The sequence below is a fragment of the Aquarana catesbeiana genome, linkage group LG03 (genome assembly GCF_042186555.1).
Source record: "Aquarana catesbeiana isolate 2022-GZ linkage group LG03, ASM4218655v1, whole genome shotgun sequence".
NCBI classification, from domain to species: Eukaryota; Metazoa; Chordata; class Amphibia; order Anura; family Ranidae; genus Aquarana; species Aquarana catesbeiana.
Window position 1 is genome coordinate 320407960 of NC_133326.1, and position 122848 is coordinate 320530807.

The window sequence follows — 122848 nt, forward strand, 5'->3', positions numbered from 1 at the left end:
GCTAAACACTGACCTCAGATACTATAAAGCCTAGGTTCACATTTGTCATGCGATTTGATTGATAAAAATGCATGACAAGTCGCAGCCTATTTGAGGCAATGGCACTGTTCCTATCGGTGTGACATTGATTTAGCGGCGCCACAACAATTTGCAAAAGTAGTTCCTGCACTACTTTTTCCAATTTCAGGTGCAACTTCAATAGACATCTGGGCATGAAGCCACACAAATGTAATCGATTTAAAACTGTACAAACACATGTAAAACATAAGGACAAAAATAAAACATGTTTGTTTTTTAAATTTTCGCTAGAATATCGATGATGTTGATAACTCTGTTTTGGAGATCATGGATGTTTTCTTTAATTTTCTCCAATTCCCTATTGCAAACCAAGAGCTCACTGAATAGTATTAGAAATATGCAGGCATCCATCTAGTGTCTGTGGTCTCAGACACTGACCTGTGGTCGACACAGTTTTGAGAACTTCACACAGTACTTCCTGCACATCAGCATCAACATCTTTTTCAGGGTGTCTGGTGAGTTGACTTATCTTCAGGAGGTGCTCGGTTACTGGTGTCCACACAATTCAGATGTCCCTCTTCTTTTCTCCCCTATGTGAATACAAAAAAGGTATACTTAGTAGACAGATATGTTAGGCTAGAAATAGTAATATGAAACATTCTTTGCAAGTGTCTTCCAATTGTCTGTTTTGGCAGAGTTCCGAGCTGAATACATGATTTTTTCCCTTTCCAAAGCTGGAATTGTTCTGTCCACCAGATGTTTTATACAGGTTATTTGTACCTTATTTGTACCTGTGTTGTTAAATTTACATGCAAATGTGTAATTTACTTAAGACAATCATATGTGGTGTGCAGGCTCCATCTAGTGTTCCTTTTTGGTATTGCTGCAGTTCTGCTTAATTGTTTATTGTATGTGTAAATAAGGAAGTTGTTAGCAAGCAGGGAATTCTGGGTAGAATCTTAGCAGGAAGTGAACCAGTCACCATTCTTTTCAATACATTGCAGGAAGCAACACATGTATTTCTCAATCTATCGCCATCACCCCTTAGAGAACTTAAAAAGTAAGTTTTTATTATCTCATCTTGTACTGTATATCGTTGTTCATGCAATGTATGCTGTATTGTATGCAATATTATACTTATTGAGGTCTATTTCTGTTATTTTGTAGTTTCACCTGGCTTGTTCTAATAAAACTGAGATCAAAGAAATATGGTATCTACAGTTATTGGGATAAGAAGATTTAGCTATCTGCTCCTTGAGACAGAACAGGAATACTTACCTGTTTTGTGCAAGTTTCACAGATGGAGAAACCCCTAGTATCCACTGGAGCACCTGCGTGGGACACCATAACAAGGGTGTTATGGTGTCCCACACTAGTGCTCCTGCGTCCAGATGCGTAAACAGCTGCTGAGTGTCCTCTACTGACACTGAATAAAATTGACATTTCATTATAGTTACAAACACATCTAGACAACAATCTAATCAACTTATTTTAATAAAAATAGGCCATAACAAATGCATTTAACCTGCATCTCACAAAAACAAAGTAATAGTGGTCGATCAAACGATGTTTAATGTCCCGCGAACGATGCCTGTGTCCACGAAAATAAAACGTGGCATTTTAAACTGTAGAACAGTAAAGAAAAGAACATGGACCAGCACAAAAGTAATAATAATAGGAACACAGGACAAATACATACTTTTTCGCAGCACTTTCCTGATCTTTCTTTACTGATCTTCCTCTCTCAATTTTTTTTTTTAATTCAGTTTTTATTGAAGGGTATGCGGCAGTTACAGTTAGAGGGTAACTTTGAAAGGACATGCAATCAGTAGTTAACATCATTATCTCAACCAATACTCCAAGATATGCTATGGAGGATTAAAGCATATACATTTGGTACAAGAAGAAAATAGTGTTCATAAAAGAATGCTGTGGCCCCTCCATTCAGTCTGCATTGGAGGCAGTCTCGCTTTTCTGAAGAAAAAGAGAGATCGCCAGGTCACTGTGGGGAGTCTATAACAGTGTGTATTACTAGGTTCTGCGCACAGCGCTCTTTTTTTGGGAGGGGATTACCTGAGATCAGGTAGAAGTCAGGCATAGACCGAGGTGAGAAAGAGAATACTGGAAGGGGGTGGAGAGAGAGGGTGGGAGAGAGAAAAAAAAGGAGGGGGAGGTGGGTTGCAGGAGGGCGGGAGATGTGTCATCCCGCAGGAGCATGGGTCGTCAGGACCTGTCAGACAGCAGGATTCACTGGCGAAGGTCGTGTTCAAGCGTATTGGAGAAATTCATTGGAGACGCAGAATTAGACCCAATAAAACCATCTGGTCTTATGTCCCCCCGCCTTATCTCACAGAACCAAGATAAAGTCTTCCATTTGCTCTATATCCTTCACCCTTGCGAACCATTGAGCCACCGTTGCCGCGGATTGTTATTTCCATAAAGGCAGAATGCACGCTCATGCTACATTAAGGAGATGCTTGAGGAGGGATTTATGATAAAGTTTCCTTGATGAAGGAGTAAAGTTTAATAGGACCACGGCTGGGTTGTCCTGCAGGGAAATGTCAGTAAATTTATGTATGAGTTTAAGGACTGGTTCCCAAAAAGTTTTGAGTACAGGGCATTCCCAGAAAATGTGCAGGATAGTTCCCTGGTGAAGGCCGCATTTGATTGGGGAATATCTTTGCCAGAACTGATGTGATTCTATACCATTGTGTAGTTATTCTGTATGTAGTCTCCTGATATTTGCTACATAGAGCAGACTTCTGTGCAAAGAAGAGTATGCGTTCCTTTTGGGGTTCTGAAAATGTAACTCCCAAGTCCCTCTCCCATTTTGCCAGGTACGGGGGATCCTTATCAGAATGGAGTTAAAGCAAAGCTTTGTAGGCGGTAGAGAGAGAGCCCCGAATCCTAGGCAAAGTTCCTAAAAAGAGTGAAGTTTTTGGATAAATAGCGTTGGTTTAGGCAGTGAGCCAAGAACGTGTGAGAGCTGATTAGTCCTCCAATGATCTAATGTTAGAGGAGCTCGTCCAGAGAGCACAGTCTCTACAGGGAACCAGCCGGAATACTGTAAAAACTGGGAGGCCCTCAGGAGCCCCTGTGGGGTTTGCGAATGGAAAGTTGGGTCAGTGAGGCTGGGTTTGAACCCTGGATGTCCAACAAGTGGTGTCATTGGTGAAAGGAAATTGCTCAGTGAAGATAGACGAAAGAATCAATCCATTTCCGCTAGAATAGGGCCAATCAAAGGATGAGCTGTCAGATGGTTTGTGTGGATTTTCTCTACCGACGGTAAGCCAGCAAGTGGCGCATGGGCGGCTTCCTGTACCTATAATTTTGTGTCGCTATGTCTGCACCAGTCAACACAGAGCAGGATCTGGGAATCCAATACCGCCTCTGAGCTGCTGATCGAACCACATGAAAATATTCCTCTCTCAATTTAAGGTCTGACCAGCATTTTCTCAACTGATCCTTGGATCGTCCTACCCAAAAATTCCTGTGCAGACTTCTCACAACTTTAGCCATGATCTTGGCCTTTCTGGCATTTGGGTTTCTGTAAGGTCCATGATTCCCATCATAATCTGTCCTCACTAAGATGTCTACCATCTCCACCTGTAACGAGCCTCTGCTCGCTCAGTTCCACTCTCTCGACACTCCTCTGCTGCTATAGAATCAGATTGCAGATCACAACGTCTGATGGTTCAGTCATCCGATGCTCCGGGATTAGAACTACAGCTACGTGCCGTTCGAATCCAGTTGTGATAGCTCAGAACAAACACCAGGCAGGCTGTATGTAAGTTCAAACAGGGATCTCATTTATTGAAAGGAATACAGGCTCTTTTATACAGTAAAAGAGGAGGTGCATACCTCCTGCTCATATTACTCTGAACATACACCTGTGACCAGAGACCTAATTAACATGGGCTAATTAACTAATCTCTTTAGAGAGCCTAGATGACTCAGTCATGACCTTTAGGCCAGACTGGCCGTCTTGTAGCTCAGAAAAAACAATCAACATTATCACAAATCAACACAGAACTCTTTTTCACACAATAGCAGAGTTAATTAACACAAACAATGGGGATCTAATGACTCTTAGATCCCATACTAGACTTATTTACAATACACATTCTAGCAGGCAACAGACAGACAGTTGGAGTTGATGACACCAGCATCTCCTCACAGGATGTGTCCCAACAGTATGAATCAGTCTTATCAGCAGGGGGGCTGCTGGAGGAATCCCCCCTCCCTCTACAGGGACACACATCCCAAATGACCACAGCAAAGAGTCCACAACAGAATGAGACAACATACAATATATACATATATACACAATTGAGTCTGATTAGTACAGATCAGACTGAATTTCTAATTCACCTTGCAGAGTATTGTTCCCTTAAAATCCAGGGCCCATAATCTGTTGGCAAGAGGCTTGCGTTCAGTCCCCTCCAATAGCCTCTGTCCCAGGTGAGTCTGTCACATTTCTCCCCCATCAAAGGTTGACTAACAAGGTCCCAGACCTCAACCTGGTCTGGACATGCCTTAGTCAGGCAGAGTGAACTCACATAGTCTTCCTGCATTATCTCCTTTCATGGCTGCAAGGGATAGTTGATCTCAGTAGGTGTGGGGCAGAGGTCATTTACTCTGTCTGGCTGTGATCGCTTCAGCTGGGTGGTGTTTACCATTCCATGGCTTGGCCTGTTGCTGGACAGAGGGGCCCACTATGCCAATTCCCTGAAGCTGAGAAGAAACTGTAGGTGCGAGGCAGAGGCCAGCAGCGCTCTGCCCTGTTGCCAGCGATTCAGCTGGGAGTAGCAGCTCCACTACATCAGCTTGTCGCCGGAGAGAGGGGCCGACTGCCCCGGCTCCCTGGATCTCCACAGTTGTTGCCGGTGCTGGGCAGAGGTTGGTAGCACTCTGCCCTGTTGCCAGCACTTCTGCTGGGGACTTCACACCCTCTGCTCTGGCTAACCGTTGGGGCAGTAGGCTGGATTCCTCCACTCCCAAACTGTGCAGCTGCCATTGGGGAGGTGAGCCAGCTGCTTCCTGTTCCATTCCCTCATCTGGCTGCTGGGACGACATGTCTGTGGTACTGTCTCCCAGGTGCACGGATCTTTGCTGGGGAGGAAAAGCCGCTTCCTCCACCCTGGCCAACTGTTGGGGAGGGACAACACACACCTCCTCTCCCTTCTCCCCCTGTATCTGCTGCTGGGAAGTGATTGCCACCTTCTCACCCTGAGCCTCCGAAACTGCCACAGGTGTGGGGCAGAGGTCTTGGACCCTATGTCCGGTTGCCAGCACTTCTGCTAGGTGTTTGCTAGGTGGTTCCTCCTCTAAAGAAACATCTATTAAATCCCCAGTCTCTGGAATTGCTAAAAGTGTGGGGCAGAGGTCTTGGACCCTGTTCAGTTACCAGATCTTCAGCTGGAGAAGTTTGTTGTAACTCCACAGATACTGCTGTTGGTGCTGGGCAGAGCACAGTGAAGTTTGGCCCTAATACCAGCTCTTCTGCTGGAGGCTCATCAGGTTGTTCTACCTCAGCAGAAAAGTCTACCAAATCCCCTGTCTCTGCAACTGGTGTCTGGGGATAAAGGTTCACCATCTCCTGTCCCTGGAACCCAGAAGATGCTATCAGTGCTGGGCAGAGGTTAGCAGAGCTCTGCCCCGTTGTCAGCACTTCAGCTTTGGGGATAGCGATCTCCAGATTTTCCACTGCCGATTGTCTGGCATTCTGCTGGACAGGCACATTCCTCCATCCAAGATCATCCAATGCAGAAACAGGTTCATCAAGATCAGTCAGCACTTGCTGCATCCGCCATAAGACCTCCGCCTCCATAGCTGCGGGGGCAGGTTGGCAAAGCACACTGTTACTGTGGCACATTGTCAACTCTTCAGCCAGGATTTCAGAGTTGTCAACTGGTATTTCCTGATAGTCCCAGGCAAAGGGAGCACCACCCTGCTGCTGAGCAGAGTCTAACAGCTGTCTGTAGGCGATCTCCAGCTCCCATTCCTGAACAGCCAGAAACTCCAAATCTTCCTGTGCCCAGTGCACTTCTGAGACAGTCTTCTCTCTCCTTACTCCATTATTTCCTCCAAACACCACTCCCGATCACTCCCAAAGTCTGGGTCCCTGGACAGCCTCCAGTACAACAATCCCAGGCCATCGTAGTCAAAGCCTTCCATGGGGCTGTCATCCGCTGTCCACAGGCACACTTGGGCTACATACCACTGGAGGGCTCTGTAGCTCTCGTCCAACCGCATTTCTGCCTGGATCAGCCTGCTTAACTCAGCTGTCCACTCCTGGTTTGGATGTTTCCCCAATAACAGCATTCGCACTTCATACCGACCAGTACCTTACATGGATGGAGGGGAGAACTTTTCTCTGGTTTCGCTGCTCACGGGCTAGCGCTTCCTTCCAGAGTTCGCAGCGGATAGAATCAAACCATCCCAGCAGGACCTGCTCTGATACTGGTCCTCTATGCTGTATCTGCAACCTCCTTCTGAATTCCTCTTCCATGGTGGCTGGTATCTGTACCTCTCCTCTCCTGCTATCTGGACCTTGGATCCAGGTAATGGTTTGGATGTGTTCATGGCAAGGAAGCACGATCCCACTGGTCCCTCCCGGCTCTCAAGTAAGTCTTTCAGCGTGGCTCTCCTGCAGGCTGGTTTGGAGTGTCCCAGTAACTGGAGAGCAAATCCCACGGCTGCCAACCAATGTAGTGAGCCCCTTCTCACTCAGTTCCACTCTCCCGACACTCCTCTGCTGCTATAGAATCAGATTGCAGATCGCAACGTCTGATGGTTCAGTCATCCGATGCTCCGGGATTAGAACTACAGCTATGTGCCGTTCGAATCCAGTTATGATAGCTCAGAACAAACACCAGGCAGGCTGTATGTAAGTTCAAACAGGGATCTCATTTATTGAAAGGAATACAGGCTCTTTTATACAGTATAAGAGGAGGTGCATACCTCCTGCTTATATTACTCTGAACATACACCTGTGACCAGAAACCTAATTAACATGGGCTAATTAACTAATCCCTTTAGACAACCTAGATCAGTGTTTCTCAACTCCAGTCCTCAAGGCGCCCCAACAGGTCATGTTTTCAGGATTTCCATTATTTTGCACAGGTGATTTGATCAGCTTCACTGCCTTAGTCATTACCACAGCCGTTTCATCTAAGGGAAATCCTGAAAACCTGACCTGTTGGGGCGCCTTGAGGACTGGAGTTGAGAAACACTGACCTAGATGACTCAGTCATGACCTTTAGGCCAGACTGGCCGTCTTGTAGCTCAGAAAACACAATCAACATTATCACAAATCAACACAGAGCACAATGCAGAGTTAATTAACACAAACAACAATGGGGATCTAATGACTCTTAGATCCCATACTAGACTTATTTACAATACACATTCTAGCAGGCAACAGACAGACAGTTGGAGTTGATGACACCAGCATCTCCTCACAGGATGTGTCGCAACAGTATGAATCAGTCTTATCAGCAGGAATCCCCCCTCCCTCTACAGGGACACACATCCCAAATGACCACAGCAAAGAGTCCACAACAGAATGAGACAACATACAATATATACATATATACGTGATTGAGTATGATTAGTACAGATCAGACTGGATTTCTAATTCACCTTACAGAGTATTGTTCCCTTAAAATCCAGGGCCCATAATCTGTTAGCAAGAGGCTTGCGTTCAGTCCCCTCCAATAGCTTCTGTCCCGGGTGAGTCTGTCACTTGGATCGTCGTACCCAAAAATTCCTGTGCAGACTTCTCACAACTTTAGCCATGATCTTGGCCTTTCTGGCATTTGGGTTTCTGTAAGGTCCATGATTCCCATCATAGTCTGTCCTCACTAAGATGTCTACCATCTCCACCATTTCTTCAAACTAAATATTTGTGGCCTTAGATCGCCTCCTGGATCTGGAAGTGGCTTGCTCCAGGTTTTCCCTCATTGCTGCTCTTACCACACACCTGCTGTCTCGCTGCCATTTGCTCTCCCACTGCCCTGAAAGAGAAGAGGCGGGGAATACACTAGAAAGAAGGACAGGGGTGGAGTTTCACGCATGCACACTCTATATAAAGTCATAACGCGCGGTCGATGTAACAGCCGTAGGAACGATCTTGGAGTGGAGGACGAACGATCGACATGGCCAAAAGGAAAGATGAAACAAAGGTACAATTCTAAATTGGGGCATCAGTGGTTAGTGGCCTATACTGCTTATAGATTGAGGCCTATATTAGGAGCAGATTATTTATGAGTTTAGCCTGACATTAGGGTTTGTCTTGTGTTGTGTCTTGCAGGCAAATTGGTGGATAAATTCACAGTCCCAGATTTTTTGCCCGAATTTATGCAGCAGTACCGGGAGCTGCCGTGCCTATGGCAAGTCAAAAGTAGGGATTACTCCAATAAAATCAAGAGGAAGGCAGCGATGGAGAAACTGTTGGAATTGGTGAAACCTCTGTATCCCACGGCAGACATCAATTATTCGAAGGCCAAAATTGGTAGCCTGCGTAGTACATATAATAGGGATAGCAAGAAGGTAATGGAATCCCAGAGATCGGGAGCAGCAGCAGATGACATATATGTCCCCAGGCTGTGGTACTACAACAGCCTGCGTTTTTTATCAGACCAAACAGAACCACGCCCATCACCCTCAACGCATCCTTCCACATCGGCTGAGGTCACAGCTCCTGAGGTCCACCCTGGTCCTTCTACACAGGAAGAAGATGTGGAGGAGCCCAGCTTGACCCAGGTATAGCATTGTTGAACATATTTGTAGACAAAAATTGAATGATGTCAACTAGATGTTATTGATCCCAAATTTCTGCCTTAACAAAGTGGTTTACATATCAATAGACAGTAGTGGCCAAAAATTATTGGGAAAAGAATGAAAACTGCTGGGGTCAGAATGATAGTATTTTCTATTTGTTAACTTTCAATTTGCAACAGTCATGAGCTCAAAATTGTGTGTGATTGATGACCAAAAACCTAAAAATATGTCCCATTTTGTTTATTTGTGTGGAAGGAAGCGTTGAGAGTGATGGCCTGGGTTCGGTCTGGTCTGGCAAACAACGCAGGCTGTTGTAAGACCACAGCCTGGGGACATATATGTCGTCTGCTGCTGCTCCTGATCTCTCAGAGTCCAGGACTGTATTGCGCTCCCTATTAAATGGACACCTCAGGTTACCAATTTTGCAATTCACATAATTGATGTCCTGGGGTACAAACGCTTCACCAATTCCAAAAGTTTCTCCATCGTTGTCTTCCTCTTGATTTTTATACGACCTTGTGCTCCCTAGTGAATAAAAAATATTTAGTTTGAAAAATACTTGGCTATGTGTTTTACTTAAAAAAGGACAGTTTGTTTGTGAGTAGGCAGGTACATTTCAAAAATACAATGTCAAATTAACAAGGGACATCAACATAGTTGTATCTTTGAGCTTAAAAACTACGAGATAATAATGGTGTTGTGGTAACTTGAACCAAAAAAAAAAAAGATTATTCTGGATATCACTAGAAAAAATAAAAAAATTAAATATGTTTGACAGAACTCTGTCAATATCACCAGCAAAGCAGCTTCATTATTATCCCATTTTAAAGGAGAAGAGAATGTGCGCTGCATTGAGAGATTTCATAATTTGCCGCATCACTAATGCGATATCTCCATTACGAACGCTATTTTTACAAGACATGCGGAAAATCCGACAACACACATTTGTCCACGGAAAATTTGAAAACCTGCTAACCAACATTTGTCCGTGGAAAGTCTGACAACAATTGCCCGATGGAGCATACACACGGTCGGATTTACTGCCAACAGCCTGTCATCGAACATTTCCCGTCGGAAAGGCCGATCGTGTGTACACGGCGTTAGGATGCCTGCTTTTCAGTGGTTTTGTTACTTTACTCTCGTTACTGAAGTTTGGTTTAAGCCATTCTAAAGGCAGTTGATTTGTGCATCACCCCATCTGCCATGCTCAGTGCAACTTATTTGCAGGGTACTCTGCGGATCTTAGGCCCGGTTCACACTAGTGTGATGCCAGACATCGCATGTGATGCGCACCGCATTGCTGTGCACATCACATGTGATGTCTGTGCAATGCGATTTCAGCCATACAAAATGTATGGCTGAAATCGCATCGCATTCGCACCAAAATGGTGCAGGACCCTTTTCTTGGTCCGCACTGGAATCGGATCGCATGTGTGTTCACACTTATGCGATCCGATTCTTGCACCATTTTACAGTTTGCACTGCGCTCTGCGAACCGTTCTGGCGGTGTTGTTAACTTTACATTGACACCCGCAGCAGTTCGCAGATCTCAGTCTGAACCACTGTGTGATTCAGGTGCGATGGTGGAACCCGCACTGGATTCGCAGGGTTCTCGGATCACACTAGTGTGAACCGGGCCGCAAGGTCAGCAAATAAACAAAGAGGGGGTTGTGCGATGTCGAAGGCTGGTACCAACATCATAGTTGCCAACAGTCCCGATTTTCCCGGGACAATCCCGATTTTGGGACCCTCGTCCCGATTGGAGAGTGTCCCGAATCGGGATTTTCCATAAGGAAAATCGGGAATGTTGGTTTTTTTTTTTTTTTTTTTTTTTTGGAGCAGCGGGCTCCAGCAAAATGGCGGCCGGCGCTGCCGCTCTAGCTGCCTCTAGTGGAGAGGGGAAGGGGGCTCGATCCGTGCAGCCAATGAAGCGGCTTCTTTGGCTGCACGGCCCCTCCCCTCTCCACTGAAGCGAGCAGAAGACACGGCGCCGGCGCCGTGTCTTCCTGAAAGTTCCCCAGCCCCGTACTGCGCAAGCGCTGCGCCTGCGCAGTACAGGGGGTCCGCCATTGCCGAGGGGAACTTTCTCGGCAGAACACCGGCCGCTCCTCCACTGAGCGGGGGCCGGGCTGCATTGAGGGGGGGAGGCTGCACTAACTGAGGGGGGGCTGCAATAACTGAGGGGGGGCTGCACTAACTGAGGGGGGGGCTGCAGTGAGGGGGGCTGCACTAACTGAGGGAGGGCTGCAGTGAGTGGGGCTGCACTAACTGAGGGGGGGCTGCAATAACTGAGGGGGGGCTGCACTAACTGAGGGGGGGGCTGCACTGAGGGGAGGCTGCACTGAGGGGGGGCTGCACTAACTGAGGGGGGGGGCTGCACTGAGGGGGGAGGCTGTACTAACTGGGGGGGCTGCACTGAGGGGAGGCTGCACTAACTGGGGGGGCTGCACTAAGGGGGGGAGGCTGCACTAACTGAGTGGGGCTGCACTGAGGGTGGGCTGCACTAACTGAAGGGGGGCTGCACTGAGGGGGGGGCTGCATTAACTGAGGGGGGGGCTGCATTAACTGAGGGGGGGCTTCACTGAGGGGGGGGCTGCACTGAGGGGGGGCTGCACTAACTGAGGGGGGGCTGCACTGGCGGGGGCACCTGATGCAAGGACAGACTCTGGCGGGGGCACCTGATGCAAGGACAGACTCTGCTGGTGGCAGGCGACGTGGCTAGTGACACGCTCAGGGATCCCACTGATTCTGCATTATGGTGAGTTGAATGATTTAATTTTATATTACAATGTAATAATAGAAATAATGCGCTTCAATCATCCTGACACCATAACAACCATGGTGCCGGGATGATTGAAGCGTTAACACCAGGTGTTTGGAGTATCTTTATCTGCTGATTGTTAAACTTTCTAGAATACACATATTTCTATTGTTGTGTAGGACCTGGGGCTGCTGTCCCGTCATTCCCCTCTCCCCCTTTCCCTCTCCCCCTTTCCCTCTCCCCCTTTCCCTCTCCCCCTTTCCCTCTCCCCCTTTCCCTCTCCCATTCATCTCAGACTCTAACCATACCCTCTTGAGCCACGCCCACTTTCCGCGTAAGCCACGCCCACTTTCCGCGTAAGCCACGCCCACTTTCCGCGTAAGCCACGCCCATTTTTCGCCGCGGCGCGCTTCGCGCGCCGCAACTATTATTTTTTTACTAGGCCACGCCTACAAACGAATGCCCCGCCTCCTAATTATTGATTGGCTCCGCCTACAGCAAAAAAAAGTGTCCCACATATTTTTTTTTCAATGTTGGCAACTATGCAACATCTTCGACATGAATTTTCTGTATAGCCGATTGCCAAGCTTAGAAAGTCTAATAAAAGCCAGACAATCAGCTTCTTCCTGTTCTTTAGGGACAACCTTACTTCCTTATTTCTGAATTCTGCATGGGGGCCTCTCACTTCCTGAAAACATTGTCCTTCTCTTCTACACGCCACTGCCCCCATCCCTCCTCCCCTTTTTAGACAGACATGCCTAGACCTGCCCAGCCCGCCCCCATCCCTCTTTCTCAGATCTCCTCCTGTCTTCATAGCCTCGTTTTGGATAGCAGTTTCTCCTGAGAAGGGGGGGGGGGGGGGGGGGCGCTTTGGAAGTATGTTTTGTTTGTTAGAAACTGTAAGATAGATTACAATGCAAGATACTGCAGATTTTCTACAGTGTACAACCACATGGTTGTTTCTGCATGGTACTGTGATTGCACTGTGTGCATGGTGTAGCACTGTGATGTGCATAGTGCATACTTACCAGCAGTCCCGATTTTCCTGGGACAATCCAGATTTTGGGACCCTCATCCCGATCGGAGCTCGTCCCGATTAAATTCCCGGGATTTTGCCTTTGTCCCAGGAAAATCGAGAATGTTTTAGGAAGAAAACGGCCAGCGGGCTACAAAAAGATGGCCACCGCCGCCGTCACGAGGATTATTTCCCCTTGTGTTCAGTGGAGAGGGGAGGGGCAGCCAATCAGCTTCTCCCCTCTCCGCTGAACACACACACGAGAAAGCTGGGAACTGCTGGAAACTGTAGCTGCCGCGCTGCTGGGGGACACAGATCGCTCTGTAAGGAGGGCTCCGCTGCTGCTGCCAGGGACACTGAAGTAAGGAGGGCTCTGTTGCTGGGGGACACAGATTTGTAAGGAGGGCTCCGCTGCTGGGGGACACCAGATGTAAAGGAGGGCTCCGCTGCCAGGGATACAGCGATGTAAAGGAGGGCTCCGCTGCTGGGGAACACCAGATGAAAAGGAGGGCTCCGCTGCCCGGGGACACCAGATGTAAAGGAGGGCTCCGCTGATGGGAACACCAGATGTAAAGGAGGGCTCCGCTGCTGGGGACACCAGATGTAAGGAGGGGCTCCGCTGACAGGGGCACAGATCTGTTAGGAGGGTCTCTGCTTCTGGGGGCACCTGATGTAAGGACGGACTCTGTTGCGGGCACCTGATGTAAGGATGGACTCTGCTGGGGGGGCACCTGATGTAAGGACGGACTCTGCTGGGGGCACATGATGTAAGGATAGACTTTGCTGGGGGCACCTGATGCAAGGACGGACTCTGCTGGGGGCACCTGATGGCATCTGGTGGCAGGTGACGTGGCAGGTGACACGCTCAGGGGTCCCACTGATTCTGGATTTTGGTGAGTTGAATGATTTCATTCTATATTAGAATGTAATAATAGTAATAATGTGCTTCAATCATCCTGACACCACAACAACCATGGTGCTGGGATGATTGAAGCGCTAACACCAGGTGTTTGAAGTATCTTTATCTGCTGATTTGTTAAACTCTGGAATACACATTTCTATTGTGGTGTAGGATCTGGGTCTGCTGTCCCTCCATCCCTCTTTCTTTCCTTCTCTTTCCTTCCCTCCTTCTTACCTTCTTTCTCTCTCCCCCACCCCCTCCTTTCCCCTTTCTTTCTCCATCTCTCATTCATCTCAGACTCTAACCACACCCCCATTTGAACCATGCCCACTATTTCACATAAACCACGCCCATTTTTCAGTGACACATTTTTCTTTTTTGCTATGTCACTCCTACAAACACATGCCCCGCCCCTAATTATAATAAGACTCCGCCTACAGCCAAAAAAGTGTCCCTATAAATTTTTTTACAATGTTGTCAACTATGATAGTGTAGCACTGTGATGGCACCGTGTGCATGGTGTAGCACTGTGATGGCACCGTGTGCATGGTGTAGCACTGTGATGGCACTGTGTGCATGATGTGACACACGCCCAGCTAAGGGAGCTACATGTGAGTAATGAGTTTAAGGCTCCGTTTCCACTAGTGTGACTTGTCATGCGACTTTAGACACAAAGTCGTATGACAAGTCACAGCCTATTGATTTCAATGGGAAACGCTCCCATCTATGCGACTTTGAAAAGATGCCTGCACTACTTTGATGCAACTTTTGATGTGACTTTGATCCAGAGTGTAAAGTTGGATCAAAGCTGCACTCAAAGTCGCACTCTAAACCGCACAGCTTTGGAGTCGCACTAGTGGGAATGTAGCCTAAGACTAGAGTGCGACTTTGGAGTGTGACTGATGCAACTTTGAGTGCAGCTTTGATCCATCTTTACACTCTCTGGATCAAAGTTGCATCAAAGCATTGCAGGTACCTTTTCAAACTCACCGATTTTCAAAGTTGCATAGATGGGAATGGGTACCATTAAAATCAATGGGCTGTGACTTGTCATGCGACTTTGGACACATAGTCGCATGACAAGTCACGTTTCCACTATTGCAACCACAAAGTTGCACAATTTGGAGTGCGACCTTGAGTGCAGCTTTGATCCAACTTTACACTCTCTAGATCAAAGTTGCATCAAAAGTCGCATAAAAGCATTGCAGGTACCTTTTCAAAGTTGCTGATTTTCAAAGTTGCATAGATGGGAATGGGTGCCATTGAAATCAATGGGCTGTGACTTGTCATGCGACTTTATGTGACCAAAGTCGCATGACAAGTCGTACTAGTGGAAACAGAGCTTTAGTGTGGTTGCCTGTACCATGATCATTGTAGACTGTGAGCTGAGACCCCAGAGCACTTCCAGCTACACTGACAATCGTCGCCCCCCCGTGTGCCCAGCTCCCCTCTCCTGTGCACAGCAATACTGTATATGTGCACTCCCCCCCTGTGTCCTGTGTGGACAGAGCTTTTTATTTCTTCATTTTCTCATTAATTATGCCCCGTACACACGATAGGATTTTCCGACAGAAAATGTTCTATAGGAGCTTGTTGTCGGCCGTGTGTAGGCTCCATTGGACATTTTCCATTGGAATTTCCATCACACAAAATTTGAGAGCTGGTTCACGAAGAATAATGGCCTGAATTTAGATATTGGTTTCCTTTCTCAGAGCTGGTTCTCAAATTTTCCAACAAAATCCGTTGTCGTAAATTCCGATCGTGTGTACACAATTCCGACACACAAAGTTCCACGCATCATGCTCGGAATCAAGCAGAAGAGCTGCACTGGCTATTGAACTTAATTTTTCTTGGCTCATCGTACGTGTTGTACGTCACCGCGTTCTTGACGTTCGGAATTTTCGACAACATTTGTGTGACCGTGTGTATGCAAGACAAGTTTGAGCCAACATCCGTCAGGAAAAAAACATGGATTTTGTTGTCGGAATGTGCGATCGTGTGTACAGGGCATTAGGTTGTACAAAGGGAAGAAAACAGGGCAGGAACCTATGATTAGCTCCTCCCATCCTGTATACACCCATTGGCCACACAGGAACAGTGTCTCCCCCCCCAGAAAGTGATGTCATTAGCTTTCAGTAACCACACCAACTGGCTGATTTTAGTCTCAGAAGGAAGTAGATTCAAAGTCACGTGACGGCACTGGATTCTGCAAAATAAAGGTAGAAAATGTGGGATTTTTTCATTTTGACACATAAGGCTGAATTAGCTCACATTAATGATTGCAGGGGGGAAATTAAGTATTAGGGTGGACTTCCACTATAACTTGGAACTGGACTTCCCATTTCCTACATCCATCAGTCATGCTCAAACCTGCCCTTTAGGTCTGAATCCAAATGATGGCTCAACGGATGAGACCTAGTGGCGAGGATGGTTTACTAAAAACCTGACCAGGTAAACGTGTCCCACTTTCAAATTAAGTTTCCATTCCAGATTCTTGTTTCCTTTAGGAAGAAGCCACCGTCACGCTGATGTAATAAAATTTGTATTTTCATTCAAAATCAACAGGCTGCCCTAACACATGGTAAGATGTTTTGTCTACCTAAGTGCATTAACGCGATACAAATTGTGAGGGGTCCTTAGCCCCTGTTCACAGCGGTGCGACTTTTCATGCAATTTGACAGTTCCAAATTGCACCCCATTGCAGCAATGGAACCGCTTATGATGCCGCGACTCCTGTTGCGGTGATTGTGAAAAAGGTTCCTGCACTACTTTTTACCGATTTAATTGCGACTTGCATAGACTTCTGTTAAATGAGGTCGCAATGAAATCAGTAGTGCAAATCGCACTGGTGTGCAGCTTTGAAATTGCACTGAAGTAGCACGATTTCAAAGTCGCACCGGCGTGAACGGGGGCTTAAAGATCAGCGTTATAGGACAGATGAGATGTGGACGTGTAAGGCCAGTTGCACACTGGGGCGATGGGTGCGTCGGCGGTAAAACGCTGCTATTTTTAGCGGCGCTTTACTGTCATTTTAGCGGCGCTATTCACCCGCTAGCGGGGCGGTTTTACCCCCGCTATCGGCCGAAAAAGGGTTAAAACCACCCGCAAGGCGCCACTGCAGCGGCGCTATGCCAGCGGTATAGCCGTGCTGCCCCACTGATTTCAATGGGCAGGAGCGGTGAAGGAGCTCCAAAGATGCTGCTAGCAGGACTTTTTTCAGCGTCCTAGAGCACCGTTTCAGTGTGAAACCCCTTGGGCTTTCACATTGGAGAGACAGAAGGGGCTGTTTCAGGTCAGTTTGCAGGTGCTATTTTTAGCGCAATAGCGCCTGCAAAACGACCCAGTGTGAAAGGGGTCTAAGGCATTTTGAATGTTCCATTGGTTTTTTAGACCCCTTTCACACTGAGGCGCTTTTACGCTAAAAAAAAAAAAAAAAAAAAGCATCTGAAAAGCTCACGAAAACCTATTTCCATTAGGACCCTTTCACACTGGGGCGGTGGGTGCGTCAGCGGTAAAACGCCGCTATTTTTTAGCGGCGCTTTACCGTCGTTTTAGCGGCGCTAGCAGCCGAAAAAGGGTTAAAACCTCCCGCAAAGCGCTGCTACAGTGGTGCTTTGCCAGCAGTATAGCTGTGCTGCCCTTCCTCTTGCTGCTACTGAACTTCCTGGAATTGCACATGTTGTAGAATCATTGATCCGACATGCAGCAAATAAGTATAAAGCTTTATACTTATTTGCTGCATGTCGGATCAATGTCTCTACAACATGTGCAATTCCAGGAAGTTCAGTAGCAGCAAGAGGAAGGGAATCCCTGCACAGACTATTTCTACAGGATCCAGCTGCCTGCACAGCAGGGGTTATATATCATTACAGGAGAGGGTCCGGAATATATAGCGGTGGATAACAGTGGTCGCTGTTTAACCCCTATAAGGGTGGGTTGAGGCTTATTTTGGACAAACACGAGAGTGGGAGGCCTTTACAGCTGGTGAGTTTGAAATTCACAAGGAAGTGGAATCACGTCACAGAGGTGTGGTGGATATTTGGATTTGCAGCACTGTCAAGTGGAGACACTTTTATTTTTGGAATTGCCTTCCTATTTTTCACATCATATGTGGAATTTCACTTCCTATTTTTATTTTTTGTATTTTTTGCACATTTTATATTGATTCACTATGTCCTTTTCGTTTTTTTAATCTTTTTTCAGTTTTTCTTCATTATATAGTTTTATGCTTTGAGATTTCTTTTGTGCTGCGAGTTTGACACCAGTACACATTTATCACGGGGTGTCAACAATATTGATGTTTTACGTGTATTTTGAGTTATGTTATGTGACATCATCACTGTCTATTCAGTTTTTTTTTTGTTTTTAGTGTTACTCTTATTAAGGGTTTATACATTATTGAGTCACTATATGGCATGTGTAAATTCACACTAAGGTGTAGACGTAGAGGTGTTATCCATTACACCTATTGCTTTATTTTTAGTATTGCTTAGAGTATTATCCTAGCACTTTAACGTCACTAGTGTTTATCCCACAAGTATCAGGGCCAGCGCCACTATTCCATCTCTACCTTAGGGGGAAATTCAGTTTTTATATATTCACTATTTTAAGTGGCAGCTTTTTATTTAGATTTTTATGTGCATTATATATTTTATTTTTTCCATTTACAGCGCAGTGGTGGTAGGACAGATTTTTGGGCGGTTTATATTTGTCCACCTACAGTCTTTATAAAGCATTTTATATATACTAGATCAGTGGCTTACCAGTATTGGATGGTTAAAGTCTAAGGGTCCTTTCACACTGGGGCGGTTTGCAGGCACTATTGCGCTAATAATAGCGCCTGCAAACCGACCCGAAAGTGCCGCTGCTTTGATTCCAGTGTGAAAGCCCCGAGGGCTTTCACACTGGAGCCGTGCGTTAGCAGGAAGGTAAAAAAAAGTCCTGCTAGCAGCATCTTCGGAGCAGTGAAGGAGCGGAGTGTATACCGCTCCTTTACCGCTCCTGCCCATTGAAATCAATGGGACGGCACGGCTATAACCCTGGCAAAGCGCCTCTGCAGAGGCGCTTTACGGTGGTTTTTAACCCTTTCTCGGCCGCTAGCGGTTTTACCCCCCGCTAGCGGCCGAATACCGACGGTAATTCGATTTACTGCCGACGCTGCCCCCGCCCCAGTGTGAAAGGGCCCTAAGTGCAACCAAAATAAAAAAGGAAAAATCAGCACAAGGGACATACCTTACAGTCAGTAGGATGTGTCCCTTGTGCTGATGATCTTCTGTTCTAGGTTTACACTAGTGCCATGCTTCCCACATTTGCTCAGGCACGGTTGCCCATCCATTTGAATGGGCTACTGGGCCGCAGGAACCGCAAAAAAAAGCACATGCACCTTTTTAAGAAAAAAAAAAAAAACGTGGCCGCAGGGAGGACCGCATGGTCAAAAAGACGGGTGCACCCACAGGTTCTATGAATTGAGCAGCTAGGCAAAAAGAGCGGGCATAGTTGGGCTCTCTTGATGAGAGCCTGTGACAACATTAAAATTTTATTATCCCCTGCCGCACCAAAAAGATTATGCATTAACAGAGGAGAATTTCAACAGTGGAGGCATCAGCACAAGGGACACATCCTACTGACTATATATTATATTTTTTATTTTGGCTGATCTTAGGCTTTTAGGATGACAGTCCCAAAGCTTGAGACTATAAAAACAAGACACATTTCTAGTGACCTGTGCCCTTTAATCTGACTTCTGTGTACATACACACTGCAGTTACATTGCTGTGTATGATCAATGGGAGGGTGTTTCTCACAGTGGGGTGAGTTTTTAAGGACACTGGAGTTTGGGAGAGAGCATTAGCTTACTGGCTGGTTTGTTTTCTCATTTTATGCTAAAATCATCCAAAATAGAAATTTCAGCTTTGGATGGTAACTGGAAGGGGGAATTACTCGCCAGCTTCCTAAGACTGATGGAAACTAGCACAAACATTTGAACCTGTTACCCACAGAATGCAGACTGCACAGTCCATTATCTCAGTGTAGTCTGGATTCTATGGGCCAGACATGGCCAGCGGCTCCATTGAGGTGACAGGTCCTCCTGCGGTGATGGAAGGGGGGAAGAGGGCCAAAAATGTCAAGGATCCACGGCATCCAGGCCCTCCTTGTCTGGAATGCTGCAGATGGCAGACCAACAAGCTCCTGAAGTGCGGTCGGAAGGCGAGTTGTTCTGCTCGGAGGAGGAGTTGCAGGGTCGCATGGCACCAATGGATTCTGGAGCGGCGGCTGTTGGGTTACTTGGTTTATTTCCATATCAGTGCTGAATCTGTGTGCAAATAGCCATAGAATAACCCTGTGGGCCCATTTAGATTTATGCATGCGCGTACAGGTGCATTTTTTGTTGTGTTAGGCAGGTGCGCTGTCCTGCGTCAACATCTGTTTCCTTTGAGCACTGATATGCATTCTGACGTGTGTTGACGCACATTGTCAATGTTTTTTTATTGTAAAAGTTGCAGTGGAGAGGGTGACCACTAGTGACTAAGGCTTGTTAATATTGTTTGCCAGGGATGAGCTTTCTGTTCGGGTTGAACATGAGTTCGACTCGAACATTGGCTGTTCGCCCGTTCGTCGAAAACCGAACATTATGGGCCGTTCGCGCCAACGGCCCATAATGCCAATCATGGTTCAGGGCTACTAAGTCCACGCCCACACTATATAAGGCTGACTGCACGTTGGCCTCGTGTAGCGTGTCGTTGGATTGAGCAGGCAGGCAGATTATTCAGTTGCTGCAGTGTATTTCATACATATATATATATATATATATATACACACACAGTGAGTCTAGTGTATATATATATATATATATATATATATATATATATATTATATAATCTATATCCACTGCATACAGTTTAGCTAGATCTCACTGCAGTCCGTTCCTGGTGGTGTACTGTTTCTACTATACTTCTGGCAGGCAGGTGATTCAGTTAGCTGCAGTGTATTTCATATCTACACAGTCTAGTATATATATCTCCACTGCATACAGTTTAGCTAGATCTCACTGCGGTCCGTTCCTGGTGTACTGTTTCTACTATACTTCTGCAAGGCAGGTGATTCAGTTAGCTGCAGTGTATTTCCTGTATATACACAGTGGGGACGGAAAGTATTCAGACCCCCTTACATTTTTCTCTTTGTTATATTGCAGCCATTTGCTAAAAATCATTTAAATTACCGTATATACTCGAGTATAAGTCAAATTTTTCAGCCCTTTTTTTGGGCTGAAAGCGCCCCCCTCGACTTATAATCGAGTCACCGCGGTCTGTCTGCATGATCAGCGTGTCATGCAGGCAGACGGCGGCCGGCGTGTGATAATTCCTTCGGAGGCTATTCCAGCTTTCAAAAGCCGCGCCTCCTGCTTGTCTGTGATAGGCTGAACAGCTGTCAGTGTACAACCTATCACAGACATTCTCTCATCCTCGTTCGTGGTATGAGAATGAGAGAATGTCCGTGATAGGCTGACCGATGACTGCTGAGTGTTCTGCCTATCACAGACGAGGAGGAGGCGCAGCTTTTGAACAGTGGAATGGCCACCGAAGTGTATTATCACACGCTGATCGGAGGGTGGAGATCGCCACAGGGAGGCTGCACAGGACACAGGTAGGCTGCACAGGGACACAGGACACATGCACACAGGACACATACACATGTACAGGACACATGTACAGAGGACACATACACATGTACAGGACACATGTACAGGACACAGGGACGCATACACATGTACAGGATACAGGGACACATACACATGTACAGGACACATACACAGGACACATACACATGTACAGGACACATGCACAGAACACATACACATGCACAGGATACAGGTAGGCTGCACAGGACACAGGGAGGCATGCAGCTGCAGATGGGCATTGTTGACCCTCTGCATTTCTCATTCTCGTCTTATACTCGGGTCAATACGTTTTTCCCAGTTTTTTGTGGTAAATTAGGGGCCTCGACTTATACTCGGATCGACTTATACTCGAGTATATACGGTCATTTTTTTCCTCATTACTATACAATCAGCACCCCATATTGACAGAAAAACACAGAATTGTTGACATTTTTGCAGATTTATTAAAAAAGAAAAACTGAAATATCACATGGTCATATTCAGTAAGTATTCAGACCCTTTGCTGTGACACTCATATTTAACTCAGGTGCTGTCCATTTCTTCTGATCATCCTTGAGATGGTTCTACACCTTCATTTGAGTCCAGCTGTATTTGATTATACTGATTGGACTTGATTAGGAAAGCCACACACCTGTCTATATAAGACCTTACAGCTCACAGTGCATTTCAGAGCAAATGAGAATCATGAGGTCAAAGGAACTGCCTGAAGAGCTCAGACACAGAATTGTGGCAAGGCACAGATCTGGCCAAGGTTACAAAAAATTTCTGCTGCACTTAAGGTTCCTAAGAGCACAGTGGCCTCCATAATCCTTGAATGGAAACGTTTGGGACGACCAGAACCCTTCCTAGAGCTGACCGTCTGGCCAAACTGAGCTATCGGGGGGGAAAAGCCTTGGTGAGAGAGGTAAAGAAGAACCCAAAGTTCCCTGTGGCTGAGCTCCAGAGATGCAGTCGGGAGATATCCTAGACGAAAACCTTCTCCAGAGTGCTCAGGACCTCAGACTGGGCCGAAGGTTTACCTTCCAACAACACAATGACCCTAAGAACACAGCTAAAATAACAAAGGAGTGGCTTCACAACAACTTCATGACTGTTCTTGAATAGCCCAGCCAGAGCCCTGACTTAAACCCAATTGAGCATCTCTGGAGAGACCTAAAAATGGCTGTCCACCAACGTTTACCATCCAACCTGACAGAACTGGAGAGGATCTGCAAGGAGGAATGGTAGAGGATCCCCAAATCCAGGTGTGAAAAACGTGTTGCATCTTTCCCAAAACGACTCATGACTGTATTAGATTAAAAGGGTTCTTCTACTAAATACTGAACAAAGGGTCTGAATACTTAGGACCATGTGATATTTCAGTTTTTCTTTTTTAATAAATCTGCAAAAATGTCAACAATTCTGTGTTTTTCTGTCAATATGGGGTGCTGTGTGTACATTAATGAGGAAAAAAAATGAACTTACATGATTTTAGCAAATGGCTGCAATATAACAAAGAGTGTATGTATGTATGTGTATATATATATATATATATATATATATATATATATATATATATATATATATACATACACACAGTGGGGACGGAAAGTATTCAGATCCCCTTAAACTTTTCAGTCAGTCTAGTATGTATGTGTATATATATATATATATATATATATAATGTCTGCTGGTGATGGTTGCTTGAACCGATCAGACCTTGGCGCAGAGGACTGAAAAATTGTCTAAAGGCATCGGTCAGCTGGCCACCTTCTCCACTGCTCTTCCTCTGACTGAACGAAGCTGTCATGGTTATGCAGTAATCTTTGTCTGTCAGCTTATCTCTCCTCCATGTGTTCACCTTTAGAGGCCAGCCATTCTCACCTGGCTATTTAAATAATCTCTCCTCAAAGCATGGCTATACCCCAGCCCCTATCAGGGAACTCTATATTAACCTGTGCACTGCAAGCCTGCCTTGCTGATCAACCTTTGCGTGTTTAGCTTCTGTGTGCAATGTAATGTGTCTTCTACGTCTGATTCCAGTTACCGATCTTGGCTTGTTCTTGACTATCCCTGCCTGCTTGTGACCCTGACCTTTGGCGTGTTCTATGTTTATCCTTGTCTGCTACTGCAAGTCACCCCCGACCTTTGGCTTATTCCCTTACTATCTCTGTCCTCCTGTAGCCTACAGTGGGCGTGAGCTGGGAGACCCTGGGGATCGCGACCTGGAGCCAGTTGTAGCCCAGTCCATCCTCACCACTAGAGGCTCTGGTGAACACCTGCTGGCTTTTAGACTCCGCGCCCTGGGGAATCTTACGCTCTAGCCCCTGTGGGATCCGTGTTGGTGTTCCAGCGGACCTGCCTTCCTTAACCATCTAGACTCCCATCCACAGCAGTCAGCCGTAGGATCCACTACCTTTGCAGTGCACTCCTGACCCCAACAGTGTGCATCTGTCACCTGGCCTCAGGTGACCTGACAGAAGCCTCAGCAACATGTTATCCAGCACCAGGAAATTGTAACCTCACAGGGTCTGGAAATGCATTGCACAAAACCTTTCTTTAAGGCCTCCTGAAGATGTTTCATCCTCTTCTCCCTCTGCGAAGGCAGGATGAGTTCTGCAACCCTGCCCTTGTAACGTGGAGCAAGAAGGGTTGCCAGCCAGTAATGATTCCTTCTCTTTGATACCACGAATCCCAGGGTCCTTACGCGTAATGGCTTCCCTGATTCTGCAAAGCCTGCAAATGTTTCCAGAGGCATTCGATTCTGAGTCCTCTGGGTCACTAAGGATCACATGTTCCTTAACAACCTCCTCCCAGCCACGTACAACTCCTTGGGTTTCTGGGGACTGAAAACCATCCCTTGAAGACTGCTGCTGAGTGTTATCCTCCACGTCCATGCTGACACAATCCTCCTCCTCCTCTTCTTCCTGTGTGTTTGGCGGGCCTGCAGGAATAATATCTGGATAAAGGGGGCCTTGAGAAGTAAGGAAGTCCTCCTCTTCCTCACACTGTTCTGCCTCAAGTGCCCTGTCCATTACTTCATGAAGCGTGTGCTCCAACAGGAAGACAAGAGGGACAGTATCACTGATGCATGCATTGTCGCTGCTCAGTGTGCTCACCATCCTCGTGGCCTTATCAAATGGTGACAGGACAGTGCATGCGTCCTTGATCAGTAGCCACTGGCGTGGCAAAAAGAAGCCAAGCTCCCCTGACCCTGTCCTGGTGCCATACTCACACAGGTACTCATTGATGGCCTTCTGCTGCGTCTACAGCCGCTGCAGCATTGCCAGCGTTGACTTCCACCTGGTGGACATGTCATAAATGAGGCAGTTGGTGGGCAGGTTGCATCCCCTTTCAATGTCAGCCAGCCGAGCACTGGTATTGTATGACCGTTGGAAATGACCACAGACTTTTCTGGCCTGCCTCAGGATATCTTGTAAGCCTGGGTATCTGCTCAAGAACCACTGCACCACCAAATTCAGGATGTGTGCCAAACATGGAACATGGGTCAAGTGTCCCTGTCGGAGGGCGGAGAGAAAGTTGGTGCCATTGTCGCAACCATTCCTGGCTGAAGCTGGCGTGGCATCAACCACCTGAGCCTGTCCCTGCAGAGCTGACAGAATCTCTGCCCCAGTGTGGCTCCTGTCCCCTAAGCAGTGGTTTAACCCTAAACTACGTAGAGGGTTCTTTACTGTAAGAGCAGCAAGGATGTGGAATTCCCTTCCACAGGCGGTGGTCACTCTCGGCGGGGGGCATCCATAGTTTCAAGAAAATATTAGATAAGCACCTGAACGACCGCAACATATATACAATGTAATACTGACATATAATCACACACATAGGTTGGACTTGATGGACTTGTGTCTTTTTTAAACCTCACCTACTATGTAACTCATGCACCGCACGGAATCTTTTTGCCTGAGTACTTGCGTAGCCCCTTGAACGCTTACAGAGCACTGCTGGTTCAGAGAACAAAGCTGCAGAAGAGGCCATAGAGGAAGAAAAAGAAGAGGGGGTGGAGGAGAGAGCTGTGGCAGAATCACTGCTAGCATTTGAGGCGTGGTGGTGTAACAAGCTCCAACAATACTGAACCCTGTCCTGCATCCTTCCCAGCTGCCAGCAGAGTTACTCAGTGCACCGTGAAGGCAAGGTAACATCCCTGCCCATGCCTACTAGACCATGAGTCTGCGGTAATATACACCTTATTGCTGACTGCCCTGTCCAACAAGACAAAAACATTGCCTTTTACATGTCGGTAGAGAGCTGGAATGGCCTTCCGTGGAAAGAAAGTGCGATTTGGTACCTGCAACTGAGATACAGCACATTCCACAAATTCACGAAAGGGGGCAGAGTCTACAAGCTGAAAAGGCAGTAGTTGCAGTGCTAGCAATTTGGCCAAGCTGGCATTCAAGCTAGCATTCAGAAGGGGAGCATGTGGATGGCTGGGACCAAATTTCTTTTTAATGTTTAGCAACTGGGGTAGGGAAATCTCCCTGATAAAATCAGATGGAGGTGTACTGCTAGCAGATTGGCTTCAAGTACTTGGTACACCTATTGCTAGACCTTCATTCCTCTCAGTGCAGGTTTTCCAGAGGACTGGAGTAGGGTTGGAGATCCCAGATGAGGAGCAAGGAGAAGTCTGCATTTTTCTTTAAAGCGTGTCTTTTGAAGTGCTGTTGCCGTAGGATATTGTAATTATGAATATATTTAATATTTAATTTATTTATATTTAATGTATTTATATTTCATGAATATATTTAATTTAGCTTGTAGCTATGTAGGGCGGAACATATTATCTTCACCAAAATCTCTGGTAGACCAGACAAGTCGGTGCCTAGGCTTGTGTATACAAACAATTGGATCCAAACCTCACTTCAAATATCCCATGCTGGGATATGCAATGAAGGGAGACCAACTCATAATCAATACTTAATTTCCCAAGAAAATTCAAGTTAAGCTCCTGCTCAGAATAGTCACAAGGATTTGCATTAAAGGGGGCTGACTTATGCAAAGTATAGGGATTGGAGATGTAGCCAGTCCTTAACCAGGAATAGGGAAGCCCACCAATCAGAGCCACGCCTATGCCAACCAATGAGGCATCAGCATGTAATGATATACATAGACTAGATGGGAGGGAATCACACACTTTTATGGGAGAGCAACCATCAGAATGGATGGAATCTTGGTGCAAAGGGTAATTATGTGAAAGGTCTGCATTTTACTTGTAAGTAACTAAATATGTTTGCAGATTAATGTTTTTCAGGAATATACTCTGTATTCCTTCATGTAATTCTCTTATTTTAACCTAATATTTTCTTCCTTGCTGTAGACTATAGATACTCTGCACCTGCAGAGCTCTGCGGTGTGATGCAGTAGGGTGGCTGCCCTTAAACTGCCCCCTTGAGGACATCCTGCCTCGTTGGAGTTGTGCCTCCTCCTCCTCTATTCTATCAGGCACCCAAGTAGAGTCAATGACCTCATCATCCCCTCCCTCCTCATCACTGGAGCAAACTTGGCACTATGCTGCAGTTGGGGGAACATGACTGCCAGTTTCTTGGCCTTCTTGGGCACCCCCTCTCTCTAGGCTCACGTTACTCCCTTCCTCAACATGGGAACCAACACCGGAGCCTTCAAATCGCTGCGCATCCTTCAGCAGCATGTACCCGACACTGTGGTCGAATAGTTGGGGAGACTCCTCCCAGCATGATGGTGGGGCTACGAAAGGAGTGACTGTGGACAAGGAGCCGGTGGAATAGGCCGCTTTGGCAGCTGCATAGGAAGGAAAACTACTCTGAGCTTTGTTATCCACTCCACCAACTCTTCTGCATGTTCTGGCTCAATAACATGGCCAGCAGCAGAAAAAAAGGACAAGTGTGCCCCACGGCCACCGGCAGAGGATGCACCATGTCCACCACCAGCACTGTTGACTGTAGACACAGAGCCTGCTTGCCCTCTTTTAGGGGCCTGCTGTGAGCATCTGCCTCTCCTTGGTGGCCTTCTGGACATGATGTATATATTGTTTTGCAACACTGCACTACACTGTATTGTGTACTGTGTACTAGTAGCAACTGCACTACAGCTGCACTGTATTGTAATTACAATTTTTGATCTAATATTTCACAGCAGGGCCCGTTCCTGCGCCCAACAAGAGTATCTGTGAGGGGTTACAGTATTATGCCACCACCACTGCCTAAGACCCAATTTTTCTGCCCCTGTTTAACAAGAGCGTGTAATTACAAATTTTGATCTAATATTTCACAGCAGTACCCATTCCTGCGCCCAACAAGAGTAACTGTGAGGGCTTACAGCATTCTGGTACCACCAACACCTAAGGCCCAATTTTTCGCAGAGTGTATAGGGCAGGCTGTATACAGTGGCGGCTGGTGAAGTTTTAGGATGGGGGGGCGCCAGACCCCACCCTTCCTTTTTGAACCCTCCTACTTGGTGAATATGGGCGTGGTTTCAGCAAAATAGTGGGCGTGGCTGTAAGGTGGTGTGGTTAGCGTCTGTGATGAACGAGGGATGGAGGGAGAGGGAGAGAGGGACAGCAGGCCCAGATCCTACACAACAATAGAAATATGTGTATTCTAGAAAGTTTAACAATCAGCAGATAAAGCTACTCCAAACACCTGGTGTTAGCACTTAAATCATCCCGGCACCATGGTTGTTATGGTGTCAGGATGATTGAAGCGCATTATTTTTATTATTACATTGTAATATAAAATTAAATCATTCAACTCACCATAATGCAGAATCAGTGGGAGCCCCGAGTGTGTCACTAGCCACCTCGCCTACAACCAGATGCCATCAGGCTTCCCCAGCAGTCCGTCCTTACATCAGGTGCCCCACAGCGGAGTTCCTCCTTACATGCAGCCCGTGTCACATAAAATGCAGCCTCTGCCCCCCCCAAATGCAGCCTCTGCCCCCCCCATGCAGCATGCCTGTGTCCCATTACATGCAGCATGCCTGTGTCCCATTAAATGCAGCCTCTGTTCCCCCAAATGCAGCCTCTGCCCCCCCCAAATGCAGCCTCTGCCCCCCCCAAATACAGCCTCTGTCCCCCCCAAAATACAGCCTCTGTCCCCCCCCAAAATGCAGCCTCTGTCCCCCCCCAAAATACAGCCTCTGTCACCCCCCCAAATGCAGCCTCTGTCCCCCCCCAAATGTAGCCTCTATCCCCCCCAAAATGCTGCCTGTCCCCCCAAATATAGCCTCTGTCCCCCCCCATTCTCCACACAGCGGTACTTACCTTGGGTCTCCTGCGGTGTCCTCCTCCTCACACTGGCACCAGCATTCTTCCTGTTTCTTCTCTCGGGCGCAATGAGAGAGCGAAGCAGGAAGTGACATCTGACTCAGGGCAGATGTCAATCAAATCTGAAGTGCCGAGTAGCTTCCGCCCGGCGCCTGTAGTATGTATTACTATGGCCGGGCGGAAGCTACTCGGCACTTCAGAAAATCTCGTGATTGCATAGACGTGGCGCTTCCCATAAGTGCACTGTGTCCGGCGTCTGAACACAGTGCACTTAAGGACCTTTTTTTTTCCTTTTTTTTTTTTTAAAGGGCCAGTAATAAAAAAAAATGTATTTTTAATTTTTTTTTTTTTGCTGCCTGAAGGGGGGGGGGCGGCGCCCCCTATGGATGGGCCGCCACTGGCTGTATAGTATAGACAGGCGGTCCTCAATTTTCAAACATCCAACTTACAAACGACTCCTACTTACAAACGGAGGGAGACAACAAGAAGTGAGAGGAAATCTATGCATAGGAAGGGAAATTCTCTCCTGTAAGAGTTAATATGGGAAAAAGGTGTCTCCACTGATGCTTTATCACCAATCCTTCTTTCCCTAATAACTCAAAATTTTCAAAATCCAATTGGCATTGGGACAGAAAGTGATGTGAAATCTTCTGAACAAGGGCACAGACAGCAAAAAAAATGTTACAGGGGTGATAACGATGCCCTAGATTATCCCAAATACAGCCTCTGTCCCCCCCCCCAAAATGCAGCCTCTGTCCCCCCCCCAAAATGCAGCCTCTGTCCCCCCCAAAATGCAGCCTCTGTCCCCCCCAATACAGCCTCTACCCCCCCAAATGCAGCCTCTGCCCCCCCCAACTGTAGCCTCTGTCCCCCCACCCAAAATGCTGCCTGTCCCCTCCCAATACAGCCACTGTCTCCCCAAATGTAGCCTCTGTCCCCCCCATTCTCCACACAGCGGTACTTACCTTGGGTCTCCTGCGGTGTCCTCTTCCTCACACTGGCATCAGCATTCTTCCTGTTTCCTCTCTCGGGCGCAATGAGAGAGCGAAGCAGGAAGTGACATCTGACTCAGGGCAGATGTCTATCAAATCTGAAGTGCCGAGTAGCTTCCGCCCGGCGCCTGTAGTATGTATTACTATGGCCGGGCGGAAGCTACTCGGCACTTCAGAAAAGCCACAAGGCGGGCTAAACGCCCGCAAATGCAGCGCCACGTTTGCAATCTCGTGATTGCATAGACGTGGCGCTTCCCATAAGTGCACTGTGTCCGGCGTCTGAACACAGTGCACTTAAGGACCTTTTTTTTCCCTTTTTTTTTTTTTTTTAAAGGGCCAGTAATAAAAAAAAATGTATTTTTTAAATTTTTTTTTGACTTTTTTTTTTTTTTGCTGCCTGAAGGGGGGGGCGGCGCCCCCTATGGACAGGCCGCCACTGGCTGTATAGTATAGACAGGCGGTCCTCTATTTTCAAACATCCAACTTACAAACGACTCCTACTTACCAATGGAGGGAGACAACAGGAAGTGAGAGGAAATCTATGCATAGGAAGGGAAATTCTCTCCTGTAAGAATTAATATGGGAAAAAGGTGTCTCCACTGATGCTTTATCACCAATCCTTCTTTCCCTAATAACTCCAAATTTTCAAAATCCAATTGGCATTGGGACAGAAAGTGATGTGAAATCTTCTGAACAAGGGCACAGACAGCAAAAAAAATGTTACAGGGGTGATAACGATGCCCTAGATTATCCAAAAAGCTTAAACATAGATTTTGGGGCTGGACCTACACTTAAAAAATGTACCTGTTCCATATTACAAACAGATTCAACTTAACAACAAACCTACAGTCCCTATCTTGTTTGTAACCCAGGGACCACCTGTATACTGCTGTTCAGAGTATATAGAGCCTGGGTGCCCCAAACCTTTTTTTTTTTATTTGGGTGCAGGGTTCCCCCTAATATCCATACCAGACCCAAAGGGCCCATTAACCAGTTGCCGACCGCCGCACGACGATGTACGTCGGCAGCATGGCACGGGCAGGCAAAAGGACTTACAGTACGTCCTTGCCTGCCCACGGATGGGGGGTCCGATCGGACCCCCCCCCCCGGTGCTTGCGGCGGTCGGCAAATCCTCCCCGGCGATCGGTGGAGGCCATCCATTCGTGGCCCCCCCTCGCGATCGCTCCTGGCCAATGGGATCATTTCCCTGCCTCTGTATCATTTTTCTGATCGCTGTATTAGTGTCGCTGGTGACGCTAGTTAGTGAGGTAAATATGTAGGTTCGCCGTCAGCGTTTTATAGCGACAGGGACCCCCATATACTTCCTAATAAAGGTTTTAACCCCTTGATTGCCCCCTAGTTAACCCTTTCACCACTGATCACCGTATAACCGTTACGGGTGACACTGGTTAGTTCGTTTATTTTTTATAGTGTCAGGGCACCCGCCGTTTATTACCGAATAAAGGTTTAGCCCCCTGATCGCCCGGCGGTGATATGCGTCACCCCAGGCAGCGTCAGATTAGCGCCAGTAGCACTAAACTCACGCACGCAGCATACGCCTCCCTTAGTGGTATAGTATCTGAATGGATCAATATCTGATCCGATCAGATCTATACTAGCGTCCCCAGCAGTTTAGGGTTCCCAAAAACGCAGTGTTAGCGGGATCAGCCCAGATACCTGCTAGCACCTGCATTTTGCCCCTCCGCCCAGCCCACCCAAGTGCAGTATCGATCGATCACTGTCACTTACAAAACACTAAACGCATAACTGCAGCGTTCGCAGAGTCAGGCCTAGTACACCCCGGTCGTAGTCAAACCAGCACTGCAGTAACACTTGGTGATGTGGCGAGTCTCATAAGTGCAGTTCAAGCTGGTGAGGTGGCAAGCACAAGTAGTGTCCCGCTGCCACCAAGAAGAAGACAAACAGGCCCGTCGTGCCCATAATGCCCTTCCTGCTGCATTCGCCAATCCTAATTGGGAACCCACCACTTCTGCAGCGCCCGTACTTCCCCCATTCACATCTCCAACCAAATGCAGTCGGCTGCATGAAAGGCATTTTCTTTATGTCCTCCCGAGTACCCCTACCCAAAGAACCCCCCCCCCAAAAAAGATGTCATGTCTGCAGCAAGCGCGGATATAGGCGTGACACCCGCTATTATTGTCTCTCCTGTCCTGACAATCCTGGTCTTTGCATTGGTGAATGTTTTGAACGCTACCATTCATTAGTTGAGTATTAGTGTAGGGTACAGCATTGCACAGACTAGGCACACTTTCACTGGGTCTCCCAAGATGCCATCGCATTTTGAGAGAACTGGAACCGGTTACAGTTATAAAAGTTAGTTACAAAAAAAAGTGTAAAAAAAAATAAATATAAAAAAAAAAAAAAAAAAATAGTTGTCGTTTTATTGTTCTCTCTCTCTATTGTTCTGCTCTTTTTTACTGTATTCTATTCTGCAATGTTTTATTGTTATTATGTTTTATCATGTTTGCTTTTCAGGTATGCAATTTTTTATACTTTACCATTTACTGTGTTTTATTGTTAACCATTTTTATGTCTTCAGGTACGCCATTCACGACTTTGAGTGGTTATACCAGAATGATGCCTGCAGGTTTAGGTATCATCTTGGTATCATTCTTTTCAGCCAGCGGTCGGCTTTCATGTAAAAGCAATCCTAGCGGCTAATTAGCCTCTAGACTGCTTTTACAAGCCGTGGGAGGGAATGCCCCCCCCCCACCCCCACCGTCTTCCGTGTTTTTCTCTGGCTCTCCTGTCTCAACAGGGAACCTGAGAATGCAGCCGGTGATTCAGCCAGCTGACCATAGAGCTGATCAGAGACCAGAGTGGCTCCAAACATCTCTATGGCCTAAGAAACCGGAAGCTACGAGCATTTCATGACTTCGATTTCGCCGGATGTAAACAGCGCCATTGGGAAATTGGGAAAGCATTTTATCACACCGATCTTGGTGTGGTCAGATGCTTTGAGGGCAGAGGAGAGATCTAAGGTCTAATAGACCCAAATTTTTTCAAAAAAGAGTACCTGTCACTACCTATTGCTATCATAGGGGATATTTACATTCCCTGAGATAACAATAAAAATGATAAAAAAAAAAAAAAAAATGAAAGGAACAGTTTAAAAATAAGATAAAAAAAGCAAAAAAATAATAAAGATAATTAAAAAAAAAAAAAAAAAAAAAAAAAAAAAAAAAAGCACCCCTGTCCCCCCCTGCTCTCGCGCTAAGGCGAACGCAAGCGTTGGTTTGGCGTCAAATGTAAACAGTAATTGCACCATGCATGTGAGGTATCACCACGAAGGTCAGATCGAGGGCAGTAATTTTAGCAGTAGACCTCCTCTGTAAATCTAAAGTGGTAACCTGTAAAGGCTTTTAAAAATGTATTTATTTTGTTGCCACTGCACGTTTGTGCGCAATTTTAAAGCATGTCATGTTTGGTATCCATGTACTCGGCCTAAGATCATCTTTTTTATTTCATCAAACATTTGGGCAATATAGTGTGTTTTAGTGCATTAAAATTTAAAAATTGTGTTTTTTCCCAAAAAAATGCGTTTGAAAAATCGCCGCGCAAATACTGTGTGAAAAAAAAATGAAACACCCACCATTTTAATCTGTAGGGCATTTGCATTAAAAAAAATATATAATGTTTGGGGGTTCAAAGTAATTTTCTTGCAAAAAAAAATAATTTTTTCATGTAAACAAAAAGTGTCAGAAAGGGCTTTGTCTTCAAGTGGTTAGAAGAGTGGGTGATGTGTGACATAAGCTTCTAAATGTTGTGCATAAAATGCCAGGACAGTTCAAAACCCCCCCAAATGACCCCATTTTGGAAAGTAGACACCCCAAGCTATTTGCTGAGAGGCATGTCGAGTCCATGGAATATTTTATATTGTGACACAAGTTGCGTGAAAGAGACAATTTTTTTTTTTTTTTTTTTTTTTTTTTTTGCACAAAGTTGTCACTAAATGATATATTGCTCAAACATGCCATGGGAATATGTGAAATTACACCCCAAAATACATTCTGTTGCTTCTCCTGAGTACGGGGATACCACATGTGTGAGACTTTTTGGGAGCCTAGCCACGTACGGGACCCCGAAGACCAATCACCGCCTTCAGGCTTTCTAAGGGCGTAAATTTTTGATTTCACTCTTCACTGCCTATCACAGTTTCGGAGGCAATGGAATGCCCAGGTGGCACAAACCCCCCCCCCCCCAAATGACCCCATTTTGGAAAGTAGACATCCCAAGCTATTTGCTGAGAGGTATAGTGAGTATTTTGCAAACCTCACTTTTTGTCACAAAGTTTTGAAAATTGAAAAAAGAAAAAAAAAATGTTTTCTTGTCTTTCTTCATTTTCAAAAACAAATGAGAGCTGCAAAATACCATGCCTCTCAGAAAATAGCTTGGGGTGTCTACTTTCCAAAATGGGGTCATTTGGGGGGGGGGGTTTGTGCCACCCGGGCATTCCATGACCTCCGAAACTGTGATAGGCAGTGAAGAGTGAAATCAAAAATTTACACCCTTAGAAATCCTGAAGGCGGTGATTGGTTTTCGGGGCCCCGTACGCGGCTAGGCTCCCAAAAAGTCCCACACATGTGGTATCCCCATACTCAGGAGAAGCAGCTAAATGTATTTTGGGGTGCAATTCCACATATGCCCATGGCCTGTGTGAGCAATATATCATTTAGTGACAACTTTGTGCAAAAAAAAAAAAAAAAATGTGTCACTTTCCCGCAACTTGTGTCAAAATATAAAATATTCCATGGACTCAACATGCCTCTCAGCAAATAGCTTGGGGTGTCTACTTTCCAAAATGGGGTCATTTGGGAGGGGTTTGTGCCATCTGGGCATTTTATGGCCTTCAAAACTGTGATAGGTAGTGAGGAGTGAAATCAAAAATTTACGCCCTTAGAAATCCTGAAGGCGGTGATTGGTTTTCGGGGCCCCGTACGCGGCTAGGCTCCCAAAAAGTCCCACACATGTGGTATCCCCGTACTCAGGAGAAGCAGCTGAATGTATTTTGGGGTGCAATTCCACATATGCCCATGGCCTGTGTGAGCAATATATCATTTAGTGACAACTTTTTGTAATTTTTTTTTTTGTCATTATTCAATCACTTGGGACAAAAAAATTAATATTCAATGAGCTCAACATGCCTCTCAGCAATTTCCTTGGGGTGTCTACTTTCCAAAATGGGGTCATTTGGGGGGGGGGGGTTGTACTGCCCTGCCATTTTAGCACCTCAAGAAATGACATAGGCAGTCATAAACTAAAAGCTGTGTAAATTCCAGAAAATGTACCCTAGCTTGTAGACGCTATAACTTTTGCGCAAACCAATAAATATACACTTATTGACATTTTTTTTACCAAAGACATGTGGCCGAATACATTTTGGCCTAAATGTATGACTAAAATTGAGTTTATTGGATTTTTTTTATAACAAAATTAGAAAATATAATTTTTTTTCAAAATTTTCGGTCTTTTTCCGTTTATAGCGCAAAAAATAAAAACGGCAGAGGTGATCAAATACCATCAAAAGAAAGCTCTATTTGTGGGAAGAAAAGGACGCAAATTTCGTTTGGGTACAGCATTGCATGACCGCGCAATTAGCAGTTAAAGCGACGCAGTGCCAAATTGTAAAAAGTGCTCTGGTCAGGAAGGGGGTAAATCCTTCCGGGGCTGAAGTGGTTAATGGGCTGGGGGGGGGGGGGGCAACATTACATTACAGCCGCAAGCAGTTTTAAATGACTTTTTTTCCTTTAGAAATGTAATTTTGTGCAGGGACTGTTCTAAACATGGGAGACACGCGCGACTTTACAGGCATACCCCCAGGTACGATATTTAAACGAATATTTCACTTTTATTTTTTCACTTTAACCATCTCAATACAGTGCATTTTCACCCCCTTCCTGCCCAAGCCATTTTTCAGCTTTCAGCGCTGTCACACTTTGAATGACAATTGCGCGGTCATACAATACTGTACCCAAATGAAATTTTTATTTTTTTTCCCCACAAATAGAGCTTACTTTTGGTGGTATTTGATCACATCTGCGGTTTTTATCTTTTGCGCTATAAACAAAAGAAGAGGGACAAGTTTGAAAAAAACACTATTTTTTACTATAATAAATATCCAATTTTTTTTTTTAAACAAATTTTTTCCTCAGTTTAGGTCGATATATATTCTTCTACATATTTTTGTTAAAAAAAAAAAAAAAAAAAAAATCGCAATAAGCGTATATTGATTGGTTTGTGCAAAAGTTATAGCGTCTACAAAATAGGGGATAGATTTATAGCATTTTTATTATTTTTTTTTTTTACTAGTAATGGCGGCGATCTGCGATTTTTTTATTGTGACTGCGATATTGTGGCGGACCCATCGGACACTTTTGACACATTTTTGGGACCATTCACATTTATACAGCGATCCGTGCCATAAAAATGGACTGATTACTGTATAAATGTGACTGGCAGGGAAGGGGTTAACACTAGGGGGTGATCGAGAGGTTAACTGTGTTCCTAGGGAATGTTTCTAACTGAAGGGGGAGGGGACTCACAAGGGTAGGAGACCGATCGGTGTTGCTCTATACTGAGAACACACATCGGTCTCCTCTTCTCTCTGACAGGATGTGGATCTGTATGTTTACATACACAGATCCACGTCCTGCCGTGTTACCGGGCAATCGCATGGGCCCGGCGGACATTGCGGCTGCCGGGTACGCGCATCGGGTGCCCAGTGACACGGCGGGCACGCGCGATTGCCACCGGCGGCGCGCGCGCGCCCTCTGATGGGTAGGGAAGGCGAGGGCGTCATATGATGCCCTCCCAGAACGAGAGCCGCGCCGCCTGGCCGTCATATGACAGCCAGCGGGCAGCAAGCGTTTTAGCATTATTAAAATCACTGCTCCTGAAAAAACGGCCATTTTGAAAACTTTTTTTGCATTGATACATGACCCCTGGGGCGGGACCCTGGTCTCCAAATACTTTTTAGGACAATAACTTGCATATTAGCCTTTAAAATGTGCACTTTTGATTTTTCACGTTCGAGTCCCATAGACTTTAACGGGGTTCACGTGTTTGCACAAATTTTTGGTCTGTTCGCATGTTCTGCCGCGAACCGAACTGGGAGGGGTGTTCGATTCATGCCTACTGGTTTCCAATACCTCAAAACACATTATGCATTTTAATGTGTTGCTGCTGACTTTTATGGGCCTACAATGCATTAAAATTCAGAAAAAAAATTGATATGTATTTTTCAAAATGCACTGCACTGCAGCGCTGAGATGGGAACAAGCACTATATTTATTATGGGGAAGTTGGACGCATCCGTTTTAGCGTGTTATAACAAAATAGTGAAAACAGGCCCTTAAAGCAGAACTAAAAGGACAAAAAACAAAACTTTTTTTTTTTTTTTGATAGAGCAAGGGAGGGTTATAACCCTTGTCAGTTATTTATTTTTCCCACCTTTAGTGCCGGTTCACACTGCTGCGATGCGGGAACCCTGCAAATCCACGGCGGGTTCCCGCGTTGCATGTCTCCCGGCGGCAGTTCACACTGCACTATGCGAACTGCTGGGAGAGTCAGTCAAAAGTTAATGACACCCCCAAATCAGTTTTCATATCGCAGTGCAATCTGCAAACTTGGACAGGAATCAGATTGCATAGCTGTGAAAAGCCATGCGATCAGATTCTGCTGCGGACCAAAAAAAGGGTCCTGAGCGAGACGGTCCGAATGTGATGCAAATTCATCCATACTATTTGTTTATCTCAGACATCGCAGCAGTGTGAACCGGCACTTAGAGAGATTTCCTTTCACATACTGTCCATAGATAAAGTGGCTGTAAACCCTTACATACTGTCCGTCCAGAAAGTATTGACAGCGCTTCACTTTTTACACATTTTGTTATGTTACAGCCAGCCTTATTCCAAAATGAACCAAATTCATTATTTTCCTCAAAATTCTACAAACAATACCCCATAATGACAACGTGAAAGAAGTTTGAAATCTTTGCAACTTAAGGCCCCTTTCACCCATGCTGTCCGTTGAAGGATGAAAAACGGACATCAATGCATCGCTATGGAAAAACTGATGTAAAAGGATGATCATCCATTTATATCAGTTTACATCCGCAATCATCCATTTTTTGAAACGTATCAAAGCCCTATTTTTCTTCCCATAAAAAAATCGGATCGGACAAAAAACGGATGTAAACTGACAAATGGGCAGTTTTTCATTAGTTTTTGCATTGGTAGTGGATGTAAAAAAAACTAATGAAAAAACTGACAAATACTTCAAGTGTAAGTAAACCCCCCTATCGTTTTCAGACAAGGAAGCTGCCATCTTTGCCTCTGTTTATTTCTACAACTGCGATGATGCTGCACATTTGATCAGTTATGACACCAGCCATTGGATGGTTTGACAGTTTGGTTGAGAGCACAACCAATGGGAGTGTTACATTTCCAGCACATGCCGTGAATTAAACTTTTATGGATGGGTTTACTTCTGCTTTCACCTGTTTTGACGTAACTGAACTGATGAAATGAATGGTCCGCATGTGTGAAAGGGGCCTAAAAAACTAAAAAAAAAAATAAATATCCCATGTACATAAGTATTCACAGCCTTTGCCACGACACTCAAAATTGAGCTCAGGTGCATCCTATTTCCACTGATCATCCTTGAGATGTTTCTACAACTTGATTGGAGTCCACCTGTGGTAAATTCAGTTGATTGGACATGATTTGGAAAGGCACACACCAGTCTATATAAAGTTTCCACAGTTAACAGTGCATGTCAAGAGTACAAAAAAAAAAGCCATGAAGTCCAAGGAAATGTCTTTAGACCTCTGAGACAGGATTGTATCAAGGCACAGATCTGGGGAAGGGTACAGAAAGTTTTTTGCAGGTCCCAATGAGCACAGTGGCCTCCATCATCCGTAAATGGAAGAAGTTTGGAACCACCAGGACTCTTCCTCGAGCAGGCTGCCCAGCCAAACTGAGCGATCGGGGGAGGAGGGCCTTAGTCAGGGAGGTGACCAAGAACCTGATGGTCACTCTGACAGAGCTCCAGTGTTTCTCTGTGGAGAGGAGAACCTTCCAGAAGAAAAACCATCCCTGCAGCACTCCACCAATTAGGCCTGTATACTAGAGTGGCCAGACAGAAGCCACTCCTCAGTATAAGGCACATGACAGCCCGCCTGGAGTTTGCCAAAGGCCACCTGAAGGACTCTCAGACCATAAGAAAAAAAATTCTCTGGTTTGATGAAATAAAGATTGACCTCTTTGGCCTGAATGGCAAGTGTCATGTCTGGGGGAAACCAGGCACCGCTCATCACCTGGCCAATATCATCCCTACAGTGAAGCATGGTGGTGGCAGCTTCATGCTGTGGGGATGTTTTTCAGTGGCAGGAACTGGGATACTAGTCAGGATTGAGGGGAATATGAATGCAGCAATATACAGAGACATCCTTGATGAAAACCTGCTCCAGAGCGCTCTACACTTCAGAATGGGCAAAGGTTCATCTTCTAACAGAACAACGAACCTAAGCACACAGCCAAGATAACAAAGGAGTTACTACAGGACAACTCTGTGAATGTCCTTGAGTGGCCCAGCCAGAGTCCAGACTTGAACCCAATTCAACATCTCTGGAGAGATCTGAAAATGGCTGTGCACCGATGCTCCCCATCCAACTTGATGGAGCTTGAGAAGTCCTGCAAAGAAGAATGGAAGAAAATGCCCAAAAATAAGCGTGCCAAGCTTGCAGCATCATACTCAAAAAGGGGGTGGAGAGCTGAAGTTACAATCTGTAGAGCTCACTGAGGAGAGCTCTGAGAGCTGATTGTAGGGAAAGGACACACCCCCTTCACATAGCACACAGGAACAGAGCTGAGGCGGTCAATCAGCTGGAGATCCCTCTCTTCACCTTTTTTCCCCCTGATGCCAGGAAAACTTGTCAGAAGTGACTTATGCAGCTAGCAGAGGAACGAAGCAGCAGACAGAAATGATACTTAAGCCTCGTACACACGATCCAATTTTCCGCAGACAAAACCTCGGACTTTTGTCCGAAGGCGTGTACCTGGATTTTGTCTTGCATACAAACGGCAAGGAATTGTCGGCCAATAAACACGAATCTAGTGACATACTACGGGGTTTTTCAGCTACTTAGTGCCACCCTTTGGGCTCCTTCTGCTAATTTCGTGTTAGTAGAAGTTTGGTGAGTGTTGATTTGTGCTTTTCAGTTTGTTTCTGAACGGCAGTTCGTCAACCAGGCATGTTGCAGAATCGGAGGAGATAACATGTTATTTTTTTATTGGCCTTGGAGTTATTGCTGTGACCCAAGTCCAGTCCAGAAACAGGAGTTCTTGGACCAAAATTGGTTGCTTTATTAATCGTGACCAATTATGTCATATGCCTGCAGGAGCTCCAGAATAATCCAGATGATTTTCGGAATTATCTCCGGATGACGGACCCCTGCTTTCACCAACTCTTGGCATTGTTGACCCCCTATATTAAGAAGTAGGACACATGCATGAGGCTTTTATTTTATTTTTGGTTGAATAATAATTATTTGATTTGTCATATTTAGGGCTGTTACTGATTAAAAAAAATCGATTAATCGAACACGAAAATTTTAATCGATTAATTAATTATAACGCACATGCAGATCCAACTGCTTTTAGCTGATTTAGCACCGTTGTTATGGCAACGGCCGAAGCCAGACATAGCGGGCATAGCTAGGACGTCCATAATGCAGTCTCACTGTGCCCATAATCCCAGACTTACCGTGCTCATAACCGCAACCTCACCGTTCCCATAATGCAGCCTCGCCGTACCCATAAAGCTGTCTCACTGTGCCCATTATTGCAGCCTCACTGTAGTCAGTACCTGTGACTGGATTACACAGTCTGCGGGCATCTCCCGCTGTGTGTCTCGGAGCTAAGTGTGAAAACTTTGGCCGCGCTGTAAGTCCCGCCCTCCTCCTAGATCAGCTTGTGTGATAGACAGAACACTGCGTCTATCACACAAGCTGATCTAGGAGGAGGGCGGGACTTTTCTCACAGCGCGGCCAAAGTTTTCACTCAGCTCAGAGACACACAGCGGGAGATGCCCGCAGACTGTATATGACATATAGTGGAGGAGGGAGCGGAGCGCTGCAGCCACAGCTTGGCCCGAAGCGACCCCAGGGCAGGCAGCCTACTGATCGAAAAAAATTTGATCGATCAAAAAAAAATGAATGATTACTCGAGGAATTAATAATTTCCGCAGCCCTAGTTATATTTTCTATATTTTTGGATGCATAGAATGCACGTTTTGGTTAAGTTCTATTGGCAGATAGCATGTCAAATTTTATTTGTTTTCATTTTTTAATGCACAATAAAAAAAATTGTGTAGAATAATACTTGGCTATGTGTTTTACTTCAAATGACAGTTTGTATTTTTTTAAATGTAATTGCCTACTCCTAATGTAAAATTGACAAGGGACACCAACATAGTTGTATCTTTGATCTTAAAAACTACTAATCTCTCCAAGTCCTCGTTCATACTGACTGCAGCTTTGAAATCGTGCAACTTCACCTGAAATCGCACAATTTCAAAGCCACATGTCAGTGCGACTTAGAAGACATCTGGGCGGCTTCATGTAAAGATATCTGTGCAAGTCGCACCCAAAATTGCCAAAAGTAGTGCAAGAACTACTTTTTCAAATCGGTGCAACATTGCAAAGTCGGCAGCGCATTTTGGGGCAACTGCATCACGACTTGCATTGACTTCTGTTAAAGAAGTCGTATTCAAGCCGAGATGGAGTCACGCAGGGATGTCAGCTTCAAAAGTTGCACGAGTTTGAAGCCGCTCTGGTGTAAGCCGGCACACAGACAGCAAAACAACATCTGACAGGTGTTCTAATCCTTCTCCACTCTATCCAAAATTAAAAAAAGTTTTGCCTTTAGTTATACTTTAGTGTTAATGATTTGGTAAAATAAACTTGGCATTTTTCATGAGACTTGGACCACTGAACACACTGGAAAGAATTACAGTACATCAGAAAACCCTGATATGTTTGGGTAAAATGTATAAGAAAGGATGTATAGTAATGAAGCTGTTAAACAGCAGGAGCAAATCACCCTAATTTTACAATGAACATCTTTATTAAAACAACAATACTCTCCATTTTCTCAATTCATCTTGATTTTATTCCTTAATATATCTAGGCCAATAATTTGAAGGGAAACACATCATAGACATGTATAGAGAGCTCTTCATAGACACATAAAATGAATCTGAAATGCAGTCTGAAAAAGTGATCAATTTTACTGCCGTTTACGAATAGCCGAAAAGTCTTTATTAAATCAGTTGAACAGAACTATTACCAGTGCAGGGAAACCCCTTTTTCACGGAATGCCAGTACGGCATCTAAAAAAATATAGACGCTTAGTCCAGATAGAGTACCCAACGTTTAGTCCATTATCTGCAATCTTTTTTGACACTTCAATCTTCTAAAGCTGGATACACACCATACAGCTTTTGTTGTTCGATTTCCTTTCGTTTTACCTTCAACTATGTAGTGCAAGGGCCTGCCTGATTGCATACAAATTGAAAGTGTTTAGGTTTGACCTCATATTATATGGTTTTGGTAAATCTAAAGGAAAAAAAAATCCTAAAGAAAATTGTATAGTGTGTATCCAGCTTTAGTCAGAGATTCCCAACCAATGTGAATCTATGCAGCATAATGCCAGGCTGGATCTGGCAGTCAGGAAAATATTCGGATAGGCAATGGAGATTATGCATAAACTGTATTTAATTGCAAATGGCACCATTTAGCTATTGTTTAAATATACAGATACTTATTCACCGTAGTGATTCTGATAATATAGGATTATTGTCATAAAAATGAATTGTGTATTATTGTGTATGTAGGTGTGTCACTATGCCACATAGGTTTGGAACCCCTGAAATGAGTTTTTACTATTTGCTGTTAAACTCCAGTAATTGTTTCAAATAACATTAAAAAGATACCTGCACTTTCTGTATGTTTTACACGTCACTCACTGTTTTTTAGCAGATTTTTTTGACCTTCACTCATCCAACAACAGAAAATAAATAAATAAAAATGACATTTCAAATATAAAAATAGGAAGTTACAATTACATTTACAATACTAGAATGATAACGCCGTCGCTGCAGAATGTGTAATAACGTTTCGTTATTACTAATTTGTTTTCAAAATTCAATAACTTTAATAGAGGTCAGTGTGTGTGTGTGTGAACGAGCAGGTGGATTGCTTCACAAATGCCACCGGTAAATATTTTGCAGGTGAAATAAACATTTGCAAGTTGTCCAAACGCACAGTGGAGGGAGCCATTTTATTGTAAGTATTATGTGCAGCAATTCAACAGACACAAAGCAACCAGTAAAGAGTTAATATCCATCAGGCAGGGATAACAGAACCTGTCTCAACTGCTTGAACAGATTTCCAGAATCCAACTGCAAACTTGCTTTCTGCTACCATTCTGCCATGGATCGGTATAATATATTCTGCTGGGCACAAAAATGTTTAATGCAATTACCATCAGTAAGTGCTACATTGTTAAAAAACAAAAAAAATTCTATAACATCTTCCAAATAGTCTTCTCCCCAATCACTGGGTAGGAAAGGGTGTGTCGAATAAAAGAAATGTGTTTGGTTTTACCCGACTATAGCTTGAAGGTTGTCCTGCATTATTCAATTTACTTCAAATGAATGCCCAAAGAGAGTTCCTCCTTGAGGAAGGTGTTAACAACACAGGTTTTAGCCTGGAAAACGTGGAGAATGAAAGCTATTCTGCACCAGAAATTACCTACGCCTATGGCATTAGAAGAACCAGGGCTAGAGCATCAAAACCCAAAATAACACTTTGTTTTAGCATGGTGCAAATGTGTCGCCAACTACTCCTTTAATTACTGGCTCACCTAAGTACAAAAGGTTCAACAGTTAATCAGATTCAGGCAATGTTATCTTTTTCAATTGCCGACACCTGAATTGCAGAGGCCAGTGGCAGATAAAGAGAAGAGTTTCTAATCCTAATGAGGAACCTCTTGGGTTGGACAGTAGGGTCTAGGACAGTGCTTCTCAACTCCAGTCCTCAAGACGCCCCAACAGGTCAGGTTTTCAGGCTTTCCATTATTTTGCACAGGTGATATGATCAGTTTCACTGCCTTAGTAATTACCACAGCCGTTTCATTTGAGGGAAATACTGAAAACATGATCTGTTGGGGTGCCTTGAAAAACACTGGTCTAGGACACAACTTCTGTTTGGGGAATAAAGCCGGCCATAGATGGTTCGAATAGGAATGTACTAAAGTTGATTGATCAACTTGGATACAACAAGCCTGTCGGATTTTACACGCGATTATTGCTAGTGGCTATTATAGCCGCTAGCAGTAATCACTGTGTTCTCCTAGCATGGATGGCATGCCCCACTGAGAGAACACAATGTCTCCGCAAGAAGGATTCCCCCCATCAACACTGACTGTGTTGATGGGGGAATGAAGTGATTTTCTTTCCTGAAACCTGTGGTGGTAGGAAAGAAAAAATCGCTCCGTCTAAGGCCGGCTTAAGATCAATAAGATGACAGCTCCAATGCAGTGTAGGTATTAGAACGACTAAATTACTATATGCAATATCATGCTCTTTAATGGACCATTAATGTATAAATGCCATGTATAGTCTATAGCCCCTTGAATTGCCCTTCATACAAACCTAAAAGCTAGCACAATTTTAGCCAAAAGTCTACTACTGTACAACCATGCTATGAAGCCACATTTCGGGAGCAACAATTATTTGTGTCAAGCACATAGGACAAGTGCATAAAAATAGCGGGTTTGTGGCTCACTGGTTCATGTAATCTTCACATCTTCAAAAAAAAAAAAAAAAAACAACCTGCAGTGTCTAGAGTTCCCTTAGCTGCAATCCGGTTCATTCAGTAGGGCAAAGAGCAATTTGCCAACTCCTATAACCCAGACAAACCAACCAGAATTATTTCTGGTCTACAATCTGACTGCTATGGTTTATGAGGCTTTGTAATGCTTTTGATTACCTGCACTGGCAAACACTGGGCACAATTTAGGATCTATATTATTCTAGATTTGGTAACATTATGGCCAGTGCATTTTAGGGTAATAGGTCAATCAGGAGCATTGGAAAGTATTTTCAGAAGCTATGCCCACAACATTGCGTCAAGTGGCTCTATGGCATTTTGCCAAGCACTGTTAAGCAGCCCATAGATTATACAATTTTCTTTCCTTCCATCATGGGCAGAAGGAAAGAATATTGCTTGATTTCCCCCATCAACACAGTCAGTGTTGATGGAGGAATCTCTCCTGCAGTGCTATTGTATTCTGCCAGTGGGGAGCTTTCCCTGCCAGCAGAACACAGTGATCACTACTGGCAGCTGGCTATAGCAGGAAAAAAAAAATCTGACAGGCTGGTTGTACTGAAGTCAATCAATGGATCGACTTCAGTACAAACCAGCCTGCCCATAGATGGATCAGATCTCAGCTTGATCCTTCTATGGTTTACCTTAGAGAACCACAATCATAAGGTTTTATTAATTACAAGTCAAACTGACTCCAAAAACATACGCATGAGAAACCCTCATCTTAAATTTTAACAGTGTTAAACCAGCAGCTGTTTACTATAAACCAACCTTTCTGCCTGCACATGTACAAGCAGGGTTCATTCCTCTGTTTTGTTAGTGAATGTAAAATCCAATAACTTAGAAAAAAATAGCTGTCTCCACTGTGTTCCGGCAACAATTTTACTGCTTCAAATGGTTTGTCAATCAACATTTAAGATATTGAAAGAGAAATGTTTCAAGAAAGAAGCAGTGCCACACTGCAAAGCAAACCACAACTGGACAGGTATTGGAGTAGATGGGATCACAGTTTCTGTTTAATGTAAACCTGAAAGAAAAAAAAAAAAAAAATATAGCACACAGGCTTGCAGACGTGGGGGGTCTGCACATAAAATCACAGTACTATACAGCAATTCAACTCCTTAAAAAGAGATGTATGGATTTCAAACAAGGCATTGAATAAGGGAATTCAAAGGTAATATGGACAACAGGGAAATGGGCATGAAATGATTAACAGTGAAATGCTTACAAAAAAAGCCATTATTTGGGATACATCCAAGAAAATTTAGAATTGACACATTCATTACAGCTTTCAATCCCACCCACTGCTGGTTAAGGAAGCACTCCAATTCAGCATAATAAATGGTTTATGGGCTGTTACGGCTTTTGTGGTATATGTTCCCATAAGGCTCCATGCACAGTGGCTTAAAAAAATGTTGCTTCTACAGGAGTTTTGTGTTCTGCCTGTAGAAGCAGCTCAATGTTATCCTATGTGACCATGCACATCAGGACGATTACAGGCATATTTTGAGCTCAACGTAAAGGAGGCAGGAAAAAAACCCTTCTGGTTTGCATTTCTGATTGGAGCTTACTGGCAGAAAAAACATAAAAAAAACTCTCCTAAACGTTGTACAAAAAAAGATGTTTTAAGCCCAGTGTGCATGGAGCCTTAAGGACTAGAATACCTAAACCAGATATAGCTTTTATGTAGAAGAGCCACTGGTAACCTTCATAAATGTGTAATAAAAAAGAAAAAAAAAAAAATTCATTCAAACTGTGTATGGTACATGTGATGGTAAGCCAGATGGAGGAAAAAAAAAAAGTGGCTAGGAGGAAGCAAGCAAATCTTTCACCAATATTCTGTGTCAGAAATGTGCCTATCTGTGGCCATCCAAACTATGGGCAAAAATCGATCCTCACCTAAAACCCAAATTATACAGTGTTCTTGTAGCCCTACATACAATAGTATCAAGCCATGTTTATGTAAACCCATCTTTTTTTTTTTTTTTTTTTTTTTAACTGGCCATTTAAGATCCAGAAGCTACAAGGAGAGACAACTCCTGCTCAGGATGTTTAGGATCAGGTCTAACCAATTCCAGTGTTAGCAGTTACTTTGTTTCAGTGAACTATTTAAATTTAATTTAAAGGGTTAGTTCCCCTTTAATGGCGAATTTTCCAAAAAATTCTTTATACATTTCAGAATCCCTAGTACATTAAAGCGGAGCTCCACCCAAAAGGGGAAGTTCAGCTTTAAGGCCTCCTCCCCAGCTCCTGTTTGTGAAACTGAGCTTTTGGGGAAAAGGGGGGGGGGGGGGGTGGGAGTTTTGACAGGTACCCACTCCCACTTCCGTTCCGGTCACCTTAGGCAATCGGAAGCTGAAGTTATCCTTCCCGAAGTCTTCTGGGACACATGACAGGTCCTAGAAGACTTCTGGGCCAGTCACTTGTGCATGTGCAGCGAGCACCTGGCTGTGAAACCGCAAGCTGTCACAGCCGGGTGCCCACAGTGAAGATGTCGGCGCTGCCGAGGGAGGACACAGAGTGAAAACGGCAGGGGTGAGTGCGCCCCTGGATCATGGGACAGGTGAGTGGCTGTTTATTAAAAGTCAGCAGCTACGCTTTTTGTAGCTGCTGACTTTTAATAAACACAAAAATGGCTTGAGCTCTGCTTTAACTACCACTCCTCAGCTGTTTACAAGCAAGGTTGAATAAAGACACCAGTCCATCAAGACCATCTGAGCCAATTTTGACATTTCTCACATACATTAAAAAATCAGCCTTTTTTTCTAGAAAATTACATAAGACCCACAAATTATATATTTTCTGAAAGCGGAGGCCCTGGAGAATAAAATGGTGATTGTTGCAATAGCCATTTATCAAATGCAATTTTTCAGGAAAAAATACGTGCATTTGGGATTTTTTAGAGTGGCCATTAAATGTTAAACTAAGCTTTAAAACTTAAAAAATATATATATATATATATATATATATATATATATATAAATAAAACACACACATACACACAACCATTTTTATACCATCACTCTGGGTTGGTCACACATGGAAAATATTTACATGAAAGTATTAAACAAATTTATAAGGGCAGAAGATGAGGGCACAAATAAAAGTTGCATCCACAAGATGCAAATCTGTTCCACTGCTTTCCCTTACTGCTCTCCTGTTGCTGTGTGTTTCAGCACATTGTGCAATATAAGGCTAACGCAAAATTCTGAGAAGAGAAGGCAGCAGAAACACAGAATTGGAGAGAATACCAGGGCAACTTTAGAAGCTTAACGTGTGCAACTACACACACACACACACATACTGAAATGCGGACAAAGAAATATGGAGTGGTTGCCCATTTATACCAGACTCCATGTTTCATGAATTTCTCCATAAAGGTAAAAGATTGAAAACTAAGCCTGAAAAATTGCATGTGAATCATATGAATCCAAGTTCCTTGTTCAAACATAAATAATCCTTGAAGAACAGCAAATGCACAGTTAATACATGTTTATTACCTCCACTCCAGCCTATTCATTGGACAGTGAACCAGCACCTTCTACCTAAATGCAGGGAGCGGAAACTAACAGATTCCCACCGCAACAATACATAGCATGGCCCTGCCAGCTGTCAAAATACCAGAACAGTGTCTGCATCTGGCTGCATGCAGGCACTGTTCAGGCAACAATTTTCCTTTGATTTTCAATTTTTCAGCGGAGGGATGTCAGGCAGGAGGTGGTATGAGTGAGCCACCCACCGAGCGTATTTCGCCCACTTCAGGAGAAACCTGCCAAAAGTCCCTCCTTGTATGGCCAGCTTTAGCAATTTGCCTGGTGATAAAGTTTAAAAGGGCTTTTTACAAAACCTGTCCAAATCACTCCCTTAAAAAAACAGTAAGAATTTGTTTTCAGTGCTGTCAACCAGCTGTCTTAGCACTGCCAAGACGTTTAACAGCAATTACTCATAGCGCAACACAACTGTGACTTGGAAAATTACTTCTTTTCAATGAGGACTGAAAAAAACAAAAGCTAAGGTCAAGCTACGCTGCTCCAATGGAAGGTGTTTCCATCAGAAACCTCATGATATTCTAAATCAGACATTGACTTGGGAACATAAAGAGGCGGGATGTACAGAGGCTGCTCAAAAAGAGCTTGACATGAGTACAGGTGGCACTTTTGACAGCCAAACTAAAACACCTTTCTTTACTACTACTTTCTTTACTATTTGTGACCTACAAAACATTACAGAACCTTTGATTTCCCCCTCTTAATTCCCCCAATCTAAATGAGCACTGAATACATAGCCACTCATGTAGGGAACCTTACGCTACATTACCATGGCAGTTTAGTTGCAGCCGGGGGGGGGGGGGGGGGGGGGGCGGGGGGAAGCTTGCAAGAAGCAGCCATCCCCGCCAGGAGAACACAGTTGATTGATCAACTTGGGTACCTTCAGTCTGCCCCTACATGGTTCTAATCTCACCTGGTTCCTGCTGAACTGGCCGAGATTCAAATAGTCTGTGGCTGGCTTAAGCTACTGTCTTAAGGTAGCTGTAGGGCTTTGCAGTGCTTTGATCTAAGATGCATTACCAGCCGCTATAGCATTAGGCAACACAAAAGCTAGAAATCTTTAATTTACTGGATCAAAAGTATGACATCAGTAGGCTTTGCTCCAATAGAAATGAATTTGGGAAATTAGGGCTAGAACAACATGCTTACTAAAATACAGTAAATGAGTGATATTATTGACAAATTAGAAAGAAAAAGATATTCTGATCGTCTCGAATATCACTTTTCCCCTTCTTTATTAAAGCAGCAAGCTCTTAAAAGAATCAATGACAGGTGCTTATTACTGGTGCTATCACATATCCCTGCAATACTGCTACGCATAAACAACGCTGGGATACTTGGCCATTTCACATGTTTATACTGAACTGAAAACGCTGTTTCCTCATTACATAATGACTCATGGTAAAAGTGCTGCACTTTTGGCATTGAAAGACAAAGCATTACAATATAAATAATGTGTACCAAAAAAATGGCGCCTTGTGGGGATGAGAACATATAAACAGCTGCCCCCTTTAAAGTGAACGAATCACTGGAACTGTGCGAAATAACAAAGAATAGGGCGCTATACATGTTCATATGAAAAAAAAAAAAACTGTCACAAAGAAAAACATTCCATCCAACTCAAATGTGCACATTAATGAGAAAATAAGCAAGCAACCATAAAGTCCATAAGTGAATAAATCCCAACACCAAAACGGAATGCTATGAGATAAAACTTCTAGATCTTCTAGTGGTTAGATACACTGTGGTGTTTGAACCCATTTTTTATATTATCTATATGTTCTCCCACTCTTTTGGCCATGGTCCTAGTGGTCCTGCCAACACATTGGAAATTGCATGTACACATGAGCAGGTAAGTGACATATCTAGTGTCGCAGGTGATGAACTGCCTAATGTCATATTCCCCACTTGTAACCACTGATGGAAAGCTAGTGGCTTTCCTAGTTTTGTCCCTAGTAATTCTGCATGCTTTGCATCTCTTACATTTATAGAACCCAGTGCGGTCCAAAAAAGTGTGTGTGTGTGTGTGTGTGTGGGGGTTCCTAGGGAGCCAGATGACATTTTTGGACAACATATTGCGTAACCCTGTGGCTCTTCTATAAATAAACTTAGGTTTGTTGGAAAGGATCTTTCTAAGGTTTTGGTCTTTTTGTAATATCGGCCAGTAGGTTTTAATGATCCTTTCCACCTCTTTATATTGTAGATTAAAACCTGAAACAAATGCCAGGTTGAATTGGAGTGGATTCATGCCATTAGTGGAACCAATTTGGGGTTCCCAAAGTGTTTCTTGACCATCCTGTAAATAGGGGTCAAACAGCTCTGGTGAGTGGCCATCTTCATACTGAGCACTTATGGTGGAAGATCTAGAAGTTTTATCTCTGAGCATTCAGTTTTGGTGTTGGGGTTTATTCACTTATGGACTTTATGCTTGCTTATTTTCCCATTAATGTGCACATTTGAGTTTGATGCAGTGTTTTTCTTTGTGACAGTTTTTTTTATATGAACATGTATAGCGCCTTATTCTTTATGTTATTATTTCGCACAATTACAATATAAACATGGAAATAGAGCTTTCCAATCAATGTACTGATAAATGTTTTGGTGTTTTTGCAAACTTTGAGGGCTTTTGCTGGGGTAAAAACTTTACAAATCCACTAAGGTGATGGCTGGACAGAGACTGAAAAGTCCCAGTCTCCTTTACTTACTGCATTCTCAATATATATCTTCAAATAAAGTGCTTGTCATAAGCAGATTTTCTTTGGAAGGTCATCAAATTATTACATTTTAAATGGTAATATGATTGCTATTAAAAAGCTCCATTTGAGTAATATTTTACAAAGTGTTGTTCACTAACACTAGGAATGATTGTCACTCATAAGCTCAAGAAGCTTGGAGACTATTCTAAACCGTGTGGGAATTTCACAAGACCCTTTAATGACTGAAGTGTATGTAACCTCAAAATGTATTATTTATTCTACGTGTCTGTGTCCATGTGGATACTAAAGTGGTTGTAAACCCATGAAAAAAAAACAAAAAAAAAAAAACCTGCAAAGGACAAAGACAAAGGCATAATGAGCTAGTATGCATAGCATACTAGCTCATTATGAATTACTTACCTTAGATCGAAGCCCCCGCAGCGGTCCTCGTACACCACTCTGGCCAGCGACATCGCTCCCGGAGTTACTTCCGGGTATCGTGGGCTCCACCACTGTGACTGGCCGGAGCCACTGGTAACAGCACATACGTGTCATCGCTTCAGTGTGCATGTGCCGATGACGTTGGCACATGCAGATACAGGGGATATCTCCTAAACCGTGCAGGTTTAGGAGATATCCGGGAAGGTACAGTTAAGCCTCATTATAGGCTTACCTGTAGCAAAAAGTTTTTGTAAAGGGTTTAAAACCACTTTAATAAATGTAATCTATTATATGTTCTTTTCCTGGTGATCCTGCCAGTCACCCTCCTTTCCTTTTCTATTCTGACCATGCAAGGCACAGCAGCAGATCCCTGCTGGTGTGGTCAGTTTGAGTCTCAGCTTTTAATTCATAGAAATACAGGATGCTGCACTGGTATTTTCTGTAGTCGGTTTAGCTGCTTTGCCCCTTGCCCTGACCGGTTGATTGACAGCTGCTCACAGCACGAGCCTTACTGGCAAATTGCACCTGCTCGAAGCCAGTAGAGAAGTGCAGTTGGCTGTGTGTGACATCATGCCCTCCTCCCTAATGCGGAAGAGTATCTCAAAGTAGGCTGTGCGGTCTATGACCACTAAATAAACCCTCGTATAAAAAAGTTAAAACATTTACATTTGAAATGACTAAATACGAATATGGAAACTAAATAATATTTCCCGTTTTTGATGTAGTGCATTCACATATATTTTAAATATGAGCAAATAATGTAAACCGTAAGATGATTATTTTTTAAAGTAGAAAAAAATAGCTCTGGATCTGCAACTGGGCAAGTTTAAAAAATATCACAAGGAATTGCACCCACCAAGTAGTATAATGGCCACATACATGTCCACCGAGAGGTATAATGGCCACATACACATCCACAAGAAGGTATAATGGCCGCATACGCATCCATTTTATGTGTAACTGCAAACACAGGCTGATTCCCGTCCTTTGTCAGAATATACAATAATACTTACTGTACAATACATTGTATATAGCAGCATACTATATACCAACAACATTCAAGGAGGACATGACACCTTGACTACTTCCTTCATTGAAAGGTTATGAGACACTGTTCTGGGGGGCTCATGAACTCTAAAGAATAATACAATCATTCATACATCCACATTCTGCAAAACTCATACCTGAGAAGGTAATGGGATGGTGACACCCAGGAGGGATTGTGTATGCAGAAAAGAAAAAAAAAAAACACCTGTCTGAGGTAATGGCATGGCCATGTAATGACTGGGATGGCAGTACAGGCAACATAGGTTTAGGGTGAACTGGAAGCTTCCTTTTAACTGGCCAGCAATGTTAAAGAACAAATTCATTACAGCTTCTAAAACATTTGCCACAGGCAAACATCAATAAAATAACATAAAAAACCCAAAAGTTTAAAAAATAAAATAAAAAACACCACACACATACAACAATTGGAAACATTTGTTCTGTTGTCAGCCTTCTTCATGATGAATTGGAGAGCAAAAGAAAGTGTTCTGAACGGAACACACGGGATTGGGCTTCCTTGGTGTGAAGCTCTAAACTCATGTCTTGGGGATTTCATTTGAAAACAAGGCCTGAGCCTTTGTGCACAACCAGATTTGCCATCTTGTTGGTTTGCTTTTTTTTTTTTTTTTCCCAACAGTCAGTTAAGCATGAAGAATTAATCACACACCTATATTTGCATGTGATCCCCTCAGGGCAGTGCAGAACATCCTTCCAAAAGCCATCTGTAAAAAAATAAAGCAATCCCACAGCACCCTTTATGTGAAGTTTGTAACTCGGTAATGGGGGATCCCAATTCCAGCTGTATTACTGGGAACGGAGAAGTGTAGTTGGGTATCCAGATGACCCAGCCCCAGGCTTCTCCTTTAGAAAAAAAAGAAAAAAAAAAAAAAAAGAAGGACAAAGCTTTTTGCTCACTCTCTTTTGCCCTACACCCCCACACAATATCTATCAGTCATGAAGTTTAGAATGTTTGTGGAATGCTCCTGGTGCAAGTCTCCTGATGGTGCCTGGCAGCCTTACACTCTCACCAATATGTCCACCTTACAATAACTCCATTTGAAGTATGATGTTTCCTGAGAGTGTTAATTCTCTTCAATTAGATTTAAATCCAGGTCCGCAAAATCGTGCTGGAAGAGCATTGCCTGGGAGCAGGAGGAGTGATCCCTCCTACCAATATCTTCTTCACTAAGTGCCAGTGTGCAAGTGGTGACAGGACTTTCAGAAGTGCAAGGAGACTCCCCATGGCAAGCCATAAAAGGAGATGGGCTGCCTTCATCCGAGTTGTCCAAGAAACACATAGCACCAGCATTCTGAAAAAAATAAAAACCGCTGTTAATATTCAGACATTTTAAGGAAGACCTCTGCCCAACACTACTTACATGGCCAGGCGGTTCTACAGTACAAGAATCTCTACATGGTGAACACACAAACTTAAGATTTTCAGAATTTCACTCTCTCAATCAACTTTGACTTAAACTTTAATTCTTAAAGTGGTTCTTCACTGCATCTGAGCACCACAAACCAAAAACACTGGTTTGATAAATTTTTAATTAAATTTATATTCAAAGCAAACACCACCATTTATCCATGTCTCTACGCTTTATTTTGTTGACAAATCACTTTGAAAAACAACCCCCTAGCTTTTCTGGCTGTAGCCATCTTGAGTAAGGGCAAATGATTCACGTAGCATTTACTTCCTGAAATCCATCTGCCCTTCGCTCGCATGCAGGAGAGTGTGCTTAGCTGAGAAAACCCCTCCTCCTCTCCTGAAAACTCCTGGGATGTAAGACATCATTTGCCTAGGCAAAAAAAAACAAGTAGTAACTGAAGAAATGTAAAAAAAAAAAAAAAGTTATAACCACTTCAGCTTTGAAAGATTCCATCCCCCCCCGCCCATTTTTTTGTGTACAGCACTGTGTTACTTTAACTGACAATTGCACTACGCCCACAGAATTTTTTTTTTCCTACAAATAGAGCTTTCTTTTGGTGGTATTTGATCACCTCTGCGTTTTTTTTATCTTTTGCACTATAGACAAAAAAAACTGACAATTTAAAACAAAATTTAAAAAAATGGTTTTAATTTCTGCTATAAAACATATCCAATAGAAAATTTAAAAAAAAATTATTAAATTTCTTCATCAATTTAGGTCAATATGTATTCTGCTACATATTTTTGGTAACAAAAAAATGAATCCCAATAAGCGTATATTGATTGGTTTGCGCAAAAGTTATAGCGTCTTCAAACTATGGGATATTTTTATGGAATTTTTATTTATTTTTTACTAGTAATGACGGCGATCAGCGATTTATAGCGGGACTGCAATGTTGCGGCGGACAAATCGGGACACTGACAATTTTTGGGGACCAGTGACACTGACTGAGAAGGGGTTAACATCAGGGGCAATCAAAGGGTTTAATGTGTGCCTAACATGTGTTAGGCCTCATACACATTGATTGTTGGACGACCAAACGTCTGACTTTTGTAAAAAAGTGTGTGCAGGATTTTGTCTAGCATACTAACTATCCGCAAATTGTCGTTTGTCAAACACGAACGTAGTGATGTACTATGAGAGTATAAGGAGGAAGTTCATTTCTCAAGCGCCGCCTTTTGGGCCCCTTCTGCTAATTTCCTGTTAGTAAAAGTTTTGTGAACGATGCTTCACGATTTTCAGATCGTACAAAACAAATGCCTTTTAAAATACGTTTGGCATAACTACATCAGTGTCACCAGCAAAGCAGCTTCATTATTATACCATTAAAGATGAAAACGTGCGCTGCATTTCAACATTTCATCAATTGCCATGTCACAAATGCTAATTCTAGATTACGAACGGTAGTTTACAAGACCAAACTCTTCCCAGTCGTTCGTTTCCAAGCATGCGCGTTTGTACTTTCGACTTGTGTGACGATTTCTGGACTGACCATCTGAAAATCAGATGTTGAGTTCACATCTGACAAAAATTTTATACCCTGCACATCCAGCTTTTGTCTGACGAAAAAGTCAAATCGTCTGTCGAATGCACCGTACTAACGATCCGAAAATCCGCAGACAGATCGTCTTACGAATTTTCCCTTCCGATTTTAGTATCGTGTGTACGAGGCAGAACTGTGTACAAGATGTGCTGTTTTTACTAAGCAATGTGCCGTTTTGTTTCTTCCTGCTTTGCAGGAAGAATAAACAGCACATAGCTGCTGTCAGAAGAAAGCCCTGTGTTTGCTCACCTACATAGGGCTCTGTTCAGATACGTTGAGCCGATCAGCACGTGCCGGCGATCAATAAGGGGCCGACACCTGCTGCGTGGCTGGTGCTGCAGCCAATCGCAGCACACATCGGGTGGTGGGGAAACTCCCTACTCCGGCGCACAAATCACATACAGGTACGGAACGGCTGGTGACAAAACCATAGTCTGCAGAGGGTGACATCGGGAATGCAACAATCCTGGAGAGGTGAGATTCTTCAACAGCAAGACTCATGCCAACAAATTTTAATTTTTGTTTCTGTAAACCGCAATGATATAATAGGAGCCAGCACACAATGTAGTAATGAGAAAGGGCATGCACACATTGCCAGGTACGGTACAGCCGCTACTAACATACCAGTTAGTTAATCTAGAAAAAGGAGCTTTTTCAGCATTTTTTTTCCACAGTAATAAAAATATAAACCTTGTCAATAGTTAGATTGATAGAGCTAATAGTGTTGATATATTAAAGAAGTAGAGCATGTTCATGTTGCATTGGAATTGTAACAGTGAATGACGTGATAAATACATTTTGCAAAAAATACCCAATTATGTGCAAAAAACAAATGGATTTTTATTTGCACATGATTGGCTGATCAACAGAGCTTTTTCTTATGCACCAAGCTAAGAAAAAAAGTACCTTTTATTTTTTTTTTAAGTCAACAGCCTATACTGCTTTAGTAAATCAACCCTGATGTTTCATTGCTGTTTTTACCCCTGCTACAAGGATTTCTGCCCACTTTCTGTCCTTTTGACACCCAGATCATTGCTGTCAGATGAAAGCCCCAATTACTCACTCTGGAGCATGTTCTCAATAGTCCCCTATGGTGAATCCAAATAAAGATGGTGACATTCCTGAGGAGAAAGGGATCTTAGAGACTAAGGAAGATTAAAGCAGTATTAAATCCAAAAGCAAAACATTATACAGGGGGTCCCCTAGTTACAAACATCTGACTTACAAACGACTCCTACTTACAAATGGAGGGAGACAACAGGAAGTGAGAGGAAATCTACCCCATGGAAGGGAAATTCACTCCTGTAAGAGCTATTATGGGAAAAAGGTACCTCCACTGATGCTTTATCACCAAGGCTTGTTTCCACAACAACCCACAATTTTCAAAATCCAATTGTCATTGGGACAGAAAGTGAGGTGAAATCTTCTGAACAGGGGCACAGACAGCAAAACAAATGTTACAGGGGTGATAACCCTTCCCAATGCTATCCAAATAGCTTAAAAATAGTTTTTTTGGCTGGACCTACACTTAAAAAATGTACCTGTTCCGACTTACAAACAGATTCAACTTAAGAACAAACCTATAGTCCCTAACTTGTTTGTAACCCGGGGACCCCCTGTATTGCAGTTTACCAATTCTTAGATGTAGTGGCTGCATTTGTTTTTTGTTTTTTTAAGTTTTCTTTCTTCTATTTTCATCTGGTTATCCAACCAGTAAGTCTGTTTTTCCAAAGAACAAGCTTTCCAGCACAGTTTATCAGTTACAGAGAAGAGAGAAACCATTTACCACTGACAGGGGTGCAAACAATTAGCTTTTATTTATCTAAAACATTTATCTCTGTAACTGCTTCTAAAAAAGGTTAGATGGAGTTTGGCTTCAATTTGTTAGTGTATTTAAAATCGACTAGTCCATCCAACACTCCCCTTCCCCCCCAGACTGAAAATGATTCTGTTTAAATTTGTCCCCTGTGCTCCTTCATCCAGAGGTGCTCCTTCCTCCAGAGTGGAGGCACTCTAATACAGGAGGTGTACTCTTGTCTGTGGCAGTAAAGTCCGACAATTCTATTTGCGATTGTGATTTTGAATAAGGATGTGGCACTGGAGTGGCTCAATATACTATAAATACTACAGGATCTGTGTTATTAGCCAGATTATCAGGTGAAAACAGAGGGAGATAAAAGCCTAAAAAGCTAAAATCAATGCAGCCACTACATCTAAGGATCGGTAAGCTGCAATATATTACATTTTTAGTTTGGGGTTTAATGCCACTTTAAGAGAACAGATTTCAATTTACTGAAGTGTCCTTGGGAGTTACCAGAACAGGAAGTAAATACATTACAAACCTAACAGGGCTTTAACCATTTTTCATTTTTTTCCCAAAAATAAAAGTTCCCCTTTTATACTAGAGCTCACCTAACAGATTTAAATAATGATGAAAATTATGGTGCTAATGATTATAACGCCAAGGTCAATAAAAAATAAAAAAAAGCCTCCTTGGAGTCTTTACCTGGTTCATCTTGTAGAAATCCAGAGAAGGACGATGCCATCGTGTATCTTCCTCGTGCCTTCGTTTGATTCCACATTTCCTGGTGTCAAGATCACAGGGCTGTGACTGGCTACGAGGCAGACATTGCTGTCGCCGGACCAGCTCTGGCGTGGAAGGTGGGGAGCTGCTGGCTGAAGGAAGGAACCGTCCTGCATCCTTGAAGAGTACTGGTGACAGTGAAAAACGGCGCTGCAATGGAAAGCAACTTGGCCCTTCTGTGTTTTCCCAAAATATAGTGGTTGGGGAAAGGGTGTAGGGACCTGGTGACTCCCGGCACAAAGCCAGGCTGAAGAAGGGAGGGCTGTTGGCTTGGATGCATCGTAAAGAGGCACTGGGGTCATTTTGAAACCTGAGATTGGAGACCCCTTGGGATGGACTTTGAGTCTGCACCCCTAGTACTGCTCCAACCCCACCACTATTACATCTCCTCTTGACAGGAGTCCAAACTTTAGACCCACTGGGCCTCCAAATAGGCCGCCAGCGTGATAGGTCCTCTGGCACTGATAAAGAGCGGCAGTGTCTCTTCGTAGGGGGAGCTGGGGGAGCCGCAGAGTTGGATGCCTCAGGCTCTTGGGAAGGGCTCCTGCGGTTAGGCGAGTTCTCCCTGCTGAGGACTGGAAAGTGGAGACTCAGGCTTGAATGGTGATGGCAACCAAGTCGAACTCCATCTTCAAGTTCAATCCTTGGACAGTGACTAATAATCCCCCAGGAGCGTTCTTCTGCTTAAAAAAATAAAAAAAAAAAATTGTAAGATAAAATAATGTTAATACAGGCACTTATTGTAGGGGATATTCTTTACCAAGTTTAATGTGGTACATCTAGCCAAAACTGATATTTGACTAGATAACGCTGAATAGAATCACACTTCAGCCTTTTATTCCAAACTTCAGCAGCAAGAATATCACGTAAATAGCCCTATGAGAGGGTGCTGAGACTATAGATTAGTCTGAGATATGAGACAGGAGGGTGAAGCCAACACACAAGTCAACTTGCCAGCAAACCTGAAATATCAGTTCTTGATAGACTTGGTTTTTGAAAACATTGTTATCTATTTTACTCGCCAACTCATGCTGAACAACAAATAAAAAGCACATTGAGAGAAATTTATCAAAACTAGAAGAGAGTGAATCTGGAGCAGTAATGCATGGAAACCAAATGTTTTTCTAACTTTCATTTTCAAACCCTAGCGAAACAAGCTGAAGGTAGAAGCTGGTTGGTTGCCAATGCTCAGCTGCCCCAGATCCTGAAAGCTCCATTTTTTGATAAAGAAATCTGTATATAAAAAAAAGGTTCACCATTACGATATGCCCCCAATTTGACATAACATGGCTAGGGTCAAAATGTAAAATCATATATTAAATTTCCACATTGTTTTTCAATTTCTTCCAGTCTACTCATATTAATCTGATCAATCTTGAAGTCTAAAAACGTACTTATTGAAGGATTGCACACTTCCCTGAATTCTGTGACACATGCACTATGCCCTGTGAATAGGCGCGGCTTGTGTCAAATACTTCACAGAGTCTGCCTTCTGAACTACAGAGGTGCTGACAGCAAGGTACCATGGGCAATGTAGTCCTCAGATTCAACACTAAACCAAAAGAATGTGCAGCAAGAAAGCTGCAAAGCACACAGGGAAAGCAGGAAGTTGTAAAAAGAGATGGGCAGCAGACAGGCAGCACTCACAACATGAAGGGTTTTTCAAGTTTATATTAAATTGGCAAAAACAATTATTGTTTGTTTTGCTATTACGATGTCAATATTCTAAAATGAAAGTGTATGCTGTGACTAGACATATCATTTTAAGTGGCCGCTAGCTCTCAATCCTTACTGTCATCGGCACTTTGGGTCTCCACTGACAATCAAGAGTGGTTCCAGATCACTATGTCAACGTTATCACATGTAGGCTGGAAAAGGTTTCTTGGGAAAAAAAAAAAAAAAAAAAAAACCACCACACACACGAAAGCCTCCAGCCTGCAGATAAGCACTGCCACCTTCAAGCTGTATTGTTCCAACTAAAGTGCCACACTTCATGCTGCTATCATCAGATTACAAAGAAATTATTAAATATTTAAAAAATGCATCTGCTAGCTTATAATAAAGAAAAATGTAGGTAATAAGCCAACGGATGCATGCTACCAAGTTTGGCCTTGGGAACTAGGCACCAATGACATGCAGGCTATTTTAGGAATATTCACACTTTAGGACAACAGCATTGTCAATCTGGGAAGAGGGTAGTGTAAACGCACTAGCAGATTTAGAAAGACTTAAAATGGCTGTAAAGGCTGAAATTTTTCTACGCATGAAGGTAAAAAAATCTTCTGTGTGATCTTCTTCCCCTTGAGCCCCCTGATACTTACCTGAGCCCCATCTCAATCCAGCAATGTACACAACAGCAGCAGTTCTCCTGGGTCTATGCCTTCTCATTGGCTGAGACACAGCAGCAGGAGCCACTGGCTCCCTCTTCTGTCAATCACAGCCAGTGAAGAGAAAGCGGGGACAGGTCTAAATTGCACTCTGTGTGTCTTATGAACACACAGAGGCAGCTCAGAAGCAAGTACGCATGACTGCCCTCATAGCAAGTGGCTATGGGGGCACTCAGCAAAGAGGGGGGGGGCCAGGAGAACCGTCGAGGGACCCGAGAAAAGGAGGAGGATGATTCCCACCACAGTATTCCCTTTTAAATTTTCCACATTTTGTCATGTTACAATCAAAAACGTAAATGTATTTTATTGGGATTTTGTGTGACCAACTCAAAGTGGTACATAATTGTGAACAAATAAATATCTGAAAAGTGTGGCGTGCATTTGTATTCAGCCCCCTTTACTCCGATACCCCTAACTAAAATCTAGTGGAACCAATTGCCTTCAGAAGTCAACTACGGTAATTAGTAAATAGAGTCCACCTGTGTGCAATTTAATCTCAGTATAAATACAGCTGTTCTGTGAAGCCCTCAGAGATTTGTTAGAGAACCTTAGTGAACAAACAGCATCATGAAGGCCAAGGAACACACCAGACAGGTCAGGGATAAAGTTGTGCAGAAGTTTAAAGTAGGGTTAGGTTATAAAAAAAATCCCAAGCTTTGAACATCTCAAGGAGAACTGTTCAATCCTTCATCCGAAAATGGAAAGTGGCCGTCCACCTAAACTGACAGGCCAGGCAAGGAGAGCATCAATCAGGGAAGCAGCCAAGAGGCCCATGGTAACTCTGGAGGAGCTGCAGAGATCCACAGCTCAGGTGGGACAATCTGGCAAGAAGAAAGTCAGTGTTGAAAGAAAGTCATAAGAAGTCCTGTTTGCACTTTGTGAGAAGCCATGTGGGGGACACAGCAAACATGTGGAAGAAGGTGTTCTGGTCAGATGAGACCAAAATTGAACATTTTGCCCTAAAAACAAAAACGCTATGTGTGTTGAAAAACTAACACTGCACATCACCATGAACACACCATCCCCACCGTGAAATATGGTGGTGGCAGCATCTTATTATTGTGGGGATGCTTTTCTTAAGCAGGAACTGGGAAGCTGGTCAGAGTTGATAAGAAGATGGATGGAGCCAAATACATGACAATCTTAGAAGAAAACCGGTTAGAGTCTGCAAAAGAGTGGGGTGGAGGATCACCTTCCAGCAGGACAATGACCCTAACCATACAGCCAGAGCTACAATGGGATGATTTAGATCAAAGCATATTCATGTGTTAGAATGGCCCAGTCAAAGTCCAGACCTAAATCCAATTGAGAATCTGTGGCATGACTTGAAAATTGCTGTTCACAGAAGCTCTCCATCCAATTGGACAGACCTTGAGCTATTTTGCAAAGAAGAATGGGCAAAAATGTCACTCTCTAGAAGTGCAAAGCTGGTAGAGACATCCCCAAAAAGACTTGCAGCTGTAATTGCAGCGAAAGGTGGTTCTACAAAGTATTGACTCAGGGGGGCTGAATACAAATGCACGCCACACTTTTCACATATTTATTTGTAAAATGTTTTGAAAACTATTTATAATTTTCCTTCCACTTCACAATTATGTGCCACTTTGTGTTGGTCAAACACATAAAATCCCAATAAAATACATTTACGTTTTTGGTTGTAACAGGACAAAAATGTGGAAAATTTCAAGGGGTATGAATACTTTTTCAAGGCACTGTAAGTATAACTTTTTTTTTTTTAAATAATAACCATAAGCTTTGAATATCACTTTAAAGAGGAACTGCAGTCTGCTCACATAATTTGTCATAAAACATCTTTGCCATTCTGAAGCTTCCCTCCAACCATTTTGCATATTATTTTATATATACAGTACTGTGATTCTGTACTTGCCAAATATGCTGCAGAAATCTCTCTCCACTGAGTCTGGCTGCAACCATTTTAACTGTGGGCAGCTGAAGATGCTGCCTGTTCATTTCCTGGTTTTACACAGACAAAAAGAGGCACACCTCCAGCTCTGCAGCTCTCATTGGCCCTCTTATGACTCACACCCCCCCCCCTTCCTGGAAAACTCTCACAAGAGTTAGAGAGCTGTGCATGATGTCATAAGCCTAGGCTTATTACCAGACAAGAAACAGGAAGTGGGCTGTATAAGGTATTTACTGGCAGAAAAAACAAATGTTTTACTAAAGTAAAAACAACAAGGGCAGAAGATTTAATAGATGGAAGGTTGAAAAAAATGACTGAAGGTCCGTTATACGGCAGTAGGTTGGCGCTCCTGCGTGAATTGCCGTAGCTGTACAGGGGCTTGCGCAGGCGCAGTTGCGGGTGGGCGCGTGCTGCTGGCTGGGTAGACTATGTCTGCCGGCGACCCGCGATCGCCTAGTAGAGGCAGAAAGGGGATCTGCCACTGTAAACGAGCGGATACCCGTTCTGCTGGGTGACATGTCAGATCTTCTGTTCCCAGTGATCTTTGCCATGTCCCTGGCAGCCCATCCCCCCCTACAGTTAGAATACACCTAGGGAACACACTTAACCCCTTGACCGCCCCCTAGTGTTAACCCCTTCCCTGCCAGTGTCATTTTTTACATCGATAAGTGCATTTTTATAGCACTGATCAATGTAATATCACTGTTCCCCAAAAAGTGTCATTTGGGGTCAAATTTGTCCGCCGCAACATCGCAGTCCTGCTAAAAATTGCAGATCAACGTCGTTACTAAAAAAAAAAAAAAAAAAAAAATATATAAAAGTCCCTAAATCTATCCCATAGTTTGTAGACGTGCTAACTTTTGCACAAACCAATCAATATATGCCTAGTGTGATTTTTTTTTTTACCAAAAAATTTGTAGAAGAATATATCAGCCTAAACTGATAAAATGTTTTTTTTTTTTTATATATTTTCTTGGGGATATGTATTTTTCTTTTTTTTTAAATTGTCTTTTTGTTTATAGGGCAAAAAATAAAAACTGCAGGAGGTGATCAGATACCACCAAATGAAAGCTCTATTTGTGGGGAAAAAAAGGACGTCAATTTTGTTTGGGTACAGCGTCGCACGACCGCACAATTGTCAGTTAAAGCGACGCAGTGCCGTATCGCAAAAAATGGCCTGGTCATTAAGCAAATCCTGGCAGCTGAGGCTCCTCTAGCTAGAACACGGAAACAACATGTACAACGTCACTTCCAGTTTCTGCAGTCACTTTCCCTGGCCCTTTTGGCCAAGAAATAAGCTAATGGAATGTGATCTATGCTCCATTCACCTCATTTAAGAGGAAAAAAAAAGGAAAAAATAAAAATAAGGTTACACCCAAGCACTTAAACACTCACCCCCTAAAATGTTTTAGCCTGTCCTGCCTCTATATTAGGAGGAGTGAGTGCAATAATTTTCTGCTTATAATTCATGCTGAACTCTAAACTAATGACCTTTAGGGGCTTTTAAATCGTCACCTATGGAAAACATAGGGTACTGAAATGACACCTCATTTTGTGGGTGTACCATACCTCTTCTTCTGGGGTTCCCTGCTGGTGCTGTCCGCTCATCCACGTGCCCCCATAACAAGCTGCTTGCTACGAGGACATAAGTTCAGGTGTGCTCCCAAGCCAGGATGTGTGCATCCATAGAGAACCACAGCGCAGCTCGGCGCCCCCCACTCCCTCCTCACAGGATTTGACTGACAGCAGCAGGAGCTTATTGTTAACACTGCTATCAATCTGTCCTCTAAGACAGTGTTTCTCAACTCCAGTCCTCAAGGCGCACCAACAGGTCATGTTTTCAGGATTTCCCTCAGATGAAACAGCTGTGGTAATTACTAAGGCAGTGAAACTGATCAAATCACCTGTGCAAAATAATGGTAAGGCTGAAAACATGACCTGTTGGGGCACCTTGAGGACTGGAGCTGAGAAACACTGCTCTAAGGCTCCATTCACACTAGCGCGTTTTTTGATGCATTTTGCAGAAATGCACGGGAATTTTTTAACATGGGTTCCTATGGAACATGTTCACATCAATGCCTTTTTGTTTCTCTGCATTTTTGGAAAGGGTCAGGGACTTTTTTTCATGCAAAATGCAGCGTTTTGCATGTAATAGAATTCAATGGACCAGCATCAAAAACGCAAGTGCACCGTTTTTGATGCGTTTTTGCCGTTTTTTTTTTTTTTATTTTTAAAAAAAATTTTTTTTTTTAGACTAAAAAAAAAACAAAAAACAAAAACGCAAAAACGCAAATCGCGGCAAAAACGCTGCTCAAAAACGTGGCAAGCATGAAAAAAAAACCTCCAAAAACGCCCAAAAGCAACATGCATAGGTGTGAATCGAGCCTAAGAAGACGAACGGAGACCAGCGTTTCTGCAGATGGGCAGTGAGCTGGATCAAGAGAGGGCTCAAGTAAGCATTTGGGGAGGAAAGGGGAAAGAACAAGCAGTGAGACATTTTTTACCTTAATGCAATGTACTTGGCACAACCTCATCTTTTATATTTTATAAAAAAATTAGGTAATGATATTGCGTTTGTGTACACTGAAATTACCTTTAGTGCATTTTTTCCTGAAATTTTGCTATAAAAATGTGAAACCACCATTTTATTCTACAGGGTGTTTGCGTTCAGAAATATATAAGGTATGGGGGTTTTAACTAATCTTCAGGTCTAAAATGATTTTTAAAACAAAAAGAAAAAAGCCCTAGCAGCAAAAGGGTTATAGCAGGGGGGTGAAGTTCCTCTTTCAACACTACATTGTTCACAAAGAATCTCAATTCCGATCATAGAAAAATGAAGAGGCCTATTTATAGTGAGAGTGGATACAGTTAGTTATCCACTGTACACCGCAGTGTTTACTTCACACTGCAACTGTCAATCATAAAATGCAAGCCACAGCCTGCGGCGTCCCACAGACTGTTCTCTGCATAAAGCTGCAGAAAAACAAAGTGAATATGTAGAGGATGATCACATGACTTAGACAGGTCAAACAAGCAGGTTCTTCTCCTTCTACCTCTCCCCACTCACTAAAACAATTTGGGATTTACTAGCCTTTGCTAAACACAGTTTTATTTTTGCTTGTTAGTCGTATGGCCTTACCACTAACACAGGGCCTTTTAGTTTTCACAGCAAATACTTACTAAGCAATTGAGGCTATAAAGGATGTTTAAGGGCCAAATCACAATAGATCTGTTGGGACTGCACTGTGTGGCTTTTCCAGCACAGGACCAGTCCTACCACATGACAAGGCAAAATGCCTTGTCAACCTTATCTGCCAGGTTCACACCCCTGCGTTGCGTGCTGTATGGTTTTCAAGTGCAGCGCAAGGCAATCCACTGCCTTGTACCGTGCAGCCGGCAACTGCACTTTATATCTGTGTTACATCTCAAAGTCCGTAAGGGTCGGTTCACACATGGGCAACACGACTTTAGCGCGACTTTGTACCGCAACTTTAGCGCGACTTCGGCAAATTACGAGGCAACTTGAAGTCGCCTCCATGACAGGCGACTTCGCCTGTGGCCAATCACCTCTCTGGGAGGGAGGGGGGGAGGGAGGGGTTTTCTCTGCAAAGTCGCTTGACTTTACAGAGAGATCCGACTTGCAGGCGACTTACATTGAGTTGAATGGGTACAAGTCGCCTACAAGTCGGATAGAAGTAGTACAGGAACCTTTTCTGAAGTCGGAGCGACTTCAGTAGTGTCAATTAAGACGCTCCCATTGCCTACCATGATAATCTAAATGCAAAGCGACTTGGGGCGACTTGAGGGCGTACAAGTCGGATCCCAAGTCGCCCCAGTGTGAACCGACCCTAAAAGAAAAAACCCAGTGCAAAGTGCTGAGAGCATGGCCAGATCACACCTATAACGAGCTGCTGCGTTGTAATGCAGCAGCTGGTATGAATATACCTGAAGGGACATATGGACATTTGTAGACAATGTACCATTTCTTGCTCACTTAAAGTAGAAGTTCCCACAAAACCTAACTCTAAACCTACTCACAGCCATTCTAAAACAAGTTGCTTAAACTTCTACTTCAATTCCTGTGCACAACCATGACTGTATACATTCAATACCGTACCTATTTAATATCCACATCTCTCTCAGGCACACACACTCACATCTACCCCTCTCGTTGGATCACATTCTCACACTGCTGGATAAGTTATGGGGGGAGTAATAAGAAAAGCTTAAAGTGATTGTAAACAATTACCTTGTAAAACAACCCATTCATTTTAAGGTCCCTTTCACACGGGGCGGATCCAATTTGACGAACTCCACTTGCTCAGTGGGGGATCGATCTGTTGATCACTACTGAGCAGGGGGATGACAGGTCTATCTCCACTCACTGTGCAGAGATGGACCTGTCAGAGTCCCGCTCTCCTCTATGGGGAGATCGGATGAAAAACGGACAGCCTGTTTGTTTTCATCCGATCAGCTGGATGGATGGTGAACGTATCGCCATACATCTGTTTTCAGTGGAACTTGTGGGATCAGATGCCAGGCGGGTGTCAGTGGACACATATCCTCTGACATCTGCCTCCCCATAGAGGACAATGGGTGGCAATCGGATCCGCCTGAAAAACAGACAGGCAGACCCGATCGTGTGAAAGGGGCCTAAAATAGAAATGAAAGGCAAAACATTTTTGTATAGACATAAAAATACATTATAAATCCCCTTTTTATAGGTGATCACATTCCCTCTGTTCTCAGCTGCATAAGAGCAGGCGTAAGGAGAAGAAGGAGCACGCTGAGCTTCCCAGTGAATGGCTGTGCAGTGGGGGGAATGTCAGGACAAGTCTGGTCATTGGAGGAGAGCACACAGTTCCCAGCATAGCTAGAGAACTGACCACAGTGTGTTTTCCTGCGTAGTGTGGTCAGTTTCTAATAGGAAAGCAGAGGGACCAGCAGGAACACTAGGGATTTCAAATAAAGAAAGCAAATACAAAGAGAACAGGTTACTTCCTCATACAAGTACATGGTACAGAAGGCACATAAGAAGTTTTGGGGTAACAAACACTTTAATTGTGATGTTCTTGGGGTCACATATACACTATATTACCAAAAGTATTGGGATGCCTGGCTTTACACGCACATGAACTTTAATGGCATCCCAGTCTTAGTCCGTAGGGTTCAATATGGAGTTGGCCTACCCTTTGCAGCTGTAACAGCTTCAACTCTTCTGGGAAAGCTGTCCACAAGGTTTAGGAGTGTGTCTATGGGAATGTTTGACCATTCTTCCAGAAGCGCGTTTGTGAGGTGAGGCACTGATGTGGACGAGAAGGCCTGGCTCGTAGTCTCTGCTCTAATTCATCCCTAAAGTGTTCTATTGGGTTGAGGTCAGGACTCTGTGCAGGCCAGTCAAGTTCCTTCACCCCAAACTTGCTCATCCATGTCCTTATGGACCAGTGCAGCTCACAGAAATATCAATAGAGCAACATTTTTTTATCTATTTGATGAATTTAGAGAGAGACAGCACACACTTCAAAAATAAAGAACTATACCTTGTTGAAACAGTGGAAGCTCAGTCAAACACTAACTATACTTAAATCTACTCCCACCCCCATTCTAAGCCTATTTCATCTACCCTGTAAAAGGAAAAATCTGTATACTTACCTATTCTGAGGGCGCTTCGGTCCGGTCATATAATCTCTTCAGCTCCAGCTTCAGTGAAGAGGAGAGATCAACGGTAACAGCTGAAGAGCCTGGGCGATGATGTCATCCATAGGTTTACTATGAGGCATCTGTTGTCGGCTGTCCCTCCTCTACACGGAAGCTGGCCTGGGAGCCAAACATGTGACCAGACCGCCATCATAATAGGCAAGTATAAGCATCTTTCCTTTCACAGGGTAGATAGAATAGGCCAGTGTTTCCGAACCTTTTCCAATCAAGGTACCCTTTAAAAATTGACGAATTCGAGGCACCCCCTTCTAAGGCTACATGTACACTGGCCTTCCCTAAACTAAACTCTCCTGGTAGTAGAAAAACACTAAACGTGGCAAAGAAAGCGGTACCACGTTTTTTGGCATTTGGAGTTTGTCATTTCATTGGCCAGAGTACTTGCCATTGAAATGAACAAACACCCAAGTGCTAAATGCAGCTAGCGTTTAGGCACGTTTATATGCGTTTTTGCCACATTTGGCGTTTTTCGGACAAAGCATTCCTCTCTTAAATGTGATTCTGCTACGTTCAGGAGAGGGACGTTTACTGCCTCTAAACTCTGATAAATGCCTATGTGTACATGTGGGCTTTTATAGATTTGCCTTTAGGGACTTTGGCAAAAAAAAAAAAAAAAAAAAAAAATAAAAGATCGTTTAGGAGCAGCCAGTGTACATGAGGCCTTAAATGTAAAAAAACGAATAGATTGGATGCTGCTACAATATTTCAAACACACATTACGGGGCCTTTCACTCTGAACAGTTTTTAAACAGTTTTCAAGTTAAAAAAGCAGAAGAAAAATGCACCCCATTAAATCATATGGAACGCTTCACATCGGTCAGTTGCTCTTCAGTTGAGTTTTTGGATATTTTCACACAGCTTCACACAGTTACAAAAAACGGGGTAAAAAGGCATAATGCATCCCTTTAAATCCTATGGAACTCTTAAAAACGCAACTGACTGCCGTGAAAAGTCCTGCTTGCTGCATTTTTTATGCATCTTAGGGTCCTTTCACACTGATCAGTTTTTCAGTAAAAAAAAAAAAAAAAAAAAAAAAGAAGAAGGGGGATTGTGTTTTTACCGCATTTTTTTTTTTACCACGCAACTGAACGGTGTGAAGAGTTCCATAGGATCTAAAGGGATGCAGTTTTCATTCATTATGCTTTTGTGAAAAGGGCGCTAAGACACCCAACATTACAGATGATTTATTCTTTCAAAGCAAACGCTTTTGCACACTGGTACTTACAAGGATTGCAGCATATCTTATTCCTCATTTTCTTCCCCCCCCACACACCAAAGTGACCCCAGTGCTGACAGTGAGGGGGGCAGGGGGTCAAACAAAGATGTTGTGCTGGTGTCCGATGTCCTACTTATTAACCAATAATGTCAGCAGTTGTTAGGAAACTTGTGGCTTTGTGTTACAAAAAAGCAGGCTTGATCCATCCACTGACTTACTTATACACATTTTTTAGGCAACATGTCAAGACAACCCTGAAGAATATTAGATTTAAATATAATTAAAGTGGTTATGAACCTCAGACATGAAATATGAACAAAGCATATCCCTCTATAATGTGTACTTGTCTCAGTTAAAAGCACCGAGAGTGATTTCTGTCTGCTGCTTCGTTCCTCTACTATCTGCATGACTTACTTCTGACAAATTTTCCTGACACCAAAAGAAAAATGGCATCCAGCTGATGGACAACCTCAGCTCTGATCCTGTGTGCAGGGGGGTGTACATCCCTTCCCTCCAATCAGCTGCCAGAGCTCTCCTCACTGAGCTTTGCAGTGTGTAACTTCAGCTCCCCCCCCCTGACTTTTTTTCTGAAATCTCAGACAAGTTTATAAATTCATCACTTTGAACAGATGTAGAAAAGAGAAGACTGCAAGATAGACAGACAACTTATATAGAAGGATTTGTTTCATCCCTGTGTATCACCTAAGGCCAGTCACTTCACTGGGTATATGTAAAGGTTTACAACCACTTTAAGTGTTTGGCTGAACGTTCTCTTTAATAGCATTGCTGCTACTTACTAAATTACTTTAAGCCTTGCTACTGAGTTCTTAAACTGGCACCTGTTATCTCATGCTTCTCTGCTGCCTTCCACTAGAGCAGGGGTAGGCAACCTTTTGAGCACAATGTGCCAAAAAAATGTTTTCAAAGAAATTGAGCGTGCCAATTTTATAACCAAAAAAAAAAAAAAAGTTAACTTCACACCCTCAATCACAAAAAGCATTTTTTGATAAAGTAAAATGCTATAAACTACTTGAGTAATAGTGACTTATTAACAACCTGCACTCTCATGCCTTAGATCATCCCCAATTCCTGCACCTTCACACCTCAGATCACTGTACCCCCTGCAAATCTGTCCCCCCTTTGTACCCCACTGCTCATCCGTCCCCTCACTGTACCACCCTGCACATCTGCCCCACCACTGTAACCCCCTGCACATCTGTCTCACCGCTGAACCCATCTGCCCCAACAATGTACCCCTTTATCTGCCCCACCACATCTGCTCCACTGCTGTACCCACATGCTCTTCTGTCTCACCGCTGAACCACCTTCTCACCTGTCCTCATACTGAACCCATCTGCTCATCTGCCTCACCACTGTATCCCCCTGCTCATCTGTCCCACCAATGTACCTTCTTTCTCCTCTTGCCCGCCACTGTACCCCCCCTGCACATCTTCCCCACCTCTGTACCCCCCCTGCTCTTCTGCCCCACTTCTGTACCCCCGCTCTTCTGCCCCATATCTGTACCACTAACGCACCTCCCTTTCACATCTGCCCCAGCACTGAACTCCCCCACCTGCTTATCTTTTCCACCACTGTAGCCCCCTTCTCATGTGGCACAACACTGACCCCCCCCCCCCCCCCCAATCTGTCCCACCACTGTAACCCCCTGTTCATCTGCCCCACCACTGTAACCCCCTGCTCATCTGCCCTATCACTGTACTGTACTCTTCTGTGTCACCACTGAACCTCCTTCTCATCTCTCCCACCACTGTACCTCCTGCACTTCTGCCCAACCACTGTACCCCCCTGAACATCTGCCCCACCGCTGTACCCCCTTCTCATTGCTCCCACCACTGTAAACCCCTTTCTCATCTGCCCCACCACTTTACCTCCTGCACATCTGTCTCACCTCTGTACCCCCCTGCTCTTCTTCTCCACCACGGTAACCCCCCTCTCATCTGTCCCACCAATGTACCTCCTTTCTCCTCTGCTCTGCCACTGTACTCCCTGCTCTTCTGCCCCACCAGTGTACCTTCTCACCTGGCCTTTTACTGAACCCCCCTGCTCATTTGCCCCCATCACTGTAACCCTCTTGCTCTTCTGTCCTAAAACTAAACCCCCTTCTCATCTCTTCCACTACTGTACCCCCTGCACATCTGCCCCATCATCGTACCTTCCTGCTCCTCTGTCCCACTGCTAAACCCCCCTGCCCATCTGCCCCACTGCTGTACCCTTCTACTCATCTGCTCCACTGCTGTACCCTCTTCTCATATATAATATGAGCAGTGGTACAAGGAAGCAAAGACAAGACATCTACCTGTCCTGGCACACTCATCCCCGCTGATTCACCTCTTGCATCCAGCCCACATGCTTGTATGTGATGTCACATACAAGCATCTGGAATGTATACGCAATGATAAACTCAGGTCAGGGGCATTTTCTGAAAGCAGTGAGTCTGTGTGCAAGATCAGGCCCCCACAGCTGAGAAAAAGTGCGGCACCAAGTGCCGCAGCAAAATTGGGTATGATCTTCATTGTGCTGAATACTGGCTGTGGCTTAAAGGGACACAGAGTGCAGGGGTTCAGTAGTAAGTGATGCAAAGTTCAGGGGTCAGGTGTAAGTGACGCAGAGTTCAGAGGATGGGAGTAGGTGATGTAGAGGTTGGTAGTAGATGATGCAGAGCTGAGGGGTCAGTAGTAAGTTACACATACAAAAAAAAAAAAAAAAAAAAAAGAAGAAGATGGAGTGTAATATATCTTTTTTTTTATCAGCAGTGTTCCCAGAAGCTCAATGGTAATTCCACAAACTGAGAAAAGCACAATCGGGTGACAATCACAGTGAAATCCCTTCTTTGAGATTGGTGGTGGAAACCAAGCAAGTCATCTTCCTCCAGATGGTGGATGGGGCTAGCAGGACTGTGATTGGCTTTTGGCAGTGGCCAAGACAGTCCTCCTCCTCCTGGAAACAGGGACCGCCCCCCTAGCAGAACTGCACTCAATCTCTTCCCCATCACAAGAGCTGACGATCGGAGCTACAACAAAGTTAGATAACCAATGTTTCCCATCGTTTACAATGTGTGGAGGCACAGTGTCTTCCCCCCAGTGCAGGTGCGGCAAGGGGAATTGTGAGAGTGGAATGCATTAGCGTCTCACTGACACTTCCCTGCACTGCTCTGCTGTGCTGTTGGGGAGGGAGTCACGTGCTGGGGGTTGCCTACCCCTGCACTAGAGCAATAGGGAAGCGAGGTAACACAAGTTTAAAATTAAAATAAAAGAAAGGGAAGATGTAGGACAGGAATAGGGGAAACTATCAATTTATGCAGCACCCTGCACTGCCTCTTTGCAGAGCCAAGTGTCAGAGATTCTAAGGCCCTGCTCCTGCACAACAGCTAGAACAGATCAAAGCAGAGGTCACAGAGGTTCCAGGTCCTGCTCCAGCACACCACCTGAGACATTCATGAAGCCAATGGAAAGACACTTTTGCAAGTATGCTCAATTTGCAATACAGTGCTGTGAAAAAGTATTTGCCCCTGCCCCTCTTGATTTTTAATTTTTTTTTGATATTTGTTATAACTAAATGATTTAGATCAAAACACATTTTTTTATTACACAAAGACAAAAGTTAATACAAAATGCAATTTTTAAATGAGGATTTCATTTATTAAGGGAAAAAGCTGTCCAAACCTGCCTGACCTTATATGAAAAAGTAAATGCCCCCTTAGTAAATCATAAATAAACTGATTAGCCACATTTTTTTGGAAAGCAAAGTTAAACTTCACCTGCCACACCCAGGCCTGATTACTGCCAGACCTGTTGAATCAAGAAATCACTTAAATAGAAGCTGTCTGACAAAATGAAGCACGCTAAAAGATCTCAAAAAGCAACACATCATGCCACAATCTAAAGAAATTCAAGAACAGATGAGAAACAAAGTAATTGACATGTATGAGTCTGGATAGGTTTACAAAGTAATTCCTAAGACCCCATTCACACAGGGACGACTTGTCAGGCGACCTAGTCGCCTGACAAGTCGCCTCCCGTTCTGTACTATGGAGCCGTTCTAAGGGGAGCGACGCAAGTCGCTCCGACTTAGAAAAAGGTTCCTGTACGACTTCGGGGGCGACTTGGGGCGACTTGCATAGACTTCTATGCAGAAGTCGTTTTGCAAGTCGCCCGGCCATTCGTTTGCAGGTCGCCTCGCTGAGGCGACCGGCAAGTCGTGTTGCCCCTGTGTGAATGGGGTCTAAAGCTTTGGGACTCCAGTGAACCACGGTGAGAGCTATTATCTACAAATGGAGAGAACTTGAAACAGTGGTGAACCTCCTCAGAGCACAACGGCGACTCACCCATGAGGTCATAAAATAATAATCCAGAACAACATCCAACTGCCTCAGTTAGTGATTGTAAAGCATTTTTTTTTTTTTTTTTTTTTTAAATAACAAACATGTCATTCTTACCTCGACTGTGCAGCTCGTTTTGCACAGAGTGGCCCCAAACATCCTCTTCTGGGGTCCTCCGGCAGCTCCTCCCCGCATCAGATAACCCTCTAGGGCAAGCACTCTCCCAAGGGGGTCACCTTGCGGGCGCGCTCCCGAGTCCAGTATTTGCGTCCACAGAAACGAATGCTGGACACGGCCCCTCCCCCCGCGTCATTGGATTTGATTGACAGCAGTGGGAGCCAATGGCTGCGCTGCTATCAATCTATCCAATCAAGAGCCGAGAACCCGGGCAGAGGAAGAGCGCGTCCCCGCCAGATGAAGTTCCAGGGCTCAGGTAAGTAAAACGGGGGGGGGGCTGGGGTGTCGGTGACTGCCAGGTGTTTTTTCATTTTAATGCATAGGATGCATTAAGGTGAAAAAACACGAGGATTTACAACCCCTTTAACCACTTCCCTACCCAGCCATAGTCATATGACGTCCACAGATGGGATCTCCCATCCTGGGTGGACGTCATATGACGTCCTGGGATTCCCAGCCGTCTAGGGGGCGCGCGCGCCCGTCGCGTTGCTCGGGACCCGGTGCGTGTGCCCGGCGGCCGCGATGTCCGCCGGGCACCCGCGATTGCCCGTTAACCGGGCCGGACCGTGGATCTGTGTGTGTAAACACACAGATCCACAGCCTGTCAGCACTGAGGAGAGCGATCTGTGTTCCCAGAACGGAGGAACACAGATCGGTCTCCTCCCCTTGTGCGTCCCCTCCCCCTACAGTTAGAATCATTCCCTAGGAAACATATTAACCCCTCCCCTCCCCCTAGTGGTTAACCCCTTCACTGCCTGTCACATTTACACAGTAATTAATGCAATTTTATAGCATTGATCGCTGTATAAATGTGAATGGTCCCAAAAATGTGTCAAAAGTGTCCGATGTGTCAGCCATAATGTCGCAGTCATGAAAAAAAAAAATCGCGATCGCCGCTAAAAAAAAAAAATAAATAAATATTTTTTTTTTAAAAATGCCATAAATCTATCCCGTATTTTGTAGACACTATAACTTTTGCGCAAACCAATCAATATACGCTTATTGCGATTTTTTTTTTACCAAAAATATGTAGAAGAATACGTATCGGCCAAAACTGAGGAAAAAATTTGTTTTTTTAAAAAATAAAAATTGGGATATTTATTATAGCAAAAAGTAAAAAATATTGTGTTTTTTTCAAAATTGTTGCTCTTCTTTTGTTTATAGCGCAAAAAATAAAAACCGCAGGGGTGATCAAATACCACCACAAGAAAGCTCTATTTGTGGGGAAAAAAGGACGTCAATTTTTTTTTGGGTACAACATCGCACGACCGCGCAATTGACGTTCAAAGTGCGACAGCGCTGAAAACTAAAAATTGGCCTGGGAAGGAATGGGGTGAAATTGCCCTGTATTGAACCGGTTAAGGTCAGTGTTCATAATTCAACAATAACAAAGACTGGGCAAAAATGGCATCCATGGGAGAGTTCCAAGGTGAAAGCCACTGCTGACCAAAAAGAACACAAAGGCTCATCTCACATTTGCCAAAAAACGTCTTCATTATCCCAAAGATGTTTGGGCAAATATTCTGTGGATTGAGGAGACAAAAGTTGAACTTTTTGGAAGGTGTGCGTCCCATTTCTCCTGGCATAAAACTAACAGAGCATTTCATAAAAAGAACATTATACCAACAGTCAAACATGGTCATTGTAGCATTATGGTCTGGGGCTGCTTTGCCATAATTGATGGAACCATGAATTCTGCGTTCTACCAAAAATTTCTGAAGGAAAATGTCCGGCCATCAGTTCCTTAACCGGTTCCCGACCGGCTCCTATAGATAAATGTCAGCAGAACGGCACGGCTGCGCAAAGTAACAGACCCGTACATTACTTTGAATTTGCTGCCGTGTGCGTGCGCCTGCCGCGATCTCCGTGAGTCAGGTCGCGGGTCCCGCGGACTCGATCGCCGTACAGAGAGGACGAATGGGGAGATGCCGTTGTAAACAGCATCTCCCCGTTCTGCCTAGTGACAGTGTCACTGGATCTCTGCTCCTTGTCATCGGAGCAGAGATCAGTGACGTGCCACACACAGCCCATCCCCCCTACAGTTAGAATCACTCCCCTGGGACATACTTAACCCCTCCCCGCCCCCTAGTGGTTAACCCCTTCACTGCCAGTGTCATTTACATAGGAATCAGTGCATTTTTATAGCACTGATTGCTGTATAAATGACAATGGTCCGGAAAATGTGTCAAAAATGTCCGATGTGTCCGCCATAATGTCGCAGTCCCGATAAAAATCGCTCATTGCTGCCATAAAACTATCCCCTATTTTGTAAATGCTATAACTTGCGCAAACCAATCAATAAACGCTTATTGCGATTTTTTTTACCAAAAATATGTAGAAGAATACGTATTGGCCTAAACTTAGGGGAAAAAAATTTTTTTATATATTTTTTTGGGGATATTTATTATAGGAAAAAGTAAAAAATAATGCGATTTTTTCAAAATTGTCGCTCTTATTTTGTTTATAGCGCAAAAAATAAAAATCGCAGAGGTGATCAAATACCACCAAAAGAAAGCTCTATTTGTGGGAAAAAAAGGTCAATTTTGTTTCGGAGCCACGTCGCACGACCGCGCAATTGTCAGTTAAAGCGATGCAGTGCCGAATCACAAAAAGTGCTCTGGTCAGGAAGGGGGTAAATCTTTCCGGGGCTGAAGTGGTTAAAATAAGCTCAAGCGCATTTGGGTTATGCAGCAGAACAATAATCCGAGACATGCCAGCAAGTCCACCTCTCAATGACCCCAAAATTAAGGTTTTGGTTTGGCCTAGTCAAAGTCCTGACTTTAATCTGATTGAGATGCAGCATGACCTTAAACAGGCCGTTCACATAGAGCCAGGCAGGTTTAAACAGCTTTTTTGCCTTAATAAATCAAACCATCATTTAAAAACTGCATTTGTATTTACTCGGGTTAGCTTGTGTTAATATGTGTAATATTAAAATTTGTTTGATGATCTGTATAATAATGATCTGAATCAATGATCTGAAACAGCATCATGGCACGCACAGAGGGGAGCATGGTTACTTGCTTTGCTTTCTGAAGCCTATAATAAGGCTTACATGTAGCCAACTCGTCACTCGTGACCAACACCTTAGACACTGGCTAAAAAACTGAGGATTCCTGCAAGGAGGAGGAATTATATAGGGGAGTCAACTTCCTGTATTGGTTATACCAGTGTCCATCACCTGAAGGTAGGCCCATAACCCACCAAGTAATTACTTGAGGCTCTGTGTCCTATGATGTACGATAAAGAAAAAAAAAAAACACATTTCGTATTCCGAACAAACGATGACTAAGGCACAAAGGAGTCTCACAAAAGAATATGTCCAAAATGTTTAAAATAAGCATAAGCATAATACCACTAACATTAGGCATCTTTAGGATATACAGTTGTGCTCATAAGTTTACATACCCTGGCAGAATTTATGATTTCTTAGCCAGAGAATATAAATGATAACACAAAAAAACTTTTCCTTCACTCAGAGTTAGTGTTTGGCTGAAGCCATTAATCATCAATTAACCGTGTTTACTCTTTTCATAATCACAACAGAAACTACCCAAATTACCCTGATCAAAAGTTTACATACCCTGGTGATTTTGGCCTGATAACATGCACACAAGTTGACACAAAGTGATTTGAAAGGCTATTAAAAAGGTAACCATCCTCACCTGTGATCTGTTTGCTTGTAAACAGGAAAATTGTTGGGATGCAAAGAAAAACCCACAAATAACTTCGGGTGAAATACAGGACTCCGAAAACGTGGTGTGGCTGTTTCCAGATGCACAATAAGGAGGCACTTGAAGAAAGATGGGCTGCATGGTCGAGTCGCCAGAAGAAAGCCATTACTACGCAAATGCCACAAAGTATCCCGCTTACAATACGCCAAACAGCACAGAGACAAGCCTCAAACCTTCTGGCACAAAGTCACTTGGAGTGATGAGACCAAAATTGGGCTTTTTGGCCACAACCATAAACACTACATTTGGAGAGGAGTCAACAAGGCCTATGATGAAAGGTACACCATTCCTACTGTGAAACACGGAGGTGGATCGCTGATGTTTTGGGGACGTGTGAGCTACAAAGGCACAGGAAATTTGGTCAAAATTGATGGCAAGATGAATGCAGTATTTTATAAAAAAATACTGGAGGAACATTTGCATTCATCAGCCAGGAAGCTGCGCATGGGATGTACTTGGACATTCCAACATGACAATGATCCAAAACACAAGGCCAAGTCAACCTGTCATTGGCTACAGCAGAATAAAGAGAAGGTTCTGGAGGGGCCATCTCAGTCTCCTGACCTCAATATCATTGAGCCACTCTGGGGAGATCTCAAAACGTGTAGTTCATGCAAGACAGCCCAAATATCTACAGGAACTGGAGGCTTTTTGCCAAGAGGAATAGGCAGCTTTACCATCTGAGAAGATAAAGAGAATCATCCACAAAAAACTTCAAGCTGTCATTGATGTTAAAGGGGGCAATACACGGTATTAACAACTGGGGTATGTACATTTTTGATCAGGGTTATTTGGGTAGTTTCTGTTGTGATTATGAATTAAAAAAAGAGTAAACACAGTTGTTTGATAATAAATGCCTTCAGCCAAACACTAACCATGAATGAAAGAAAAGTTTTTTTGTGTTATCATTCATATTCTCTGAAAAATGGCCAAGAAATCATAAATTCTGCAAACTTATGAGCACAACAACTGTAGCTATATGAAGCTTAAAGCGGTAATTAAACCATAATTTTTTTTTCAATTAAAATAACAAACATGCCTATACTTACCTGCTCTGTGCAATGCTTTTGCACAGAGCAGCCCCAATCTTCTTCTGGGGTCCACCGCTGGTTCTCCAGGCCCCTCTTTTACAGGTGCCCCCACGGAAAGCTGCTCTCCCTGGGGGGCACCTGTGTGGGCTCGCTCCCGAGTCCCACTGCTGCAACCATAGACACAGACAATGGGATTTGGCCCTGCCCCCCTCCCCGCTCCTATGTCACGACTTTTGATTGACAGGACAGGATCAGTCCAACGAGGAGCAAGTGCACATCGCTGGATCGGATTCTGAAGAAAAAAAGTAGTGGGGCGGGGGGAGCCTGGGGCGGAGCTGCAGCACAAAAGGTCTTTGTTTTTCCTATGCATTATGGTGAAAAACCTTAAGGCTTTAGAATCACTTAGGTGAACGTTCAGTCAAGATCAATCAAAAGGCCCGTACACACGATACGAAAAAAGGATGGAAAAATTTGTACGACGAGCTGTCGATTTTCGTATCATTAGTACGGTGCTTTCGACAGCCGACAAAAGCTGAATGTGCAGACTATAAAATTTTTGTCAGATGTGAACTCAACATCTGATTTTCATTTCATCAGTACGGTTTTCGTACGAAAAAAAAAAAAAAACGTAAGAGCAAGACTACGCATGCTCAGAAACAAAAGAATACATACAAAACGATAAAACACATCACGTCACATCTGACATTGTATTCTGTCGTACGAAAATTTTCGCATTGTGAGTAACCTCTTCACTTTTGACATGAGAGTAGCATGCAACAAAAAATGAACGTTCGGTCGCCCGAAAATCTAAGCGGGTGTACGAGGCTTTAGGCTAAATCTACCCCCACCCCTATTGTAAGACTATTCTGTCTACCCTGTAAAAGGAAAGATGCTTATACTTTTTTTTTTTTTGCCAGGACACAAATAAAACAGAAAGTACAGTAACTAACAGATAACTGTTCAAATACTAGTCAAAGCACATACCCTGCCACCCAGTCACAGAGAACAGGGAACTCCCCCAGTGATCTGCCGCTCGCACATGCACATGGACATAAAACACTGCTTACAGTAAGGACACTCGTAAATTGTATGGGACACTGTGAATAAGTATATATATCAGCCAATCTATTCATAACCAGGTCTGTTGGGGCTAGGCCAGGGATATCCAGCCAGCCACCCAATCCCTGTCAAATTTAGCAGGACAGCCCCTATGTTGGTAAATGACCTGCTCAAACCTGAGGGTAATGCCCATATGTTGCACCCATTCTTTACGGTAGGAGGGGAAATGCTTTTCCAATGTAGCAACAATATTTTGCATGCGTGAAACCCTGCTCTGGAAACCACCTCCCTAAGATTCTTATACTTACCTAGTCTGTAGCCACTCTGGTCTGTTCATATGATCTGGTCCCAGCACTGGCTTCGGTGTAGAGGAGAGGCAGCCAACAACAGATTCCCATAGTAAGCCTATGGGTGACGTTACCGCACAGGTATTTGCAACTGTTGTTGGCAATCTCTCCTTTACACTAAAGCTGCCCATGGAGAGATAATGTGACTACCAAAGTGCCCTCAGAATAGGCAAGTATGGGTATCATCTTTTTTTTTTTTACAGGGTAGATAGAATAGGCTTAGAATTGGGGTGGGAGTAGATATAGCCTTAATTAGATTTTGACTGAACTTGCACTTTAAAAACCAGAAGACTGCTAGGTTGTACACTCTATGACATCCTTGAAAAAAAAGCATAATACTGTTGTAGTCAGTTCCAACATCACAATGCTATATCAGAAAACGTCTGTTAACAAAACTACATAGGATACTTAACATATTTGATAAAAAAAACCCCAAAAAAAACACGTGATCAAAATTAAAGATTTGGATAGAATGGAGATGGATTAGAACACTTATCAGTTTGTATTGCTCTCTGTTTCCCCATTAGGGAGATTCACCCTGTCTATTTACCATTATCATTGAACGTGAAAGTACAAGAAAATCCTAAATTTTGGGTTGTTCCCAGAAAAGTAATAGAGGGAAAATCTTCCAATGGGGACACTAGTTATGGTAACCTGGGGGTCCACAAGGAATTCCTTTAATTTTCAGGCATTTCCTCTCACTTCCTGTTTTGGTTATGGGACAGGAAGTGAAGGGAAATCTCCTAAATGGGACACAGATGGCAAAAAAAAAAAAAAAAAAAATCTGACAAGAGGTTAGAACCCTCCCTGTCAGAAAAAGTTTTGCCTATAGCTCTACTTTTTTTATTTTTTGGAAAATTATTTTTATTAATTTTTCCACATAGAAAAACATTCAAAGTGGGTTATCTAAGATACCAGAAAAATACAACATTACTGGCACAGCCAGATACTGAAGAAACATTAATGCTATAAAAACAGCCTGTAACATTCCCCAGCCCCTTCAAGTGCAATACCTGTGCAAGAATATAAAGACATGAACAATTCAGAAACAACCTAGGATAATGTTTGCATGACAATACCATCCAACAGGGTTGCCAGCACAGTCGGATATCATCTTCGTTCCGCACTATACGGAATCAACTTGACTTATGATTAACTATGACCGCCTGAAGCAAGTATACAGTTGTGCTCATAAGTTTACATACCCTGGCAGAATTTATGATTTCTTGGCCATTTTTCAGAGAATATGAATGATAACACTGTTAAAGGGGGCAGTACACGGTATTAAGAACTGGGGTATGTAAACTTTTGATCAGGGTCATTTGGGTAGTTTTTGTTGTAATTATGATTTAAAAAGAGTAAACACAGTTGATCGATTCAGCCAAACACTAACCGTGAGCGAAAGAAAAGTTTTTGTGTTATCATTCATCCGACTGTGCTGGCAACCATGTTGGATACTCAAACATCACTCCGGCTGTGGCCAGTGATGTCAGTATGTTAACATCGCCATGGGGCTCCTGTAAGGATAGTATTGTCATGCTAAAATTATCCTAGGTTGTTTCTCATTTGTTCATGTCTTTATATTCTTGCACAGGTATTTCACTTGAGGGGGCTGGGGAATGTTACAGGCTGTTTTTGTAGCCTTAATGTTTCTTCAGTATCTGAAGAAATGACCCTGATCAAAAGTTTACATACCCCAGTTCTTAATACTGTGTATTGCCCCCTTTAACAGTGTTATTATTCATATTCTCTGAAAATTGGCCAAGAAATCATAATTTCATAATAATAAAGGGTATGTAAACTTATGAGCACAACTGTAGATGAGCCATACCTTCTGACACTTTTTTGGAATAACCTCTATTTTGGTATGTGGCTTTATAGAATGGCAATGCCAATTAATTAGGGTCTTCCAATAGGTCAATGAGGGTGCCTCAGCTTTCTTCCAATATCCACTTAACAACCGGCCCATAGCCAAATGACGGCTACAGGGCGGTTGTTTAACTCTGGGAGGACATCCAGGGACGTCCTCCCAGAATTCTGCTCTCGCGCGCCCCCTAGGGCGCGCACTCGAGAGCATCCGTGATCGCCGGGTCCACAGGACCCGGCGCATCACAGATCCCGGTAAATGGCCGCTGATCGCGGCCGTTTACCATGTGATCGCTCCGTCAAATGACGGAGCGATCACATGTAAACAAACCGGCGTCATCTGATGACGCCGGTTCCTCTCCTCCCCCTCTCCTCCCCTCCTGTGTACCGATCGGTACACAGTGACCGAAGAGGCGGATGGATGGATGGCTGCAGCGTTGTGGGCTGCATCTGTAGTGCCCACAGCGCTGCACAGAGACATCCAGCCATCCATCCATCCATCCATGCTCAGCCATCCCTACTACTCTGCATGCCCTGCAATGCTGTGCAATACTCTGCAATTCCCTCTGCAATACCCCGCAATACTCTGCCATACCCTGCAATACCCCGCAATACTCTGCCATACCCCGCAATACTCTGCCATACCCCGCAATACCCCGCCATACCCCGCAATACCCTGCCATACCCCGCAATACCCCGCCATACCCCGCAATACCCCGCCATACCCCGCAATACTCTGCCATACCCCGCAATACTCTGCCATACCCCGCAATACTCTGCCATACCCCGCAATACTCTGCCATACCCCGCAATACTCTGCCATACCCCGCAATACTCTGCCATACCCCGCAATACTCTGCCATACCCCGCCATACCCCGCAATACCCCGCCATACCCCGCAATACTCTGCCATACCCCGCCATACCCCGCAATACTCTGCCATACCCCGCAATACTCTGCCATACCCTGCCATACCCCGCAATACTCTGCCATACCCTGCCATACCCCGCAATACTCTGCCATACCCCGCAATACTCTGCCATACCCCGCAATACTCTGCCATACCCCGCAATACTCTGCCATACCCCGCAATACTCTGCCATACCCCGCAATACTCTGCCATACCCCGCAATACTCTGCCATACCCCGCAATACTCTGCCATACCCCGCAATACTCTGCCATACCCCGCAATACTCTGCCATACCCCGCAATACTCTGCCATACCCCGCAATACTCTGCCATACCCCGCAATACCCCGCAATACCCCGCCATACCCCGCAATACCCTGAAATATCCCGCAATACCCAGCCATACTCTGAAATACTCAGTGATACCCAGCCATACTCTGCCATACCCAGCCATGCTCTGCAATACCCCACAAAAATCTGCAATACTCTGCCATAACCCGCAATACTCTGCCATACCCAGCCATACTCTGCAATACTCGGTGATACCCAGCCATACTCTGCAATACCCAGCCATACTCTGCAATACTCGGTGATACCCAGCCATACTCTGCAATACTCGGTGATACCCAGTCATACTCTGCCATACCCAGTCATACTCGGCGATACTCTGCAATACCCAGCCATGCTCAGCCGTACCCAGCCTCTGTATGTGGCCAGGCTGTGGAAGTCTCACACATGTGGTATCGCCGTACTCAGGAGGAGCAGGAGAATCTATTTTGGGGGGTCATTTTTGGTATGTACATGTTATGTGTTAGAAATATTGTATAAATGGACAACTTTGTGTTAAAAAAAAAAAAAAGCGTTTTAACCACTTCCCGCCTTCCGTCATACGACGTCCTTGACTTTGTGCGGGGATATCTGAATGATGGGTGCAGCTACAGGCATCATTCAGATATCATCTTTTTCAGCCGGCGATTCCCTACACCATAAGAATGATCGTAGCGGCTGTTACACTGCTTGATCGTTCTTACGGGAGGCGAGAGGGGACGCCCCCCCTCCCGCCGCCCTCCGGTGCTTCTACCGACTCACCGCTATGATCGAAGCCAGGATCTTTTTTTTTTTTTTTTTTAATTTCAGGAACAGCCTAGAGGTGAGATGTGGGGTCTTATTGACCCCATATCTCACTGTAAAGAGGACCTGTCATGCCATATTCCTATTACAAGGGATGTTTACATTCCTTGTAATAGGAATAAAAGTGATCAAAAATTTTTTTTTTTTGGAAAAAAGTGTCAAACTAAAATAAAGTAAAATGAACAATAAAAAAAAATAAAATTTTTTTAAAGCGCCCCTGTCCGTGTGCTCGCATGCAGAAGCGAACGCATACGCAAGTCCCGCCCACATATGAAAACGGTGTTCAAACCACACATGTGAGGTATCGCTGCGATCGGTAGAGCGAGAGCAATAATTTTGGCCCTAGACCTCCTCTGTAACTCAAAATTTGTAACCAGTAAAAAATTTTAAAGCGTCGCCTATGGGGATTTTTAAGTGGTGAAGTTTGGCGCCATTCCACAAGCGTGTGCAATTTTGAAAGGTGACATGTTAGGTATCTATTAACTCGGCGTAACTTCATCTTTCATATTATGCAAAAACATTGGGCTAACCTTACGGTTTTGTTTTTTTTTAAAGCAAAAAACAGTTTTTTTTCCAAAAAAAACGCGTTCCAAAAATTGCTGCGCAAATATCGTGCGAGATAAAAAGTTGCAATGACCGCTATTGTATTCTCTAGGGTCTTTGCTAAAAAAAACATATATAATGTTTTGGGGTTCTATGTAATTTTCTAGCAAATAAATGATGATTTTTACATGTAGGAGAGAAATGTCAGAATTGGCATGGGTGCTCCAGAATGCCTGAAGGTGCTCCCCTGCATGTTGGGCCTCTGTATGTGGCCACGCTGTGTAAAAGTCTCAGACATGTGGTATCGCCATACTCGGGAGTAATAGCAGAATGTGTTTTGGGGTGTAATTTGTGGTATGCATATGCTGTGTGTGAGAAATAACCTGCTAATATGACAATTTTGTGAAAAAAAAAAAAAAGAAAAAAAAAAAAAAAAAAAAAAAACTTGATTTTGCAAAGAATTGTGGGAAAAAATGACAACTTCAAAAAACTCATCATGCATCTTTCTAAATACCTTGAAATGTCTTCTTTCCAAAAAGGGGTCATTTGGGGGGTATTTGTACTTTTCTGGCATGTTAGGGCCTCAAGAAATGAGGCCGTCAGTACTTCAGGTGTGATCAATTTTCAGATATTGGTACCATAGCTTGTGGACGCTATAACTTTCACAAAGACCAAATAATATACACTAATTTGGGTTATTTTTACCAAAGATATGTAGCGGTATAAATTTGGGCCAAAATATATGAAGAAAAATTACTAATTTTCAAAATTTTATAACAGAAACAAAGAAAAATTTATTTTTTTACAGATTTTTCGGTCTTTTTTCTTTTATAGCGCAAAAAATAAAGAACCCAGCAGTGATTAAATACCACCAAAAGAAAGCTCTATTTGTGTGAAAAAAAGGACAAAAAATTCATATAGATACAGTGTTGCATGACTGAGTAATTGTCATTCAAAATGTGAGAGCACCAAAAGCTGAAAATTGGTCTGGTTATTAAGGGGGTTTAAGTGCCCAGTGGTCAAGTGGATATAAAAGAATTGCTTTACGTGCATAAAACAGCGTGATAGATAGTAAAGTCCTCTGCGCCCTAAGGGGTGCCAATTCCTCCACCAGACCAAGCAAACACACATCAATAGTCAAGGGCGCTTTAGGAGCTGTAATATCCTCAAGAGCCCGGACCACGGCCTTCTGTATGAGTGGGCATTGCCAAAATATATGCTCAAAGTCTGCCGGGGAATGCCGGCAACGCCAACAGTCCACCGAATCAGAAGCATAGATCCATTGTATGCATTAAGGTAAAACACACTCCACTGCCTGTTCCCTAAACACTTACTGGAGTCCTGCTACGATCCAGCGATATCCTGTCTGCAGCGCCACTATTCTCAATTCCTCTTCTCACAGGGGACTCTGAAAGCAGCGAAAACCATAGGCTCTGCTGCCATCAGTCAAATCCTGTGAGGAGGGAGCGAGGGGGGTGTGGGTATGCAGCGCTGTGCGTGTCTATGGGGAGGCACACAGCCCAGCTCAGGAGCGCACCCGCACGGGTGACCAATCAGCAAACAGCTTGCTGAGGGGGCACCCAAAGGAAAGGAGGAGCGGACAGTGCCGGTGTTTCGTCAGATATGGGGATCCATCACATTTGGCTACCCGCTGGAGTGCGCATGCACGACGCTGCCATATGCGTTCCAACACTGCTGTAAGACACCACTTTGCTACAGGGCCCCTCGTGGGCTCGCCACGCTTCGGGCATGGCCTCGCTTCGCTAGGCATAATTATAATTTAACTCTATGTCCACTTGGATGGTGGGGCTTGAACCTGGACTCAGGGGTGTGGCCACAAAATTCTGCGCAAACGCAGAATGCCACAGTGTTGGAACGCATATGGCGGCGTCGCGCATGCGCAGTCCAGCGGGTAGCCAAATGTGATGGGTCGCCATATGTGACGAAAAACCAGCAGAGGGCTCCAGAAGAGGAGGCATGTTTACCACTCTGTGCTTTAGCTCTTTATTAGCAGGGGACATGTCAGACCTCTGCAGAGACATAATTGGTCCTCTTCAGCAGCCAATGGCAGGGGCAGGCTTTTCTACACAGGCTGCAACTGCTTTAGAAAGAAAATGAACTATAAGACATCGAAAACCTTTTGTTTTATTTGTTAATGCACCTGAAATGTGCTTAGCTGATTGGCTGAGTGTTCAGGTGGGATTTTAAGAACTTGGGAAATTTGAACTAAGCATGTGGAGAGAAAAACCACACAAGCAGAAGTTATCTTGAACTGGAACTTTAGTCAGAAAGTTTAGTCCTGCTAGATCACTTCAAGCTGGCCCCTTTTGCAAGTATAGCTTTTTAAAACATTAAAGAAATAAGCGCCTACACTGTATAAAATACACTAATACACTGTCTTAGCCTGTTCTGCACATGCTCAGTTGCTCTCTATTTTTAGACAGTGCACTGTGCAGAATTTGTAGAGCCCGATCTGCTGACAGCCTAAAGATTTACTGCTGCTCAGGGGCTCTGGACTTCAGCAAAATGACAGCCTTCACAAGAAGAAACAGGAGCAATGCTGGAGGCAATTTAGAGACACGCACTCATTTTGATAGTATAAATATTAAGGGGAATGTATGTTCCTTACTAAAGAACAATTTTAATCAAGTTGTTATGGGTAAAGTTCCACTTTAACTGAAAATGTAAGGTCAAAATGCTGAGTAGAACCAAGTCGAAGTTCCCCTTCATTATCCACTATTACCTGCATTACCATACTGCACACATTACCGCAACATGTAGATGTAAACTGGCTTCGATATATAATAATTGTTTTATTTTACACAGGGCTGTCTAAGAACCAATTGAGCCACACTTTTGCAAAGTGACAAACTATGGTTTCATTTTTTTTTTTTTTTTTTTTAAATTAAAGTATGTATTCTTAACACAACAAAGCTATTGCTCCTAGCTTTCTCCAAAGTGCTTTTTCTTGCTGCTATTGAAGGATGGCTACAGTCAGGGTCCCGATGAATGTAGAACATGGCTCTCCTTCTCTTGCTTTCTCCCAAGATAGACTTGGGTGGGGGTCAGCTAGCCATCGATCGAAGGGAGCCACCAGCTGGATCATGATCATGGCTCTGATCCCCCCAGCCTCTGTCGCTCTCATGTTCTCTGCAGAGTGGAGAGCGGGAGGCATCATAGTGCTGGATGGAGGGTGGGAGCGGGAGCTGCCTCGGTAATTGTTTGCTAAACGGTCCTAGCACAAACCACCAGCTTGTTATTATGAAATAACACCGGCATCTCCTGCTTCTGCCTTCCACCCAGCACTATGCTATCGGATATCCGCTCTACTGTACACACGCTGGCAGTGCTACCTACACAGGGCTGTGGGTTATGTGTATGTGTTAGAGGACACTGGTTGGGGGGTGCAGAACAATACTGGGGGGGGGGGGGGGGGGTGATATGAAGGGGGCAGAGGACACTGCGTTGGTGGGGTTCTCTTTATTAGGACATCAGGGGTCATTTAGACCCCGCATGTCTCTCCTGTACTCCACTGCAGCTAATGGAGCAGAGATCAAAATGGAGTGTGGCTTAGCCCTGCCCCCTTTTCCACTGGCTGTTACTGATAGCAGCAGAAACTAACGGCTCCTGCTGCTGTACTTGAGCCAATGAGGAGGGAGAGGGCCAAAACAGCCTCTGCTCTCATGCACATGCCTGGATCGAGATCGAGCTCAGGTAAGAATTTAGAGGGGGCTGGGGGACCGATTGCAGGTTTTTTAGCTTAATACATAGAATGTATTAAGCTAAAAAAAAACCTTCTGCCTTTAGAACCACTTTAAAGCATATTTGCCAAGCTGGTGCCACAACACTTGAGGGTTCATCATTTACAAAAAAATTGCATTGCAAAAGTGTGAATTGTTAGCTTCTATTTGTTGCCTTTCGAAGGGCAAAAGGAAAAAAAGACTTTAAAGTGTTTGTTAACCCAAGTATACAAATCATTGCCAGCCCTTCTATTAGAGCTAGGAATTGAACACTGTACATGTCTTTCATAAAAACAAGACATGTAAATACCTTTTTAAAGCGATCTTCACCTAAACATGACTCCTAAACACCTCTAAAACGCTCCCAGCAGCTTTTTTTACCCCCCCCTTCATGTACTCTAAAAATGCTAACAAGATAATGCTAATACTCCTAAAAGCTACTTAAACGCTACTACAAGCCGACACAAAAAATGCGATTATCCTCATTTTTCATCCAGCAGAAACACTAGTGTGCATGGAGCCTTAACCACTTGACCTCCGGAAGATTAACCCCCTTCATGACCTTTGCGTGGTCATGTAATGCTGTACATAAATAAAATTTATGTAATTGTTTCCCACAAATAGAGCTTTCTTTTGGTGGTATTTGATCACCACTGGGTTTTTTTAATTTCTGCTCTATAAAACAAAAAAAAAAGAGACAATTTTGAGAAAAAAAACAAAAAACAAAACACAAACATGTTTTTACATTTTGCTATAAAACATGTTTAATATATATTTTTTTTTTTTTTTAAATCAAATTTCTTCATACATTTAGGCCATTGTGTACTCTGTTACATATTTTTGGTAAAAAAAAAAAAAAAAAAAAAAAAAAAAAGCATATATTGATTGTAGACGCTATAACTTTTGTGCAAACCAAACTATTATAATATATATCAGGGATATGCAATTAGCGGACCTCCAGCTGTTTCAGAACTACAAGTCCCATGAGGCATAGCAAGACTTACAGCCACAAGCATGACACCCAGAGGCAGAGGCATGATGGGTCTTGTAGTTTTGCAACAGCTGGAGGTCCGCTAATTGCATATCCCTGATATAGATTATATATATATATATATATATATATATATATATATATATATATATATATATATATATATATATATATATAGATAGATAGATAGAGAGAGAGAGAGAGAGAGAGAGAGAGAGATGATAGAGTTACTGGATATTTTATTTATTTGTTTTTTACTAGCAATGGTGGTGATCAGCGACTTTGTGGGAACTAGTGACACTAATACAGTGATCAGTGCTAAAAATATACACTGTCACTGTACCAATGACACTGGCTGGGAAGGAGTTAAACATCTAGGGCGATCAAAGGGTTAAACGTGTGTCCAACCAGTGTTTTTGTGTACACAGTGTTAGGTTTTTACTAAGGGAAACAAAATCCAGCACAGAAATCACTGACAGGATGGAGTTCTGCATTGTTTACATTTGCAAAGCTCCGTCAAATGTATGTCCTCAGAGATCAGTGGGTGCCAGCGGACATGCATTGGCTTCTCTTGTGATTAATCAAAGCAGAAGCGGTGTGCATCCCCTACCCGGAAGTGCAGAATCACATATACACACATAATAAATATATAAATATATATATATAAATATATATATATATATATATATATATATATATATATATATATATATATATATATATATATATATATATATATATATATATATATATATATATATATATATATATATATAATTTATTATGTGATTCTGCGCAGAGTGGCCGTCCTGTAGCAGTAAATCTGCTATAGAGCGGCCAGCAAGTGGTTAAAGAACATTCCACCAATAGAGAAAATAGCCTAACACCATAGACAAGATGGAAAAGAAGAGGAATTAGGAGGGAGACCTCTGCACTCTGTACAAAGTGTATGGAGATTGCTTTCCAAACAATGACAGTGTAATGAATCAGCTAGTCCAGAGATTGAACCTTTTAACAGAACTGATACAATATTGCAGAAATGGAACTCCATTGTTTACCTTAGGTGATTTGTTGCTAGTGGTAAATTTGTGAAAACAAATGAAACAACATTGTATCAATTCTGTGTAGAAGTTCACTCTCTGCAGTTGCTGATTCATTACACTGTTGGAGCTGAGCACAGGAATTTCCATGCATTTAGTACACAGGACAAAGGTCTCCCCTCAAATTATTTCCTCTTCTGGTCAAATGTTTTTAACCCATAGCGTTAAGCTTTTTTTCACTATTGATCAAATGTTCTTTAATTCTTCAGGTCAAATATTCTTAAGGCTTTATTCTCTTAGACCCTTTTCACACTAGGGCGCTATAGCGCTAAAAATAGCGCCTGCAAAACGCCCTGAAAGTGCCGCTGCTTTGTCTCCAATGTGAAAGCCCTGAGGGCTTTCACACTGGAGCGGTGCGCTGGCAGGACAGTAAAAAAAAAGTCCTGCTAGCAGCATCTTTGGAGCGGCGTACACACTGCTCCTGCCCATTGAAATCTATGGGGCAGCGCGGCTATATCGCTGGCAAAGCTCTGCTGCAGCAGCGCTTTGCGGTGGTTTTAACCCTTTCTCGGCCGGTAGCAGAGGGGTAAAACCACCCCGCTAGCGGCCAAAAACCGCCGCTAAAACAATGGTAAAGCGGCGCTAAAAATAGCGTAGTTTTACCGCCGACGACGCCCCCACGTGAAAGGGGCCTTAGGCTTCATATACACTTAAAAGTGGTTGCTAAGCCACTCTAACCTGTTTGCACCATCAGCTCTGCCTCCTATTGTAGTGTCCCCCTCTGTGTATGATTTATAAAAATTAATGCTGCAAATACCTCATTTCAGAGCAGATACCTCAGTCATATGACCAGCCGAATCTCTCCTTTCCTCTTCTGATAGATGTATCAGGGCGGGCTGAGATTCCCCCACTGACGTCAGTCGGGAAGGGAGGAGGAGAGGAGGAGAGATCCGGCCAGTCATGTGATTGTGATCTACGCTCTGAAATTAGGCATTTGCAGCATTTTTTATAAATCATACACAGAGGGGGACACTACAATAGGAGGCAGCGCAGATGGTGCATACAGGTTAGTGTTATTCAAGCAGCGGAGGGGAGGGGGGGCTTGGGGGTGGTACTGTCACCAGCTGACAGGCAGGGAGTGAGGGAGAGCGCACAGAGGAGACAGATAGTAGGCTGCAGATGATGATAAATTTTGTTTGGGTACAGTGTTGCACGATCATGCAATTGTCAGTTAAAGCGCTGCAGTGCCGTATCGCAAAAAATGGCCTGGTCACTGAGCAGCCAAATCTTCTGGGGCTGAAGTGGTTAAAGGAGTTGTAAAGGCAGAAGGTTTTTTTATCTTAACACATTCTATGCATTAAGATAAAAAAACTTGTGTACAGCAGCCCCCCCAGTACCCCCCTAATTACCTGAGCCCCAGCTCTCTCCAATGTCCACGAGTCCATCAGCCGTCCGGGACTCCATTGGCTCCCGCGGCTGCCAGTCAGTTAGCCAGAGGAGAGAGGGGCGGGGCCTAATGGCAGCTCCGTGTCTGCATGGACACGCGGAGCTGCAGTTCGGCTCGTATGCCCCCATAGCAAGCTGCTTGCTGTGGGGGCACTTGACAGGAGGGAGGGGCCTGGAGCAGCGAAATGGGACCCAAGAAGAGAAGGATCCCGGTTTGCTCTGTGCAAAACCAACTGCACAGAGCAGATAAGTATAACATGTTTGTTATTTTATTTTTTAAAACAAGACTTTACAATCACTTTAAACTACTTTGACTGCGGCAAAATCATCCCGTGATTTAACCGCGTTTTGCGGCTCGTGGTTAAAACGTTCCTATCCTGAACTCGATTCTTCCACGTTCAGGAGAGGGAGGTTGAATCACCTAACCGCAGTAGCTCCTAAATGATCCTAACAGCCTATGTGTACATGGACACAGGCTCATATGGAGTCAAGTTTAGGAGTTCTGGCAAAAAAAAAAAAAAAAAAAGAGCTCCTAAACTCAAGAGGCCTTAGGAACAAAGGTTAGGGAATGTTGTGTTCACCCCAAGAAAGGCAACACATAGAAACCGCATTTCACACATTATTCATGACTTTTGTGTGACTGCAAAGCAATTAAAAAAAAAAAATAAATAAATAAAAAATAGGCCCTTTGGTGTGATGCTGGACTTCCTTTTAAAGTGGAATTCCAGGCTATTAATAAGTATGCTTAAACTTGCTCCCACCCATCTTCTAAATCCTACTCCAATTACCCTGTTAAAGGAAGATGCTTATACTTTCCTATTCTCAGAGCGCTCCGGTCTGGTCATTAAAATCTCCCCAGTAGCTGGCTGCAGCGGAGAGGAGAGAGCAGCCACAACAGCAGCAATGCCTAGTCCATGACATCACCCATAGGCTTACAATGGGGAATCTATTTCCGGCTGTCTCTCCCCTGAAGCCGCCACTGGGAGTCAATCATGTGACCAGTTCAGAGCGCCCTGAGCATAGGTGTGTATGTATATATATATATATATATATATATATATATATATATATATATATATATATACACATATACATATACACACACACACACACACACACACACACACACACACACACACACATCAGGGTGTGGTGGCAGGTTTAATTATACTAAAGCTGTTCAACCAGCGGGTTGAAAAAAAAAAAAAAAAGTCGATCAGATTCCCCCAACCACATATTCACAGTGGAGGGAGAATCCTCCCCACTGTGTCTTTGTATTCGGACAGTGGGGAGACTTCCTCGCCGTCAGAATACACTTATCAGCATATTGCTGATAGCGCAAAGAAAATCCGACAGGGCGGTTGTGCAGAAGGCAGTCGGTAGATCGACCAGTGTCTGCTGAATTTCAAACCACGCATGGCACTCATGTCTAGAACAACCACATTTACTTTAAACCAATCAGAATATAGAACAGCCCTGCACTGCTACATGACTAAGAATTCAGAGCAAAACATTTAACAGAATCCTCCAGTACTGTAAATCTGGACCGTTTCAAACTTCCATTAAAACAAAAGATGAAGCCAGGTTGAATTGTAATACAATAATATGTGCACAGTATATGCAAAATCATTCCACTGCCCTCTGCATGACAACATGACCTACAATCCTCAGTAGCATGGGACCATTTACAGCTAATCTTGAATAGTCGGACTCCCAACAAATACCAAAGCAATGAAGGAAACACATCATGCACAGAAACAATGCCCAACTGCTGACACCTGTCTTGAAACAAGCACCTCATGTTCAAAAGAGTACACACTTAAAACTTTATATTAAAAAGGAACACCAATTTTTTTGTTCACAGAGTATGGAATAAATGACATCTGAATGTAGGAGATAATGCAGGGGTCAATCAAAATGCAAGCTGAAAGTGAACCTGTTTTCAGACTATGAACACTAATGAAGTTACATATTTCGAACAAGCAGCAAAAGCTCTCATTCATCTCTGTAGTTGTAGACACTGTGGAGACATTCATCTTCAAAATTTACAACAGAGGCACTGAAATCTCATCTTCTGCCCTCTTTACGTTACATTTCACCAGAATCTTGGTAGCCTGACAGCCCTCCAATGTAAACAGTCATCAGGTTTTTTAAAAGGTGGCTCTAAAGGCTAAAAGGTTTTTCTCACCGTAATGCATAATGCATTCTGTGCATTAAGGTAAAAAAAAACAAAACAAAACAAAACAAACCAAACATTTCAGGTGCAGCTCTCCTGTGGCCCCTCTCTCTAAATACTTACCTGAGCCCAATCTTGGCCAGCGCTGTGCACGCTCTCTCCCTCTCCACTTCACTGGACTCTGTAAGAGCAGTGGGAGCCAACAATCAAATTCAATGACGAGGGAGCATAGGGCGGGGCCAAATCACACTGTGTGTCAATAGACCCGGGATTGAGCCCACCTAAGTACCCCCTATAGCAAGCGGCTTGCCAAGTGGGTGCTCAAAGGGGGAGGAGCCAGGAGCATCAGCAGGGGACCTAAAAAAAGAAGGATTGGGGCTGCTCTGTGCAAAACCATTGCACAGAGCAGGTACATATGACCTGTTTGTTATTTAAAAAACAAAAATGGAGCTTTAATATCACTTTAAGCTGTTAGAAACCAACTAAACCCATTAAACCTTTGCTGTTATCTTTGATAACGATTTACTGTACAGTACAAGCAGCTAGAGGGGTCAGGGATGACTTGTTTGAAAGCGCTTTCAGTGCCTGTTAAGAATAAAAAAATACTTTAACCACTTCATGTCTGGGGAAATCTTTCCATTTTCACATAAGTTAAAATCCAGCATTTTTTGCTGGAAAATTATTAGAACCCCAAACAATTTTATATTTTCTGAAAGCAGAGGTCCTGTAGACTAGTAGTGCAATTTTTTTTATGTTGCACTATATTTGCACACCTATCAAAAGTATATTTTCTGGAACAAAAAATACACAAAAAATGTTTAGTGCATGCAAACACAATATAATACTCAATTTTATGGTAAAATATAAAAAAAAAGAGGTTGTGTTAAGTAAATAGATGCCAAACACGTCAAGCTTTAAAATTGCAGGTACCCGTGAAATGGCGAAAAACAACAGTACCCAATACTGTCTATATCAGTGGTTCACAACCCCTGTCTTCAGGACCCACTAACAGGTCAGATTTTAAGTATTACCTTGGGGAGATGCAGACTAGAATACTGCAATCACTGAATAGCAAATTATATCACCTGTGATGTATTTCAGTGGCCGTGCAAACCTGGCCTGTTAGTTAGTCCTGAGGACAGAACCACTGGTCTATATGCCACGCTTTAAAAGCCTTCACAGGTTATCAGTTTAGAGTCAATCATGAACTATGGCTGTAGAATTTTCTCTCTCATACCAGCGTTCGTGGCAATACCTCACACATATGGCATAATTGGCGTTTACATACAAGTGGATGCTTTTAAAAGTTCTTAAATTATTTTTATGTAACACCTTTTTCCCCATTTAACTTTATTGCAATCACAAGGGAGCTAAAATGCTCATATGTGATAGCATGACTAGTTGACAGGTCTTGTTTATAGGGACATCAGGAGTCTATTAGACCCCCAACGTCTTCCCTGCCATCTACTGCAGCTCATCAACAACATATTGTCCTGCAGCTACACAAAAAGCTCATTGCTTCATTACTTGCAGAAGAGATCAGTGAATGGATGTTCCTTGATCTCCTCTTGCCCTCACTCTTGTGGCAGGTTACTGCAGTCCCTGGCTGCCCGGATGAACAGGAAAACCTGGGAACCCCCATGGGCAGCAGCAAAAGGGTGGGATGTGGCACCTCTCACTACTGTGAAAGTGATCAGGCAGCTCCAGCTGTAAAGCCAGCCAGATCACTTTTACTAAACATTTAAATTGACAGCTGAAAAATAAAGATACCAGCTTTGAGCTTGTTTTATCTGGGTGGTTTATGAATAGTCCAAGGAAAGTGGTTATTGTCCATAGTCTAGGCACAGGTGCACTCTGAGAAACAATATGGCAGGTATGCACAGGTCACCGCAATCAGAATTGCATTTTTATCAATTTAGAAAGTAAATAGTTTACCTGGACTAACTCTTTACACATAGGCAGCGTTCTTTCCTAATACCATTTATAGAACAAGTAATTCTAAATTTCTATTTAGAAAACGTCTCAAATCACACATACATGTACCTGCAGCAGTACATATTCACAGCACAAAAAACAAATAATGTGTGTGGCTCCTTAAAATGACTCAAGAGTTGAAAAGACTCATTTACCTGTCACAAAATGGTAAGGACTGCTGCACGCCTCAGTTTCTGGATGATCAGGCAGTGGCTGGGAGAAAGACAGATAAGCATGAGAGGCACAGGCAAAGTCTTTTAGCTCTATACAAAAAACATGAAATAAATATTAAAACTTCAGTCTGTGCAAAGGAGCCTCCTTTGCTAAACGGAAACTCCGAAACCTGTACTGAGAAAATATTGGGCCGACACGCTGATCTAGGGACTACTTTCTTCCTTACCGATCTTAAAGTATGCAGATTAGAAAGTACATCTGCATACTTGTTCCAGGTCAGTGCCTAAAGAGGAACTTCACCCGGCTATCCAAAAATAAAATGTCACCAGCTACAAAGTACTGTAGCTGCTGACTTAAAAAAAAAATAAACAAAAATGAAGAGCTCAGAAAGTATATCAGAGACTTCCTCTCTCCTGAAGTCTTCAGTTATTTTTTTTTTTTCCCCCCTCACGCCACCCTCTAGGGATTAGGAATCGATCGTCACTTCCTTTGTCACTCAACTGGCCCCTGTGGCTGCTCATGTGCGAGATTGGCCTATTAGGGGAGACTGTCCTGAAGCCTATATACCAGAAAGCTGGGGGGCAGGTGGGGGAAACAGTTGCACAATATTTTAGAGGGAGAGGATCAGAATGATACTGTGTTAATTAAGTAAAGGCTGGAATACTGTAGTTGCTGGATCAGCATGACAGTCAAGTACATAGCATTTTCAGAGACGGAAGTCACCTATAGAAGCCTCTATATTTTCGTTAGTACAGGAATCATTTTGGCTACATCTTTGTCATGTTTGATTTGCAGCAGTGCACACCTTCTGCATCCTTAAAAATAATACACACAGACCCGTGAATGTAGCCCAAAAGGAGAGCATAGGTTAACTAAATAGCAGAAAATAAGAGTGTGGGGGGGATATGGCAATAGTGAATATAAAAATGTTTTTACCTGTATTTTCTCTACGTTTACTGCTACAGAGCAGCAGCTGTGCGCAGGATCATGTATATACACGTGATCCTATACTTCCCAACTGCAGGGGGGTGCGCGCGTGACGCTGGCAGGACACTTCTATTGTGATAATTCAAAGCAGAAACCGATCTACGGTACTCTATGTCCTCCGGCACCCGCCGATTTTCAGGGAGACACAGAGAACTGAGATATGTAAACAAGGCATATCTCAGTTTTGACAGGGGAATCTATCCTGTGTCTCTGCATAGCAGGGACTAAAATCCATCTCTTCCCCTAGTGAAAGCAGCACACTGTGTACACAAAAACACTGGTTAGGCACACAGTTAAATCGGTTGTATACCGCCGAACGTCCCCCCCTACAAGGTAAAATCATAATGTGCTAGTAGTATCGCATACTAGCACATTATGTGAAACTTACCTTAAAAACAAGCTGTTCCAGCGCCGCAGGGGCTCCTATCTTCACCTGTCTTGCTTCCGGATTCACGGGCTCTGGCTCTGTCACTGGCCAGAGATGTGATGATGTCATGTGCGTGGGAGCCGCAGTTCATGGCACAGGGCTCTGAAGGAATGGCACGGATGGCCGTTCCTTCAGAGCGCATGCGCAAGTGATGTCACTGGCTGTATATAATGTAAATATCTCCTAAACAGTGCATGTTTTAGGAGATATTTACACTACCTATTAGGTAAGCCTTATTAAGCTTACCTATAAGTAAAAGTCAGTAAAGGAAGTTTACTTCCTCTTTAACTCTTTGATCGCCTTAGATGTTTAACCCCTTCCCAGCCAGTGTCATTAGTACAGTGACAGTGCATTGTTTTTAGAACTGATCACTGTATTAGTGTCACTGGTTCCCACAAAGTGTCGAAAAAGTGTCAGTTTACGATTGTCTGCCGCAATATCGCAGTCCCGCTATAAGTTGCTGATCACCACCCATACTAGTATAAAATAAACAAATAAAAATTCCATAATATAGCCATAGTTTGTAGACGCTATAACGTTCGCGTAAACCAATCAATATATTTTTATTGAGATTTTTTATACAAAAAAAATTAAATAAATAAATAAATAAATAATCACGTAGCAGTATACATAGTGGCCTAAATTTATGAAGAAATGTATCATTGTTGGCCTTTTTTGTTTATAGCGCAAAAAAATTTAAAAAAATGCAGCGGTGATCAAACACGACCAAAAGAAAGCTCCATTTGTGAGAAAAAAAAAAAAAGACAAATCTTATTTGTGTACAGTGTCGCACGACCGCACAATTGTCAGTTAAAGTAATGCAGTGCCGTATCGCAAAAAAATGGCCTGGTCATCAAAGCGGGGAGGGGGCAAAAAACAGACAGATTCCTTGTGCTCACTTATTTGATGAAGAAAGGGCTACAGAGCATTGTCATTACAAAAGGTGCAGCATGTGGAACTTTTTTCCTCTCCCCATTCAGCGGAAGCACAGGATCCATTTCCACTGTGTACTGCTGCACTCTAGATAATCCCATCCATAAGGCCCCTTTCACACTGGGGCGGTGGGGGCGTCGGCGGTAAAACAGCGCTATTTTTAGCGTTGTTTTACCGTCGTTTTTGCGGCTGTATTCGGCCGCCAGCGGGGGTTAAAACCGCTCGTACAGCGCAGCTATAGCTGCGGTATTACCGCGCTGTCCCATTGATTTCAATGGGCAGGAGCGGTTTAGGACCGGTGAATACACCGCTCCTTCACCGCTCCAAAGATGCGGCTGACAGGACTTTTTTTACCGTCCTGCCAGTGCATCGCTTCAGTGTGAAAGCCCTCGGGCTTTCACACTGAACAAACAGCGGAGGCTGTTTAGGGGCAGTTTGCAAGTGGTATTTTTAGCGCAATAACGCCTGCAAAGCGCCCCAGTGTGAAAGGGGCCTAAATCTCTTTTTTTTTTGCTGATGACAAATAGTGTAAGTAGTGACAGGCTGGAACATCACCATGTGAATTTGACTCTGCTTGTAGTCAAGAAGTCTAGTAAACTGCATTTTTAAGGCCCTGCACCAAGCACCCACTTAGGGAATTCACCGAAACACAGGCCAAAGTGGTGTCCACGTCTGCAGTAGGAGTGCTTCTATAATTCACAAGACTAGACCAGTTGCACAAAGGCTACTTTTAGGGCTCATTCGCACCAGTCCAAATGCTAAATGCCTGCGCGCCAGTGTATGTTGGCAAGGGGCATTGTAATGCACTGATACAACACATTGCACGGTTTATTTTTTCTTAACTCTATTGAAGTGTCGCAAAGCATTTCAATCAAGCCTACATGTGCAGTGCGATGACTTGCACTGCGTAAGAATGCAACTGACCTTAAAGTAGAACTAATTCCCCCTAACCTTTAGCCTAGGTTCACACTGTAGCGATGCAAGATTCCAGCTCCGGTTCCTGCATCGCATCTCTCCCGCAGGCAGTTCACACTACCCTCTGCGAACCACTGTGGATGTCAATACAATGTTAATGACACCCCCAGAACAGTTCACAGTGCGAACTCTGGATTTGGACAGGAATCAAATTGCATCGGTGTTCTCAACCATGCGATCCGATTCCAGTGCAGGAGGAAAAAAAGTCCCTGCACCTTTTTTGTGCGAATCCAATGCGAGTTCAGCCATACAACTGTATGGCTGAACTCGCATTGTACAGACATCGCATGCGATCGGCACCGTAGTGTGGGTGCAAATCAGATGCGATGTCTGTGTTCGCTATGGTGTGAACCCAGGCTTACAGTCAAAGAAGCGGTCATCTTAGCCTTGGTTTGATCTACTGTTGCCATGGTGCTGCACATGTGATCAGTTAGGACACCAGCCATATGATGGCTTGACAGTTCAGTTAAGAGCAAAAACAACTGTGACAGTTACCATTCAAGGGATGGTACCAATTTTGGGAAACAGTTAAATCGATAGACAGACAATAAGAGCTAACGGTTAAATCGATAGGTTTGTTCTGCTTTAAGCCCTGGTTCACATTGGTGCGTTTTGACATGCGATTTGACATATAAAATTGGTGGAAATTGCCAGCATTGGCACCATCCTAATTGGTGATATGCTGCATTTGCAGCGCCGCACTGATTTCAAAAAGTAGTTTCTGTACTAATTTTTGCGATTTTGGGGTGCAATTTCCATTGACATCTGTGCAGAAACCCGCACAGAAGTCTGTAAAATCGCCGCCGAAATCGGGACTGACATGCGGGAATGAAATCGTTCAAGTTCAGCTGAACTTGCACGGCTTCATTCCCGCAGCTCAGTGTGAACAGGACACATGGAAAAAAAAATGTTTTCTGTGTGCTTTGTATTGAGCCTGTGATATTATAAATACAGATCAACTCAGCTTATCGGATCTGATGTGAACCACGCTTTTCATCAGATATTAGGTTCTTAGCAGGAATGTGTAACCCCAATGTAGACGATTATACATAATACCCAAATAGTAATGTCCCTAAGAATTGCTATTGACACCACATCCCTATTTTACACTTCAGATATACTACCACACAATTAGACTTTTAAAAAGGACCACAGATAAATCATATATAAACCTATTTTAATGTATTTAATGCATATTAAACTTTCACAATTATATAATACCAATACAAGAATTACAGCACTCCAACTAGGCTGTACAGTATTCAGAATATACAAACATTACTACCCTCAATCCCTCTTATACCCGGCTATTGTATTTTGAGGATAAGCTGATGATCAAGATAGAGTAGATGGGTAGTACTTTAATTATTGGGTTTCTCAGAACAAGTCTGCTTCCTCCAAAGAATTGGAAATATCTATGAATAGGCATAATTAGTACCCAAATTTTAAATATGCGGTGGTATTCCACCATTTTCTTTTCCAATTATTTTTTTATCAAGGTTATGAACCATACAATACAGTAAAGAAAAGTATTGGTACATGATGGTATTAGTGACATACACCAATAATCACTATGGAAAAGATAAGATAATTTTGGGCTGTGATTAGATTTCCTAATAACAAAGAATACATCCTCTGAATAGGAACTTCATGACTGGGGATCGCCCTCATCTAAGACGAGGGGTCACCCTGGCCATGAATTAATTAGGGTAGCTGGTCTTTGTGTTTGCACACACTGCCCTCAGAAAGGGAGTGGGACCAATGGCGGCCAGCCAGCGGTCTTACGTCTCTCCCCAAAACTACCAAAACGTTTAATAAATGGAAAGAAGAGAAAAGGCCAAGGAATGAAAGACGTAAAAGGAAGAAGAAAAGGAAAAAAAAAAAAAAAAAAAAAAAAACGAACCAACGAGCCTTCCCATAGGACACTAAGAAGTAAAGATGAGCAGCGATTCACCAATCTGTAAAAGGCTGCATCTAAAATGGTCAAACAATTTCAGAATAATGTTCCTTAATGTAAAATTGCAAAGACTTTAATTAAATCATCTACAGTACATAAGCTCATCGAAAATATCAGAATTTGGAGAAATCTCTGTGCACAAGTGACAAGGCCAATGCCCAACGCAATATTGGAAGCTTGCGATATTCGGGCCCTCGGACGGCACTGGATTAAAAACAGGTATGATTCTGTGATGGACATCACTGCATGGGCTCAGGAATACTTCCAAAAATCACTCTCTGAACACAGTTCGCCATGCCATGCAAAAATGCAAGGTAAAGTTCTATCATGCAAGGAAGAAGCCATATCTGAACATGATTCAGAAACACCATCGTCTTCACTGGGCCAAAGCTAATTTAAAATGGTCTGTTGAAAAGTGAAAATCTGTTCTTTTTGGCCACCATTGGAGCAGCGTCCTCCAGACTAAAGAGGAGAGGGAACTTTCAGCTTGTTATCTGCCACCCATATTGATGTGTATGGAATGGGCAGCTTTCACATCTGGAAAGGCACCATCAATGCTGAAAGATATATTCAGGTTTTAGAGCAGCATATTCTCCCATCTGGAAGACTTCTCTTTCAGGAAAGGCCTTGCCCATTTCAGCAGGACAATGCTAAACTGCATACTGCATCTATGACAACAGCATTGCTTCGTAGTAGAAGAGTCCAGGTGCCATGCCATTAACTGGCATGCCTGCAGTCCAGACCTTTCACCAAACAAAAATATTTGGCACATCTTGAAACAAAAAATACGACAAAGACCCAGGACAGTAAGAATCCTATATCAGGCAGGAATGGGACCACATTCCTCTCCCAAAGCTCCAGCAAGAGATCGCCTCAGTTCCCAGACATTTACAGATTGTTGTTTAAAGAAGAGTGATGCTACACCGTGGTAAACGTGGCCCTGTCCACATGTTGTCCCAATAAAACATGGGTTTACAAATGGTGGCATACCACTGCATTTTTAATATTGGGTACCGATTTTTAGATACTATGCCTGTTTATGGATATTACCCATATTTCCGAGGAAACAGGCTTGTTCTGAGAAATGCAGTAAAGAACCACCCTCCTACTAAAATATATATATATATATATATATACACACACACACACATACACACACATACATATACACATACACAAAATAGTACTGTGTAGAGCTGCGCGATTCTGGCTAAAATGAGAATCACAATTTTTTTTTTTTTTTTGCTTAGAACAAAGATCGCGATTCTCTCACGAGTCTCGCAGCATAACATCTTCTTTCACATTATACAAAATCGGGCTAACTTTACTGTTTTGTTTTTTTTAATTCACTGAAGTGTATTTTTTCCTAAAAATTTGCGTTTGAAAGACTGCTGCGCAAATACAGTGTGACCTAAAATATTGCAACAACTGCCATTTTATTCTCTAGGGTCTCTGTTAAAAAATATTTATAATGTTTGGAGGTTCTAAGTAATTTTCTAGCAAAAAATACTGATTTTAACTTGTAAGCAACAAGTATCAGAAAAAAGTTTACACTTTAAGTGGTTAAACTGGCCTCATTTACAGACCGAAGTTTATTCCTTTGATCTAAAAATTCTAAAAGAACCAAATGATACTTTGTTTATAGTTATCTCCCAACGCTTATAATGTTTATAAACATTTGCCAGCTATTTTTTTTTCCTTTGGACAGCTGTGGGTGAGCAGAGAACGGGCTCTGCACTGTATGAATCGTGGAAATGTTGGGTTAAATCGAGATAGTGATTTTTTAACAATTAATCGCGCAGCTCTAATGCACTATATATTATTATTTATGATGTACTGTTACACAATATAGGACTTTAAATGTATCACAGATGACATAATCCTAATATATACAGTGTCCTGAAAAAGTATTTATACCCCTTGAAATTTTCCACATTTTGTCATGTTACAATCAAAAACGTAAATGTATTTTCGTTTCAATAGTTTTTATTGGTAATTTTTCAACATTAAAACACAAAACTGGGTGCATACAAGAAAAAGACAAAGTCAAACAGCCCAATAACTCAGATCTATGGGTGGTTTCCCACTCATTGGTCAGGTAGTAAGGTCACTGAAGATGTAAAATCCGAACAGTTGACAATGAACCAGAGTATCATTTGCATAGTCCCCAACAGGGGGAACTGTTGAATAATATAAAAGAAATAAATGTGAAGAAATAATATACACAGGCAATCTATGTTTAACTTTGAACGTATTATTAACTGCTGTCTGTTCCCTTACTTGGACTCTTGCGAGCCCTTACACTTTATATTTAGTGACTAGGTCACTCCGGACCACGGTTAAAAGGTTAATCCATCTTGTAGGAAGAATGGAGAATGAAAGATGAGTGGAGGGAAAAAAAAAAAAAAAAAGAAGAGGGGGAGAAGGATTCGGTAACATAAGAGAAAACCCATAGGGAAAGATGTGAAAGGACAGGAAGAAAGTGGCAGTGTCTAGGTACCAGGCTATGGCCCTCCTATGTAGGGAGCTACTGTCTCTCCCTCCAGATCAGGTGGATTCTGACAGGTATTTTATCCATGGATTACATGTTTTCTTAAAGCGGGCTAGCTTGTCCCTGTGGATAGCCACCATACGTTCATTGATCATGATCCATGTCAATTTTGCCTTCAGAAGATCAAAAGGGGATTATAGGCAACCTCCAGGATCTCGCTATGGATAGCCTAGCTGCCGTGAAAATGAATGCCATTAGGCGTCTCACATGTCCCGGGATCCCCTCCACTGGCTTCCCCAGAAGAGCCTGCTGTGGAGACTTTGCTAGATTCACTTGGGTGAGGGAATAGATACAATTGTAAGTGCGGATCCAGAACCGCCTTACTTTGCTACACGTCCACCAGCTCCTGGCAACTACGAAAACACCTGGAGACCCCCTGGACTGCAGACGCCAATCTGACTGGAACCAGATACCATTGCAAGAAAACGTTGTAGTTTACCTCGATCAGGGAGGTATTAAATGTTAGGTTTAGATTTGAATTGGGCCAGTTTCCCCCATTCCACTGCTTCTAACTCTTCCCCTAGATCCCGTTCCCATCGTACCTTGTAAGGTAATTTAGTGGACCCTTCGTATAGAATAGCGTATATCATAGATATGTGGTCAGTGTGTTTAGCCCCTGTGCTACACAAATATACCATGGGGGTTGGGGATGTCAAGTCACTAGTACGTTTCAGGAAGTGCTTAATTTGAGAATATCTAAATTGCAGCCCTATGGGGAGGAGGTATTTTTCCTGTAAAGTGCTTCTAGACAGCAATCCTCTATGGTCGCAGAAATCCACAAGACGGAGGAAGCCTTTGTTCGTCCACCATTCAAAAGTGGAGGGACTTAGACCCGGAGGGAACATTACGTGCCACTTTGTTGGGCAATCCAAACTTATTTTATTGGGACTTTATGTGATTGACCAACACAAAGTAGCACGTAATTCTGAAGTGGGATGAAAATGATAAATGGTTTTCAAATAAATATCTGAAAAGTGTGGCGTACATTTCTATTCAGCCCCCTTTACCCTGAAACCCCTAAGTAAAATCGAGTGAAACCAACTGCATTCAGAAGTCACCTAATTAGTAAATAGAGTCCACCTGTGTGTAATTTAATCTCAGTATTAATACAGCTGTTCTGTGAAGCCCTCAGAGGTTGTTTACCATAGTGAACAAACAGCATCATGAAGGCCAAGGAATGCACCAGACATGTCAGGCATAAAGTTATAGAGAAGTTTAAGGCTAAGTTCAAAACTATTGCAAATTAGATGTGGGTTTCCACTCAGGGATCCACAGCTCAGGTGGGAGAATCTGTCCACAGGACAACTATTAGCCATGCACTCCACAAATCCAGCCTTTATGGAAGAGTGTCAAGAAGGAAGCCATTGTTGAAAGAAAGCCATAAGAAGTCCCATTTGCAGTTTGCGAGAGGCCATGTGGGGGAGACAGCAAACATGTGGAAGAAGGTGCTCTGGTCAGATGAGACCAAAAGTGAACTTTTTGGCCTAAATGCAAAATGCAATGTGTGGCGGAAAACTAACACTGCACATCACCCTGAAAACACCATCCCCACTGTGATACATGGTGGTGACAGCATCATGTTGTGAGGATGCTTTTCTTAAGCAGGGACAGGGAACCTGATCAGAGTTGATGGGGAGATGGGTGGAACCAAATACATGGCAATCTTAGAAGGAAACCTGTTAAAGTCTGCAAAAGACTTAAGACTGGGGCAGAGGTTCACCTTCCAGCAGGACAACGACCCTAAACATACAGCCAGAGCTACAATGGAATGGTTTAGATCAAAGCATATTGATGTGTTAGAATGGCCCAAAGTCCAAAGTCCAGTCCTAAATCCAATTGAGAATTTGTGGCAAGACTTGAAAATTGCTGTTAACAGAAGCTCGCCATCCAATCTGACAGAGCTTGAACTATTTTGCAAAGAATGGGAAAAAAACATCACTCTAGATGTGCAAGGCTGGTAGACATACCCAAAAAGACTTGCAGCAAAAGGTGGTTCTACAAAGTATTGACCCAGAGGGGCTGAATACAAATGCACAGCACACTTCAGAGATTTGGAAAAAAAAAAAAAACAAAAAAACAAAAAACACATTTATCATTTTCCTTCCACTTCACAATTATGTGCCACTTTGTTTTTTGGTTGTAACATGACAAAATGTGGAAAATTTCAGGGGGTGTGAATACTTTTTCAAGGCACTCTATATTTTATGACCAGGTTATCTGTGATACCTTTAAAGTTCTGTATTGTGTAACAGTAGAACATAAATGTACAGTAAAAATGTAGACAGGTGTAAATTATTCCGGTAATTCATTTAGCTGAGAAAAAGCAACCCATAGGCTGTGAAGAACATTTTCCATCAAGATATATCACTATCAAAACTATTAAAATCTGCCCCCCCCCAGTGCCCACAGCTTAGAAATCTTCTTTTTACATTAAAATACTGCCACTCTATACCTGATCTGTATACCCTGGTCACATGATAAACTGCAGGGTCTGCCTGAGTGCTGAATGTTCAGGTAGGAGGACATTTCCGCTACAGCCTGTGCCCTTGTGCTGTTATGGGAGGCGGATCATCCATCATTCACAATGTGAGATCATGCCCACTGTGTTCTTTTTTAGTTACTGGGCATGGAGGAGGGAGGGACTGGGTTGTCATTTATGATCTGTATACACACACACACACACACACACACACACACACATGTGTAATGTCAATATGTGACCTGAAAAGATCAGCTCAACAAGGAACTGTTCTCTCCAGCAATAGAAACTAAACTGAGCATGTGCAGCAGTACTACCCTCACTGTGTCTTATCTGGCCTCGCCAAGAGAGACCCTGCAGGAGGGGGAGGATCTGTGCATACAGGTTTAAATAGCCTTTTTACACAATGCAGAGGATTAACCCCTTAAGTTCCACAGTGCGTATAACTATCATCGTGGCTCTGCCAATCACAGTGCCGGAGCCCAAGAACCCAGAAGAAACTCGGGAAAAATGTCAGCCGTCTCAGCGGTGTGCAGGTGCCACTGAGAGAGTTTTGTTCTAAGGCAAGTATTACATAATGAGCTAACATGCGCTGCATACTAGCTCAATATGCCTTTGTCTTACAGGTTTTGTTTTTTTTCAAACAGGGTTTACAACAGTGGTTCTCAACCCGGGGGTCGGGACCCCCTCAGGGGTTGAATGATGTTTTGCCAGGGGTCATCGAATTCTGGGCTGTTTCTGATGCCTGCGCTGCTCTCCCAGCCTTTTTGCAGGCACCCAGCTGGGGTGTTCCTGGAGCCATGACCGCCAACTCAGCCTTTTCGCAGCCGCCCATTTAGTTCATGGCATGACTGGGGGGCAGAGACTAGAGGTCAGCTGACTGGTGAGGAAAGTGAAGTGTGTGTGTGTGTGTGTGTGTGTGTGTGTGTGTGTGTGTGTGTGGGGGGGGGGCGGCTGGAGGAGACCCTATATCCTGGTTTTGCCATAGTTGTCACCACAAAGTCAGAGACACAGTGAGTCTCACTACCTGTGATTATAGTTGCCCCACTACAGTATCTCAGATCATCCTTGATCAAGAGCACCTAAGTTGGCTGATCAGAACTCTCCCTAGCACGAGAGGGAGAGGGAGACTAAAATGTACCATAAGGGGTTTTAATACAGTACGAGTGGAAGGGACTCAGGGAGCGATAAATGTTTGTGGGTTAGGGGTGCAAATTACTTGTCTTGTGTGCTGATAATTTTACTGTTACGGGTCCCTACAACTTGGGAAATGTTATCAAGGGAGAGAGAGAGTGGTGTGAAAAAGTATTTGTACCCTTCCCGATTTTTTTTTTTTTGCTTATTTCTCTTACTTAAATGATTCAGACCAAACTAATTTTAAATATTACACAAAGATAACCCGAGTAAATCCAAGATGAAGTTTTTAAATTATTATTTAAATTTAATTGCCCCCTCCCATGCTGAATCATGAATGAGCTGTGATTAACCAGAATTTTCTGGAAAGCAGAGTTAAATTTCACTTGCCACACGCAGGCCTGATTACTGCCAGATCTGTTGAATCAAGAAATCACATAAATAGAAGCTGTCTGACAAAGTGAAGCACACTAACAGATCACAAAAAGCCACACATGTCACAATCTAAAAAAAATTCAAGGCCAGATTAGGAACAAAGTAATGTACATGTATCGGTCTAGGAAGGGTTTCAAAGCCATGGCAAAGTGAACCACAGGGAGTGCCATTATCCACAAATGGGGATAACTTGGAACAGTGGTAAACCTTCCCTGGAGAGGCCGGCCTACAAAAATTACTCCAAAAGCACAACGACGACTCATCCAGGAGCTCATAAAAGGACCCAGAACAACATCTAAAGAACTGCAGGCCTCACTTGCCTCAGGTAAGAACAGTGTTCATGATTCAACAATAAGAAAGACTAGGCAAAAATGGCATCCATGGGAGAGTTCCAAGGCCAAAGCCACTGCTGACCAACTTCAGGACCTGGACGACTTACCATAAATGATGGAACCATGAATTCTGAGCTTTACCAGAAAATCCTAAAGAAGAATGTCCGGCCATCAGTTCGTGACCTCAAGCTCAAGTGCACTTGGGTTATGCAGCAGGACAATGATCTGAAACACAACAGCAAGTCCACCTCCAAATGGTTCAAACAAAGCAAAATTTAGATTTTGGAGTGGCCTAGTCAAAGCCCGGACTTAAGTCCGATTGAGATGCTGTATCATGGCCTTACATAGGCCGTTCATGCTGGAAACCCCTCCAATGTGGCTGAATTAGAACAATTCTGCAAAGAAGTGTTGGCCAAAATTGCTCCACAGCAATGTGAAAGACTCATTGCCGGTTATCGCAAATGCTTGATTGCAGTTGTTGCCACCAAGGGTGGCACAAGCAGTTATTAGGTTTAGGGGGCAATTACTTTTTCACATAAAGCCAGGCAGGTATGGACAGCTTTTTTGCCTTAGTAAATGAAACCATCATTTAAAAACTGCATTTTGTATTCACTCAGGTTATCTTTGTGTAATAAAATTATACAAATGTAATTTTTTTTTTTTTTTTTTTTTTTTTTTTTACAAAAAGGTGAATTTAGCCTTTAATATAAAACTGTCACAGTCAGGTTAGCCATGCTGGCCCCATTGGATTAGTCCAAAAGAACCTTAAAAACCTGTGAAATATTCAGTATTTAAAACAGTAGCATGTCCGGGATGGCATAAAATGTCAGCAGATATTGGTTAATGCAGACTTAGTGTAGTATTCCAGGGATAAGGGCTTCTATTTGCCTAGATAGCATGCATATGCCATTCCTCCCATATAGCACTACCCAAACCTGTTGTCCTCTGGGACCAAGCACTGGACTTTGAGATTGAGCAGAGAGATGCGCCTAAGGCTCAGTTCACACTGGTGTGACCGAAAAGTTGCACCACTTACAGTGCGACTTTAATACTTCTTGATGCGACTTTGAAGCGACTTGCAGGGAATGCCTGGGTAATCTTTCTGTAATGTTGTATCCAAAGCACATCAATACAGATGAGGATCTGACTTAGAAACGACTTCCATTAAATCCTATGGGTACGAGTCAGATAGAAGTAGTACAGGAACCTTTTCTAAAGTCGGAGTGACTCCAGTAGTGCTAATTAAGACAGCTATTATGACCAATATGGGATTTCACGTCACGCGACCTGGGGTCTCAAGTTAGATCCCAAGTCGCGGCAATGTAAACCGAGCATAATACCAGCTTAGAAGTGAAAACACAGCTGAGGCTTTGGACTGCATTTTTGCTGCAGCAAGAGGTATGCGCTTACGGTGTGCTACCTAAAGGGGGTTTCATTCTGACAATTTATCTACAGGTTTCAAGTTTACATAAACTCCCCCCCCCCCCCCCCCCCCCCCATCGTGAATGCTGCTCCCAGATTTATCTACCTTACCAACTGCCAAAGACTAACCACTTGCCGACCGGCTCACGCCGACATACATGGGCAAAGTGGTTCGTTCCTGAGAATCCCTGTATGGGTACGTCTGTACCTTTAAGGGCGATAGCAGGCTCCTGCTGCACGGTGGGGAACCTGATGTGCATGGCCGACTGGCGCGATCGCATGCACGAGAGCAGGAACAGGGACTTGTGTGTGCAAACAAACAAATCCCTGTTCTGTCAGGGGAGAGGAGACAGATTGTTTCTTCCCTACCAAGATAGTCAGTCCTATCTCTATACAGTTAGAAACGCTAACTAGGGAACACATTTAACCCCTTGATCGTCCTAGTGTTATCTCCTTCCCTGCCAGTGACATTTATACAGTAATCAGTGCATTTTTATAGCACTGATCGCTGTATAAATGTCACTGGTCCCAAAAATGTCCGATCTGTCTGCCGCAATGCCGCCAAAAATAGCAGATCTCCACCATTACTAGTAAAAAAAAAAAAAAAAAAATTATAATAAAAATAAAATTTAATAATAAAAATGCCATAACTTTTTCCCATAGTTTGTAGACGCTATAACTTTTGCGCAAATCAATCAATATACGATAGAGAGAGATAGATATAGCTATAGATAGATATATCTCTATCTATCTATCTATCTAAACTGAGGAAATTTTTTTTTATTAAACTTTTGGGCATATTTATTATAGCAAAAAGTAAAAAAATAATGTTTTTTTTTTTCAAAACTGTCACTCTTTTTTTGTTTATAGCGCAAAAAATAAAAACAGCAGAGGTGATCAACAACCACCAAAAGAAAGCTCTATTTGTGGGAAAAAAAAAAAAAAAAAAAAGAAAAAAAACACGACATCAACTTTGGGTACAGCGTCGCACGACCACACAATTGTCAGTTAAAGCGACCCAGCGCCGTATCACAAAAAATCAATTACTAACTATACTACCAACCTCATCTTAAGATATCACCCAAACTGTCCTCTTCACTCCTCCCAAGACCTCCTGCTCTCTACCTCCTTTCTGACCTCTTCTCATGCTCGCTACAGTATTTCTCCAGAACCTCTCCCATGCTCTGGAACTCCCAACCCCAATCTGTTTAGCTATCCCATACTTCAGGTGATCCCTGAAAATCATCTCTTCCTACCTCCACCTTACAATGAAACTTTTACCTGCTCGCCTATTGTATGACCTGCCCATACTTTTTAGATGGCAAGCTCTCCAGAGCGGGGACATGCTAACCCTCTTTCAATTGTATTGTAACTTGTAGGCAATCATTTTGGATAGAGCAAGGGAGGGTTATAACCCCTGTGAGATTTTTTTTTCGCCACTGGTTTCCCATTTCGGAGATTTCCCTTCACTTCCTGTCACAGAGCCAAACAGGAAACGAGAGGAAATTCTAGCGACTTAAGGGAATTGCTTGGGGATGCTCAGGTCACGGGAAATAGATTTCCCCTCTATTACTTTTTGGGGACAACCCAAAATGTGGTATTTTCTTTTACTTTCAATGAGAATGATAAACTGGACAAATAGAGAGGGTGAATCTCCCTATCTGGGGTACAGACAGCAATAGAAACTGAGATTCTAATCCCTCTCCGCTCTATCCAAAACTATTTTTCCTTTAGTTATACTTTAAAGCAGCATGAAACCCAAAACCAAAAATGTAATATATTGTAGCTTACTAGTCCTTAGATGTGGTGGCTGCATTCATTTTCTTTTACTTAGGATTTTTTCCCCTCTGTATTCACCCGATGACCTGGCCAGTAACATACCTCCTATTAGCGTTCCCTCACTCTGGATGAAGTAGCACAGAGTATACAGCAAACAGCAATATTGTTAATTTCACATTGCAGTTACAGCAACACTTATTTTTTGTTTTGGGACAAAGTTTTTACATGAATAAAAATGGATCGTTGTAAGCACCCCTGTCAGTTGTAAATGGTTTGTCTCAACACGCTTAAAACATTTGTTACTAGGGCCGAAACAACGAATCGATTGTCAACTAATCGATTATGAAATTAATTGATTACTATTTTCATAATCGATTAATCGGCCAGTAACATAATGGGGTTAAAAAAGCTAAAAAATTAGCCCTACATAGTACAAAAAGGAGCAAATAATCTCTACTGTAAATATTACTTTCACTGTTGCACAGTAAAAAACGAAGGGCTAATTTTTAATTTTTTTTAACTCCATTATGTTACTAAATGTCTTAGGCCTGGTTCCCACACACGTGTTTTTTGGTGCTTTTTGCAGAAATGGACTACAGTTCATTTAACGTTCACATCTATGCTTTTTTTCAGCTGCTGTGTATTTGGAAAGGGTCAAGGACCTTTTTCAATGTAAAACGGTGCTTTTTTGGTTCAATATACTTCAATGGAGAAGCTGCAGAAAAGTATGTAATATTACAGTTCTGTTTGAAAATCTGCAAAACAGTCTAGAATTTTTTTTTTCTTTAAATAAAAAAAATTGATCTGAGTCTGATGATATTTACCAGATTCAACCTCTAATAGTATAGAGTACATCTCTTCTGTCTGTTATTCTCAGAGAGGATTAAAGATTTTACTCCCTAACCGTATAGTTGGTTATTTATATTTACCCCTGTGTATAAAGATATTTAGGAATAAATTGCCTTTTTTTAAAACTTTACATATTAACTAAATTATACACCACACTTCTTTTTAAGGTTATTAACCGATTAATCGAAACTAGGGCTGCAACTAACGATTATTTTCATAATCGATTAGTTGGCCGATTATTGTTTCGATTAATCGGATAATAACCTTAAAAAAAAAAAAGTGTGGTGTATAATTTAATATGTAAAGTTTAAAAAAAAGGCAATTTATTCTTCAAGATCTATATGCAGTGGTAAATATAAATAATCAACTATATGATTAGGGAGCAAAGTCTCTAATCCACTCTGAGAATAACAGACAGAAGAGATATACTGTATATACTATTGGAGGTTGAATCTGGTAAATATCATCAGACTCAGAGATCACATTTTTTATTTAGACCCCATTCACACTGGGGTACATGTAATGTGCCCTGCCTCCTTGAAATGTGCCCTGCTCCCATGTAATGTGGCTTGCCTCCATGTAAAAGTTTACTTTAAATGTAATAGTAATGCTTTCTATTGCCTCCAGTGTATCAGCCTCCACCTCCTCTGGGTTCAGATGCTGATCTTCCCTGCATAGTCTTTAAAGTAATTTTTTTTAAAAAAAACAAAACATGGTATACTTACCTGCTCTGTGTAATGGTTTTGCACAGAGCAGCCCCGATTCATCTCTTCTGGGGTCCCCCACCGATGCCTCTGGCTCCTCCTGCCTTTAGAGTGCCCCAATAGCAAGCTGCAAATTATAGTATAGTGTGCCCCTATAGCAAGGTAAAAAAACTTCTGCTTTCAGACCCACTCACTTCCTGCCCAGGACTACATGTCCCATGAGACATTGCTCCTCACACATTCACAAGTTCTCAGGCACTTCCTGACATGTATGGATGGTGTACTGAGCTGTATGTGTGCTGCACTGTATTTCCTGATATGTAAACAAATAATGCATTCTGTATGCAGGCCAAATAATCGGCTGGCCGATTAATTGATTATGAAAATAGTTGACAACTATTTTCATAATCGATTAATTGTTTCAGCCCTAATCGAAACAATAATTGGCCAACTAATCGATTATGAAAATAATCGTTAGTTGCAGCCCTAACACTTCAGATTCCTGATATGTGCCTGCTGTACCATGTACTTGTATGAGAAAGTATCCTATTCTCTTTGCATTGGTTCATCCCTGGTGTTTGACAGTCCCTCTGCTTTCCTACCAAAAAAAAAAAAACTGGACCACACTAAGCAGTAGAACATACCATGGTCAGTTCTCTAGCTATGCTAGGAACTCAGTGTACTCTCCTCCAATAATCAGACTTGTCCTGAAACACCCATTCACTGGCAAGCTCAGTGTGCTTCCACTTCTCCTCCCCCGAGCTCTTATGCAGCTAAGAACAGGGAGAATCAGAATATGAATATATATATATATATATATATATATATATATATATATATATATATATATATATATATATATACACATATATATACATACACACACACACTTTCATTTCTATTTTTTTACAAGGTGATTCACTTTGACTAATATTTGCAGGAGAGCTTGTTCTTTTGAAAAACACTTAGTAGATTGATCACCAGGTGAAAATAAAGGAAAGAAAGCCTAAAAGAGAAAACTAATGCAGCCATTACATCTAAGAACTGGTAAGCTACAAGGGTTTGCTTTTGGGGTTAATACTGCTTTAAAAGTAAAATTCTGGCAGCTACAACAAACATACAGTAGTTTATTAGATATGAAAAATCAGAATGTAATGAAGGAACACAGGACAAATAAAATATATCTCAAACGCCATTCATGAAGCATATACAAGTTTTTATTACACAAGACTGAGGATCCATATAGTCATACTAGAGCTTAAGAAATAAGTCACCCTGTAACAGAAGTGAATGTTGAACTATTTCTTCACATACAAGTTAGAGAAAACCACAAGGTCGAGTTTGTACATGGTTTCTCTCAGATTTCAACTATTACATACAATTGCCTAAATTCTTCAAGGGATGGGCAGCACATAATTTACTTTTGTGTACTTATGACAGCTTCCTGAAATAAAATAGGTCATCCAGCACAATCAAAGACCTTTAACCACGATCTGAAAGTAGCCAGGCCTTTCCTTCAATTACACGTTAGAAAATGATGTATTTTCTATGACTTATGCAGATTCTCAAATCTACATTATATACGGTACTTCTCCGGTGTCATTTACTGTGGACTTGACAAGGTGTGATAAATGTGGAGTGTACAAACTGGTATGGAATTCAGGTGCCAATCTGTCCAATCCAGGAGCATGCTCCATTGACAACTATAGAAAACCTCAAAAGTTGGCACCGGTTGTAATTTCTAAGATTTGGCTACCTGGCTCCTCGGACTTGTCCAGCCCTGCATTAAATACCTTACTTTTGAACTGTCAACAACTGTATTGTTGCTGTATGGCTTTTAAATATAAAAGAAAAAAATTGTAAAAAATAAAAAAAAGACATACACAGTTTAAATTCTGTAACACAGCATAAAGGAGGCCTGAAGAATCCCACAAGCATTTGTGGAAAGTATTCAAACACAACTAGGAAAACCCAACCAAGCTGCGTCTTGCATAACAACCATAATGGAACATGTAATAAAAAATAAAAAAAAAAAAGAAGATCCTTAAAGGGTTACTAAACCCAGGACTCACTGCATTCACTATATTTGGTCTCCCACAGTACATAGAAATGCAAATATTTTAGTAAATCTTAACTGCTAAATACCTTTTCTCATCAGCAGTATATAGCAGTCTTGTGACTTCTATCAGTGTCTGGTTAAAGCTTGTAGGAGGTTTTTCATTCTACCCTGACTGTCCTATGAGGCTGCAGGACCCCTGACCATTTGTCTTGACAGTACTGATTGGCCATGTGCTGATCACATGCACTCTCCCAAGAACAAAAAAAAAAAAAAAAACAAAACACTATAAAACTTTCTAGCAATACACACCAAACTGAGCATGTGCAGAGTGCCTCCAAGGCTCTGTACTATTAGGAGATGGTTTGGGGACTGGAAAAGGGAGGATCACAGGAGACAGAATCAAACACTTTTTTTTTTAAACACAATGTGGAGGATTAACCCCTTAGGTTCCACAGTATGTATAACAAGCATGCTTTACTGCATATACAGACTGATTATACTGTTCTGGGTTTAGTAACACTAAACAGAAGCCCTAGAATCCAAACTTTCAAGAGTAGTGGGCTTTAAATGGTTGTAAACCCTCACATATATCCAGTGAAGTGACTATCCTCAGGTGATACACAGATATGAAACAAACCCTCCTATAAAAGTTGTACCTGTTTATCTGCAGTCTTCTCTCCTCTACATCCATTAAAAATGCATAATTCATAAAGCTTCTCTGAGAGTTCAGAAAAGAGGGGGCAGAAAGCTGAAATTAGACTCTGCCGAGCTGAATGAGGATTGATTGGAGGGAAGAGAGACACACCCCTTCACACAGCACACAGGAACAGAGCTGAGGCCATCAATCAGCTGAAGGTCCCTCCCCGTCACCATTTTTCTCTTGGTGTCAGGAAAACTCAGAAGAGATTCATGCAGATAGTAGAGGAACGAAGCAGCAGAGAGAAATAACACTTAGTGCTCTTGATACAAGTACACACTATAGAGGGTTAGGCCTTGTTATATTTCATACCTGAGGTTTACAACCACTTTAACCACCATCAACCTTATATTAAATAGAAAAGTCATCTTTTCACATACAACAAATCCCTTAAATACATGAACTGCTGTTTATGCTAGCCTTCAAATGCCCTAACATTGACACACATGGAAAGATTTAATTGTTCAACATTACCATCATTTCAATCTAAAAGGATTGTGTCTGTCAGAAATCAACTGCACTAAACAAGCATTTCGTCAAAGAGGGATGATCCATCCTGGAGAAATATCTTATCAAGTTCATTCAATTTGAACTTTTCTTTGATTCAGCAAATGTCTTTATAAATAAAATTGCTTGCAATTCGCTAATCCAAGCCACCTTTAACCTTATCACCTTGGAGGAACCCTTGAAAAAAAAGTTTCAAGTCTCAGGAAACCCCTGCTAAAAATTATTATAGCCACGGCTCATGATATATTAGCGTGGTGAGTAAATTGTACAACATTTTCCATACAAGAATGAAGAATGTGGAATACCGATAAAATTTGACACCCAGAGCAGGTCATTATACAAGACAATAATAATCTTAATATGAAATAATAATAATAATAATGGTTTTACACTATAGACTGAAAATTGTAGCATCCCCCTACACTGGTGGTCAAAGGCGAAGCATCCCTGTATATCACATATCAGTGAACAACTACACTGGTAGTCATTTTAGATGGGAGATGAATCTAACATAGCTCAAAGGATGCATTAGCAACCTTTGAAGGTATCCTGGTTGATAAAGCCCGATACGATCTTTTATTGTTCCATTTACAGTCAGCATGAGAGGACATGGCCAAGGCTGGCCATACATTATACAATTTCCCTAGGCAATTTCCTTTAGATTTACCTTCAACAACGTAGTGCAAGGGTCTGCCTGATTGCATACAAATTGAAAGTTTAACCTCATATTATATTTATAAAATTGTACAAGAAAATTGTATGGCCAGCCTTAGTGCCTAAAATATAACCTGCTATAGGTAGTCAACCTGACACCCCCCCCCCCCAAAACAAAATCTTGTACATAAAACTTATCGGGTGAAACCTTACCAGGCTTATACTGAAAGATTTGCATTTTAGGTCCTCCAGACTTTGTTTTTGTAATTGTTCAGTAATCATGGAGATCATGATGCCTAGGAAGGGCGATTCATTTGTTCTCTCAGTAAGCAGTATAGGACATGATGCCAAACTTTGTGCCAGTCTTGACTGGGCTCGACAAGTGTAAAATTTCAGTTTGGCCCCATCATTCCGCCCTGCATTGAACAAACACAAAGTCATTCATGCAAACAATACGGAACTAAAAACGTGAGTTGGTCAGCATGGATTACATTCAAGCAAAGGCTCGGCTTTGGAAAACAAACTCATCGGGCCTACGCAGTTTTGGAGGTGTAAATCTGAACTTTTCAAAAAGTTGCCATAGCCTCATTAAGGCGTTAGGCTAAAATAAGGGACTTCTGAAGGAAGAAGGCCTAGTATTAAAACTTGATCTGTGATCTGCACTGGATTTCTACTAATTGATCTGTGACCCGCACTGGATTTTTACAGACGGATCTGCACTGGATTTCTACTGATTGATCTATGATCTGCATTGGATTCCAAAAACTGATCAGTGATCTGCAATGGAATTTTACAAACTGATCTTTGACCTGCACTGGATTTGTGCAGACTGACCTGGGTTCTGCACTGGATTTCTACAGACTGATCAGTGATCTGCACTGAATTTCTACTGGTTAATATGTGATCTGCACTGGATTTCTACAGACTGATCAGTGATCTGCACCAAATTTCTACTGATTAATATGCAATCTGCACTGGATTTCTGCTTATTGATCTGCACTGGATTTCTACAGATTAATATGTGAACTGCACTGGATTTCTAATTATTGATCAGTGATCTGGGGTCTGCACTGGATTTCTACTAATTGATCTGTGACCCGCACTAGATTTCTACTTATTGATCTGTGATCTGCATTGCATTTCTACAAATTGATCAGTGATCTGCACTGGATTTTTACAAACGGATCTGTGACCTGCACTGGATTTATGCAGACTGACCTGGGTTCTGCACTGGATTTCTACAGACTGATCTGGGATCTGCACTGGATTTCTACAGACTGATCTGGGATCTGCACTGGATCTCTACAGACTGATCTGTACTGGATTTCTACTGATTAATTCATGATCTGCATTGGATTCTAAAAATTGATCAGTGATCTGCACTGGAATTATACAAACTGATCTGTGACCTGCACTGGATTTGTGCAGACTGACCTGGGTTCTGCACTGGATTTCTATAGACTGATCAGTAATCTGCACTGGATTTCTACTGGTTAATATGTGATCTGCACCGGATTCCTACTGACTGATCTGGGATCTGCACTGGATTTCTCTGGGCTAATCATTGATCTGCATTGGATTGCTACAAATTGATCAGTGATCTGCACTGGATTTCTACTAATTGATCTGTGACCCGCGCTGGATTTCTACAGACTGATTTGTGATCTGTATTGGATTTCTACTGCTTAGTCTGTACTGGGTTTTTACAGACTGATCAGTGATCTGCACTGGATTTCTACTGATTAATATGTGATCTGCACTGGATTTCTACTGACTGATCGGTACTGGATTTCTACTGACTAATCAGTGATTTGCACTGGCTTTCTACAAATAGATCTGGGATCTGCACTGGATTTCTGCAAATAGAGCTGAGATCTGCACTGGATTTCTGCAGACTGATCTGAGATCTGCACTGGACTTCTACAGACTGATCTGGGATCTGCACTGGACTTCTAGACTGGTCTGCACTGGATTTCTATTGACTGATCTGGGATCTGCACTGGATTTCTACTGACTAATCAGTGATTTGCACTGGATTTCTAAAAATTGATGAGTGATCTGCACTGGATTTCTACAGACCGATCTGTGATCTGCACTGGATTGCTATTAAATTGAGCTGCAATCTGCACTGGATTGCTACTGATTGATCTGCATTGGGTTCCTACAGATTGATCAGTGGCATCCCCCAAAGTGAAATGTTGTGCATTCTGGTCTTGTAGGCCAAGCCATGATGCCATCGTGTGTAAGGAGCCGTGTTTTAGTAGCATAGTGGGGAGAGCACACAAGTTGACCTTATGTGTGTGGTTTACATGAGCATGCAGTGGGCCCTAGCAGCACTTCTAGAATGGGCTGAATGAAAACATGATGGTGTCATCTGAACATGGCTTGCTGATGTTACCAACACAAACACAGAAGAGCTCATGCACCCTACAGGGGGGTCTCGTTCTCTCCTCCTGACTGCAGACATTGGATGTACAGATTGATAGAGCTCGGGTATCATGACATGGGGATGCTGTGTATGAAGGAGGATGAAGGGGGGGGGGGGGGGGGGAGAAGGGCGAGGGGGGGGGGGGGGGCAGAGCATCTCTCACCACCTCCAAACCAATGCAGTGCCGGCCTTGTGTGCCCAGTGTCATCTTCCGCCCGTCTAGGAGAACGATGCTGTGCTGAGGGCAGCAATGACAGGCCCCCCAGTGACTGCAGCTCTTGGTCCGGAGCATGAAGAGTTAAGGGCTTGTTTATCTCCCTCCTCAGGAGCTGGCCTGGCCGGCGCCTTTCCCGGGCCGCATTCTACACCGCCGCCACCATCCAGGCCTCCCCATCAGCCCGCCTCCCCCTTTACCTTGTCTCTGCCGCCCCCACCTGCTCCGTCGTTACCTGCCCCGACTACGACCCTCCCTACGACCCAGAGCAGCTCTGAGCCACCAGCGGCCCTGCAGAGCCCTTAAATATCGTCTGGAATGTTCCTCTTTCGTGGGGGGAGCACACAGGTATCGGCACCCTGGAGGAAGATGAAGAAGGCGCCGAAACCCGTTTGTTTAGCCCCTATGTGAAGCAGCATATTATTTCTGGTTCTACTATACCCTCACCGAGGCGGCCAATGGGTCTCAGGTTTAAAAAGCACAATAGGTTTAAATAAGCCACCCCCACAGAACGATGGGACAGCCCGGTCCCCCAGTGCGGAACAAACCATCTTACGCTATAGACGGGGCGAGCGGCTGCTGCTCGGTCGGGCTGCGGCCTGTGTTGCAATGGCTGTTCCTTGAAGCGCGATGTCAGAACACCTCGGCACCGTATCGCTGCCCTTCGAACATTATTAGCGCCTGATATGCGGGAAGCCGGGCTCGGCCGGTCGCTTCGTAGGCCACAAACACACCCCCATCAGCCGTGTCTGCTCCGTGAGGACAGAGTGCATGCTGGGAAATGTAGTCTGCGGGCAGCAAGCTGCTGTACTGTGGGTGTGCTGAGCATCCAAGGGATGCTGCAGGTTTGACCCCTCACTAGGAGCAGCTCCTCTCTAGGCAGTGCTAGGGAAAGGCCAATCCATAGACACCTTGATGGCTGTTTGACAAATAAAGCATTTGTTCTTCAAAGCGTATGATTAAAACTAGCCTTTGACTGTCAATATACCATACAACTTTATTAATCAATTGCCTTAGATTTACCTTCAACCAGTGCAAGGGCCTGCATACAAATTGAAAGTGTTTAGGTGTGACCCCATGTTATATGGAAATATTTATAATGGATGGCCAGCTCTCTGTCAGTGTGAGGCAAGGAGAGCTGATAACTGGCATGTCCGCGTTTACATGTGATTGGACACTGCTAATCACATGGGTAAAGAGCAGTGTCGTTGGCTATTTACCAAGATTTTGGTCGCTCCGCGCTGAGACTAGGCAAAACCTTGATCACTCAGTGGCAAGTGGGCATTGGTCCAGTACCCTGTTAAAGCTCAATAGACACAACCAGGGCTTTTTTTTTTTTTTTTCTCCCAACAGGAGTGGGGAAATGTAGTTACAGCACTAAATGTATGTAATGGCAAGGGTTGCTGGATAGAGTCTATTAACGACCTTCTGCCTGCCATATAGACTAATGACTCTGCCAGAGCTGCCACCAACATTTGACATTTCCCCAGTCTCAGCACAGTGCAGCCCTGATCTCAATAAAGAGCAGATGACACAGCTCCTTACCCATGTGATCAGGTATGTCCAATCACAGCTGATCACGTGTAAACAAGGAAAGGCCAGTTATCAGCTCTCCTCACTACCAGAGTGTGAGGAGAGCTGATTAGTGGTATTTCCTCAAAGGGGAAACTGGTACAGATAATCAGGACACTGATCATTAGTGCAGCCCCAAAAGTGCCCAGCAGTGAGGCCAAACTGTGCCTATCAGTTCTACATATATTAGTGCCACCTCATCACTACATGGAGGGGGGAAGATTACAAAATTTCTCAAAGAAGCTAAGAAACTTTTTTTTTTTTTTTTAAGATATAATAAATTGAGCTGTGATTAAATACCTAAAACAAATTTTTGCTGCAGGCTCTGGTTGATCTACCTTTGATACTTTCCCTGTTATCATTAACAAATTCCATAGCACCATAGAATGATACTTGGCTCGGTATTCTCAAAAAAAAAAGTGCTATATTTAAAAAAAAAAAAGATATCTCCTGCCACCACTCTACCATGCAAAACCTAGGCACCAATTTTGTGGTTGTTTTTTTAGTTAAATATGTTTAGTTTTGAGATGCACGTTGAGTTGTACACTGTTATGCACATGATTATGTGCACCAATTGGTGCACACAATTGGCCAAATTTAATTTGTACCTCCACAGTGAAATAAATAAATAAAAATATTCAGGCTATATTAAGCTATCCACATAGGTGGATCAAAGTTCAGCAGGGAGCCAGTGGATTTTAATCCATCTATGACAGGGGTCTAAAACTGGCGGCCCTCCAGCTGTTGCAGAACTACAAGTCCCATCATACCTCTGCCTGTGGGAGTCATGCTTGTAACTGTCAGCCTTGCAATGCATCACGGACTTGTAGTTTTGCACCAGCTGGAGAGCCGCCAGTTTGAGACACACACACCCCCCCCCCCCCCCCCCCCCCGATTAGTCATCCAAGAGAACCAAAGGCCAGAAGCTGAAAGACATAAAACACAATACAACCCCACAAGGTTAAACATTAGGGTGGGATCGTGCTGACCTGGAAGACTACTGGAAACAGAGTTACCAGTAAGAACTAACTCTGCTTTTCCCCCCAGTTGTCTTCCAGGTCAGCCCTTGAGAGGATAATCAAGTACTCACCAGACTAGGGTGGGACAACGGCTTGGAGGACTTTCCTACCAAAAGCCCGGACCTGGCTGGATATCAGATCCAGCCTGTAATGCTGAACAAAAGGTCGAGAATCTTGACCTAGTTGCTGCCCTGCAAATTTGCTCCGGAGTGGCTCCTGCCTTCTCTGCCCACGAGGCTGCTGAAGCCCTTGTTGAATGATCCCTTAGATCTTTTAGCGGTGTTATCGCCATAACTCAGTAGCGTTCCAGCATAGCGCTGCCTTGATCCATCTGACTAGAGTTTTCTTGGACGCTTGTCTACCTCTTTGTTTGCCAGCGTACAGGACGAATAGAGCGTCTGATGCTTTGAACTCATTGGTGACTAAGGTACTGAAGGAGACATCTTCTAACACAGTGTTTCTCAACTCCAGTCCTCAAGGCGCACCAACAGGTCATGTTTTCAGGATTTCCACTATTTTGCACAGGTGATTTGATCAGTTTTCACTGCCTTAGTAATTACCACAGCCATTTCATCTGAGGGAAATACTGAAAACATGACCTGTTGGTGCGCCTTGAGGACTGGAGTTGAGAAACACTGTTCTAACTTCTAGAAGGCTTAGTTCTTTGCTGTTAGCCAGTGAACTACAAAATGAAGGTAGCATTATATCCTGGGATTTATGAAAAGCTGGCGTCACTTTTGGTGTAAATCCCAGATCTATTTGAAGGACGATTCTATCATCATGATTTTGATAAAAGGCTCTCCGACAGACAGAGCCTGGATTTCAAACAAAAAAGATGGCACTTGCTCCATCTATAGCTGCCTATCGCAGTAAGAAGCATTAGAAGGCTAACAACAGGTTTAAACAAGGGCAAGGATAAATCCAAGGGAAAAACCAAGCTTAACTTACCGACCAGCCGCAGACAACCAAATAACCTGTCTAACAGTATGCATTAAAAGCAGGGGTTTGGTCTGCACACATTTGAAAATGCACGCCTAAGCCACAGAACCTCTCAAGGCACCCTGGTATCTGTGGTACCTAACACTAACTTACAAGTGTCCCCACCGTGGAGGCACATGCATTCTGATGGATAAATGAGAGCACGTGGACTGAAGGGGAGCCACCCTTCTTAAAATGTACAGGGGCACACTGACACCGAGCATAAAGCACAATGGCTGCAAAGGTGTCAGTGTGTT

At 43.2% G+C, this 122848-nt stretch overlaps 1 protein-coding gene across 4 annotated transcripts; it reads right to left on the minus strand.

The window, feature by feature from the left end:
• Positions 1–52233: 52233 nt before the first annotated feature.
• Positions 52234–119794, minus strand: FAM53C (family with sequence similarity 53 member C). Of its 4 annotated transcripts, none has more exons than XM_073620415.1 (5): positions 118975–119794; positions 116594–116796; positions 95481–95538; positions 57503–58263; positions 52234–53333 (listed from the first exon to the last, which is right to left on the minus strand). In XM_073620415.1, exons 2-5 carry the CDS (start codon positions 116669–116671, stop codon positions 53106–53108), a joined length of 1125 nt encoding a protein of 374 aa, XP_073476516.1. In that variant the 5' UTR covers positions 116672–116796; positions 118975–119794; the 3' UTR covers positions 52234–53105. The 4 variants fall into 4 exon arrangements, with proteins under 4 accessions (XP_073476516.1, XP_073476515.1, XP_073476513.1 ...); XM_073620414.1 differs by having other exon boundaries at positions 118972–119794; XM_073620412.1 differs by lacking the exon at positions 118975–119794 and having other exon boundaries at positions 57503–58260; positions 116594–118886.
• Positions 119795–122848: the final 3054 nt, after the last annotated feature.

Bases quoted from the DNA above. Each gene is read 5' to 3' on its own strand.
- FAM53C (XM_073620411.1), bottom strand. From the start codon at position 116,821: ATGACTTTGTGTTTGTTCAATGCAGGGCGGAATGATGGGGCCAAACTG. The intron at 58,264-95,480 runs GTAAATGAGTCT...TATTTTTTTAAG, and splicing joins TCCTTACCATTTTGTGACAG to CAGAAGAACGCTCCTGGGGG. The intron at 53,334-57,502 runs GTAAAGACTCCA...TATTTTTTTCAG, and splicing joins ATTTCTACAAGATGAACCAG to AATGCTGGTGCTATGTGTTT.